The 139,511-nt window shown below is 42.6% G+C and overlaps 3 protein-coding genes across 7 annotated transcripts; all 3 read left to right on the top strand.

The window, feature by feature from the left end:
• Positions 1-42,669: 42,669 nt before the first annotated feature.
• Positions 42,670-65,425, top strand: LOC125639321 (protein SSUH2 homolog). Of its 2 annotated transcripts, XM_048856101.2 has the most exons (13): positions 42,670-42,787; positions 44,955-45,019; positions 47,126-47,233; positions 47,732-47,810; positions 48,592-48,721; positions 50,425-50,485; positions 52,134-52,258; positions 55,925-55,987; positions 56,627-56,709; positions 57,878-57,970; positions 59,193-59,298; positions 61,277-61,384; positions 61,977-65,425. In XM_048856101.2, the coding sequence occupies exons 1-13, from the start codon at positions 42,762-42,764 to the stop codon at positions 62,115-62,117; spliced, it is 1,188 nt and encodes a 395-aa protein (XP_048712058.2). In that variant the 5' UTR covers positions 42,670-42,761; the 3' UTR covers positions 62,118-65,425. The 2 variants fall into 2 exon arrangements, with proteins under 2 accessions (XP_048712058.2, XP_048712059.2); XM_048856102.2 differs by lacking the exons at positions 42,670-42,787; positions 44,955-45,019 and adding an exon at positions 45,552-46,515.
• A 1,954-nt stretch (positions 65,426-67,379) lies between these two features.
• On the top strand, positions 67,380-95,170 carry LOC125639322 (protein SSUH2 homolog). Of its 2 annotated transcripts, XM_048856105.2 has the most exons (14): positions 67,380-68,750; positions 69,285-69,419; positions 73,367-73,425; positions 76,769-76,873; positions 77,241-77,322; positions 78,365-78,494; positions 79,878-79,938; positions 82,386-82,510; positions 83,825-83,887; positions 87,144-87,229; positions 87,681-87,773; positions 89,151-89,256; positions 90,196-90,303; positions 91,317-95,170. In XM_048856105.2, exons 2-14 carry the CDS (start codon positions 69,397-69,399, stop codon positions 91,455-91,457), a joined length of 1,182 nt encoding a protein of 393 aa, XP_048712062.1. In that variant the 5' UTR covers positions 67,380-68,750; positions 69,285-69,396; the 3' UTR covers positions 91,458-95,170. The 2 variants fall into 2 exon arrangements, with proteins under 2 accessions (XP_048712062.1, XP_048712065.1); XM_048856108.2 differs by lacking the exon at positions 73,367-73,425.
• Positions 95,171-100,884: 5,714 nt separating this feature from the next.
• SSUH2 (ssu-2 homolog) lies at positions 100,885-134,123 on the top strand. Of its 3 annotated transcripts, none has more exons than XM_048859051.2 (12): positions 100,885-100,990; positions 106,812-106,931; positions 108,520-108,601; positions 110,936-111,065; positions 112,692-112,752; positions 114,581-114,705; positions 115,437-115,499; positions 117,490-117,575; positions 122,754-122,849; positions 124,686-124,791; positions 125,846-125,953; positions 133,052-134,123. In XM_048859051.2, the coding sequence occupies exons 1-12, from the start codon at positions 100,963-100,965 to the stop codon at positions 133,196-133,198; spliced, it is 1,152 nt and encodes a 383-aa protein (XP_048715008.2). In that variant the 5' UTR covers positions 100,885-100,962; the 3' UTR covers positions 133,199-134,123. The 3 variants fall into 3 exon arrangements, with proteins under 3 accessions (XP_048715008.2, XP_048715009.2, XP_048715011.2); XM_048859052.2 differs by having other exon boundaries at positions 100,892-100,990; positions 106,833-106,931; XM_048859054.2 differs by lacking the exon at positions 106,812-106,931 and having other exon boundaries at positions 100,895-100,990.
• Positions 134,124-139,511: the final 5,388 nt, after the last annotated feature.

Genomic DNA, 139,511 nt, shown 5'->3' with positions numbered 1-139,511 from the left:
GCATACATTTCCAGAGTGCAGTATGATCGCACTCTTCTGGTTTAGCTTCACTGGTGACTGCAGGGGGGGCTTGGACTATCCTACTCCCACATGGGACAGTCTAACAGTGGTGTCTGTGTTAGACTAATGCAGTGTCAGGACTGATCACCATAGTTATGTCTACTGTTGCAGAGGGAGGGGATAGGAAGTAGGCTGAAGGTTCCTTGTGCCTCCTCGCCTCTTGTACACCTGTGTAAGGCCAGCCACAATCTGGACCATGGCATCACCCATTCATCCTTCGATGTGCCCAATGGCAAGATGTAAGCCCACCCAGAAACATACAAGAGACATTATGGGCCAGATAGTGGCTAGTCTTTGAGTAGGTGTGGAGCCTGCTCCCTGAGAATAACTCTTGGGTCTCACAGCACCCCACAAAAGGGTAAGGAAGGTGAGGTGGCTGAAGCCCCTGCATCCTACTAACTGGCTGGGTGATGAAGAGGGAAGGGAGAAACGTACACAATCTGCTCCTAAGAGATTGTGTAGCAAGCATGCGCTCCTCTGTATGGTGGAGCACAATGTTTCCCTGTGCTACCAGGAGGCAGCATGATACATCCCATTGCTCCCACTGAAGCTATGCAGCTTTGCACTTCTCCCAACACAAGTCATCAACTAACTACCAAAAAGCCAGGCAACACAAATAAGAGCACCCCACGGGCAGCATCATGATGAACTATGCTCTGTGCAATCCTCATATCAATAAGGGTTGTATTTTAAACATCCTTCCAGCTCCCCATTACCAAAGGAGACAGAAGAAAGCAACAAAAATGATACATAGATCAGAGTGCAAGACCATATGAGAGGCTGAGGCAAATAGAGTTATTTGGAGCCTGTAAAATAAGTGACTCAGGGGAGGCAGATCATGGGCTATAAATATCTCCAAAGAAGCTATACTGTCACGGAACAGCCGAACAAATCCCCAGAGTCCTTTTAAAAGGCAGCCAAAAATATATAGTCTCGGGGAAGGAACTTGGAGTCTTCTAGCTTTTTCACGTAAATAAAATTTCAAACAAACAGAAATAATCAAAGTCACAAATCAAGAAGGGCCCATACTAACGGATATTTGGCTTCTTAGAAAGTTAGGCAAAGTGCCATCATAACTATATTAATTAGGATTCATTGAACACTTATTGCATTTAAATATCCATCTGCTATCTCTTTCCAGTGCTTTGTAGGTTCTGGTGACTAAGTTAGTACATTTATTCTAAACAGAGTGTAAAAAATTTCCAGTAAGAAAAAAATGATGTTTACAAACATCTTAATTTGAAGAAATTACACAGACTATCTGGACAATAACTAATCATTATTTTCTCCTGCCATAGACATGAAGGGATTGGAAAGACCTCGCTAAATCATCTAGTCCAGTCCCCCGCACTGTGCTATCATGTGCTATTGTGGAATAAACAACTAAACGAGAGTTATTTTTCAGTGTTAGATTTTCCCTAACGGGGGTTGTCAATAGTACCTACATTAGCTCCTGCACAAGCAGCAGGTTCCCACAGCAAAGCTGCTGGCTGGCTGGCCCGTTACAATCCAGTGAGGTTAGATAAGACAAATGCGGTCTGTTCACAAACAGTGTGTTGTGACATACATCAACGACCAAAACGGGCCACAGTGAAAAGCAAGCGAATGATTCACACTGTTATAGGATGGTACAGTAAGGCAAATAGTAGTGGCTGGCATATAAGGAAGAAAGGGCCTGATTCTCCCCATACTCTGTACCTTGTGTAACCATTACAACTGAGTGAAGAGGGAGCAAAATGCATGTAAACAGTCCTGCAAAACGCAAGGAGTCAGACTGGAAGTTGGTCTCTTCAAACCCTTCTGAGCCGCCTGTGTCATTAGGGATTCATTTGCCAGTGTTATTGGCTGGACTGGTGAACAGATTCAGCAAAGGATTTGTAGAATTTGCAATTCAGTCAGAAGAGTAGTAATGTTTTCATTGACATGGGTTAATAGATTTCTAGTTGGGAACCATTCCGTTTATTTTTCACACAAATGAAGCTAAGATCATGGCTAAATACAAAAAAGGAACCTATTAGCATGTCATAGTTCTAGTCTCTATAGTAGGCAATGGTGGCCATGTTGGATGGGTATGTCGATCTAATGAAAGAATTCTCTTCCCTCAACTGAAGCCGTGTTGCAAGATGATGCCAAAGCCGAAACATTAATGAAAATGTGAGATTTCACACGTTCTGCGACTTCTCCCAAGAGGCAATACTTCAGTCAAAGATATTTGTGTCTCTGTGTGGGAACATAGACGTTTGTGTCTGCATGTTGTGTGTGTGAAGGGAGATTTGGGATGTGTTGGAGGTTTGGAAGGGGTGTTTTCAGTAGGTCCACAAAGTGTGAGGAATGGCAGGTGAAGGGAGGAAACTATTAACGGCAAGAGTTTACAGCCCCTGTCCTAATGTGCCTATGTAAATGATAAGTCTAGTTACCTATAGACTTGATTTTGGTCTCATTCAGATTGTACACCAGTCTGACTTCACTGACTTCATTTACAGAAATGCAGAGTCAGGTCCCAGACTCACAAGAGTTGCAGGGCCTGATTTGCAGAAGTGCGGAACATCTATAGCTACAGCTGAAGTCAGCAGATGCTCTGCACCTCTGAAAATCAGACTCTGTCTGCTATGCATTTCAGCTGATTATCCCTAGCATGATCTGAGCAAGCGCTGGTAGCAGGTTATCCAACAGTTGCCTCACTTCCCGTTATAACTTTCTGAAACCTTCATGTCTTGGACGCTTTCTCACAATGAACACTGAGCAGAGACAGTTAGCAACCACACAAGCAGCAGGTTCCCACAGCAAAGCTGCTGTCTGGCTGGCCGATTACAATCCAGTGGGATTAGATAAAACAAACGCGGTCTGTACACAAACAGTGTGTTGTGACATATATCAACGACCAAAATGGGCCAAATTCAAATTGTCTGCAGTGAAAAATACAGCTTTAATTCAGTCAGCTGGTTCTACTGAGGTCATAGACACGTAGGCGGGGGTGCTTTTCAACATTAGCTCCCTTGGGCCTATGATTTAGTACTGGACAATACGTTCTGGTTTTATGGTCTCTTTCCTTTACAAGCATCTTGCTGGTAAAAAGTTCCTTCCAGGTCAAAAATCTGCCATGCAGAGAGAGTCTGATTTAGAGGCTGTTATGATGAAAAATAATGAAAGCAGTAGGAAAAAGGAAAGAGATATGACTCATTAGAGGAATGATCATTGCCTAGAGACACAAGCAACTACCAAATAAGAGTCGGTGATTTCTAGTGAAGATTTTATTATGTAAACAACAAACCACTAACGACTGCAGCCACTTGGAATGGGGCTAAAACATCACAATAGCAAAAAAAATATTTTCCCTTCAGCTTCAACACCCCCAACACAGTGCCTCTGCTGCTTTCATCAACAACAGTCTTTGATGTCTGAGGTTAGCAGTGCTGAGGTATTTTCTGTACAAACCCTTTCTCCTTAACTACCTCTTTAAAACAGTTCATATAATGAAGCACTAAAACCGGATTTCATTCTCTCTTTCATTGGTTGAAACGTGACCGGCCTCTTAAAACCATCTCTCCTACAAGGGCACCTTTTGTAGTGGTAGGGACCTGACTGAACTCCAACCACCTTCTGCTTGCTTGAATTCTAGAGTGCACCATACTTGGTTTCATATTAAAGTCAATGGAATCACCCAAGGAAAAAGATATCTTCAACGTGTTTAAGGGGATCACCATCTGGTCCTATGAAAGCATATGTGATGGCCGCCATCTTGGCTAACACACGTGGGATTGAAGCAGGGACCTAACCAGAGCTATAAGCATGAGATGCTATGGTGTGAGTTAAAGAGCCTCCATCCCATAGCCTCCATCCCATAACAAACTCAAACCATCTCAGGATTGCCACAAAGGCAGACTGTAACCCACACTGGCCAGTGGGTTTTATGGAAATAACGCCCCCCTCCTCCCCCTCCCCACAAATTCAGGCCCAAATTTAGCAAGGTATACAAATACGTAGTCCTTGTGTCTTCAGTGCTCACATGCGTAAAGTTAGGCATGTGCTTAATCAAGTGCTTAAAGTTAAGCATGTAACTTGGTAACTTACTGGATCAGGGCCCAGAGAAGATTGTTGATGAACAGGAAGAATCATAGAATCATAGAATATCAGGGTTGGAAGGGACCTCAGGAGGTCATCTAGTCCAACCCCCTGCTCAAAGCAGGACCAATCCCCAATTAAATCATCCCAGCCAGGGCTTTGTCAAGCCTGACCTTAAAAACTTCTAAGGAAGGAGATTCCACCACCTCCCTAGGTAACGCATTCCAGTGTTTCACCACCCTCCTAGTGAAAAAGTTTTTCCTAATATCCAACCTAAATCTCCCCCACTGCAACTTGAGACCATTACTCCTTGTTCCGTCATCTGCTACCACTGAGAACAGTCTAGAGCCATCCTCTTTGGAACCCCCTTTCAGGTAGTTGAAAGCAGCTATCAAATCCCCCTCATTCTTCTCTTCTGTAGACTAAACATTCCCAATTCCCTGAGCCTCTCCTCATAAGTCATGTGTTCCAGTCCCCTAATCATTTTTGTTGCCCTCCGCTGGACTCTTTCCAATTTTTCCACACCCTTCTTGTAGTGTGGGGCCCAAACTGGACACAGTACTCCAGATGAGGCCTCACCAGTGTCAAATAGAGGGGAACGATCAAGTCCCTCTATCTGCTGGCAATACCCCTACTTATACATCCCAAAATGCCATTGGCCTTTTTGGCAACAAGGGCACACTGTTGACTCATATCCAGCTTCTCGTCCACTGTAACCCCTAGGTCCTTTTCTGCAGAACTGCTGCCTAGCCATTCGTTCTCTAGTCTGTAGCGGTGCATTGGATTCTCTCATCCTAAGTGCAGGACTCTGCACTTGTCCTTGTTGAACCGCATCAGATTTCTTTTGGCCCAATCCTCCAATTTGTCTAGGTCCCTCTGTATCCTATCCCTACCCTCCAGCGTAGCTACCTCCCCTCCCAGTTTAGTGTCATCTGCAAACTTGCTGAGTGTGCAATCCACACCATCCTCCAGATCATCTATGAAGATATTGAACAAAACCGGCCCCAGGACCGACCCTTGGGGCACTCCACTTGATACCGGCTGCCAACTAGACATGGAACCATTGATCACTACCCGTTGAGCCCGACAATCTAGCCAGCTTTCTATCCACCTTATAGTCCATTCATCCAGCCCATACATCTGACTAAAGAGTTAACTTCTTTAACTTGCTGGCAAGAATACTGTGGGAGACAGTGTCAAAAGCTTTGCTAAAGTCAAGGAACACCACGTCCACTGCTTTCCCTTCATCCACAGAACCAGTTATCTCGTCATAGAAGGCAATTAGATTAGTCAGGCATGACTTGCCCTTGGTGAATCCAGGCTGACTGTTCCTGATCACTTTCCTCTCCTCTAAGTGCTTCAGAATTGATTCCTTGAGGACCTGCTCCATGATTTTTCCAGGGACTGAGGTGAGGCTGACGGGCCTGTAGTTCCCAGGATCCTCCTTCTTCCCTTTTTTAAAGATGGGCACTACATTAGCCTTTTTCCAGTCGTCCGGGACTTCAGCTGATCGCCATGAGTTTTCAAAGATAATGGCCAATGGCTCTGCAATCACATCCGCCAACTCCTTTAGCACTCTCGAATGCAACACATCCGGCCCCATGGACTTGTGCATGTCCAGCTTTTCTAGATAGTCCCAAACCACTTCTTTCTGCACAGAGGGCTGGTCACCTCCTCCCCATGCTGTGCTGCTCAGTGTAGTAGTCTGGGAGCTGACCTTGTTTGTGAAGACAGAGGAAAAAATGCATTGAATACATTAACTTTTTCCACATCCTCTGTCACTAGGTTGCCTCCCTCATTCAATAAGGGGCCCACACTTTCCTTGACTTTCTTCTTGTCTACCTGAAGAAACCCTTCTTGTTACTCTTAACATCTCTTGCTAGCTGCAACTCCAGGTGTGATTTGGCCTTCCTGATTTCACTCCTGCATGCCCGAGCAATATTTTTATACTCATCCCTGGTCATTTGTCCAATGTTCCACTTCTTGTAAGCTTCTCTTTTGTATTTAAGATCAGCAAGGATTTCACTGTTAAGCCAAGCTGGTCGCCTGCCATATTTACTATTCTTTCTACACATCAGGATGGTTTGTCCCTGTAACCTCAATAAGGATTCTTTAAAATACAGCCAGCTCTCCTGGACTCCTTTCCCCTTCATGTTATTCTCCCAGGGGATCTTGCCCATCAGTTCCCCGAGGGAGTCAAAGTCTGCTTTTCTGAAGTCCAGGGTCCATATTCTGCTGCTTTCCTTTCTTCCTTGTGTCAGGATCCTGAACTCGAGCATCTCATGGTCACTGCCTCCCAGGTTCCCATCCACTTTAGCTCCCCCTACTAATTCTTCCCGGTTTGTGAGCAGCAGGTCAAGAAGAGCTCTGCCCCTAGTTGGTTCCTAGCACTTGCACCAGGAAATTGTCCCCTACATTTTCCAAAAACTTCCTGGATTGTCTGTGCACCGCTGTATTGCTCTCCCAGCAGATATCAGGGTGATTGAAGTCTCCCATGAGAACCAGGGTGTGTGATCTAGTAACTTCTGCGAGTTGCCGGAAGAAAGCCTCGTCCACCTCATCCCCTTGGTCCGGTGGTCTATAGTAGACTCCCACCACGACATCACCCTTGTTGCTCACACTTCTAAACTTAATCCAGAGACTCTCAGGTTTTTCTGAAGTTTCATACTTGAGCTCTGAGCAGTCATACTGCTCTCTTACATACAGTGCAACTCCCCCACCTTTTCTGCCCTGCCTGTCCTTCCTGAACAGTTTATATCCACCCATGACAGTACTCCAGTCATGTGAGTTATCCCACCAAGTCTCTGTTATTCCAATCACATCATAATTCCTTGACTGTGCCAGGACTTCCAGTTCTCCCTGCTTGTTTCCCAGGCTTCGTGCATTTGTGTATAGGCACTTGAGATAACCCGCTGATCGCCCCTCTTTCTCAGTATGAGGCAGAAGCCCTTCCCTCTGACGCACTCCTGCTTGTGCTTCCTCCCGGTATCCCACTTCCCCACTTACCTCAGGGCTTTGGTCTCCTTCTCCCAGTGAACCTAGTTTAAAGCCCTCCTCACTAGGTTAACCAGCCTGCTTGCGAAGATGCTCTTCCCTCTCTTCGTTAGGTGGAGCCCGTCTCTGCCTAGCACTCCTCCTTCTTGGAACACCATCCCATGGTCAAAGAATCCAAAGCCTTCTCTCCGACACGACTTGCGTAGCCATTTGTTGACTTCCACGATTCGATGGTCTCTACCCAGGCCTTTTCCTTCCACGGGGAGGATGGACAAGAAGACCACTTGTACCTCAAACTCCTTTATCCTTCTTCCCAGAGCCACGTAGTCTGCAGAGATCTGCTCAAGGTCATTCTTGGCAGTATCATTGGTGCCCACGTGGAGAAGCAAGAAGGGGTAGTGATCTAAGGGCTTGATGAGTCTCGGCAGTCTCTCCATCACATCGCGAATCTTAGCTCCTGGCAAGCAGCAGACTTCTCGGTTTTCCCGGTCGGGGCGGCAGATAGATGACTCAGTCCCCCCGAGGAGAGAGTCCCCGATCACCACCACCTGCCACTACTGTGTTTATTCACAGGCAATGCAACAACCAATAAACAAAGAGAAATTAGACAAAGTTCAGTACTGGCAGGTCCTGATTTAATAAACCATATCCAGCCTGGGTATAACTCCATTTGAGTCCTTGCTAGTTAATGCTGGGTTCACTTGCTCACTTTCCGCAGCATTAAAGCTAGGTCTGCCCACCATGAAGATAAATAGTCCTCATGCTCTTCAAGAAAGGAGAGATGACTACATCTAGAATGGAGCTCCCACACAGTCTGGAGATCAGGCATATGAATTAGGAGTGTTTAAACAATATTTTTAATTTTTTTTTTGAGACAAGGGTCCTGTGAGTAAAAGCAGCATTAATCCATAGCTGTGCTTATTGTGGTTTGTTCTCTGCATTTCAGGAAGTTCAAGGGTTTTGATGTAAGTTAAGACTTAGCTAGTATGGGGGTCAATGATCTCCACAGAGGGCAACCTCGGGCTACAGAAAGAGTAAATCTCAGTGATGTTTTCGTTGCAGAGATTTCTCTCCAATTATTCCGTCATAGTGTGGGGTTCACCACTGTGAACAAGCTCTTGGTGCCCACTGGCAGAGGATAGAGAGGTGCATAAGAGTTAGAGGGCTCCCTGGGTCTGGTAGCTACATACTCGTTTGCCAGAGAATGTCATGTAAGGGCTGTGTCACACTGATCACCATAATTATTGTGAAATGTGTGTACAGATAATATGTAAGGAGTTGTGTATTATGTGTCTTTCAGTGGAAGTCTATTTGCATATGGACTCACCAGCTGATCAAGATTGTAAAGCTGACAAGAAACACAAAATCTGCAGGAAGGAACGCATAGCAGGAGGCTGTCTGGTTTATGACTAAGCTAAAATAATTAGTCTGGTATATCAGGAAAATGCAAGGAAACACCTGATATCCTTCACCTAGTAATGAAGCTGACAGTGGGCTTGCTTCATGAACAAAAGATCACAGTCTTGCCTGGTTGTAACACGTTGGAAGGATTTTGGGTGAGCTTTTGCCCTCATGACATAATAATGTCCTATTAGTTAAGTTTAGGCTCTAGTGTGTGTGTTATGATTTTATTTTATATGTAACCTTTTGTTTCCAACATTTCTGCTGGCTAGCATTTGAATCTCCAGTCATTGTTAAATAAACATATGCTTGTTTTCTCTATAAACCAACCCAAGTGCTGTGTGGTAAGTGGAGCTGTGGTCTAAGCCGTGGTGTCCTATTCCTTTGGGAACAGCGGGTCTGGTAATTCTGCAAGTGTGCTGTGGATCTGGATCTGTACACTCCAGGGAGATGTTTGGATGACCAGGGGTTGGCATGTGCCTATCACTAACCTGCAGAGGTACAGCGGAGCTTGTGTGGGCTGAGGGGAGAGTGCTTGTCTACCTGTGGCTGGTGGAGTCAGGATGTTGACACCTGCTAGGCACAGACAAGGCTTGTTCATGTTAAGGGAAGTTGATAGGAAGGTGCCTCAGGTACCCAGGGGGTACCTTTGGGAAACATCACAGCCACCTGCCCCTTCTCTCCCCCACCAACCCCCCCACCCCAGATCTGGGCAGGGGTACTAACCTCCAAGAAGTCCTGGGATCTTATGTATCCTAGGCAGGGATATAAGGGATCCTAGAGTGAAAGGTTCCACAACTCTACATCAACTCCGGGTGTCTGGAGCTCCACCCTCTGTTCCCCCCAGGACCACCCTCTGTATTCAAGATCCCCATCTGAGTGGGGGAGAAAAGGGCAGAAAAGTAATACAGCCACAGACCATATATCCTCTATGCGGGGAGTGGAAAAATGATGAACTTCACACCCAGTACACACCCACTGTGCTTGAATGGATCATCAGACCTGTGGAGTGCCAGCCATGCCATCTGAGAACGGGAAGATGGTGCTGTGGAGTTGGTTGGCGCTCCTTTCCATGTAGGAATGGGAGATGCATACAGGAAGGCTTCCCTTTGCAGGCATATCTTGGGGGAATGATCAGGCTCACTGCTGCTTCCTTTGAACTGCTAGCCAAGATAGGACTTGTCAGTTCTGTATTAAGCATACAAAGCATATTAAACATACAAAGAATATTAAGCATGTTAACATACCAAATATGTACAAAACTCAGGAGAGTAAAGAGGCTTCTAGAGACCAAAGCAACAGGAATAGAAAGGAGAGACATGACCCTACATCTCCAAAGTTGGGATACTTCAGATAAGTTCCTGCCTCTACCACAGGCTTCCTTTTGCAACCTGAGGCAAATTCATTAGAGGTCTACATGCAAGGTGGGCCTCCAGTTGTGTTCGATGCCTGCGATGAACTGTGCCCCCACCAGTTCTTTGGCTGCAATGAACTGCCAACAAAATGTCCAAATGAAGCCTTGGCACAGACCTGTGGGCGCAATGCATTAAGGTACAAAATCATGGATTAAGAATTAGATACAAAATCCATTGCTGAAAGGCAACCACATCTGGGAGAGAAGGAAGCAGCTTTTAAATTGTGTAAATCAGTGCTACCTAGGACAGATCGTGAAGCATACCTTATCCAAAGGAAGCTATTTTTGCCTTGCTCTGTGGTTGGGATACACACTTCCTAGTGCAATCAGTTATTTCACTCCAGACCCCTAGCAGTGGAGTTGATCGCTGAAAATTTATGAGCAACATAAATCTCATGGAAGAGCAATGCTTGTCTGGCAGGGATCCAGAGAACAGGCAGTGAAATTAGGAAACACAGCTGTTCCAAGAAATACCGTCTCCTGACAGACGGAGAAGGAAGTGATCTGGGATATTTTCCCCACTAGCAAGCCTGTCTTTTACACTGAGCAATGATAATGTTAAGGGCCCTGCTCTGGTTTTTACCAGCAGTAAATGCACTAGGAGGTGGGCTAGATGGGAAAGAAGGCAGAGGGCTGGTCTGAAGACACTGCGGCCCACTAACAGACCCAGAAAGGATTCTAGCTGACTCGGCCAGAATGCCTTTAGGAGCAATGGGGACATGAGAATGCCAGAGCAGAGGCTGTAACATAGTTTGAAAGGGTGCAGCACGCACCCTCCCCTACTTTGGATGTGCCCTGCCCCCACTCTGCTCTCTCTAGGATGTCTAATGGTGGTAGTCATTCACTGTCTTTATGCCTCAGGAAACTTAATCCCGCCCTGCCCCCTTCCCCATTCACACACAGACACAAAGAGCTCTCCTTGAATTCAGAATAAGAGGAAGTTACTCAGATAGTTTTGTGATAAAGGCAATGGCCTGGGAGTGGGAAGGTCGGAGTGAGATTCCTGGCTCTGCCACTGACTCCAGGTGTGACCTTGGGCGAATCACTCTCTCTCTGTGTCTCAGTTCCCCATCTGTAAAAAAGGGATAATAAAATGTCCTTCCCTCACAGAGCGGGGTGAGGATAAATCTGCTAGTGTTTACGAGCACCTCAGATTCTATATAGTCGGGGGGGGGGGCTTATAAATACTTCTGGGCCCTTGGGGTGGAAGGGCTAATATTGGTGCTTCCCATTCCACATAAGGTAGGAGCTAGAAGAACACCTGGACGACTTCCTTAAGGCCGACCGTAATCTAGAACTGAAGGTCTTTCTCCTTTGTCCCTACCCTCCCAGTTGCCAAAATCCAAATCCACTTGTCACACATTCCTGAGCACCAAAAGCGCCAGCTTATCCAGCTGGCCAAACCTTCAGCTACTCTCACCCCTGCCAACTTCCACAATGGCTATTTATTGTCCATACTCAAACCTGCAGCACCATGAGCAATGAAAATTGGGGGCAGGAGGTGAGATCGGGGTGGATACTCTCTTGAATGGAATATCAAAATAAATAAAACACCCTGGAAGCTATAGTACTGGTACTGGACTTGCCTGGCATGGGAGACCACAATGGATGGTGATGCTTGGGGATAGACAGCTGTATAAGCCTAAAGGTCCTGCTATATAACTTAGGTCTGATGTACGGAACAGGACACAGGGCTTGTGCATGCAGACAGAAGGCTACACGATAGCTCAGTGGTTTGAGCACTGGCCTGCTAAACCCAAGGTTGTGAGTTCAATCCTTGAGGGGGCCATTTAGGAATCTGGGGCAAAAATTGGGGATTGGCCCTGCTTTAAGTAGGGGGTTGGACTAGATGACCTCCTGAGGTCCCTTCCAACCCCGATATTCTATGAATAACGTACGTCTCTGTGGTATGTGTCTACCATCTTCTAAATATTACATTTGCATTACATTTTATAGTGTATAGATCTGCTACATGTGTTATTCATATCTACTTTCTGTGTTGTGTGCTACAGTCTCAGGTCATTAAAATTCCCTCTGCCCTGCAATGTGGAATAACAGTGATTTCCTATAAGAAATGATGACCTTGATCCTTAGCTTCCTTTTCAACAACAACACACAAAAAAAGCTGAAAAATCGCTAGAAAGGAGCAGCTAAGGATGCATCCATCAGAGGGGAATCCTCTGGTGGTACACAACTGTTGTAACCAACACCTATCCCTCTCCACCCTGTATGATGGGCATGTTGGGGGCAAGATGGGGTCATGCCAAGGGCAGGGCTGAGCACATTGTGCTCTGGCAGTTCCTCGGTGGGGGGAAGGTAAAGCAGCCTGAGACTGCTCTATGTTACACTGAGGGCTGTTTTGGTTTATAACTCTCTTCCCTTCTTCCCTCTCCCTCAGCCCATCTGCAGGATAAGTGGGACTTTGAGTCCAGGTCTGTAGGGCAATTTTTCTTTAAAAAAAAAGAAATATTAAACATAAAAAAAATCCCCAACCCATTAATTATCACTACAGACCTTGGACGTTTTTCTCTACTCATTCTCTTCAGTCTCCCAACCCCTAAGAAAATACTGACTGAAAGCCAGGAAAAGTCGCAGGTTACCCAGAAGAGAATGAAGTAAAGGAGAGCAATCCCCTCCCTAACCCTATGAATCAGTCCCTCATGCAAACCAATCCATCCTTCCAAAGAACTACTTCTAGTTATTCATTTGTTTCTTGACTTTAGCAAAGCTTTTGACACGGTCTCCCACAGTATTCTTGTCAGCAAGTTAAGGAAGTATGGGCTGGATGAATGCACTACAAGGTGGGTAGAAAGCTGGCTAGATTGTCAGGCTCAACGGGTAGTGATCAATGGCTCCATATCTAGTTGGCAGCCGGTATCAAGTGGAGTACCCCAAGGGTCGGTCCTGGGGCCGGTTTTGTTCAATATCTTCATAAATGATCTGGAGGATGGTGTGGATTGCACTCTCAGCAAATTTGCGGATGATACTAAACTGGGAGGAGTGGTAGATACGCTGGAGGGGAGGGATAGGATACAGAAAGACCTAGACAAATTGGAGGATTGGGCCAAAAGAAATCTGATGAGGTTCAATAAGGATAAGTGCAGGGTCCTGCACTTAGGACGGAAGAACCCAATGCACAGCTACAGACTAGGGACCGAATGGCTAGGCAGCAGTTCTGCGGAAAAGGACCTAGGGGTGACAGTGGACGAGAAGCTGGATATGAGTCAGCAGTGTGCCCTTGTTGCCAAGAAGGCCAATGGCATTTTGGGATGTATAAGTAGGGGCATAGCGAGCAGATCGAGGGATGTGATCGTTCCCCTCTATTCGACATTGGTGAGGCCTCATCTGGAGTACTGTGTCCAGTTTTGGGCCCCACACTTCAAGAAGGATGTGGATAAATTGGAGAGAGTCCAGCGAAGGGCAACAAAAATGATTAGGGGACTGGAACACATGAGTTATGAGGAGAGGCTGAGGGAGCTGGGATTGTTTATCCTGCAGAAGAGAAGAATGAGGGGGGATTTGATAGCTGCTTTCAACTACCTGAAAGGGGGTTCCAAAGAGGATGGCTCTAGACTGTTCTCAATTGTAGCAGATGACAGAACGAGGAGTAATGGTCTCAAGTTGCAGTGGGGGAGGTTTAGGTTGGATATTAGGAAAAACTTTTTCACTAAGAGGGTGGTGAAACACTGGAATGCGTTACCTAGGGAGGTGGTAGAATCTCCTTCCTTAGAGGTTTTTAAGGTCAGGCTTGACAGAGCCCTGGCTGGGATGATTTAACTGGGAATTGGTCCTGCTTTGAGCAGGGGGTTGGACTAGATGACCTTCTGGGGTCCCTTCCAACCCTGATATTCTATGATTCTATGATTTGAATCAACAACGCCACCTCCCCCTGCTTGCCATTTCAGGGAGAGAAATCACACCTCCAAAAGGCCAGTCTCAGCCCAGATGTCAGGATCATTTTCTCCACTTCATTTGTCTGCTAGCCTGGCTGATTAGAATGAATAACTCTACGCTATTCTCTTTGGGAGAAAGACCTGGGCTCTTTCTTGACTTGTTCCTGGGTATTTCTCGCTCTTTTCTTTCAGCATTCTCTGGGGTTGGGGTACGGATGCCTGCAGGTGTGGAAATATGAGCTAATTTCCAACTCCCACTTCTGCTGGTGGTTTTTATGGGTCACTTCTGCGATGCTGACACACAGAACAAACAGCAATGAATAGGACGCATGAGTGATAGACACTTGAGACCCTGGAATTACCATTGCACTTTTCCCTCAGGGAAATAATGCCATTTTGTGTGGTGTATAAAGACTGGGAAGGTCCATGGAGTTTATAACTACAATATGCTGCGGAGAGGGCTGTCTAATTAAACCATGAAGCTCAGGAGAAGAGCTGGGAGAGCTCCATTTATTCAGATTTAATTTTCCAGGTATAATAATTCAGATTATATTTGGTTCTGTTTCATGGCTTTGGGGCTGGCAGACACTGATATGTAGATTTATGCCTTTTAGGGTAAATTGGAAGGCCTTGGATGCAATGAAACTGGTGTGTTTCTGCCAGGCAGCAAGTCTGCACCACTAACTGCCACAGGGCTGTGTTTTATGGAGGCTCCTTGCACCCTGACTGAAGGATGTTGAGCAAGCAAGGAAGGGGCCAGGGCCAATGGCGCTTTAACAATGCCTAACAAAGTTTAACAAGCTTTGTCACCGTCACGGGTGGGGTGCACAACAGCTACAAGGGCTACTGCAACCCCGAGACTGGAATAGTGGCTGCAAAGCAGCCCCACTGCGGCTTCTTGACCTATGGGGAGGAACTAAGACTCCTCCTGATTTCCTTGGACCTCCCCTGCTCTTTTTGCAAAGGGTTTGCATTTGAGAGAGGCCGGTTCTGCACAACAACAGGATGGGCCGGTACTATGAACTTCTGAACTAAAGGAGAATCTATTTCCCACGTTAAGTATCCTCAGACCTTCCTTGTCAACTGTCTAAATGGATCATCTTGATTATCACTACAAAAGTTGTTTTTCTCCTGCTGATAATAGCTCATCTTAATTAATTAGCCTCTTACTCCACCTTTTCATGTTCTCTGTATGTTTGTATATATATATATCTTCTTACTATATGTTCCATTCTATGCAGCCGATGAAGTGAGCTGTAGCCCACGAAAGCTTATGCTCAGATAAACTGGTTAGTCTCTAAGGTGCCACAAGTACTCCTTTTCTTTTTGCGGATACAGACTAACATGGCTGCTACTCTGAAACCTGAACTAAAAGTGCGTGCCTCACACACTTCAAGGCATAAGTTTGCAAAGTGTTGTTAGAATAGGGTTTCAACTTCATGCCCTTCCTAGAAACGTATTTGACCTGAGAATGTTCTATGTGGTGCATTTAATGGTTCAGAACAACAGGCAGTGTCAAAGGAATTGTCTCAAAGGAAAGTAAATAAAGAGTCCAAGAATAATGGAATTATCAAGGGTGCTCACTCATTGGTCTCCACTGCTGGACTGACATGCACAAACCCAATCCCTACTTATCATTTCTACTCCAAAGAGGAAGCTATGAAATAATTGCCCAGTTTGAATTCTCAGAGCTGACTACTGTGACCATTGGACCCTTCCCCCTGTATTGCTGAGAATACAGGACACTACAGTTAGGATTTTCAATGGCACCCAAGAGAATGAGGGGGCCCAACTAACACTGACATTCAATAGGAGATGGGTGCCTACATTGTTTAGGTTTCTTTGAAAATCCCTGCCCAAAAATCTATTGATAGTTAAACTCTCTACTAGTACTATCTAGCATTCATCTCATGAACTAGAACTCCTGATTACATTCCTAATTCCAACCAGGCAGCTGGGATCCCATTTGTAAACATATCATCAGCCCCCTCAATTGTTCCATGGGATAGGTCTATTTACAACATAAACCTAGAGGACTCCTGTTTCCGTAGATCTAGCATGGGAAGCATATTGCTTGAGATTAGAGAAGAAATAAACAGACAGAAATGAACCAAATGTGCAGAAAATCAAAGCTCATGAGCAACCCAAGAGCCCAGGGCCACAGAGGGTAATTGTCAAGGTTCCTCCCCCACTCTGAACTCTAGGGTACAGATGTGGGGACCTGCATGAAAAACCTCCTAAGCTTATCTTTACCAGCTTAGGTCAAAACTTCCCCAAGGTACAAAATATTACACCCGTTATCCTTGGAATGGCCGCTACCACCACCAAACTAATACTGGTTACTGGGGAAGAGCTGTTTGGACGCGTCTTTCCCCCCAAAATACTTCCCAAAACCTTGCACCCCACTTCCTGGACAAGGTTTAGTAAAAAGCCTCACCAATTTGCCTAGGTGACTACAGACCCAGACCCTTGGATCTTAAGAACAATGAACAATCCTCCCAACACTTGCACCCCCCCTTTCCTGGGAATGTTGGATAAAAAGCCTCACCAATTTGCATAGGTGACCACAGACCCAAACCCTTGGATCTGAGAACAATGAAAAAGCATTCAGTTTTTACAAGAAGACTTTTAATAAAAAATAGAAGTAAATAGAAATAAAGAAATCCCCCCTGTAAAATCAGGATGGTAGATATCTTACAGGGTAATTAGATTCAAAACATAGAGAACCCCTCTTGGCAAAACCTTAAGTTACAAAAAAGATATACAGACAGAAATAGTTATTCTATTCAGCACAATTCTTTTCTCAGCCATTTAAAGAAATCATAATCTAACACATACCTAGCTAGATTACTTACTAAAAGTTCTAAGACTCCATTCCTGTTCTGTCTCTGGCAAGAGCAGCACACAGACAGACCCTTTGTTCCTCTCCCTCCTCCCAGCTTTTGAAAATATCTTGTCTCCTCATTGGTCATTTTGGTCAGGTGCCAGCGAGGTTACCTTTAGCTTCTTAACCCTTTACAGGTGAGAGGAGCTTTCCCCTGGCCAGGAGGGATTTCAAAGGGGTTTACCCTTCCCTTTATATTTATGACACGCCCCCCAAATCTCAGCTAGGGTGAAACACTGGCTGGGATTTCTTCCTGGAGCTCTAGGAAAAACAGAGTTAATAAGACACATGCATCTCTAAATATACTACCAAGTACATAAAGACTAACAATATTTTTCACATCTCAAGGACGATTTTAACCAGTTGATTCTGGGAAACTTTCACGGGAGAGTGCATCAGCCACTTTGTTAGAAGCTCCTGAGATGTGTTGGATGTCGAAATCAAAATCTTGGAGAGCTAAACTCCACCGAAGAAGTTTTTTGTTAGTTTCTTTGACGGTGTGAAGCCACTTTAGTGCAGCATGGTCGGTTTGCAGGTGGAAACGCCGTCCCCAAACATATGGGCGTAGCTTTTCCAGAGCGTAGACAATGGCATAACATTCTTTTTCAGTGACTGACCAGTTGCTTTCCCTCTCAGACAGTTTTTTGCTGAGAAACACTACAGGGTGGAATTCTTGATCAGGTCCTTTCTGCATTAAAACTGCTCCCACACCACGCTCGGATGCATCTGTGGTTACTAGGAACGGTTTGTCAAAGTCTGGGGCCCTTAGTACAGGGTCAGACATGAGTGTCGCTTTAAGCTTGTTAAAGGCCTTCTGACACTTTCCGGTCCACTGAACAGCATTTGGCTGTTTCTTTTTGGTTAGGTCTGTCAGTGGGGCAGCGATTTGGCTGTAGTGCGGTACAAATCGTCTGTAATAACCGGCCAAGCCTAAGAAGGATTGAACCTGTTTCTTTGACTTTGGGACAGGCCACTTTTGGATAGCATCCACTTTGGCCTGTAGGGGGCTGATAGTTCCTTGACCCACCTGGTGTCCAAGGTAAGTCACTCTGTTTAGGCCTATTTGACACTTCTTAGCCTTAACAGTTAGTCCTGCCTCCCTTATGCGCTCAAGGACTTTTTGTAGATGTTCCAGGTGGTCTGCCCAGGAATCCGAAAATATGGCCACATCGTCAAGGTAGGCGACTGCATATTCTCCTAATCCCGCTAGGAGACCATCTACAAGTCTTTGGAAAGTGGCGGGTGCATTTCGCAGCCCGAAAGGGAGTACATTAAATTCATACAGCCCGAGATGTGTGATGAAGGCTGACCTTTCCTTGGCAGATTCATCTAGCGGTACCTGCCAGTACCCCTTGGTTAAGTCCAAGGTAGAGATGAACTGGGCCCGTCCCAGTTTCTCTAATAGTTCATCTGTGCGTGGCATTGGATAGTTGTCTGGGCGAGTTACAGCATTTAGCTTATGGTAGTCCACGCAAAAACGTATTTCCCCATCTGGTTTGGGAACTAGAACCACTGGAGATGCCCATGCACTTTCAGAGGGGCGGATTACACCCATCTGTAACATATCCTGGATCTCCCGTTCTATAGCAGTTTTAGCTTGAGGAGACACCCGGTAAGGTTGGACCCTGATTGGGTGAGCATTACCTGTGTCAATGGAGTGGTATGCCCGTTCAGTCAGTCCTGGGGTGGCTGAGAACGTTGGCGCGTAGCTAGTGCACAGCTCCTGGATCTGCTGTCGCTGCATACGCCCAAGGGTCATGGAGAGGTTCACCTCTTCCACACCACCAGCACATTTCCCTTCGTAGTAAACACCTTCAGGCCACTCAGCGTCGTCTCCTCCCTGGGCTGTAAACTGACAAACCTTTAATTCTCTGGAATAAAAGGGCTTTAGAGAATTAATATGGTACACCTTAGGTTTCCGGTTGGAGGTGGGGAATGCTATGAGATAATTAACAGCTCCCAGGCGCTCCTGGACCATGAATGGCCCTTCCCACGATGCTTCCATTTTATGGGCCTGGAGCGCCTTTAAGACCATGACCTGGTCTCCTACTTTGAAGGAACGCTCTCTGGCATGTTTATCATACCAGGCTTTTTGCTCTTTTTGAGCATCCTGTAAGTTTTCTCTAGCAAGGGCTAAAGAGGTTCAGAGGGTGTTTTGTAGGTTGGTTACAAAGTCCAGAATGTTAGTTCCTGGAGAGGGTGTAAATCCCTCCCATTGCTGCTTCACCAACTGCAATGGCCCCTTAACCTCACGGCCATATACAAGTTCAAATGGGGAAAACCCTAAACTGGGATGTGGTACAGCTCTGTAGGCAAAGAGTAACTGCTGCAACACTAGGTCCCAATCATTGGAGTGCTCATTTACGAATTTACGTATCATGGCCCCCAAAGTTCCATTAAACTTCTCCACCATGCCATTTGTTTGATGATGGTAAGGAGTGGCAACCAAGTGATTTACCCCATGAGCTTCCCAAAGGTTTTTCATAGTTCCTGCCAGGAAATTAGTCCCTGCATCGGTGAGGATGTCGGAGGGCCAACCTACCCTGGCAAAAATGTCTGCTAGTGCCTGGCACACACTTTTAGCCCTGGTGTTGCTTAGAGCTACTGCTTCCGGCCATTGGGTGGCAAAATCCATGAAAGTCAGTATGTACTGCTTTCCTCTGGGTGTCTTTTTCGGAAAAGGACCCAGAATATCCACAGCTACTCGCTGAAATGGAACTTCAATGATGGGGAGTGGCTGGAGAGGGGCTTTGACCTGGTCTTGGGGTTTTCCCACTCTTTGGCACACCTCACAAGACTGGACATAGGTAGAAACATCCTTGCCCATTCCCTCCCAGTGGAATGACCCCCCCCAAACGGTCTTTGGTCCTGTTCACCCCAGCATGGCCACTAGGGTGATCATGGGCTAAGCTCAAGAGCTTGGCCCGGTATTTAGTTGGAACTACCAACTGTCTCTGAGGATGCCAGTCTTCCTGGTGTCCACCAGAAAGAGTTTCCTTGTATAAAAGTCCTCCTTCTATAACAAACCTGGATCGATTAGAAGAGCTGAGAGGCGGTGGGTTGCTCCGTGCCGCCGTCCAAGCTCTCTGGAGGCTTTCATCTGCTTCCTGTTCGGTCTGGAACTGTTCCCTTGATGCTGGAGACATCAGTTCCTCATGGGATTGTGGACCTAGGCTTGGTCCCTCTGGAAGCGATATAGGGGATGGAGCTGTTTCTGTTGACTGTGAACCGCTCTCCGCTGGTGCACTATGTTGGGATTCAGGCTCCGGCTGAGCCTCTTGGGTCAGGTTATCGGCTGCTGCCAGTTCAGGTTCGGTGGGGCCCTCTGTTGTTGAGGTTGCAAGTACTGGATTCAGTGCTGACACGGGGTCTGGTGTTGGTTGTTCGGCTGGTTCCGGTTCTGGGACTGGTTCCGTCTGGGTCTCTGGGACTGGATCCACTACTGCTGTTGCAGACATTGGCATGGGGTCCAGGTCCATCACCTCTGACTGGGTCCTGATAGAAGTTTCCGGAACAGAGCTAGGCCTCACGGCTTGTTTAGCCTGGCTGCGGGTGACCATTCCCACCCTCTTGGCCTGCTTCACATGATTGGCCAAGTCTTCCCCCAACAGCATGGGGATGGGATAATCATCATAGACTGCAAAAGTCCACATTCCTGACCAGCCCTTGTACTGGACAGGCAACTTGGCTGTAGGCAAATTGAAAGAGTTGGACTTGAAGGGTTGAATCGTCACTTGGATCTCTGGGTTGATTAAATTGGGGTCCACTAAGGAAGCATGGATAGCTGACACTTGTGCTCCGGTGTCCCTCCACGCGGTGACCTTCTTCCCGCCCACACTCACAGTTTCCCTCCGCTCCAAGGGTATCTGGGAGGTATCTGGGCCTGTGGACCTCTGGTGTGATTCCGGTGCAATGAACTGTAATCTGTTGGGGTTCTTGGGGCAGTTGGCCTTTACATGCCCCAGCTCGTTACACTTAAACATCGTCCAGCTGACGGGTCACTGGGGCGAGGAGGGTTGCTGGAGAACGGGGTGGTGGGACGATAAGGGGTCTGGAGGGTTCTTTGGGAGGTAGGTGGGGCTTTGGGCGGCCCCCGGTAATAAGGTGTGGTCTGGGGTGGTCCCTTCTGGTCTCCGCTCCAACTGCGACCAGTTTTCTTCTTCTCTGCCACCTCCACCCATCTGGCTCCAATCTCTCCTGCCTCAATTACAGTTTTGGGTTTCCCATCTAGGATGTATCTTTCTATTTCCTCAGGAACACCCTCTAAGAATTGTTCCATTTGCATTAGGAAGGGCAAATTTACTGGAGATTCAACACTTGCTCCTGATATCCAGGCATCCCAATGTTTCACAATGTGGTAGGCATGTTGGGTAAATGACATGTCTGGTTTCCACCTTAGGGCTCTGAACCTCCGACGAGACTGCTCGGGTGTTATCCCCATTCTGACTCTCGCCTTGGATTTAAACAGTTCATACTTGTTCATGTGTTCTTTAGGCATTTCAGCTGCCACCTCAGCTAAGGGTCCACTGAGCTGCGGCCTCAGCTCTACCATGTATTGGTCAGCAGAGATGTTGTACCCAAGGCAGGCCCTTTCGAAGTTTTCTAGGAAGGCCTCAGTATCATCACCTGCCTTGTAGGTGGGGAACTTTCTGGGATGGGAAGTGGTACCTGGAGAAGGATTACTACGGTTTGTTGGGATATTCTGCTGAGCCTTTATCTTCTCCATCTCCTCCACATACTTCCTCTCTTTTTCCTTCTCCTCCAGTTCTTTGTCCCTCGCTTCCATAGCTCTCCTGTGAGCAGCCGCTTGGTGTTGTTCTGCTTCTCTCGCTGCCTCCCTTTCTTGTTCCTTCTTCAGCCGCATGAGTTCTATCTGTCTTTCATGTTCCCTTTGTCTTTCCTCAGCCTGAAATTTGGCTAATTCCAGCTGTAGTCGAGCTGAGGATTTGGTCATTCTAACCTCTCTGTTTTTAACTAACTTTACACCCGAGGTTTAGAAATAAACAAACAAAACTTGGCTGTAAAATTTTGCTGTGCTGCAATAGAATACCTATTCTCTGATAGTGATTGTCAGCCTACAGAAAAAGACAATTCCCTTGTCTCTGCTCTGGGCCCAAATTAAAGCAAAAAACCTCCAACTGCTTGGAAACCTGCTTACCCAGCCCAAAGAAAAAGCAAATGGGTAGAACACACACCCCCTATTTACTTTTAGGAAGAAAAGAAAAAAAAACACCTCTGGATTGGAAGATTTCCCTGCAGGAGTTAAGTACCCTGCCTCCAGGCAAAGAAAACCTGCAATTCACAAGATAATCCCCTTTTGTCTCTGCTTGGCCACAAAGCAGAGAGAAACCAAGCTGCTTTCAGTTTCAAAGCTGCTTTCTGGACTTTCTTTCCAAAGAAAAAAAAATTTCCTTTTTAAAATCTGTATTTCTAGTTCAAAAAATCTCAACTGGATCTCAAATGATTTCAGGTTAATCCCACCGCTGCCACCATGTCAAGGTTCCTCCCCCACTCTGAACTCTAGGGTACAGATGTGGGGACCTGCATGAAAAACCTCCTAAGCTTATCTTTACCAGCTTAGGTCAAAACTTCCCCAAGGTACAAAATATTACACCCGTTATCCTTGGAATGGCCGCTACCACCACCAAACTAATACTGGTTACTGGGGAAGAGCTGTTTGGACGCGTCTTTCCCCCCAAAATACTTCCCAAAACCTTGCACCCCACTTCCTGGACAAGGTTTAGTAAAAAGCCTCACCAATTTGCCTAGGTGACTACAGACCCAGACCCTTGGATCTTAAGAACAATGAACAATCCTCCCAACACTTGCACCCCCCCTTTCCTGGGAATGTTGGATAAAAAGCCTCACCAATTTGCATAGGTGACCACAGACCCAAACCCTTGGATCTGAGAACAATGAAAAAGCATTCAGTTTTTACAAGAAGACTTTTAATAAAAAATAGAAGTAAATAGAAATAAAGAAATCCCCCCTGTAAAATCAGGATGGTAGATATCTTACAGGGTAATTAGATTCAAAACATAGAGAACCCCTCTAGGCAAAACCTTAAGTTACAAAAAAGATATACAGACAGAAATAGTTATTCTATTCAGCACAATTCTTTTCTCAGCCATTTAAAGAAATCATAATCTAACACATACCTAGCTAGATTACTTACTAAAAGTTCTAAGACTCCATTCCTGTTCTGTCTCTGGCAAGAGCAGCACACAGACAGACCCTTTGTTCCTCTCCCTCCTCCCAGCTTTTGAAAGTATCTTGTCTCCTCATTGGTCATTTTGGTCAGGTGCCAGCGAGGTTACCTTTAGCTTCTTAACCCTTTACAGGTGAGAGGAGCTTTCCCCTGGCCAGGAGGGATTTCAAAGGGGTTTACCCTTCCCTTTATATTTATGACAGTAATAAAGAGAAAAGGAATTTGGGGAGCTAAAAACCTTTGACATGAGTCATCCTATAACAGTCTGGGATGTGTTATGAGTGGGAAAGGGAAGCCAGGCAGAAAAGTGATGCTTATAAATTAGGTCCTCATGTTAAAGTGACAAAACACCCAGTGTTAAGTGGGTGCAAAGGAGTTGCACCTGGGCTGAATATGCTTTGCTTTTGGAACGGCTAAATCTGCAAACTTAACCAGGAATTCTGCCTTTGTCTTTCTCACCGGATTGAGAGACTGTCCCTTTGTATTGCAGCTGATAATTTTGTTCATGCCAAATGAGGCACACTGAAGTTCAGATAGCTCTTCCATACCATTTGTCACCCTAGCCATAAAAGTTAGTAAAAACATAATTATGCCATTCAAGCCAGCAAATCAGGCTTTAAGACACATGGGGAACAGATGTGCCAAGTTAAAAGTTTCCATTGCTGTGCAGTTTTCTAGCAACACATTTTAAGTATGCTTCAGGGAATTACACCTGCTTTAAAGTTACAAAGAAAATTTTGGGAATTGATCTTCCCCATTTACCTACCAAAAATATTTATTTTCTACCTTTAGGGACCCCTGTTCTCTACCTTATCTTCAGAAATCTCATCCTGATCACAAAACTTTTCTTCTCCATCTTCAAGGTCTGTCTGGACGTGCTCTTCTCTCAGAATGACTGCATCTATTAATCTGGAAGAGAAGTCCAACCTTACTACAATGCTTTGTTAGTATCTGACCACTCAGATGAAACAGCTAATGCCCATGGGACTGGCACTCTTAGCTGGCATCAAGTTTTCCTGTACATCTATTGGAGGAATGTTTGCAAGATGGTGCAGCAATCAAAGCACTGTAGAAATGGCCTTGGAAGCCAAACTGCCCTGACTCACAATATTCTTTTATGAGAGGCCTGGGGTCTTTGCAGCCTCATCTTTCTCAGTTTGAATTCAAGGATCCCTCAAGTGTTGATGAAGACTGAAGCTGCTCAGAGTAGTAGGGCATTAACATCATTACCATTTAAACAGAGCTGGAAAATGTATGTTGCAAACAAAAAGCTCAAAGAGAAACTCTGTTGTATTTAATATCTATTAAAATTTTAAATTCACAGTGGAGGAGGTACAAAAACATCTATTTATTATTAAAGTTAAACCTTCTCCTTAGCACTTTTGAATTTAAAGCAGTTTGGGACTTGAGAGAAAGAAGAAGCCTTTGAAAAATCAAACCCATGCCCTAGTGGCAAAACCCCCTCATCATTAAGAAAGGGACAGATAATAGGACAGAAAATATCATATTGCCTCTATATAAATCCATGGTACGCCCACACCTTGAATACTTTGTTCAGTTCTTGTCACGTCTCAAAAAAGATATATTGGAATTGGAAAAGGTTCAGAAAAGGGCAACAAAAATGATTAGGGTATGGAATGGCTGCCATATGAGGAGAGATTAATAAGACTGGGACTTTCAGCTTGGAAAAGAGATGACTAAGGGGGGATATGACAGAGGTCTATAAAACCATGACTGGTATGGAGAAAGTAAAAAAGGAAGTGTTATTTACTCCTTCACTTAACATAAAAACTAGGGGGTGACCAAATGAAATTAATAGGCAGCAGGTTTAAAACAAACAAAAGGAAGTATTTTTTCACACAACGCACAGTCAACCTGTGGAACTCCTTGCCAGAGGATGTTGTGAAGGCCAAGACTATAACAGAGTTCAAAAAAGAACTAGATAAATTCATGGGGGATAGGTCCATCAATGGATATTACCCAGTATGGGCAGGGATAGTGTCCCTAGCCTCTGTTTGCCAGAAGCTGGGAATGGGCAATAGGGGATGGATCACTTGATAATTACCTGTTCTGTTCATTCTCTCTGGGGCACCTGGCATTGGCTACTGTCAGAAGACAGGATACTGGGCTCGATGGACCCTTGGTCTGACCCCATATTGCCATTCTTATGTTCTCTTTGCATTTATGGAAATGTTTATGTTAGGAGAGGAAATTAAATAAAGCCCTCTTTACAGAGAAATGTCTTACAGATGCTGAAGGTCCACTGATGGCAATTGTTTAGGACAAAAATTATAATGGTTTTTCCAGTCAGGTGAGATTTGGGGAGAGTAATGAGAGCCATATAGTAGTTAGATGAAATGATAGTCTTTATTCAGATTTGAGCCCATCAGAAAGAAGAGTTTTTGGCTGTGCGATGAGAGTGGATGGATGAAGGCACAGCAGTAGTACCTCACCTAAGAAAACGTCTTTCATGCCGAGTTCTGCAATGGAATCTGATAGCATGGATGTTTGTACTACTGCAGGGTCTGATAGATTTGCGGCTGAATGGAAAAACAAAAACAGGACAATATTAACGTTAAAGCTGAATCCAAGCACAAGCAGAATGTGGACTAGCATGAAAGCATAGACTACTGTGGGAAGATTCAGGACTGTGGACAGGGAGACTGTCTCAGAAAAGCCTGTCTGAATTTCAAACTCAGCTGAGGGTGCTCAGCACCTTGGCCAATCTGGCCCCAGGCACTCAGAAATGCAGGCCACCAAAACTGCAGTCTGCTTTTGAAAATGTGGACCTAAAGCACCCAAATGAGGTATTTACCCATCTTTGTGATGTGCCATGGGACTCTACAGGTGGACAAGCACTATATAATTGAAACCTCTTACCAAAAGTTCCACCTCTCCAGTTAATACTGGTTTGTGTGATTTTGTTTTATTCATTATCTATTGTTGTAATAGTTCAGATTGACAGTATTGTGAAGTGAGGTGGTCAACCCTGATAAATAGTTGCTGGAACTGGAAGCCCTTTGCTACAAAAATGAGAGAAGTTAGGCAGATGAATAGCATGTACATAGAGTTATTGCTGAGACAATATTAGGTTAAAGATAACCTATGATATTGTATAGTCCCTAGTTGTTATTATCATTAAATGTTATTTGTTTAATGTTGACAATGAACTGGGTGCTGTATAAAACACAAAGACAAATACAACTGTGATTCCTATTATTATTTGGACTGTTCCCACAGGACACTAATCAGGGTTATAAATAAGAGTTACACATATTTACTGGTTTCTTTTAAATCTCACTAATGTTGCTGCTAAAGCCAAAATAAATTGAACAAATAACTATGCCCTTGATCATAAAAAAAAATTAGACACTAAAGAAAAGTGTATGATTAAAGGTAGGAACTTTTCTGAAATCATCTGACATCCTGCAGCAAAGTTTCACAGTTATCTGTATTTCATGGGTCATATTCAGCTCTGGTGTGACTTCTGCAGTGCTTAAATCATAAACATTCAGTTTCAGGTACAAACAGCTGGATTAAATTATTAATAACTACAAAAAAGTCAATCAGAATCAAAATCCTTGCCTGTAACAGAAAGTGAAATGTGAATTCAAGGCAGTAGCATGGGGGGAGCGCAGGTGTTTATTTAATATCCTCTAAGTTGTTGGTTCTTTTCTACCAATATGCTTATTCCCGATGAGTATTGCTCTGTATGGCCGCACTACTGGTTGTTTATATAATCCAAGCACCGGTTACCGGCCACACTTTTCCTAGCTACTTAAGTGAAACAACATTATAAAAGGTAATAATTAGTCTTAGTTGGAAGAGTAATTATATAAACCAGGGCTGATTAGCTGATTGTTTCATTTACAAGGCAAAAAATCCCAGATGTATTTGTGACAAGCCAGAATGGGAAGAGTATTGATTCACACTCAAATCTTTGAACGTTATTTGCTCACCAAGAGGGCATCTAGCAAAGCTGACATTATTTTAACCACAACATTAGATCAAGATTGTTGAATTTTTCATGCAGCAGCAGTGCCCAGGTCTGCCACACAGTGGTGCCAAACTAATTTTAAAAAGGCTACTTTAACATAAATCAAGTTTTTTGCAATATCACAGCAAGTCCCTGGCCCGATGAAAGCATAAGACAGAAGTTTTGGAGCAGAGCCTTTTAGCTTGAGTTTGTATCTGTCTTCAGCCCAGTCTAATCCCCCCTTTATGTATATATTTCTCTCTTGAATTGCATTTTATAACATCCCCATTTCATAATATAGACTCCCATGGCTTTTCCTTATTAAGAATGAGCCTTTTGTTGATTTACCACCTATGACTTTACCAATTGGATAGTAATTAAACTAGATTAAACCAGTTTGTACTTTGCTGGTTAGAAAACTATTGACAATGTGTTCCTATCAGCTCTTATTTATCTTGGGGGTGGGTGGAGGAGGTTAGCTAGTTTTTATTCATTCATGCCCCATTGCCAAAATGAAGCAAACTAATAAATAAATTAATTAAATCAAATTAATTAAACAATGATACGAATAAATTAATAATTAATGACACTTTCTTCCCAAGAGAAGAAAAAACACACACACAAGCTGCAGGAAAGCTGTTACAAGCAGCACGGTAATCAATTGTTCTCCATGTTCACTAAAGTTAGGACAAGAAGTAATCTGCTTAATCTCCAGCAAGGGAGATTTAGGTTAGATAGTTGGAAAAAACTTTGTAACTAGAAAGGTAGTTAAATACTGGAATGGGCTTCCAAGGGAGGTTGTGGAATCCCCACCATTGGGGGTTTTTAAGAACAGGCTAGACAAACACCTGTCAGGGAAGGTCTAGGTTTACTTGGTCCTGCCTCAAAGCAGGAGGCTGGATTTGAGGTCCCTGCCAGCTCTACATTTCTCTAATTCTACCAGGAGTCAGGACAATGAAAGAAATTATCACCAGTGTGCAGCAGACTCTATTCACTCCTAAAACAAGTACCATTTTTTCCAAGCTGCAATCAGAGAAACAGAAGAGAAGTCAATTTTATTATGCTTAATAGCCGAGTCAGGGTGAGAAAAGAGCAAGCCACAAAAGCCCTGCAGCACAGGAGCAGCGGGGGAAAGTGAACATTTTAAAGCCTTTTTTCCCTTTTTCCCTTTTTTGCGGTAGTTGTAAACACAACTGTACATCTATCTGGTTTGGAAATGTGGCCCTGGATGTCCGTTTTAAGCTGGGAGGAGCAGTGGTTAAAGGAGACTGCAAAGGGGGTGCTCTCATAACAACAGCTATAGAGGACAAGGAGCTGTGGGAAGCTCATCCAAGCCAGGGAGTGGGGAAAGCGTTCTTTATACTTTTCAGAGTAAGGAGGAGAGTGAGTTTGTGTGTGTGTGGGGGGGGGGGGGGGTGAGAAAACCTGGATTTGTGCTGGAAATGGCCCACCTTGATTATCATGCACATTATAGGGAGAGTGGTCGCTTTGGATAATTACCAGCAGGAGAGTGAGTTTTTGTGTGTGTGTGTTTTTTGAAAAAAGGGGGTGGGGGGGTGAGAAAACCTGTATTTGTGCTGGAAATGGCCCACCTTGATTTTCATACACATTGTGAGGAGAGTGGTCACTTTGGATAAGCTATTACCAGCAGGAGAGTAAGTTTGTGTGTGTGGTTTTTGGAGGGGGGTGGGGGAGTGAGAAAACCTGGATTTGTGCTGGAAATGGTCCAACTTGATGATCACTTTAGATAAGCTATTACCAGCAGGAGAGTGGGGTGGGAGGAGGTATTGTTTCATGGTCTCTGTGTATATAATGTCTTCTGCAGTTTCCACAGTATGCATCCGATGAAGTGAGCTGTAGCTCACGAAAGCTCTGCTCAAATAAATTGGTTAGTCTCTAAGGTGCCACAAGTACTCCTTTTCTTTTTGCTTTATACTTTTAGCATCACCAGCCAAGGAGAAAGGGGAGTCCTGCTTTTAACAGCAGGGCTGCATTCTCCCCTGCCTCCCTTTATTTTAATCCCTGATGGGGAGGCTTTCAAGGAATGGAGATCACACAGATTGAGCAGGACAGCACGGTGGGGCTTTGTGGGAAGAAATGCTGAGTCATAGTCATCAGTGTCTAGATATGACCCAGAATGAGACTTTTTGGGGATAGGGAGTGTGGGGAGATTGAGGGAAGAAACGACACTTATTACAGTTGAACATGGTGTCAATATACCTGATTCAGCTGGGGGCCAGTCATGGTGCTTTATTTTGACTCGGAACAAGAGAGTGAAAACTTGGGGAGTTCTGTTCGCGGTCCACCTTCTGTGCTGTTTTTAGGCCCTTAATTAGAATTAATTCTAACAACCGGAGCTTCATGCCAGAGACAAACTCCCTGGTGGGAGCTCTGGAGCAGGCCAGACTGTTGAATGTACACAGACTCAGGACACCAGAGGAAGGAGCAACTGAGTGATCTTTATTTGTGTACTATACTAGTCTTTTTACCTTTTCCTCTAATGCCCCCTAATGGCCTACCTACACAATGGCTCCAGGCAGCCACAACTACATAGCATTTTGCAGCAGACTGGAGCAGATCCTAAACAGCTGGTTACCTGCATTTCAGTGCATTGTCTTTCTCACTTTGCTTCCCCCCACCATAATCGAATGTGTATCTCCTCAGTATGCAGACAGGTGCTCCTGTCTCCTACAGGCAGCCCAGGAGGTAGAAATGATGATTTCATTTATCCCAAAGTACCCGACACTGTGATTCTATCAGTTATATTTACAGAACAGCGCCTGTTTTGCAATTCAAAGGTGTGAAACTTTCCTGTGTTGTTTAACTTTGCAAGATTTTGGCATTAGCTGCAATGTGGAAATGCTAAACGCAAGTAGCTGTTCCAAAGTCCTTCTTTACAATAAGCTCCCCGTGGTGGCAACAATTTCATAAGGAGCTCTTAACAATTGGGATAAACCAGGGCTAAGGGACAAAGTTTTCTTTTGTTACATTACAGTTCCATTCTATAGCATAGTTTGCTTCAATTGCAAAAAATCTGTTATGTTCCTTTTAAGATTCTAGGGCTAAATCAAATTTTGCTCTCAAGTTATACCAGTAAAAATTATTATTTATTATTTGTATTATCATAGCACCTATAAGAGGGGTGGGCAAACATTTTGGCCCGAGGGCCACATCTGGATGGGGAAATTGCATGCAGGGCCATGAATGTAGGGCTGGGGCAGGGTGTTGGGGTGCGGGAGGGAGTGCAGGGTGTGCAGTGTGCAGAAAGGGGCTCAGGGCAAGGGGTTGGAGCAGAGGAGGGGTGCAGGGTGTACAAGGGGGCTCAGAGAAGGGGGTTGGGGAGCAGGAGGGGGTGTGGAGTGTGGGAAGGGATTCAGGGCAGGGGTGCAGGGAGGAGGCTCAGGGCAGGGGATTGGGGTGCAGGAGGGGTGCGGGGTGTGGCAGGGGTTTGGGGTGCAGGCAGGGAGCTCAGGGCAGGGAGTTGGGGTCCAGGAGGGGTTCAGGGTGCCGGCTCCAACCCAATGCCGCTTACCTTGAGCAGCTCCAGGGTGGCAGTAGCACACAGTGGGGCCAGGTCAGGCTCCCTGCCTGCCCTGACCCCACTTTGCTCCTGGAAGCGGCCGGCACCACATCCCTGCGGCCCCCTGGGGGAGGCGGGGGCAGAGGGCTCTGCGTGCTGCCTTCGCCTGCGGGTACCTCCTCCGAAGCTCCCATTGGCCGCAGTTCCACAAGAAGTAATTCTTCTGCTCCACTCTGTGCTGATTAAGCCTCATCTGGAGTATTGTGTCCAGTTCCTGATACCACATTTCAGGAAAGATGGGGACAAACTGTAGAAAGCCCAGAGAAGAACAACACAAATGATTAAAGGTCTAGACTTATAAGGGAAAAATGAAAACACTGGGTTTGTTTAGTCTGGAGAAGAGAAGACTGAGAGGGGACATGATAACAGTTTTCAAGTACATAAAACATTGTTACAAGGAGGAGGGAGAAAAATGGTTCTTGTTGACCTCTGAGGCTAGGACAAGAAGCAATGGGCTGAAATAGCAGCAAGGGTGTGGAATCGCCATCATTGGAGATTTTTAAGAGCTGATTAGACAAACACCTGTCAGGGCTGGTCGAGAAAAGAGGTCTTCAATCTGAGGGGTGTGAAGTAACATTCAGGGGCTGGGCTGGGGCCTGGACCAGCCCCCACAGGGAGCGGGGAGGGAGTGCTGCCCAGCTCCACTCCTGACTCTGGACCCGGCTGCTGGCCCCGCGCCTGGCATCCTGGCTGCCGGTTCTGCACCCGGCCATGGCTGCAGGCCTCAGCCCCTGACCAAGGGTCCACTCCCATCTCTAGCTGTGGCCCCAGCCTTAGCCCCCTGACCCATATCCGCATACCCCCCCTTCTGGAGCCATGAGGTAAAAAGTTTGGGGATCACTGGTTTAGATAATACTTAGTTCTGCAATGAGTGCAGGGGACTGGACTAGCTGACCTCTCGAGGTCTCTTCCAGTCCTACAATTCTAGGATTCTATGCTGAACTAATAGGTAGGGCGGGGGCTTCTCTCTTTTTTAATTTATAATAAAGTCACCAGTGCTTATAATCATGTGAATTCACATAGCACCTGTTCTTTACAAAGGGCCTTAGACATCTTTACAAAGAATGTCTGAGTTCACAGTACCTTTTTGAGCTATTATTATTTACAAATGTGGCAACAGAAATACAGAGAGGTAATGTAATTTATCCAGCGTCACACACACTGAGTTGGGAATAGTACCCAGAAGTCCTGGCTCACTGTCCCTTTCCCTTCCTCTAAGCAGTAGACCAGTGGTTTTCAACCTTCTTTTCATTTGCGGACCCCTAAAAGATTTCGAATGGAGGTGTGGACCCCTTTGGAAATCTTAGACATAGTCTGCAGACTCCCAGGGATCAGAGATTGAAAACCACTGCACTAGTTAACTGCCGATTTGTTCCTTGATGTTACTCCTCCTTGGGAATTCTTTCAGACTTGTTAAGCAACATTCCCCTTTACAAATGCAAGGAAAGGTGCATTTTCCATAGCTCAGTGGTGAATGCACATACCCCACACAATTCTGCTCCCCACAAACTCAGAGTTGTCCAGTGTTACAAACTCAGCCACTGTTTGCATTGTCTCTGTGTGAATAAGCAGGTCCATGAAGTTTCTGAATAGGATGCCCAAGGCTGAAGATGGAGATTGCAAGGCATTTTACCCATCATAGATACTGAACGATATACATGTTTGGAAGATGTTGCGACAAGATTGCTCTCAACGTGTATTAAAGGTTTTATTGAATATTGCTTAGGTGAGGAATGCCCAGAGGCTCAGACTACGTACAGATAAGATCATCTTTTAGATATATGTAAGTGGTGCAGTTGAACAGATTACCACACAGTTATCTAATTCAGGATGCAGTTTTTTCTGTTGACAGACACACTTGGGATTTAACGAAGCATTCCACAAAAGCTTTTCACTTCACTGGGAGTTTTAGGTACACAAGAATTAAGACCCTGGTTTCATTTTTGCCATCTATTACTTTCTAATTTGGAATTACTATAACTACCTATCTCCCAGTCAGGGAATGACTGGGCTAGATACTGGGCCAGATTCAGCCCCACTCTGGCCCCTAGAAATTTTCCCCCAAGACAGGGGCAATGTAGGGCAAAGGTGCACAGTTTTATGCCATGTTCCTCTATAGCCCCTGGTATAGGGGTGTACTGCAGGCAAGACAAGGAGTGGGAGTGGTCACCATACGGGAAGGAGCAGGGAATGGCCAGATTAGTTTATATGTTATGGTTAGTCTGGTATAAATTAGAGCAACTCTGGGGTTGCTCTAAATTATGACAGGGACCATACCAACCTCTGGAGCAGTTAGAATTATGGAGGCATGAAACAGTAGCTATGTCTATGCTGTGTGACTCCTGGGAGATGCAGCACAGATTCTGGTCTACTACAGTGATGGACATTAAACAGCACCATAGCCATAGACAGACGCAGATACAGTAGCACAAAAAGAAACCAATGTCTTCATGTGCCCTAGAGACTGTTTGTACCATCTGACCCAGCCAGACTACACTGCCAGAGAAAATTCTGCATCTGTCCAGAGAAATATTGCCTGCCCTCACCAAACAAATCTATAGTGGTGTGTCCTAAGTCCATGAACCTTGTGTGATCTCTTGATCCATAAAGTCTTTGAAACACAGAAAATGGTGTTAAACAGCAGAAACAACAACAACAGCAAGACCCCTTGTTTCATTCTGTTCCACGCAGAATTAGGTTGACAGTAACAAATTGGCTTTTGATGTGCTTCAGTTCAATTCGTTTTGCTATTTCTTTGTATTTTTTAAATAAAATACATTAAATAAATTTTGTTTAGGCATTCAGCATACAAGTACGTGTCCAATTCCATTACAGAGTCACTCCATTTTTTGTTGGTGTGCCTTCCTTTCTTCATATTTTACTGTGTTGCGAACATAAAATAAATTGCAACAATTATCCCCATGTCGTGCTGTATTTATAGACATACTTGATTCTTTAGCAATGCAATTGAAGTGCTTTGCTTACCTAGCTGATCCATGGAGTTCTTGCGTTAGGCTAGATATGGAAATCAGTCGGGTATTTGTATTTACATTTGCAAAAGGGAATATGTGTGATGGGTTTACATGGCCTCATCAGTCATTTTTAAGAGAAATGTTTTGCAGACTAGACATCATTTGCATTGTTCCACTCTGTGTGAATAAGCAGGTCCAGAACATTTTTGAATAGGTTACAAGGCACGTTACCTCTCATTCAGGAATATAAAGGCCGACAAAACTGTCTCATATCCAAAAAATGTCATGCCTGTGTGCTCTACTTTTAAAAGCTTTTAGCTGTGGTTGTCTTGCTGAGGGAGGTCCTGCAGCTGAGGACTTCTGTAGATAAAGGATGAAATCCTGGCTCTGCTGAAATCAGTGGCAAAACTCCCATTGACTTCAACAGAGCCAGGATTTCACCCAAGACCTCTAGTGTTCTCCCACTATTGTAACAGAATAAATTATTCCATAATAATTCAAGATACAGTTTTGGAACCCTAGAGTTCCTTAAAAGCAAAGTCATTTCGTTACTGATATGGCCCCCATCATCACAGAATTTGAGAGCCTTAGAAACATTACTGAAGTTATCCTCACAACAGCCCTGAGAAGCAGGGAACTGTAGGCCCCATGTAGATAGCTGGTGTGCTAAGATCACTGCCGTTCATGCTGACCAACACTGTCTCTTTGTTTCCTTTTACTCTCCTGTTGGTACGTCTGTATCCACCTTTTGTCTCTTGGCTTAGACCTAGATTGTAAGGCCATTGTGGCAGGGCCTGTCTTTTTGTTTTGTGTTTGTACAGTGCGTAGCATGATGGGGTCCTGGTCCACAACTGGAGTTCTTAGGTGCTACAATCATACAATAAATAAGTAATATCCAAGGTCACACAGGAAGGCTGCGGAAGAGCCTGGAGCTGAACTCACCTCTTGAGTCCTAGTCTAAGCCTGCCCTCCCAGTGAATCACTTGACACACTTTTAGGGCAGAAGCAAAGCTATCAAGGAGGTTGTAGAATTGGTAAAAAGAAAAGGAGTACTTGTGGCACTTTAGAGACTAACAAATTTATTTGAGCATAAGTTTTCGTGAGCTACAGCTCACTTCATCGGATGCATTCAGTGGAAAATACAGTGGGGAGATTTGTATAACCATGTCAACTTTCCTTCCCCACTCTGAACTCTAGGGTACAGAGCTGGGGACCTGCATGAAAGACCCCCTAAGCTTATTCTTACCAGCTTAGGTTAAAAACTTCCTCAAGGTACAAACTTTGCCTTGTCCTTGAACCCTATGTTGCCGCCATCAAGCGTGTTAAACAAAGAACAGGGAAAGAGCCCACTTGGAGATGTCTTCCCCCCAAAATATCCCCCAAAGTCCTACATCCCCTTTCCTGGGGAAGGCTTGATAAAAATCCTCACCAATTTGCATATAAATAATGTGTATATAAATCTCCCCACTGTATTTTCCACTGCATGCATCTGATGAAGTGAGCTGGAGTTCACAAAAGTTTATGCTCAAATAAATTGGTTAGTCTCTAAGGTGCCACAAGTCCTCCTTTTCTTTTTGCGGATGCAGACTAACATGGCTGCAACTCTGAAACCTATAGAATCAGTGTTACTGTCATTCAGTGGCAGCTCCTGTTCCACAAGCCCTAATATCCGCAATGGTATCTGTTCTAGTTATCACTGCCAGCCTCACTATATTCCTCCTGCTCAGTCAGAGCGCCATTAGTTTGTTGCTCGACTAACTCTAGCTTATTCCCCACCACTCCAGGTGGCAGGTTCCGTCCTAAATGGTGACCAAAACCCTTCACTTTAAAGGGACATTGTCCCATTGTGCTCATTCCAACATGCTCCATTTTCAGTTGAAGCTCCTTCCCATTCTGAATCATTGGACATTGTAGGCTCCAGAATTGTTTCCTGTTTTATTTATGGTTCTGGCCTCATTTATATTGCAGGATGAAATCTAATTACATTTGATTCTTTATTAGTTTTCCTGTATGTGAATTTTTCTTGCTATTCTAAGAGCAGCCATGTGCTCTGGAACATGAGAAGAGCGGCTAGTCCTATAGGAAAAGGGGAAGAGTCATGATATGAGCCCCAAGAGGATACAGGATGGGCTGAAGGGGATTACAAGGGAGAATAGGAATGGAAAGAACTTGCAGCCAGAGGGAACAGGGGATAGACTGGAGAATAGCACCGTCACCAGGAAAAGGCAGGTCTATGTGATCGGGGACTCTTTACTGAGAAGAATAGACAGGCCTGTAATCAGAGCTGATCCAGAGAATAGAAGGGTATGCTGTCTTCCAGGTGCTAAGATACGGGATGTAGACCTGAGGTTGAAAAGGATCCTAAAGGGAGCGGGAAAGAATCCCCTAATTATCCTTCATGTGGGAACAAATGATACGGCTAGATTCTCGCTGGAAAGTATTAAGGAAGACTATGCTAGGCTGGGAAAGACGCTTAAGGAAATCAAGGCTCAGGTGATCTTTAGTGGGATTCTGCCTGTTCCTAGAGAAGAGCAACAAAGGTGTGACAAGATTATGACTATCGACAGATGGCTTAGGCAGTGGTGCTATAAGGAGGGCTTTGGGATGTATGGCCACTGGGAGGCATTCATGGACAGAGGACAGTTCTCTCGGGATGCACTTCATCTGAGTAGGGAAGGAAACAGACTTCTAGGATGGAGGCTGGCACAACTGATTAAGAGAGCTTTAAACTAGAAATTTAGGGGAGATGGTTGGGAGATGTCTGGGTAATCTCCACGCCGGATTTTAGCATTGAGAGGGAAGAAAACGAAGTAAGAAAGGATACAGCCGTGGGTAGGAGAATCTACATTAGGAGGAAGGGCAGTGTGGATAACAGTCTAATAGGTGATACTGGCTGTAGAATGACCGTGCCTAATAGGGTACAGAACATGAGCGAGGCCAAACAGCAAAAATTAAGATGTTTGTACACCAATGCGAGGAGCCTAGGTAACAAAATGGAGGAACTAGAGCTACTGGTGCAGGAAGTGAAACCAGTTATTATAGGGATAACAGAAACATGGTGGAACAGTAGTCATGACTGGACTACAGGTATTGAGGGGTATGTGCTGTTTAGGAAAGACCAAAATAAAGGTAAAGGTGGTGGAGTAGCATTGTCTATCAATGATGAGGCAGAATGTAAAGAAATAAGAAGCGATGGAATGGATAAGACAGAGTCCGTCTGGGCAAAAATTACATTGGGGAAGAAAACTATTAGAGCCTCCCCTGGGATAGTGCTTAGGGTGTGCTATAGGAAACTGCGTGATCATGGGAGACTTTAACTTCCTAGATATAGACTGGAGGACGAATGCTAGTAATAATAATAGGGCTCAGATTTTCCTAGATGCGATAGCTGATGGATTCATTCATCAAGCAGTTGCTGAACCGACTAGAGGGGATGCCATTTTAGATTTGGTTTTGGTGAGTCGTGAGGACCTCATAGAAGAAATGGTTGTAGGGGACAATCTTGGTTCAAGTGATCATGAGCTAATTCAGTTCAAACTGAACGGAAGGATTAACAAAAATAAATCTGCAACTAGGGTTTTTGATTTCAAAAGGGCTGACTTTCAAAAATTAAGGAAATTAGTTAGGGAAGTGGATTGGACTGAAGAACTTATGGATCTAAAGGCAGAGGAGGCCTGGTATTACTTTAAATAGACGCTGCAGAAGCTGTCAGAAGCCTGCATCCCAAAAAAAGGGGAAAAAATTCATAGGCAGGAGTTGTAGACCAAGCTGGATGAGCAAGCATCTCAGAGAGGTGATTAAGAAAAAGCAGAAAGCATACAGGAAGTGGAAGATGGGAGGGATCAGCAAGGAAAGCTGCCTTACTGAGGTCAGAACATGTAGGGATAAAGTGAGACAGGCTAAAAGTCAAGTAGAGTTGGACCTTGCAAAGGGAATTAAAACCAATAGTAAAAAGTTCCATAGCCATATAAATAAAAGAAGAAAACAAAGATAGAAGAAGTGGGACCGCTAAACACTGAGGATGGAGTGGAGGTCAAGGATAATCTAGGCATGGCTCAATATCTAAACAAATACTTTGCCTCAGTCTTTAATGAGGCTAAAGAGGATCTTAGGGATAATGGTAGCATGACAAATGGGAATGAGGATATGGAGGCAGATATTACCATATCTGAGGTAGAAGCGAAACTCAAACAGCTTAATGGGACTGAATCGCGGGGCCCAGATAATCTTCATCCAAGAATATTAAAGGAATTGGTACACGAAATTGCAAGCCCATTAGCAAGAATTTTTAATGAATCTGTAAACTCAGGGGTTGTACCATATGATTGGAGAATTGCTAACATAGTTCCTATTTTTAAGAAAGGGAAAAAAAGTGATCCGGGTAACTACAGGCTTGTTAGTTTGACATCTGTAGTATGCAAGATCTTGGAAAAAATTCTGAAGGAGAAAGTAGTTAACGACATTGAAGTCAATGGTAAATGGGACAAAATACAACATGGTTTTACAAAAGGTAGATCGTGCCAAACCAACCTAATCTCCTTCTCTGAGAAAGTAACAGATTTTTTAGACAAAGGAAACGCAGTGGATCTAATTTACCTAGATTTCAGTAAGGCGTTTGATACCGTGCCACATGGGGAATTATTAGTTAAACTGGAAAAGATGGGGATCAATATGAAAATTGAAAGGTGGATAAGGAATTGGTTAACAGGGAGACTACAGTGGGTCATACTGAAAGGTGAACTGTCAGGCTGGAGGGAGGTTACCAGTGGAGTTCCTCAGGGATCAGTTTTGGGACCAATCTTATTTAATCTTTTTATTACTGACCTTGGCACAAAAAGTAGGAGTATGCTAATAAAGTTTGCGGATGATACAAAGCTGGGAGGTACTGCCAATTTAGAGAAGGACCGGGATATCATACAGGAGGATCTGGATGACCTTGTAAACTGGAGTAATAGTAATAGGATGAAATTTAATAGTGAGAAGTGTAAGGTTATGCATTTAGGGATTAATAACAAAAATTTTAGTTATAAGCTGGGGTCGCATCAATTAGAAGTAACAGAGGAGGAGAAGGACCTTGGAGTATTGGTTGATCATAGGAGGACTATGAGCCGCCAATGTGATATGGCTGTGAAAAAAGCTAATGCGGTCTTGGGATGCATCAGGCGAGGTATTTCCAGTAAAGATAAGGAGGTTTTAGTACCGTTATACAAGGCACTGGTGAGACCTCTCCTGGAATACTGTGTGTAGTTCTGGTCTCCCATGTTTAAGAAGGATGAATTCAAACTGGAACAGGTACAGAGAAGGGCTACTAGGATGATCCGAGGAATGGAAAACTTGTCTTATGAAAGGAGACTCAAGGAGTTTGGCTTGTTTAGCCTAACCAAAAGAAGGTTGAGGGGAGATATGATTGCTCTCTATAAATATATCAGAGGGATAAATACCGGAGAGGGAGAGGAATTATTTAAACTCAGTACCAATGTGGACACAAGAACAAATGGATATAAACTGGTCATTGGGAAGTTTAGACTTGAAATTAGATGAAGGTTTCTAACCATCAAAGGAGTGAAGTTTTGGAACAGCCTTCCAAGGGAAGCAGTGGGGGCAAAAGACCTATCTGGCTTTAAGATTAAATTCGATAAGTTTATGGAGGAGATGGTATGATGAGATAACATGATTTTGGTAATTAATTGATCTTTAAATATTCATGGTAAATAGGCCCAATGGCCTGTGATGGGATGTTAGATGGGGTGGGATCTGAGTTACCACAGAGAATTCTTTCCTGGGTATCAGGCTGGTGAATCTTGCCCACATGCTCAGGGTTCAGCTGATCGCCATATTTGGGGTCGGGAAGGAATTTTCCTCCAGGGCAGATTGGAAGAGGCCCTGGAGGTTTTTCGCCTTCCTCTGTAGCATGGGGCACGGGTCACTTGCTGGAGGATTCTCTGCTCCTTGAAGTCTTTAAACCATGATTTGAGAACTTCAATAGCTCAGACATAGGTGAGAGGATTTTTGCAGGAGTGGGTGGGTGAGATTCTGTGGCCTGCATTGTGCAGGAGGTCGGACTAGATGATCATAATGGTCCCTTCTGACCTTAGTATCTATGAAGGTCCAGTGAGATACATGTGCTTCCCTAGTACTGGAGCTTATGGCTTTCTTCCTCCAAATGCACCCATGTTGAGCATCATCGGATGGTTACTTTTCTAAATCTTTTAAAGCATTACTGATGCCATAGCTTACTATTTTTAAGTCACTTTCAAAAAATATCACTTCCCCCACATGTTTAAGAATAAAAATTGCTGAGTGCCCTGTGCTGCTATGTGTTAATGAAGTTCCTCTCTTCACCAGCACGCTACGTGAAGGCTGGTCATGTGAAAGACCAAGTGAAAGGAAGAAGTCAGCAATACAAATTAATCCTGCTTCCCTCCTCGAATCAGGACATGTTGCTCAACAACAACGAAAATCTCTTTTGGAGTTTCATTTCTTCTTTTAGAAAACATCAGCTAGCATGCATGCTTGCTGTACAAAATGGCTGCTGCATAACACCCAAGAAGTAGCTGCATTTTAACAGTTGGTGAGTGTAGAGATTTTTTACCTCCGCTGCACTTCCCTAAGTCAGCAGGGATTCACCCAAACAGGAAGTTGGCGGATATTTGTAGTGAGGCCTGTCCCTCCCTTAGGAATTCTACTAGAAGAGGCTGCTTGCGAGATAATGAGCCACTGCATTCCACAGACAATTTAGCGGTTGCCCTTCCTGGCCAGTGTCTTGCAATTTGGCGTGGAGAAGCCTGGGTTATTGAGTAAAGCCTGCAGAAACCAATATAACTCAATACTGAATCAACAGGTAGATTTAGATTATTACTTACAGAACACAGCCTAATGACTGTACTCAGGACAAGAGGAACAAAACTATAAAGGCCAACAAACGAGATGCACCCGTAAATATCCATATGCTACAGTAAAAAGAGATGCCTAAGGAGAACTCTTAGACTGTGGTGGGCTGAAAGAGTATGAATTTAATAGCAAAGCAGCATGTAACCCGATTGTTAGGAGGACTCAGTTATTCTATTGATTTGTATTACAGTATCGTCTAGAGTCAGATTGTGCTAATCATTGTGCTCATCATTGTACACACAGATGTTGAGAGTCCCACCCTGCCCCACAGAGCGTACAGACTGAAGAGACAAGCCAAAGAACGGGAAAGGAAGTACTCTTAACCCCATAGAAATGGGGAAAGGAAGTACTCTTCACCTCACCATGCATGAGTTCCCTATTTCTATGGGGTTAAGTCACTTGACCAAGTTCACACAGGAAGTCCATGGTAAATCTGGAAATCTGAACCTCGATTGGTTACGTCCAGAGCGTTCCTTCCTCTGAAATCCAAAATCGTTAATTTAAAATAATGTATTAATTATTATTATTATTATTACTATTATGGAAAAGAAAATACATCAACCCCTTGACAGGGGTCCTTGGCCATACAGACCCAAATATTCAGAAGCATTCATTCTGGGAGCCTCAATTTCTGACTTAAGTAGGCACTCTCAATTTGATCCACTCTAAATTACTGGACACGTTTGAAACCAGAAGCCATGTTATATAAACTGTGTATCTTCCATCACTATCCAATCACTCACCAGCATCTCTGGCATGATTCCAAATCTACGCTTCATGCAGTACTCGTAATGAAGCCCATGAAAGTTCCTTGCATGCAATGACAGCTGAATCAGGTCCTGTGAGAATATGCTAGGAAGTTCAGCACTGAAAGAGTTAAAAATATTCTAGGAATGCCCATGTAAATATTCTTAGGAATTTCCTTAGAAAAAGTATTTATTCTATACCTCTGATTCAAAATCCAACAGCTGACAATAACCTAGCAGTTGTGTGTGTGTGAGCTATTGATGCAGAACACACACATTTTTTTTAAACACACACAGCCTTAGCACCAACACTATCAATCTTCACAGTAACCAGGTGGTGTCCCTAGAGGTGTGCATCTGAGTGGCACAACAGAACTCAACACATAAGGGCCAAGACCACTCAATGCCAATGACACTATGCATTGTGACTCTGTACTTGTTCAAAACAGCAGCTGCAACCACAAAGTTTCCACAATAAATATACCAGCAAAGTAACAGCTGCACCCAGGATTGGAGCCGCTAACCTCTGCACCTCGGACCAGGCACTGTGATATCCACACTCAATAAGAGACTAACATCTGGCAGAGTTCAGTGCCCTGCTTGGTTTAAAGTAATGGAAGAGGACACACTACCTACATATTTACAATTTTTTATCAATGCTAATGTTAAAATTATATAATACACAGGTTGAGAAAAGAGTGCCTGTATATCTGGGTATAGTGCTTAGATTATCCACAAAAACAAAGTTTGTTTTTAAAAGTCATATGGGACAGATAGTACACAATCAGCAATAACCCAGATTTAGGTGAATAAATTTAAGAATACAGTTTAGATATTAGAATCCAAGTATTCATGAAACGTTGTACAGTAAGTTGGTTGTGGAAAGCAAAGTATATCAATGGGTGAAGATTGTCCCTCAGTAACTGTGAATTAGGGTAGTCTACACCTTAAATGTTCCAGGCATCAGCCTCTGCAGAGACAAAAAGAACAGGAGGACTTGTGTCACCTTAGAGACTAACAAATTTATCTGAGCATAAGCTTTCGTGGGCTAAAACCCACTTCATCAGATGCATGCAGTGGAAAATACAGTAATATATATATATATATATATATATATATGTATGTATATATATATACACACACACACAGAACATGAAACAATGGGTGTTATCATACACAGGATAAGGAGAGTGATCAGTTAAGGTGAGGTATCAGAGTAGCAGCCTTGTTAGTCTGTATTCGCAAAAAGAAAAGGAGTACTTGTGGCACCTTAGAGACTAACCAATTTATTTGAGCATAAGCTTTCGTGAGCTACAGCATCTGATGAAGTGAGCTGTAGCTCACGAAAGCTTATGCTCAAATAAATTGGTTAGTCTCTAAGGTGCCACAAGTCCTCCTATTCTTTTTTCAGTTAAGGTGAGCTATTACCAGCAGGAGAGAAACAAACAAACAAACAAACACCTTTTGTAGTGATAACCAAGATGGGCCACTTCCAGCAGTTGACAAGAACGTGTGAGGAGTAACTCCCCCCCCCAAACCGGCATATGAAGGGTGCGGAGGACGGAACCAAAAGCAAGGGGCTGGCTTTCCCCAAGGAAAAGCATCAGCGCACAAGTGGGTGTGGGTGACTAGGCAAAGCAGAGCAGCCCCCCGCCAGCGTGCAGGATCCCCCCAGCAGCTATGGCAGCGGAGGGCCAGGCGATCAGGTGAGGGCTTCACAAGTTCGACTCCTCTTTGGGACTGGTCGGGAGTCTCTTTCGGGAGAGCGCAGCCTGCCTGCCTTTCGCTTTCGTTTCTGTTCCTGCGGTGGGGCGGAGCAGCGGCCCTGGAAACGCACTGATCCGAGACAACAGCGACTGGGGGCTTTGGGGCAAGGGAGCCAGAGATCTGGAGCGCCCAGCTGTCCCCTCCATGTGCCGGTCTCGGAATTACCCCTCTGCTCCTCTAATCAGTCCAGACTGCCTCCGGGCAGGGGCCCTAACACCGAGCCAGGCACTCACTTCCTGCAGGGCTCTCCTAGGAAAGCAGTGGATGCGCCCCAGGGTCAGCTGCGCACAGAGCAGCCCAAAGTTTTCCCCAGAGGGAGCATGTCTCAGCCTCACGCAGCCGGGCTTTGGTGTTAGCTTGAATAGGAAGTGGGAGGGGTGAGTGGGCCACAGGGTTTTAGCGAGGGAGTGGGTGATCTAGCTGCGTTCCCCCCCAAAGTGATGTGTACCCAAAAGATATGGGGCCAGATCCACTTAGGGTGACCAGATGTCCCGATTTTATAGGGACAGCCCTGATTTGGGCGGCTTTTTCTTATATAGACTCATATTGCTGCCCAGACCCTGTTCCGATTTTTTACATTTGCTATCTGGTCACCCTAGATCCAGGGCTGGTGTAAATCAGTGTAATTCCATTGAAATATATGACTTACAGCAGCAAAGGTTCTGGCAGCAAGGACTGCAGTGTGTGTTGTGTGTGTGCACACTAGTGTTTTAGCTGGTTGTCTGGGTTAGAGAATTGGGCTGTGAGTTTTCCTCTGAAGTGGCTGAGGCTATCTTCCAAGAGTGAGTTCCAGGTCTGCGGCCGGTCTCAGAAAAAACTCTGTCTCCTGCACACTTGAGTTTCACCCTGAAGGCTGATAGAGTTCTGTCGTTTCAATGGGATGGAGCTGTCCTAGGAGTACATGGTAACCACCTGAGGACAGATGCCTTCCTTGGATAGTCATGTTCTATAGAGGGGACTTCGGTGTGTTTCCCTCTCATTGTCATCACTTCAGCCTTTCCAGGATTCAGATTCATTCAGCTACTCTTCATCCAGGTGCTGCTCTTAGCCCATGGATGGCAAAGAAATACAGTAGCGGGTTCTGTGAAGGTGATGCAGTAATATCAGCAGTACTCGACAGATGTAACCACTGAGCTGAGACTTGTTGCTTTTCAAGTGTTGACCATGAAACTATAGAATTACTTTGCCTCCAGTACCGTATTATGTGCCTCCTAATTTTGCTTATATTAAAGTCAGTTTTCCTTGTGTGTTAAGTTTCTAATATAATAATTTTTAAATGGATCCTTCAAACAGTGAGAAACTTTCTCACCCTGTGGACAAGCATAGTGATCCTATAACACAAAAGTTATTAAGACATGCAAAATGTCAGTGTTATTGCACAGGCTAAGAAGACACTGATTTCGTACAACTTTGCAGTGCAGATCAATTTTTTCATACAGATTTTACACCCCCAAAACCAGGTGTCAGAATGGAAATGCCAGTGAAGGCTTTTGGCGGAGCAACTTGAGGAGTATTTCTATAATTTGAGGTCATTTGTGATCTAGAAAATATTTCCCAATAAAGCATTGATATTAACTGGCATCATAACAGCCTTTCAGAATTTGTGTAGGAGTATCCATCAAGCTAAGTGTGTCATATTGTTTTGCATCCTAGGTTTAGTCGTCTGCTCAATAAAATCGTATCGTGGCATCTGAAATGCGAAGCTACAGCAGTTCATGCCTTCCCAAATATAAAGCATATTCTAGGCTGGTACGGCCAGGGTGCTTTAAAGAGGAAAAATGTGTCTCCGTCCAAATTAGGCACAATGGCTGAGATTTACAAAAGTCAATGCCTAAATTAGTTACTCACATCCTGATTTAACTATCTCAGTAAGTGGCCTGATTTTCAGAAGTGCTGAGCACCAAGCACATCAGTCTTTCCATAAAGTCCAAAGAATCCGTAAAATGTCTTTAGAGCAGAAAGATTCTTCTTGCGATCTCTCTACTTTTGCCCTTCCGCATCGCTCCAGTTCTCTCATTTCTCCATGTCCACTTCCCCATTGCCTTTTTTCTACATGTTTATTCCTAAACACTCAGATTGCCTGTTTTCTTTTGCTTTTTCGATCAGAGTTTCCAGCCAGTGTTATGGAGCTGTTGATCAGATGTCTCATGCCTCTGCTGAAGGATATTTTGGTATGAAAACCTGAGCAATCAATGACTCTTGTGACACTGATGTTTGCTTTGCTGGCTGCGCCAGTTCTTGTTTCAGTCTTTGACAGGGAACTCAGAATGGACCCAATCTAGATATGCCAATTATCTAATTGGACAAAACCAAACACCTTTGCCCCACCCCTGCCCTGCCCTGCCCATTGCCCAGAGGCCTTGCCCTTTCACCGCCCCTGTCCCGAGGTCCTGTCCTCCACTCACTCCATCCCCCCTCCCTCCATTGCTCGCTCTCCCCCACCCTCACTCACTTTCACTGGGCTGGGGCAGGGGGTTGGGGTGCAGAAGGGGATGAGGGCTCCAGCTTGGGTTGTGACTCTGGGGTGGGGCTGTGGATGAGGGGTTTGGGATGCAGGAGGGGGCTCTGGGCTGGGGCCGAGGGGTTTGGAGTGTGGGAGGGGGTTCCGAGCTGGGGGCCGGGGTTAGGGCGCGGCGGGGGTTCGAGGTGCAGGCTCTGGGAGGGAATTTGGATATGGGAGGGGGCTTAGGTCTGGGGCAGGGAGTTGGCGTGCGGGCTCCAGATAGGCGGCGCTTACCTCAGGTGGCTCTTGGTCGGTGGTGCAGCAGGGCTAAGGCAGGCTCCGTACCTGGCTCTGCACAGCTCCTGGAAATGGCCAGCATATCCTTGTGGCCTGTAGGTGCAGGGTGATCAGGGAAGCTCCATGCGCTGCCCCCACCCCGAATGGCAGCTCAGCAGCTCCCAGTGGCCAGGAACCACAGCCAATGTGAGCTGCGGGGGCGGCACCCATGGGCGTGGAGCTTCCCAGCCGCCCCTGCGTGTAGGAGCTGGGCTGGACATACCGGGTGCTTCTGGGAGCTGCGCAGAGCCATGTAGGGAGCCTGCCAGCCCCGTTGTGCTGGCAACCGGACTTTTAACAGCTGGTCAGCAGTGCTGACTGGAGCTGCCAGGGTCCCTTTTCAACCGGGCGTTCCCAATCCTGCACTCCTTGCTTGAAGTCAGTGGGAATTTTGACACTATAGAAGGAGTGCGGAGTCATGAAGAGATTGATGCACAAAGTGCGTAATGCATTGTCCTTTGAAATGCAAATTTCTTCCCGTTTTTGTGAATAAACATCAACATCTAGTTAGTTAATGGGAATCAGCATAAAGTTATTTACTTTTCTTCCTGCTGAGTGACTTGTGTTTGTGGTTCAGCAATTAAAATGCTTGCAATTAAACAATTGCAAATTGAACCACTATGCTGACATTCAGAATGAGAGAGTGGAAGAGACTTTCATTTCTTCAGAAGAGCTCAGTGCTCTGATCATAAGGATCTATTTATTTTCTTTCCCTCATCTTCAGTTCCTGCTTGTGATAGATAACAAGGTTCGGTATGGCTCCCTCTAGTGTTGCTACTAGTGAGTAACATGAGTCATAGTTTGCTACAGGTGGATTCAAACAGGCTCTGAGTCCTCCTTAAATGTCCATTTCAGCTACCGACATTCAGATTTCATCAGCCTGCACTGGTAAGCATTGATTCAAATCTCTGTTCAAAACTTTACTGAAAGTTTTGGTTGGATTAAAAAGAGTAAGTGTTCATATAATATATTTCCCTGGGTTTACTTAATGTTTGTGCTTTCTCATTCTGTCTGAAGCCATAAGCAGAAGTAATGAAATTCCACAAGAGAGGCTTTTGTGATACTTCCATTGCAGCAAGAAGCAAACAGAACCACAGGAACACAGATTTTCTTATGAGATTTTCAGGCTTATTTTGCAGACTCTTATTTCGAAGAGAGTCAAGCAGACATCTCAATTCATAGGTTTTTATCCTGGCCACACCTCAAACCTTATGGAAGTTTGCTCATCAGTAGTCTCCATGTGCATGACAGAGGTCACCCATTGCTACCATTTTTAAGGCAGAACTTCCTGGCATATCTCAAACACTTATCTGATTAAAGACCAGAAGTCTGATTCTCCTCTCATACCAGTTTTACACTAGTGTAGCTCTGATGTGACTGGGAGGAGAATTGGGCTCAATATAAAGCATTCTGTTTATCCAGGAACCTAGTTGGTTCGTTGCATGTTTAAGTGAGGACATTATGACAACTTTCTATTGTTAAACTCTTTATGCTGTAGGTGCCGTCGCTCCTGATCACATGACCAATGGAGAAGAACCCTCTGCTCCCCCTGCTTATCCAATAGACGAGATCTCCGGCTATGAAGGCACAGCACTGGGCGATGGTGGTTAGTACATAAACCCACAGACTATTCTTTTTCCTGAGATTGTCTATCTCTTTAAAAGGAAGTCAGTGTACAGCGTTTTGTATCAGCTGATTGACACTGTCTTTTCTATATTCCTGAATGTAATCTTGTTATCTGTGGCATTTTCCCAAGTGATAGGGTAGGAGAGAGATTCCACTGGGATCAAACAGCTGCCAAAGTTGCGAGTTACCCCCACCTATGCCAGAACCCCCTACCCCTGCTGTGCCACACAATTGCCTCTTTACCCCTGCTGAACTATCCAATGAATAATCCTGATTTCTCTCTTTTTCTCTAATGGATCAGTTTTCCTCTGAGATATTTTGTGTGTCCTGTGCTAATCAGAGGCCGTTCATTAGAACAAGACAGAAACCGGTGATTTTGGCCTTATTTCAAAAGCAGGCAGGAACTGAAGGACAAGTAACAAATGTGTGTCTCTCTAAACCTGTAAAATGCCAACTTCTACCTTTTCGTTTCTCGCAGGAGGAAAAGGTTTACCTCCTCCATCAGATCTGGTGACTGATCATGGAGGTGGGCCCCCTCCAGCCCAAACAGACTGGAAGTAAGATGTGCTTTCAAATGTAATGATGATGATTAAGAGTTATCCTGCATCCTTTGTAAACTAAGCACAATCAACACAGCTGATGAGAGGGTGGCAGCCAACTGGCACACTGCACACAAGAGAGCAGGGGGAATTTTTTGGCCAATGATATGGGGTCAGACACTGCTTTGATCAATGGTGCTATGGGAGCTTTAGGCCCTCCCCCTTTTCAGCCAGCATGTGGGTGCCTACCTTACACGTCAAGATATGTGCGCACAAAGCCATGATCAGCATACACTGCTGAGTAGATAAGCATGCACTTAGCCATGGGTGAGCAAATTCAGGGATTTTACATGCACACATCTGAGGTACACAATAGGCATACATTTTCACATTCTCAGAGACATGTTGACCTGATGGTTGAAAATCAGGTACCAGTGTCCATGAAATTCTGACAGGACCTCACTTGTTAATGTTGCATCCTAAACACCTCTCATCCTAAACTGCCTCATTTCTTGGGAGAGATGAAGGCTTGAGTTATCGTTCCTGGGATTTGAATCTCTAAGAGAGTCTAGGTTTTTCCAAACCTGATGCTTGTAGGACTAAGTCATCTTATCCAGCATTTTTCTGTCAGTGCAGCGGAGTGCTATGTAAATTAGGTCAAGGCCTTATATGGGAGAATGTGTGATGCTGGGATGTCTTCTGAAAGGGGAAGGGTGGATGTTTAGCGCACGGCAGAATTGCTCTGCAAATTGAAAGGCAATTTCAAACCGGTCCACGCTTTCTTCTCTCTTTCTGGTAGCATTCCTGCTGTTTCAGAAGATGCAGCCAAAGAAGCTCTTATACAGTACGCGGCCAGTAAGTGCTGCTACAGCTCGGCCCCTGCCAAGGAAATGGTGTTTCGGAATCTGCAGCCATTCAACACCTACAGAGTATGTTCATCTTTTGCAGCCCAACTTACTCACACTGAAGTCAGTGGAGTTTGTCCACTAACTTCAGCAGGAGCTGGGCATTTCACGGGGATCAAACAGCTGCCAAGCGTTGCAAATTACCCTTACCCATGCAATAGCCCCCTTACTGAGAAATTCCCAGTGGGGTGGTGTGGCTAGCTTCAGTTTGGAATTGTGTTTGCATGCTCTGAACATCTCGGGACTCATAAAGGGAATGGAATCTTTAGACTGACAGCAAAGAGCTACTTCCACTTCGTAGCTTTTCAATGATTGCTTGGTTTAGAATCGGGAAAAATATAGGTTCATAATTTGATTCCATTGCTATGGACCTTTTTTGCCAGTGTCAAGTCTTTAAAAATTATATATTCCATTTTGATCCCTGCTCCAAATAGGGTAAGGACCTGGGTAAAAAGGTCAGCCACCACCCCTAGAACCATTGGAGATGCACCATTGGTAGTGAACAGTGGGAAATATCCTGAAAAACTGACAGCATAGACAATGTCAGAGAGAGAAACAGCTTTTGGATATAGCCATTGTTAATTAATAGGACCAACCACTGAATTCCAAACAACAGCGAATATTCCATGGCGACTTGTACTCTGGAAACCCATAGATAGATAGCGTTAGCTTAGGTGAAACTAAAGTGAAGAGCAGAAGTGTGTGGGGATAGAAGAGAGGGAGGAGATATGAGGAAAATAGTCAAATGAGAAGGTAAATAAAGAAGAAGCGAATGACTAAAACAAAAAGAAATAGGGCAACTAAATAGAGCAGGTATGATAGCCTTATTGGTGTTTTTGGTTTTTAGAGTATAGAGCAGTGGTTCTCATCCTATTTATCATTGTGGGCTGCATATACGGCCCACAAAGTGTTATTTGGGCTGCAGGGTGAGAACCACAATATCTCCCACCTAACTCCCCCCCGTAAACTCCTATGCTCAGCGCCCTCCGCCCAGAGACCCCTCCACAGAGTGGGGCCAGGAATGGAGAGCTGGGTGTGGAGCAGGGGACAGGGACCCCGACCCCAGACCCTGCTGCTCGGGGACCCCTGACCCCAGCTGTGCAAGACCAGGGGGCAACCAGGACCCTGACCCCAGACCCGCCATGTGGGGCTGGGTGGCGGCAGCAGGCTGCCTAGACCCCGAGCCCCACTGTGTGGGGCTGGGTGGCAGCCAGCAGCCCGGAGCCCAGAGTGTGCCATGCGGCAGGGCAGCCGGCTGCCCAGACCCCACGGCAGGGGGCCAAGGGGCAGCCAGGACCCTGACCCTGGAGCCTGCCATGCAGCAGGGCAGCCGGGAGCCTGGAGCCTGTGGCCTTTAGCTCACAGCTGAGTTGGGCCGCTGCTGTGTGCTAACTGGGCTGCATGCGGCCCGCAGGCCGTGGGTTGAGAATCGCTGGTATAGAACAAATATAGGGCCTGATCAAAAGACCATTGATAACAGTGGAAAGTTTCCTGGTGACTTTGATAGACTTTGGCTCAGGCCCATAACGCAGCATTCTATGAAGATATCACCTCACCCTGTCAACAGTGAGATTGGTCATTATTTTGGCTAGTGTGAATTTACTTTCTTAAGCGCCACAGATTGCAGTCCCAATTGGGTTTTTGTATAGACTGCATTGAATGCCCAATCACTCCCACTTTGGGGTTGTTACAGGTTTTTGTTTTATGTTAATTAATTATTTTTTTAGTATCGGCTAGAGACCTTCACTGAATCCAGATCATCTGAATGGAAGACAACACCTTACAGGGGTAAGTAGGATTCTGATGTCAAGTAAGAATCTTGCATGATCAGCCTCTTCTATAGTACAGGTCTAACTGCTGTGTTGTGCATTTCTGCCAGAAGGTAATGAAAAATTTGCACAGGAAAAGTTACCTTCCTACTCAGCTGCCAAACTGCAGTTATTAAAAATAAAATAAAACACATGCCCAGATAAAAATACTATGACAATTCATTACACACCTTAAGCACGATAAGCCAGTTGATTTATGAGTGTGGTATATGATTTATGTAGTTTGGAAGTTGAAATAAACTAGATCCTTGAAGGAAGCGTTCTAACTCCATAAGAACACAGACGTTCTGGTGTGTACTGGAGCTTACTGAGATTTCGTGCCTAATTTATACAGTTCTAATGTAATGGGGGGAACACTGCGGTCTATCGTAAGGCAAATGTTATAGAAACTAGGAGACAACCAACATTTCAGAGTTATTAGGAGTTGGCAAACCAGAAGAGATTTGGGTTCTGGTAGCCTTCAGGCAACACGTCAGATAGAGTTGGTTGAAATTTTTCAAAGCAAACATTTTTGCTGAAAAATGGCCTTTTTTTCAAAAATGAAAAATTTTGCAAAAAAAAAAATCTGTAAAGAAATTTCTGCTTTATTGATTTAACTGGGAATGAATCATTTTCACTTTTCATTTTTTCCCCAGTTTTTGTTTTTTCCTTTTCCTCCTCTTTTTGACAGGCAAAAAAAAAAAAAAAAAAGATAAAGGAATGGAGGGGGAAAAAAAAGAAAGGGGAAAAATAGGGGTGGGAGCTGATGGAAGAAAAAAAAGGCCAAGAAAGGGTGGGGGGAGCAAAGACCCAAACCCTGAAAATTCTTGGTTTCATGAAAAATTTCAAACAAACAATAATCATTCCTTTTTGCAACTTGCAAAATGGATGACTTAGAAATTTTCAAGATATTTTGCAACCTTTTTTTTGACTGTGTCTAGTTGAGTCATATAATCATGGAGGGATTTGCCAAACTGGTGTGGAGTGATTCTATTCCTCCTGAGGGAAGCAGAGCAAAAAAAAAAAAAAAAAAAAGGGGGGGGGGGTTTCTTGGCTATCTCTCAGTTTAAGGATTTCTTTTTCTTTTTCATGATCACTGACCATTCCATTCATTGGGGACATGAAGCCAAGATTTACTGAACACAATTGCTTGTAACTAATATGTTCCTGATCCTGTAAACACTTAGGCATTTGCTTAATTTTGCTAACCTTGATTTCAATTGGGACTACTCATAGTAGTAAAGATAAGCATGCAGAAAAGTGTTTGCAGGATTAGGGCTCTCAGGAAGTGTTTTTCACTGAATTTGGGAAACAACGGTGAGTTTGATTTTTTTGTAATCTTAATTTCTCAGAGGAAATTTGACTATGCTGCATTCATACCATTTTGGTTGAATATTTTAGCTGGAATTGATTGTATTTACAAAATACTCTATAACATTTTCCTTTTTGGGGCAGGAAAGAAATTATGGTTAGTAAACAATGGAACTCTTTGACCTAAAAATGGTATTTATTTTAGTTAATCACCTTAACTGGGATCAACATAACAGATACAGGTGTGGCATGATTTAATTGCAGGTGTCAGGAAATACCAGGTGTTTGTACTCAATACAGTTTTGTTTCTGCTTCAGATGAATTTGTTGACTCCTTTTTGCTTGGGCCAGCTCCTTTGCCATGGAATATACAAGTGGAAGTTCCTACCTTGTTCATAGACAACATAACCAGAGTCAAAGTGCCCCATACGTCTTCATTAAAGGTATTATAATCATAGAATCATAGAATTGTAGGACTGGAAGGGACCTCGATAGGTCATCTAATCCAGTCTCCTGCACTCAAGGCAGGATTAAGTATCATCTATCCATGTGGAGATCATTGTGGGCCGAGGAATGTGTTGCCTGAGGGATGTGCTGGCCGCTGCTTCCCGCACGCGGCCCATCAGGAAAATCTGCTGGCGGGCCGGGATGGTTTGTTTAACTGCAGCGTCCACAGATTCGGCCGATTGCAGCTCCCATTGGCCGCAGTTCGCCGTTCCAGGCCAATGGGGGCTGTGGGAAGCAGCGGCCAGCTTCCCACAGCCCTTTTCTGAATCTTTTCTGAATCTTCCTAAATTCCAATATATCTTTTTTGAAATGGGGCAACCACATCTGCACACAGTATTCAAGATGTGGGCATACCATGGATTTATATAGAGGAAATATGATATTTTCTGTCTTATTATCTGTCCCTTTCTTAATGATTCCCAATGTTTTGTTCACTTTTTTGACTGCCACTGCACATTGAGTGGATGTTTTCATAGAACTATCCACAATGACTCCAAGATCTCTTTCTTGAGTGGTAACAGCCAATTTAGACCTCATCATTTTATATGTATAGTTGGGATTATGTTTTCCAATGTGCATTTATCAACATTGAATTTCATCTGCCATTTTGTTGCCCAGTCACCCAGTTTTGAGAGATCCCTTTGTAGCTCTTCGCAGTCTGCCTGGGACTTAACTATCTTGAGTAGTTTTGTATTATCTGCAATTTTTGCCATCTCACTGTTTACCCCTTTTCCCAGATCATTTATGAATATGTTGAATAGGACTGGGCCCAGTACAGACCACTGGGGACACCAGTATTTACCTCTCTCTCCATTCTGAAACCTGACCATTTATTCCTACCCTTTGTTTCTTATCTTTTAACCAGTTACCAATCCATGAGAGGACCTTCTCTCTTATCCCATGATTGCTTACTTTGCTTAAGGACCTTTGGTGAGGGACCTTGTCAAAGTCTTTATGAAAATCTAAATACACTACATCCACTGGATCCCCCTTGTCCACATGCTTGTTGACCCCCTTAAAGAATTCTTGTAGATTGGTGAGGCATGATTTCTCTTTACAAAAACCATGTCGACTCTTCCCCAACAAATTATGTTCATCTATGTGTCTGACAATTTTGTTCTTTACTATAGTTTCAACCAGTTTGGCCGGTACTGAAGTCAGGCTTACCAGCCTGTAATTGCTGGGGTCATCTCTGGAGCCTTTTTTAATAATTGTGTCACATTAGCTATCCTTCAGTCATTTGGTACAGAAGCTGATTTAAATGATAGGTTACAGACGACAGTTAGTAGTCCTGAAATTTCACGTTTGAGTTCCTTCAGAACTCTTGGGTGAATACCATCTAGTCCTGGTGACTTATTACTGTTTAGTTTATCAATTTGTTCGAAAACCTCCTCTAATGACACTTCAGTGTGAGACAGTTCCTCAGATTTGTCACCTAAAAAGAATGGCTCAGGTTTGGGAATCTCCCTCACATCTTCAACCATGAAGACCGATGCAAAGAATTCATTTAGCTTCTCCGCAATGGCCTTATCCTCTGTGAGTGCTCCTTTAGCATCTTGATTGTCCAGTGGCCCCACTGGTTGTTTAGCAGGCTTCCTGCTTCTGATGTATTAAAAATTTTTTTTGCTAATACTTTTTGGGTCTTTGGCTAGCTGTTCTTCAAATTCTTTTTTGGCCTTCCTAATTATATTTTTATACTTCATTTGCCAGAGTTTATGCTCCCATGTCTTTGACCAGGTGGGGACATCCTCAGCCTCAGGGCTGCCCTAATTTGAACTGAGCTGGATAAATCTGCTTCCCTAATGTGCTATTATGACAGCTGGGGCAGGGGAACACCATAGCCACCTTCACTTCTCAAAGAATCCCCCTGACGCGCACTCTGCAATGAGGGATTCAGTGCGGAGTGGAGGGGAAGATGCATAGAGCCAGTTATGCCAGTGTTGCACCATCTGCAGGTTCCTCCTACACCAGGAGATACCACATGGCCCATTTAGGGTTCTTAGGACAATCATGAATAAAGCCCAGTGTGAGTATATACAGAGTGTAAAAGCTAATATAATCATAGCTGATACTTAACTCCTTTGTAAAATGTTCTTAGATCTATGAGGGAAAAGTACTATACGGGGCGAGGTTTTATTTCAGAGAGAGCGAGAGAGAGATATTGAACCTACAGGACTGAATAAGTTTGTTAAAGGTTTGTGGCAGGTTTAGGAGCTTTTTCATATCAAGATGAATTCGATCTATCAGAATCCCAAATAATTTAATTATAAGTAAGAGAGTTATTTGTTTTTTTCAGTTTTTATTTCTATTTAAAATCACTATCCAAATATGGAAGCACCACTTTCTGCTTCCCTTGAGACATTTTTTTGTGTTTTGTAAAATCATGCCCAAGAGGGACTGGTATTTTGTGAGAAAAAGCCCTGTCTTTTGGGAAACCAGTGCTACAGTCCAGGAAAAGAGACGCTTTGGGACATTTTAATAGGGCGTGATTTAATAGATGTTTTTCTTTCCCTTGCTTTTGTAATAAGAAAGGAATTCTGAGGGCGTTATCTCACTTTAAATATGTGACCTCTTCCATCATTTAAATCTTACTTCTTAAAGGTGGGGAGGAGTGGAGGCTGGAAAATGGGCAATACACAGCCATGAAGAAAGACCAAGAACAAACTCAATAGGAGTCTAATATATGCTTTGATATGGAAGTTATTATTGTCTAATGGGTAAAGCAAATGAACTGGGGATCAGTACTCCTGAGTGCTGGTCCCAGCTCAGACACAGTCTCACAGTAGCCGCTCTGTGCCTTAGTTTACCCATCTGTTAAAATAATCAATAAGTGCTTCATTGTAGTCAGGAATGTTTGAATTCCAGTTATCCCCTTATAGGGAAAGAAATGAACTGAGAGAATCACAGGACATGGTATCATAGTTTAATTTATTTGTGTGGGTATTCTCTTTGGAAGGGAAATTAGAATCCGTAAGTGAAGAGCAGCTTGTAACTCACAGATGTAGCATTCGTGCTCTCACGTAGGCTGTTCCCTTCTTGCTTCTCTACCATCTGTGCTAATTCTGGTTTAGCATGAATTTTTCTCTACACTAAGGCTCTCACTAGTGCTACCCCAGGGTCTAGTTGAACTAGTGTTAACACTGGTGGCGGTTTCCCCTCCTAGAATTCCCTAGTGTAAACATTGGTTTTAACCTTACTTCACACAAATTATAGAAGTGCATACATGGGCTATCATTCAGAATCACTCTCCCACTTGATTGGATGGACCTTTGGGTGTTGGCACCAATGAGCTTTCAGCTACTTTGCAACAAAAGACTCGCTATTACTTAACGACTTCTCTCCCGGTTTCACCTGTAGAAGTGTGGTGGTAATTTGGCTGTAGGTTGCTGTATAACTCTTTATGAACCTCGAATGAAAGGCCTTATAAAAGTGTAAAGAATGAGGTTTCTCTAGAATGTTTCCAATAAAGAAGAAAAAACATTTCCCATTGTCTTTTTTTTGGGGGGAGGGGGCGGGGGGGATACCAAGAGGCAGCCAGATAGTAACATAAACAGCTAAATTAAAGAAATGTCAAACCTTTAAAATTTCTCCTTTGATTTAAGGGCTGCCATAATTGTCGATGTTCAGGTACAATTCGCTGCACAAAGTGTCATGGAAAAGGAAAGGTGAGTAGCCATGCCTAAGGGGATCCTTTGCTTAGGACTGAATTTATTCTGGGGCAAGGTGTCAAACCAAGAACCAGGCAAAGATGCTGAAATCAAATAGCTTTGGGAGGTTAGAAGGGGAGTGAGGTTGGCTGTGAAGAGTTCACAATTGTATTGTGCTCTGTTTTACAGCATTTATTGTTATTTATTATTTGTATTATCGTAGTGCCTAGGAGTCTCTGTCATGGACCAAGACCCTATTGTGCTAGGCACTGTACAAACACAGAACAAAAAGACAGTTTCTGTCACAAAGAGCTCACAGATCTAAGCATCTCTCAAGCAGTTCATGGGACTTACTTGTGTAGTAAGGTGCTGAGTGCAATGGTGGTTTGTGGAGTAGGGCCCTTAAAGATTAATTTATGCTTATTAGGAATGCTTTGGTCAAACATGTTACAGGACTCAGTGCAGGGTTAACTATGTGAAATTCTATGGCCTGTGTTGTACACACTAGATGATCTAATTACCCCTTCTGGCCTTAAAGATCTATGAGTCTATTAAACTTGCAATCCATTTTCCATGTGAGGAAATGAAGGTTACAACACCAGCAAACTGCTCTGGCAAAGTATATATAGCTCTGACTTTTCCATCTAATTAATGCAGGTACAGTGCTGGATTTGTCATGGCTCTGGGAAGCAAATGAATGAGGACAGATGCACACACTGCAGAGGTTCTGGTCGGAGCAGGTGAGTCAACACTCAAGGAGAAGCCAACATGGGAAGTCCATATTTTAATTAGCATCAGCTTCAAAACTAGGGCTCGTTGGCACAGGGATGGAATACTGCTATATTCAGGGACAGTTCAACGTCAGATTCTTAGGTGGGCTCAGCTAGCCACTGTAGCTGTACAAGTATTGATTGGTTTGTGAAAATGCCTCTCAGTGCTGGGCTGTGGCTGCCCAGGATAGTCAATGAAGTCCAGCTGTTGCTGTTGAACCTCCCGCTGGAATGAGCAAAATGTATTATTCATTCTGGGGCCGGGGCTGGCCCTGAGTTTTTTAATGCGCTCTTCAAAATAAGACCTGTAGAGTCCCATCCAACTTCCTTCCCACCTATAAGGAAGCTCCGTTTATTTGCAGAGCATGGTGTTTCCCTCCACTGATCACTTTCTGCCTGCAAGTCTCGTGTTTTTTCTGTTTGTGAAGATGTATTGCCTTCGATGGCTTCCCTAGGAAGCCATGGGTTACAGGGGAAGCAATTATCTCCAAGGCAGGAGGGCAGTTGGAGAATTCAACCCAGCTGCAGCCTAGCTCTGGAAGAGCTATTCCTTGAAATTTACAGCTGCGAATAGTGTGTAGCACTGGGATGAAGGTCAGTCTGTTCTACTGTGCTGTCTCATTTTTCTGATGGGGTGGCAGTACCTCAGTGGCAGAACTGCCATGTACATGAAACTGAACTTTGTGCTTGGAGAACAATGTTTCTCCAGTGCTTTGGTGGCATCAGCTACCCAAGACATTGCAGTGAAGCTGTACAGTGCTGCTGGAAACACTTATAGAATCATGCTAAGTGTAAATAAACTTGTGACTGGAAACAGAGAGTAGACTTCATGGCTTAAACATATATATATAAAATATCAGATTAGGACTCAATACTGTAAATACTTGCTAATGGGTATAGTACTTTCTAGCAGGAGTCAATGGGTCAGTGACTTTATTGAAATCATGTTCTTCAATGAGACAACTCCTGGTAGTAGACACGATGGCAAATACTAAGCATTGGCTGGACTGAATCCCCAATGTGATGCCAAATGAAGTGTGATGTGTGTGTGTCCATGCACACACACAGTGTATGCATTCAAAATCACTGTAGTAATAGTTTCTCACCATCCATTCTAATTATCATTCTTTGTCTACAGTTGCAACAGTTGTTCTGGTTCAGGCCACAAAACCTGCATAACGTGTGCAGGAAAAGGACAGTTGCTGTACTACATTGAGCTTCAAGTCAAATGGCAAGTCTAATAAAACTTTAAATAATTGCAGAGAAGCTCCTTCTTCTTCACTGTTGTACATACAGGGTTTAACTGGCAGTGTTCTGACAGGCCAGATTGTGATATGCTGCTTTCCCTCAGGAAGGGGGCTGTTAGGATTTCAAGAACATTACCAGCTTCATAAAGTCGGGCTGTGCACATATCCATACCAGCTAATTATCATTTCAAAAAGTCTGTTGAAATTTACCAGAAAGCTCCAAAAGAGAGCAGCATCTTAAGAAAGAAATTGGAGGAGACAAACTTTGTGAAAATTTACAGTAATCATGGTGAAGTTGAAAGCTTAGTTGTGGCCCTTTAGTAAAATGGGATCAAAGCTATGGGCTATGTCAACAGATCATCTCTCTGATGTGCCAGCAACAAAGAAACATAGATTAGGACTAGACTCAGTATCACATCACTGGCTGTTTAATCATTGATGACTATTTAGGGAGGAGCCACAGTAGAGAATAGGAGAGTTATTCCCTGCGTATTTAATTAATGAGATCCTTGTTGTTCTACACTGCGCTTCATATAAAGGAGAAAAAATGTCCTTCCCTGACTCAATGACCAGGGTGGTACATGGAGTACCAGACGGGGTGGTCTAACAAGTGCCTGACAGAACAGCAGTTTTACCTCTGGCTTTGTATCCTGCCCCTTTGCTAATCTACTGTAGTGCAGTATCTTCTTTGACTTTTCAGTCTCCAGATTGGGTTAGAGTTCCCAGATGGTTTTATATTGTTCTGAATTAAACCACTGTTGTCCTCTGTTGGCCCAGTCACTGACTTAAAGATTGTTCAGCCATTGTTATTTTAATATTTGTAATTTTCAAAGGCATTTTATTTTAATATCACTTGATGGACTTTTTAAGAGGATCGTTACAAAGAACAAATATAAATAAACCATCTCAGCATTTCAGTTGGATCCATTACAACTGGAATTTGAATGCCAAAGTCTCGAAGTTTGCATTCCAGCATAGCATGCCTCCATATTATCATTAGAAAAGTACAAAGAACACCATGTGGTATGTTTAAAGCTCTGCTACCAGGAATCTCAGTATAGACTGGAGAACTTATTTAACAACTCTGCCTTGTGGAGTTTGATGTTTTTGTAGCACAAGAAACACAAAAAGGACGGTCCCCTCTAAAATCCATTTGAGTAAGAGGAGATACAATAGGTGACAATATCTGTGTCCTTGCTCTTGTAGGAAGAACAACATTTTTGAATATGTGGCGGACCAAAGATCTGGGTTTCCTGCTGACCGCTTCAAGGAGGTCACTGGGCAGAAGAAGTTTGTTGATGAACAGTCCATGGTAATGAAACTCTAGACTCTACCACCTCTTGAAATAACAAAATGAGAGGTCTGGAAACAGAACAACTCCCATAGCCTGAGGTGGAGTTTACTGAGAATTTAAAGTGTCACAAGAAGAAAAAGACATTTGAGAACACAGCGCTCTGTTATTCTGGTTACTAATGTAACTAAATTAGTTAATTCTCCTATGTCATCTACAGTAGGGTTTTCCTTTTTTTAGTAAAAAATGCTGGTTTGGGATATTTTGTGTGTGTATCAATTCACCTCTTTGGCTTGATAACCAGAGGTGCTGCTCACCCGCAAATCCCAAATGAAGTCAATTGGGAGTGAGAGATGTTCAACACTTTTTACTATTCAGACCAGGGGAAAGTCCTGTAAATCCCTGCAACATGGATCTCATTAACAACCTATATTCTCCACAAAAATGGGCCAAATCCTCTGTTGGCATAAACTGGTGCAGTTCCATTTAAGTCAATGGAGATGTGCTAATTAACACTAGCAGATAATGTCGTTCCATGTTTACCTCTGCGGATCCGGGTGTATGTGGGTTGAAAGGTGCACTTGCCCTGCATTTGGCCTGTCGGTCATATATCAATTGGGCTAGCAGTGTATGGGTTTATGGTCACTGGGCTCATGTAAATTCCCAGTGCTCACACGCAAATAAATAAATTTCAAATATATTTAGTTACATGCAGTTTACTTTAGAGATGGTCCCAAAGAAACCCCCCAGATCTAAACAGCCTCCAGCTTTGTGATGTTGGAAATCCAGATCTAAATTTTGCAGCTTTGTTCCTCTCCAGTTTACATATTTGCAGGAGCTTTCAAATAGCAAATATAAATGCGATTTCTTCTGATTTTCCTGGTGGCTAACCCTCTAGAGGTTCTCCAGGGACCAGCCACCCCTGCACAGCACCTACCATAGTTTGTTAATCTCAGACTGGTTCTGAGTTCGAGCCCATGTCTGGGGCTTCTAGGTGCTGCCATAATACAAATAATAATAACAGAAGCACTCCTTTTTGGGGTGGCTTGGTATTTCATAACACACTCCAAGTCCTTCTTAACCATCTGCTTTTGGAGATGCTACAAAATGGATGATACATAATGGATTTCCTACAGGGTATATTTGGAATTGATTGCAGTGATTCTTTAGAGCCTGCCAAGGAATCCACAATCAAATGCAATTAGGCTACTGCCCTGGAAATCCAGAGCCTATTCCTTTTCAAGTTTTAGCCCATAGGGTTTATGTACACTTTTTGCCCCAGTGTAGATGTGCTGTGTCGGTGTAAGACATGACTTGCACTAGTGTGACTAACCCCCTTTTGAAATCTAGTATAGACAGGCCCTTAGTTTTTAGCAACTGCAACACAATTAGCTGATACCTCGCAGCAATGAAGACTGCTGAAAAAGATACTCGGGAAGAATGCAATTGTTTTCTTTACAACTGGCACAAAACGTCCTACAAAACCGTACTCACGTGAATCGCTTTTCTTTATGCAAGCAATCCCATTTACCTCACTAGCCAGATCCTCGTTGATGTAAATTGGCATAGCTCCATTGATTTGGTCCACTGCTGTGAACAAAGATTACTCATGTGAGTGAGGGTTTTTCTCCACTGCGACACTCAGGAAAATTAATCTGAATTAACTACAGATGTGAATTTTAAATGAATTAGTTAAACTGCATTAAACCCCTGTCTGGATGCACCGTAATTCAGAATTGAAGTGGCCTTAATTCACTCTGGAAGTGAATTAAACTAAACCGAATTACAGCCACTTTAATTCTGAATTACGGTGTCCACACAGAGATTTAATGAAGTTTAAAACTATCCACTTAAAATTCCCACCTTTAGTTAATTCAGATTAATTTTCCTGAGTGGGAACAAGCCCTGAGAGACCTCAGGACTGAGATGGGCCTGATATTTGGAAGCAATTGTGATCTCCTTCCAATTTGTGTGTCTTAAATGTTTTCCATTTCTCCAGGTTTACCCTGTTGTGAATTTTCCTGATCCTTCCATCAGTCAGGCTTCCCAGAATGCTGTTGTGCAACATCACACTCAGTTTGCATCTACATCTCGTGTACTGAGACAGGTGAGTGCACTGCAGCCCAAGTGTAACAAGAGGATGCAAAGCAACTAGTTTGTGGAAATCAGACTGGACCAGCTTAACATTTGTGCAAGTTTCACCATGCCCTTTTTTATTGGACCATTTGAAACAATTCTTCAAGCACCAGAGCAAAAGACTTTCCATTAGGTGGATAATGACTATTAACATTAAAGGGATTGGATTTTCTTAAGTGCCTGCATTTCAAGACCTTTAAAACATCTTTAATTTGATTTAGAATGGGAGGGAGTGTAATACTGAGCATAAGAGAACTGTCAACGAGATAGAACATGGTACTGGGAGACTGGAACTCCTTGAGTTAGAATTGCAACTCTGCCACTGATTACCTGTGGATGGGTCAGCTCACTTCTCTGTGTGCCTCAGTTTCCACATCTGTAAAATGGGACTTATCATGCTCTCTTACCCGGGGTGTGGTGCGGATTAATTATTTAATGTTTACACAGATTGCAAAGTGCTACATAAAGTGCTTTTGAAAATGCCACCAAGAGAGTTTACAAATCCTCCTGTATTGTATAGATTTAGCTTCATTAGCCTTGTATTTTCTCTCTCTTTCTTCCAGAGGCAAACTATTGAGCTGATCCCTCTTACTAAAGTGGAATACGAGTGGCAAGGGGAACGGTATTCCTATTACGTGTATGGAGATGAAAATAGGGTGTACGCAGAGAACTACCCCAAAAAGTGCTGCTGCTCCGTTATGTGACTGACTGATCACTTCTCAGCACGCCAAGGACCGCGGCGGTTGTCCAGACCCATGCAAGGAAAAGCTTCATCTCGTACTCGTTTTGTTTTGGTCAATAGAAGTTCATTGATTTGCATGTTTGGGGCAGGCTGCAGCAGGAAGAAAATGGGGGAGCGAGAGTTTGTCAAGCTGATTATTCAATTCCAGGACTGGATCCTGTATGTATGTCACAATCCCTGTGGGGCTGCTTGGCTTTTGCTGTGGCTCTCCTTGTCCCGCCCTTGCCACTCGTAGAATACAAACTCCATTTGGGATTACAGTACCATTTAGTTTCTGCACTGTGTGTGGGCCTGGCCTAATCTACCTTTACTCAGACTTCACTGGGTCTCTTGGCATTAATAAGGTCTACATTTTTATGAGTAAGGGAATACAAGGAAAACAGGGCCTAGGTCTGTGTCTTCTATTATCAGTAGTAGTAAAAATTATGTGACCGAACAGTCTGCCCTGTCTTACGCTAGGGAAACCCGCTGACTTCAGTGAAGTTGTCTGTGGCAAACCTTGAGGCAGCATTTTAACTCTTCTAACAGAATCTCCAAATGAAGATAAACAGAGAAGGAAACAGGACAAATTGTGGATTTTTTTTTTTAAATTAAGTGTATAGGGCTTGACTAAAAGCCTCTTGAGGTCAATGTGAATCTTTCCATGACTTCAGTGGATCAGGTTTATAATGCATATTATTAATCACCCACTATCAACTTCTAACCTTTCTTGCTGCTGAGTTTTCAGCATGTTTGGATCGTTCCTCATTTGCCATGTGACTGTGATACACACACACACACATCTGTAGTTTCTCTTTCTGTACCAATGTCATAGTAATAAAATATGACTAGGTAGGATTCCTGTTAAGAATAAATGTATCTGGGCAGATGTGCTAACAACACTGTAGTAATAATGCCCAAGTGTTTACTTGCACATGCTTGTCAAATCCAGTTTTTGTAGGTGGGATATAACCAGGGTGGACTGCATTGTTCTTTTAAATAGTTAAGTGGGATTTAGTGGCTGTGATAAGAGCTCCGGAGAAGCTATTTGTCCACATATCCAGTATAAGCAATGGGAGTTTAAACGTCCTCCTGTTCTGCTAACATACTGTCAGTGTGCCCTAACCTTGACCTGAAGGGATCAAGTTGGGGGCTAAGATGGTAGCCCAACTGCCATACCCACTCAGTCTTTGTCCTCTGCTAACACTATCAGTAGTTCTAACTGGTGTCAGTTTATTGTTATTACTATTAGTTGTGTTGCACGGGAGCCCCACTCATGGACCAGGACCCCACTGTGCTAGGCACTGTACAAACCCAGAACAAAAAGTGAGCCCTTGTCCCAAAGAACTTACAATCTAAGTTAGAGTTTACAATCCAGTTGTGCTGGTTTTGTCCACTAGGAAATGGACTGAAATCACTAACCAATTCTGCGTACAGCAAGGAAAGGCCATCAGCTGTGGTCACTCACTTGGAAGTGACCTAGACGAACCAGTGCTAATGACTGCATGGATAACATTTTCAAAAGCACCTACGTCTCATTAAACATGGGCTCCTAAGTCACTTAGGTGCTTTTGAAAATGTTACCCTACATTTAATATTTACTTGGGTAATAGTGTATCTTACCCAATATTTTGCAGAGCAAAAACCACTTTCAGACTGATTTATTGTTGCAAAATGACTTCTGTCATGAAAACCAAAAGTATTAGTCACCATAAGCAGAATAATTGAACCCCTGATACCAGCAGTCAGGATCGGGTACTTTTGATGCCACTGCAAGAATCATATTATTTAGTATGTTTATAACACTTCACCAATTATAAACATTCAGCTTTACATTCAGGGATGTTTAGAAAGCATCTCTTTGTCTGATAGTGAATGTAAATTTGGATGGGCCATGGATCAGAATTTAACAGACTCTGGTACCCTTTGCTTAAACATCTAAGGTAAAAGAGGGCTTGTTCTGTTGTAGAATTGATACAAGTGTCTCGGGTGAACATTTTGATTTGGGGGTAAATCTGAATGAGCTCCATTGACTTCAGAAGAATTATTGTGGATTTACATTAATGAAACCAAGATCAGAATCTGACCCTTGGTAGAAATTAATGTAATTTGTTTGATTTTTCAACAGCAGAATTATGTGGCTAAACTAGCTATTACTTTGCCCCAGTCCCATCTTTCCCAGATTAATGTGTATGTGTGCTGGAAAAATTTGAACAGGCTGAATAATTTCAAAAATACGGATCTGAATGTTTCCCCTTGTAGTATTTTTGGATAGTCTTTGTTTTTAAAATCTTTAACCAGGATCTTTTCAGCAGATCAAATGTAATTTTTTTCAAAAGTGCCTCAATGGTTTAGAAGTAGAGCTGGTTGGCGAAACTTCAATAAAACCATATTCCATCAGAATATACAGTGCTGTCAAAATAAAAATGCTTTGCTAAATCAGGTCAATTTTGCTGGAATTTAATAGTGGAAGAAAACTGGAAAAAAGTTTTGATTTTTTTTTGTTTTACTTTGAAATCACTTTTTGTTTTGAATTGTTTTTATTTTGTATTATAAAGTATTTTTTTTAAAAAAGTCAAAACTAAAACATTTTGACCCACCTTACATGGAAATTCTTCAGAATCTTCCTTTGCAGAGAATTTAAAAATACTTGGTTTGCATTCTAATCTGAAATGAAGTCAAAATTTGAGATCTTGAAATCCTCTATGAAATGGAGCATCCATCCCTTGCATAGCTCTGCTTAACCTAAATCCCCAAAACAGACTTAAGAACCTAAGTCCCATTGAAAGTCAATGGGTCTCAGGGTCCTAAGTCTGTTTTGAAAATGGATCTTACGATCTTTTGTATATTTTACCCCAAATCTTTTCAGAGAGCAGCATAGGCATGAATACAGCTTAGGTGCATATACAGATAAGCAATGCAACATTTAAAACAAGAGACACAGAATGAGATTTTATTACATTATGTTCCTAGACTATATATCATGACTTTTTAAAACTGGAAAGATATTTCATCAAGTCAGATTTACTTTTCCCATAAATGTTGCATGGCACTGCAATATACAGAAGACCAAAGAGCAATACAAGTTGCCAGTTTTCAAGGTGTGTCTGCAAGGGTGGAAAATGTGTTTAGTTTATTGTAATAACACATTTATGAATAAATAATAGCATAATGTTCACCTCCAAGAATAACTTCTTATCTGCTAGTTTAAACATTTATTAGTTCTATGGTGCCATCTAGTGTGTGATTATATCAGTGCAAACAATAAAACATTTCCCTTTTTTCTAACAACAGGCCCATTGGGCCTTATTCTGTTTTCATTCACACCAATTTTAAACAAGTATAGCATGACGTACATTGACTTTAATGTAACATTTTGTGTCTTCGATGTGTGACTTCAGTGGAATTACTCTGAATGTGCAAGAGAGTGAGAGACTGTCGCCCTGGTCTGTGCTGCTCAGATGACAAATTTCCACCTTATCTGACTTAGCGATTCATAAATCTTTGTTCTCCCTATTTGGGCTGGACTTCCCAAGACAAAATTTTGTCACCAGAACCTGTTGTTTCTGATGGAGGTGGATTTAAAGTAGAAATAGCGGCCATATTGGCATTTTGCCACTTTGAGAACCATGATGTACAGAGGCCTAAGAAAATGAAAAACAAAGTTAGCCAAACTTTCTCAATCCTGGAGAGTTGCAGTTTGAGTTTTTGGTGGAGGTTCCCAGGGGCACGGCATGCACGGCTAGATTCTGGTCTAACTCCACTGAAAGTCACTGGAATTGCACTTGTGTAAAGTCAGTTATAGTGAGAGAAGAATCAGGACTAAGAGACTTATCCTGGAATTTGCCTGTATAAATGACAGGTTTCAGAGTAACAGCCGTGTTAGTCTGTATTCGCAAAAAGAAAAGGAGTACTTGTGGCACCTTAGAGACTAACCAATTTATTTGAGCATAAGCTTTTGTGAGCTACAGCTCACTTCATCGGATGCATACCATGGAAACTGCAGTAGACATTATATACACACAGAGACCATGAAACAATACCTCCTCCCACCCCACTCTCCTGCTGGTAATAGTTTATCTAAAATGATCACTCTCCTTACAATGTGTATGATAATCAAGTTGGGCCATTTCAAGGTGTCCCCTGAATAGATATGTGGACACAGTTGGCAACGGGCTTTGTTGCAAGGATAGGTTCCAGGGTTAGTGGTTCTGTTGTGTGGTATGCGGTTGTTAGTGAGTATTTGCTTCAGGTTGGGGGGCTGTCTGTAGGCAAGGACTGGCCTGTCTCCCAAGATTTGTGAGAGTTTATCCTTGCAACAAAGCCCGTTGCCAACTGTGCCCACATATCTATTCAGGGGACACCATCACAGGGCCTAATAGCATCAGCCACACTATCAGAGGCTCGTTCACCTGCACATCCACCAATGTGATATGTGCCAGCAATGCCTCTCTGCCATGTACATTGGTCAAACTGGACAGTCTCTACGTAAAAGAATAAATGGACACAAATCAGATGTCAAGAATTATAACATTCATAAACCAGTTGGAGAACACTTCAATCTCTCTGGTCACGCAATTACAGACATGAAGGTCGCTATCTTAAAACAAAGAAACTTCAAATCCAGACTCCAGCGAGAAACTGCTGAATTGGAATTCATTTGCAAATTGGATACTATTAATTTAGGCTTAAATAGAGACTGGGAGTGGCTAAGTCATTATGCAAGGTAGCCTATTTCCCCTTGTTTTTTCCTACCCCCCTCGCGCCCCAGACGTTCTGGTTAAACTTGGATTTGTGCTGGAAATGGCCCACCTTGATTTTCATACACATTGTAAGGAGAGTGGTCACTTTGGATAAGCTATTACCAGCAGGAGAGTGAATTTGTGTGTGTGGTTTTTGGAAAAAAGGGGGGGGGTGAGAAAACCTGAATTTGTGCTGGAAATGGCCCACCTTGATTATCATACACATTGTAAAGAGAGTGGTCGCTTTGGATGGGCTATTACGAGCAGGAGAGTGAGTTTGTGTGTGGGGGGGCGGAGGGTGAGAAAACCTGGATTTGTGCTGGAAATGGCCCAACTTGATTATCATACACATTGTAAGGAGAGTGATCACTTTAGATAAGCTATTACCAGCAGGAGAGTGGGGTGGGAGGAGGTATTGTTTCATGGTCTCTGTGTGTATAATGTCTTCTGCAGTTTCCACAGTATGCATCCGATGAAGTGAGCTGTAGCTCACGAAAGCTTATGCTCAAATAAATTGGTTAGTCTCTAAGGTGCCACAAGTACTCCTTTTCTTTTTCCTGTATAAATGAGATCAGAATCTGGGACTCAGTCTTGAAATCTTTCCATCAGGTGGGGTATGCAATAGGCTGCTTACTAACAATTTTGCCAAGCAAATAATCCCACCGCAGGGAGTTTACCATTTTAGAGTCTGAACTGTTATGCCAAAGTGTTAATAAAATGCATGTAATGACTTAAATATATGTGTGACCCAAGCATGCCATCTGGCAGATGGCTTAGGGGTACATATGGGTACAGGGATCCCCTGATCAGATAACGTCCATGCTGAAAGCCTGTGTCACACTGGTCCTCATAGTCATTATGAGATGTACGTATGGAAAACGTGTGAGGAGTTATGTGTATATGCTGAAAATTACGTTCTCTAGGCCTTGCAGTTAAAGGCAGGTTACATAAAGTTAGCATGCCTTGCAACAAACTTCTCCAGACAGAAGGTGTGAGGTGGACCACAGTGAATCTCACAACAGAAGTCTATTAGCACACTGAGACAAATGCTAATGAAGAGCTTGTGGAAGCTTTAGAAGGAGATTAACAGGAAGAGGTGAACAACAGAGGGAGACTGGAACCCTATTTTCAGATGATCATGAAAGGTCTGGTCTGGTCTATGTAGGTAAGATGAACCCTCAGGCATCCTTCAGTCTGTGAGGACAAGCTGCCAGTAGGTTTGATTTTATGAAAGGGGGATCTCAGCCAACTGGGCTGAAAATGCTGGGGAAAAGGACTTTTTAAGCTCTCTTGTATGAGACAGGGAACTATCTTATCAGTGTAGTTGTATCTGTGTTGGTCCCAGGATATTAGAGAGGACCTCCTGAGTTCCCTTCCAACCCTGATATTCTATAATTCTATGAGGCAAGGTGGGTGAGTTAATATCTTTTATTGAACCATCTTCTGTTGGTGAGAGAGACAAGCTTGTTTGGTGATTTAAGTTTAGGGTCTAGAAAGTGTATTTTGATTTTGTTGGATATGTAACCATTTGTTTCCAATATTCTTACTTCCTATTATTTGAATCTCTGTCCTTTGATAATAAACTTTATTCTTGTTTTCACTATGAACATATCTGGCCGCTGCGTGTTATGTGGAGTGGTGATTCCGAGCTGAATCTTACAAGTGTTGGGAGCAGCACCTCAGCGAGTTCCGAGAGTGTTCAGTGGAACAGGGACTGGACACTCCAAAGGGACGCTTGGAGGACTCGGGGGTTAGAGAGCTCCTATCACTAACCTGTACAGAGAGAGCAAGGTCTGCAGAGGCTTGGCATGTAGCGCTTGTGTCGTCAGAGGTTAAGGGCCTTGCAACCTAGGATACCCCAGGGAAGTGTCACAGTAAGTATGCAATATGAAACACTTCATACGTAGAGGGCCTGGCCCCAGGGACACCATACTGTAACAGCATCCAGATGGTCGCTAAGGGATGTGGAGTAAGCCTTTTCCTGCGGATGGGGTTAGTAGAGAAGCTGTCTCCACATAAATCTGTAGCGGTTCTTTTCTGTTGCAGATCAGCTGCGCGAAAGCAGGGTTAATGTCCAGACCCTCCAATATACCCCATACAGGCCAGAGCTAGGAGTTTTCAAGGTAACAAATTCAGGGGCCCAGATAGGAAAAAGGAAGATAGGGCTTGTCTGGACTACAGTTTTAGAAATACACATTTTTATTCTAATCTAGACAAGCCCAGTGGGCTGAAGCAGTCAGTGACCAAGAGATCTAGGCCCTTTTCCTGCCCTGTTGAAGTCAGCGGGAGTCTTTACATTGGGCACAGGATCAAGCCCTTAGAGATCAACTTTTTAAATAGCTGGCCCTGGCTGATTAAAAGTAGGGGGATGGCATGTTGAAGGAATGTATGTGATCCTGTACTTTCAGATTTAGTACAGACCCTGCAACTTCCTTCAACTGTGAGGCCTTTTGGGAGCTAAACACCAGCACAGGAAGTGTCATTTCTTGAGCAAACAGCAGTCAGTGTCTTTCAACAACAATGGAGCAAGAGCTGCAGATCGGGTGAGCTTAAGAAATAAGAATGTATTTTTGTGAAGGAGAGGCACAAACATTCTGCCGTTGGAATAATCATGGAATTGTACAGCCACTGCATGCGGTTTTAATACAGTAATGCAGAGAGAGGGAGGCTGCAGATTAAGAGAGCTATGAAACTGCGGGGTTTTTTTTTTAATCCAAACAAAAATAAAAATGTGGGGAGAATTTGTAGAAACGTCTCAGTTGGTTTTTAAATGTTAACTGTAATGTTTATAAAATGAAACAGTTTCCTTTCAGTTTATGCTGTTGCTAAGTCAGAGGGAGTTTTTCATCCGACTCTGGAAAGTTCCAGTGAATGCCAGTTAGTATGCTCAGTGTTGCCTTTTGTATGTTGTGTAAAGATGTCTTCATCCCATGATATGTATTTGAGTCAGTTATAGTTTGTTTCCATCAAAAACTCCTAGTTTTTGCTGCCCAGGATAAATACAATCCTTCCTGAGTGAGGCACGATAGACGCTTTCCCAAGACTAGGGGCAATTCAGTATATTCAACAAAGGTGAATGGCCATATTTTCAGATGTGGTTGCAGTGGATATATCTTTAAAATCCCACATTTTATCGTTGTAGCAATCTGCCCTGGTTTGAAAATGTAGTCCTATATGAAACTCACCAAAACAATGTAATTCACAGGTAAAGATTGCAGTACAGTTACACACCTAAAAACTGCATGTAATAATGTTACTACGGTGTTTAGAGTATTTATTATAGAATAACACAGTATTTTTCCTCCAGAAGGATGCTTAAGCATGATTTGAAGACTCTCAATTATTTTTTCAAAATGCAGCTTGGAATTGGACAATGTAGTACATTTTCACACTTCTTAAAGTAGGGCTATCCCTATGCCCCTTCCATCTCTTGAACAGTGCTGTGCTTGGGAGATTAACTTAGATGTGCAACTGCCAATACTAATAATAACAGGAGGCGTACATTTATCCTTTGAAGCACAATGGGCCAGATCCTCACTTGGTGCAAATAAGTATCTCCATTGAAACCTATGCTGATTTACACCAGTTGATAATCTGGGCTAACATTGCAAGTGTTTCCCTTGACAATGATGTATGCTGGGAGGGGGGCGGGGATGTCGGTCTGTTTTCAGAACAGGTTAAATTGTCTCTCTGAGATCTCTTCCAGCTAACTGGAATAAGGTTTCTGTTGACTTCTTTCCCCCCCTTATTTTAAGCTCCGCACCCCTCTGTATTACATGCTTCTGCCTGGGATGTGATGAGAGGCTATTTTTGCAATGTTTCTAGTCCAGCTGAGAGCAGGAAGTACCAGAAATGCTAGGAAAATTCCTGCAGGACATTTTCAGAGATTCAGATAAACACATCATTCGTTTAACAACACACGGTTATCTCTAACTCCGTTGACTCCTGGGCAGTGACTCAGAGATCACACGGGTGTAAATGAGATAAAAATTTGTCCTGCCAGGACTGTTAGTTATAGCAATGGTATTACCCTTACAGCCCATTTTGGACTCTTCCCCTTTTTATTTTTAACCTTATTTGGATTTCCTTTTTAGAATCAGACATCTGGCATGATTCTAAACAGGTACCAAGAGCAAATTATCCAATGTCTATAAAAAACCTCAGACAGTTGACCTTTTTCAAATCAGCAAATTATCCAATGTCTATAAAAAAACTCAGACACCTTGACCTTTTTCAAATCAGTAGTTTTTTAATGCTATTTTTATGGTATGTTATTTCCTTGGGTGTTCTTGTTGAGGTTTTTTATGGAGATTGTTAGAGAAATGCTTAAGAAATGAAATAAAGAATAATTATCTAGGGTGAGCTACTTATGACAACATTATAGACTTTGGTTTACAAAGTGTCTGTAAGTTCTGCTTCAAGCATCTAGCAAAGTTTCTTTAAAATTTACAACACAGACTCAAGTATATGTTTAATACATCATATTATACCCGCATTGTTAAATACAAATAGTAAAGGGAAAATCTTAGGTGGCTGGTGATAAAGGTTTCTACACTCTGGGAATCAAGATTAAAAAATATCAGTTTATCAGTGGTAGAGTGGTCTACAAAAGGAAGAAAGGGGCACCATGCATTAAAACAAGATGTCTAAATAGCTTAATGTATTGTAAAGGTTGCCTTAGTGTACCCTGCCCTTCTCTGTATATTGTCCCTTTTGAACTGTAGCTCAATACAGTTTGAAGGTTTTTGGCTGCCGTAGAGACAGACCAAAACTTTGGATAACGTAAATGCTGGGAAATTCATGATCCACCTCTGGACATTGTGTCTCAGCCACATTTGTAGTTCTTTCAAAAAGTTCCAGGCTGATGACACTAAAGTCATTTATTTATTTTCCGACCAGATACAACTTGATCACTGGCACTGCAAACATCCTCACTGTGCCCCTAAGCCCTGGCCTGGAGGGACCACCTCTAGGTGTATGAGAGTTGTTCATTCTTCATTGCCACTCAGTCCTTGTCTTCTCTGCTAGGCACATTGATTGTGATGATTTTTTTATGTGATGTGGACACCTGACTTCTTAGAACTGAACCGAGACACCAAAATCATCTTTACCAACTACAGATCATCAGCAGTCACCTGATGTCTGTCACTTGTGGCCTAGACTGCATTTGAATTACTGGTGAAAGGCCCCATATCTCATTAAAAACCACCTTTGCGATCCAGGTCCCCATCGCTCATTTTTCATCCATCAGATGCTGTGAGTTTGTTTTAACGTGGCCTTCACATACAACACTCCTATCCCTCAGTCTCTGTTTTAGAAAACTTCCCCAATTAAACCGTGCAAAGCAGAGACTTAAATAGTTGCTTGCAGCTGCTATAGAATGATTCAGCCCAGATGAGAACCAGGACACCAACCAAAATATCAGAGAGAAGCATTTTAATTTAGGAAGCATTTTCTCAGCCCCCATAGACCTGCACAAGTTCCGGCAAAGCATACAGGAGTGATGGGGTTTAAGGCCCCCAAACAGGCTGGGAATCTCTCTCTTTGTATCTGGACAAAGCAGAACAATTATAAAGGGGATAAAAAACAGGTTAAAGACCTGCACAGGGGACCACCTGATTGACAACTGTATTTTTAATTCATACTAGGCTAGACCTTTGGCCACAATACAGTCTCTGTACCACTTTGCCAAGGCAAGGAGACTGTAAAACTGCTTTATCAGGCAACTGGTGATGACCCCGGAATGGGGGAATCTTTGGCTTGCGCGGTCGGTGTATAGACAGTTCTGTGCCATTCTATCCCATTGCCCCACAGCATTGAGGGCATGCCAGGGATAGGAGAAGCCTAAGCTAGAGAGTGCTGTGTTCCATCCATCCACTCATTGTACAGTGTATTGTGCAACCAGTTAAGTTAGTATGGAAAATCCAGTGATTAAGGGCTTGAAAACAGAACTGGCTTCTGATGAATGATTAGTGACAGTTTTGTGGTGAGATTGCTAGCAGGAGAAAAAAATGTAAATAGCACTTGCAATGGTAATCAAAGTTAAGAAACATTTTAAGGAGGTGAAGCTGGTTTCTGTTTACTTTTACATTAAGAAAAAACCCAACTCTGTTTCCATGAACATTCCAGCCAACCACAAATCTAATTCACGAAGGTGTTTGCAAAAGGGGTGCAAATACTTTCACATTGGTTTAAAAATGCAATGGACTATTCACAGGGCTTTTTTTTTTTTTTCTTTGCCACATTCTCACAACTCAAAGTAGCACACCCAACAAGCACAGCAGAGCATAGGCAATGGCAGAATGAGTTTCTCCTAAATTGCACTGCCAATGTGTCTCAACCTTCATTCTGCTGGGGCCTCCTCTAGGGGTGAGCGGATAATAAATACCACTAATCCTACGTCATAATGAATCATGACCTTGCTGTGCGTCCCCTTCTCCTAGCAAAGGGCTCATTTCATTATATTCTTTGTTTGCATTCTTCCAAACAGAAATGAAAGCCATCTGGATTATGGAAGTGAATGTCTCCTTTCTCCCTCTGTTGCACAAGGTATGGACAATGGTATTTGTAAATTAGCAGCTGTTTACCTGAGATAAGATCTAAACTACTAAGCAGGCCGTTTTCAAGCAGGATTGGCCAGGAGCAAACAAAATCCTTAGTTTTGTTTGTTGTCTTGTCTAAAAAATGAGGGAAACAAAAGAAAAGACCATTGTCCCACCTTGTTGACTTCAATACCAACAACACTGGGCTTCAAATAACTTACGCAATAACTAACAATTCAAATAGCCCATGCTTTGATTTTTGTGTGTATCTTTGGAAGCATTCTTAATGACATCATACTGGTATGTCAGAAAAGAATAACCCAAGCGCATAACAGTTCATAGTATATGAAGATACTAATATATTGCAAATTCTTAGGGCTTTGATTCTCCCCTGAATGATAAATGCTGTGTACCTGAAGGAAGGTTTGAGGCTCTCTTCTGAGAGACGCATAAAGCACATGATGGTCAGTGCTTTTCTTTTGCAGTCAGGCATGCTGATCATCACGATTGCAGCTCACGTGAAACGCCACATGGTTATGCTTGTTCCCCTCGAAAAAGCCCCCTGTCCTTTACCATGCATGAGCTGCACTTTCAAAGAAGGTAGCGTCATATTCAAATATTTACCCATTCTTTGACGACGTGAAAATCAGTTTTACAACAGCAACAACAGATCCAGTTATACTAACAACAGAAACAACAGACCTCGTTATATTATCTAGCACAGTCGGCTCAACTCATTTGGAGTCACAATAGGCTAGGAGTCTTCACCATACAGCAGAGGGTGCAAGATAGAGACAGCTGTCACATATACAGTACACTAGGTAAGTGAGAAAAGCAAAAATTCATGCGTTCCATTTTCTTATTTCAGTTACTTATTTTGGGCCAAATTCTGCACTGAATTACACACTGCACAACTCCACTGACATCAGGAAGGTTTCATGGGGCTATAATCAGTGCAAACAGGACTCTTAGTTAACTTACAGTTTGTGAGTAAATTTAATGCTTCTGAAAGTGAGCGACTAATAGCACCAGACGGAGGCAGGCCTGTTTTTTTTTTTTTTTTTTTGGAGTGAAACAGCAATGTTATTATACTTAAAAATGAAGACTAAAAGACCCAGAACATTTCGGGCTGGTTTCTCACCCTACCAGTTGAATTTGCGGTTATTGTCAAGCTCCATTGGAAAGCAGTTATTCAAGGGCTTAGTCAGAAAAGAATCAAAGTATTATTTGTATTAGGAGAGGGCCCAGGGCTCCTGGTCAGGGATAGGCACCCTACTCATTGTACTAGGCACTGTCTGCACTGGGGCGGCATGCACAGTGTTGAATCACAGAGGATTTGCATTCGTGTCAGTTCTTGCAGATGCTCCCAGATTGAAGTGGGGGCCAGGGGCTCCCAGAGCACCACCGGCAATTGTCTCAACAGGCGATTCAGGCCTGCCCAAGATTACAGCTGTGATGCTATCACTTCTTGTTGGAGGCCCGGTAGGCAAACCAGAAGAGAGCAACAAGGTTTCCAAACAACACCTGAAACTGCACCGGGACATAATTGACATTAATGAACTGGACTGGGGTCCACACTTTCCAGTTCATTTTGAGTGCTACCCAGTAACCACTCTTTATCTTCTCAGCATGTTACAAGGCAGATGCTTTGGGACCTTCTCCCACACAGCCCTGCCGATGCACCTTAGGTCCTTAGCTTGCAGCATTCCTACTAGTCCAGTCCGGAAGCTATCTTGAGGAGAGGCTATTAAACTGTGCTAAATGGTGTGGTGATTTTGCGATGATCTTACACTAATGTGGATGAGGGCAGGTAAATACAATTCTGTCCATTTTTACAAATGAGGAGACTGAGGCACGGAGGAGTTAAGGGGTTTTCCCAAGGGCACATGTGAAAAAAAGAATTCATTTTATTCTGCTGCAAAGAATAAAATCTGGATGTTCACAGTCATGTTCCTTAAAGACAAAATGGCCTTTCCTTCCCTAGCATTGTGGCTAATAGTAACAATAAGTGCACATGAAGGAATATCTGAAGGTGGGTTAAAGCTGGCCAATAGTAAAGGGTAACAAAACCAATAATATGCCAGGCATGTGCTGCAGATACTGTACAAACTGAATGCTTCCTTTAAATGTATGAGTATTGAATATATAGCACACTGCCTGCATATTTATGAGAACAATATTGCCACGTTTCTGACCTGCAGTAACACAAAAGTTCCCATTAGAGGAGGAAGAGTCCTGTGGCATTTGGTGTTGCTCATTGCCACACCTTCCTGAATCCAAAGAACAAACTTGACGTCTGCATCTTGAACTCAGAAACATGGCAGAGATGTTTCTGAAACAAATTAACAGTGATTGTTCTTTATTCTCTTTGACTTTGCTCTTTGAGTCAATTTATTATGAATTCAATGAGCAGGTTTGTTTGCTACCGAAATAGGTTAATTTAGCTAATGACTTTATAAACTCTCTGGGTTGTTAAACACTTTTGGCTGGGCAGATCTGCCAGAGTGGATTCCTATGAAAGATTATTGCCTTCCTCCCTTGGCTACTAGAGAGATAGATTAGTTAGATAGACAGCTCCAGCACTGCCTTTTGCCTCATTTTGCTTGATCACATTCACTGCTTTTAGATTCCCACCCTCGAGTCTTTACCACCAGAATGCACATTCTTACCTGTGGCCACCATCTAACACTTCAAAGACTGACTAGAAGGGAATGCTTGAATAATATGTTTTTATATGGTCCAGAAAGGGGAGATCTTATAATTCAATGACCAACCCTGTTATTTTTGCAATATGGCTGATCTCCATTAACTTAAAAGTCAGGAATTTTGAGACTGCCCCTTAACCCACATTTTCTGCATCATCACAATACCACGGCCATCTACTTCTGTGGCATTTTTTAGGCAGTTCACATGGGTATCCTAGTTCATGGGATCTATGGTTAATGCACCAAAGGAGGACTAGTCAAGCCAAAGATTCAATTCTGGAGTGGTAACTAATTCAAATATGGACTAATCATTTTGCAGAAACACATGATTCTTGATGACCCATGAGTACCATAGTGGTAGGACAAACTGATTGGGAACGTGCAGTATACTGATCTGAAAACATCACACTATTGTTGTGAAGACATCACTTCCCATCCAGGTCTAATCAATACAGCACATTTCTTGGAACCTTCTGCTGAAGGTTTCCCATCATTATTTCAAACTGGCATTAATGACTTCATATGTTGTCTTCTCTTGATGTTTTTATTGTATTGTTAATGACTGTTTCCTTGCAAAGCACTTGCACTTGTATGTACTTTTAGATCCCTACCAGAATTCACTTCTCTTAAACTCATATGTTGCAGATGCCCCTGCTCCTTATTCCTCGCCCCATGAAGGACCCTCTATGCCCCGCTTGGAGCTGATGGACACGGCTACTGAAGATGAAGGGGAAGATTCAGGAGACTGCGGTTGGTACAATCTTCCACATGTACATTAGGGTTGTTTGTCCAGGGTAATGTCTGTCGCTTTAAAATAACCACCTGTTGCAGATAGTGTTAAAGAAATCAAGGAACAGGTCTTTATTGTGCTAGGCCCTGTAGAGAGAGACAGTAAAAAGAGAGCCAAAAATCTAGGTTATGATACAATACTACAGGTGAATGAGACTAATAAAAGACACAGGAGGATGAGGTAACAGTGTAAAGCCAGCAAGCTATATTATAAGAAGCAGAGTTCTGAACTCATCATCTGCATCTTTCTAAACTAGTGGAAAACTGAACTGTGGCAACCACAAGTTACTAGATGCGAGCAACTCTTCTTGCTGCTATTTCACTGTAGGAAACAAAGGTTTACCTCCCCGAGCTGATCAGCTGCCTGAAGGAGAGCACAATGATTCCATTCCATTTCAGACAGAGTGGAGGTAAGACGCCTTTTAGATGCTGTTTCCAGTGTAGGAGCGCAAACCCTTTTTGAACTCATATTTACATTATTGTCTATGGAAGATGGAGGAATTACAGTGTAAAATTCATAGCCTGAATTTCCATGTTTTATTGATGTACTTACCTAGATAAGTTGATACTGGATACCATCTATCATATTGCTTGGATGCTGATTGCTGTTATCTAAGTTTGGACCTGATTCTAATCCCATTGAAGTCTATGGGAGCTTAGTCCATTAAGTACCTTCGACTAGCAGCTAACAGAATTGTTCTTTGCTGGTCTTTTCCTACAGCCTTGTGCACATTGCTTTAAAACAGCAGCATTATGAAGAGAAACATCTTCTAAAACAGAACAATGTATTTTCACCTTACCTTGGAAAAGAAAATTAGAACATAAGAACAGCCATACTGGGTCAAACCAAAGGTCCACCTAGCCCAGAGAAAGAGCATAGAGAAAAGAGGTGACACTGAACCAGAATCTTGGGTCCAAGCCTTGCATCAGAGTAACAGCTTGAACTAATCTCAATGCTCTATTGAATTCAAACACTGATTCTGAACATTTGGGAATTTGGCTCTGAGTCTGATCCGAACTGAATTTTTTACAACCCCAATGTTCAGGAGTTTTTGGATTCAGGGATTTGATCTGGACCTTTCCTGACCTTTATTTGCCATCAGAAATGTCAGCCTACTGTCAAATTAGTCCAGACTTTACAAACAACTGTAAACTAGGGTGATGGCCACAATTCTCATAAGTAACTTGTGAGTTAGAGCACCCCAAATTTTGGGTGCTCAACAAGATATTTTAAAGCAACTTGATTTTTCAGAGGGGCTCAGCACCCTCAGAAATCAGACCCTTTTCAAATGTGTCTTTAGCGAGGCACCTAAAAGTGAAACATGCCATATTGCTAGCCACTTAAGAAAATGGTGGCTGATGGTTTTACATTTTTTCCTCACTGTATACCTCAGGAAGTAAAGTGGGTTGTCCAGTTTTTACCAAAACATTTCTTTTTCTTTCCTTTTCCAGCATTCTCTCTATTTCTGAGCATGTAGCCAGAGAAGCCTTGGTACAGTACACAGCCAATAAGTGCTGCTATCGGATTGCCCCTGCAAAACGTATGGTGGTCCAGAACCTGACTCCGCTCAACACATTCAGAGTAAGTACATATAGTATTGAAAAGAGCTGACCAAATTTAGCATTGCATGGCAGGCTTAGTTGATAGGCTTATTCCTATACCAACTGCAATGATCTACGGTTTCAGACAGACACCCGTCACAGCTGTTACGGGAAGGTCGGCAAGATATTCACAACGAAATCTGAAATCTCAAAAATTCAGCTTTTGTCATGTTACTAATTTGAAAGTGGTCCCATTTCATAATCCCCGCTCTCCACATACATACACACTAAAATTGCATTGGCCATTTTCAGCTAAGATAGGCGCATTAAATTTTTCTTTGCTCCAAAATGTGGTGCTTTCTAGGGAGACTCTGTGTGTGTGTGTGTGTGTGTGTGAGAATCTAAAGTACATCCCAGAGAAGAGAATTTTTCCCTAAATGTAAAGTTGGTCAGAAAAGTTCTCGATCTCATAGATTTCTCCACTGTGGACTGGAAGACGTGAGTGTTCCCCTCAGTATTGTGGTTAGGCAGCAGCAAAGAAAACAAATACTGAAGTGATTTATGCTAGTGCAGTGACCCTCCCAAGATGCGTCTTCACCAAGTTTCACCAATGACTTTTAGCAATGTAGCACTGATCACTCCCACCTACCCTTATGCTAGCATGTCTCTGTGATATCAAGACTGCTTATGCCTCAGCCAGACACAGCATTCTCCAGGCTATTATCAGGAACGGCTCTAGGCACCAGCAAAGCAAGCACGTGCTTGGGGTGGCACATTTCCAGCGGCGGCATTCCGGCCTTCCTTTTCTTTTCGGGGCAGGTGCGCTCTCAGAGCTGCGCCACTTAGATGGGGCGAGGGCACCACGCCTCCGGCCGCAGCGGGAAGCAGAAGCTCCAGCCCTGGGATGCTGAGCTGCTAGGGCCCAGCTGCTACCTGGGGAGGAGAGGGCGAGTCCTGCCAGGAAGCGGGGGCTGCCCCACTTCACGTGCGCATTGGCTGCTGCGCTGCCTTGTGCCACCCCATATATTGGGGCTTCTCTGCGCAGCCGGGCAGGGGAGGGGGGAAAGCCCCTGCAGGCACTGGGAGAAGGTGACTTCACTCCCTCCGCTTCCAGCGCCGCCTGCGAGCCCCAGCCCCACCTGAGCTTGGGGCGGCAAAAAACCTAGAGCCGGCCCTGGCTATTATTCCCCTGTGCAATCATTTAGTAATTTAACTATTTTATTGCTCTGTCTGGCTCTTGCTCTTGAAATCAGAATAGCTCTTATTACTCCAACGCAGGAACCAATTCTACTCTCCTTGAAGTCAATAGAGGTTGTGCCATTGGTTTTAATGGGAGCAGGATTAAGCCCAGAATTGCTTCATCTCCTAGCAGAGAATAAGCAGCAGCTTTACATTAAAGTTGACTTTTGTTTGGTCTTATCAGTATCATCTGCAAACCTTCACTGAAACCAGAGAAACATTCCCGGTCAGCGAGCCTTATAATGGTAAGCAAATCAGCGCTCTTACCTAGCAGAGTGAACACTGTAGAATGCACTGTGGCAGGGGATGACTATCTCAGTGGATGTATGGACTTAACGAATGACCACATGCGCCTTAACTACACAGACTAGCAGAATCATAAGGGGTGATATTTTCAGAAATGGCTACTGATTCTGAATGCCTCAATTTTGGAATCCAACATGAGGTCTCCTAGGGCCTGATTTCAGAGGCACGGAGAACCGGATTGAGTACTAAGCCTTTCACCTGTTTAGGTGGTGAGTTTAAATCCAGCCCAAATTGGTGGAGACCAAAAGGTTTAAAAATTGTAATTTATTGTTCAAACTTTCTTTGCCAATCACCTTTTGTGATATTTGTTTTCTCTTTGGCTTTTGGACAGTGAAACAAGGCGAATCTGCTTAGACTAGTGCTCCTGCAGTAACTCAGTGATGATGTGTTTGGCATCCCATTCTGGCATTTTAGTCCAATTTCCGCCTCCATCCTGCTCTCCCTGAATTAAAAACCATTGGAAAATATTTCTGTTCATGTAATGTTTTGTAACAGAGAGGGAGAGAGAAGCGAAGAGGTAGATGAAGGAAGATCAGATAAACGTGCCAGGTGAAGAGTGGGAAGAGAGGAAAGGAAAAGTATAGAGAGGAGAAAGAGGGAGAGGAAGTGGGGAAGAAACAGAGGTAGGAGAAGACGAGAGTGGAAGAAGAGATATTAGATGGGGTGGGATCTGAGTTACTACAGAAAATTCTTTCCTGGGTATCTGGCTGGTGAATCTTGCCCCTATGCTCAGGGTTTAGCTGATCGCCATATTTGGGGTCGGGAAGGAATTTTCCTCCAGGGCAGATTGGAAGAGGCCCTGGAGTTTTTTCGCCTTCCTCTGTAGCATGGGGCATGGATCACTTGCTGGAGGATTCTCTGCTCCTTGAAGTCTTTAAACCACGATTTGAGGACTTCAATAGCTCAGACACAGGTGAGAGGTTTTTCGCAGGAATGGGTGGGTGAGATTCTGTGGTCTGCGTTGTGCAGGAGGTTGGACTAGATGATCATAATGGTTCCTTCTGACCTTAGTATCTATGAATCTACAAGAGAGATGGAGGAGAGTGGAAGGTGAAGAGGTGAGGAAAAAGTGAGGAACATTGGAAGTGGAAGGTGAATGTTATCATAGGGGCTAGCTAAGTCAAAGCTAACTTCCTGGCAGTCCATTAGGTGGCCACTAATATTTTTTGTTCTTCTAAGTTGGTTTGCTCTGGGCCTGATCCAAAGCCCAGTAAATGAATGGGAGTATTTACATTGACTTCAGTGGGCTGTGAATCAGGCCCTGGGGTTATTCACACAAGCTAAATTTAAGCTGGGGTAATAGATTCGTTTAGAACCTTTCCCACCGTGTACTGTAATTGTCTTTTATAATTTTAAAAAAAAAGTCCAGCTCAGGAAACAGCATGTTCCTTTGCTTCAATTTCCACTGACAGATGCAGGTTTGTTAACATAACAGAAGTTACTCACTGGAGTCATAGTTCCTGATACACAATTAACTTCCCCATTAGTTCAAGCACAGTGAGGCCAGTTTACTTTGACCTCAGAGTAAAATGGATTGTAACATCTTCCTGCCTTTGGAGAGAAAAGGGGGGAGAGGGGAAAGGACTGTTTAGAGACCAGGGGTATGGGTGCAGTGTACAAAGGGAAAGAGAAGAGAATTGAATACACTAAGGTTATACAACCTTATATGGTTACAAATATAAGCTTTCTGGGGACATTTTCTCATCTAATTAAAACAGGTTGGCCTCTGTAAAGGGCTGGCTCAGGAGGGGAAAGTCCAAGGAGCTTCCCTCCATCCCCCTGAAAAAAGGGCAAGCAACAATTGCAGGAAAATGATTCCAAATGGGATGAAGCCAGGCACCGCTCCAGCCTTGGAGAACAAGCTACTGGAGGAGAAGGGAAGAGTGGCAACGTGTTTAAAGAGGGCACAGCTTCCATGTTCCTTCTGAGCACCGGAGACCCTAGTGGTTCCCTCTGGGGTGCAGTGACGCTGGTGTGTTTTGGACTTGAACGTAGCACAGATTAGCAGAGCCCTAATGTCCTTCCCAGCTGATGGATTCAGTAGTCTTTCTTGAATGAGTTAGTGAGTCTCAGCCCAGTAAACAGAGGCTGGCATCAGAGGAACCAGTCAGTATTGATTGGCACCTCTCATCCCTAGGAAGGATCCCTGTGGAAATGGGCTGGGGCTGTAATGGATAAGATCTGAACTGCCACTGTCTAAAATGTATATGCTTGTGGATAACCTGCTTCCGTCAGTTTCCTCCACTGCCATCAACCTGTCACCTTCGACTAGCACTGAAATGCACATGTGAAAGGAGGTGCCTGTGTTTGTCCGTTCCATGCTAACCTCCCATTCTTCCTAATGCACCACTGTCTTTTCTGACTGATCTTTAGTCTTTTGCTCCAGGTGGATTTGTGGACTCTTCTGATGTTGCACCAGCACCTGCCCCGTGGGAAATAGAAGTGGATGCACCTCCTCTGTTTACGGATTGTGAAATGCACATTCCAGTGCCGCACACATATTCAGTACAGGTAACCCCCCCCCCAACATTCCAGCTGTTAAAGGATCATTAATTGGGTGACAGGAGTGCCCCATTTGAAATCAGGTCCCTATTGTGCTAGGTACTGTACATACACATGTTAAGCGACTGTCCTGACAATCTAACTAGACAAGACAGACAAAGGGTGGGAGAAGGAAAATATTTTTATCCCATTGTACAGATGGGCAACCAAGGCACAAAAAGAGGTTAAGCAATTTGCCTATGATACCACAGGAAGTCTGTGGCAGAGCCAGGACTGAGACCAGGTTTTTTAAATCCCACTTCAGTGCCTTAGTACCTACCCTAATAGAAAATATTTCTAATCCTAAATCCAGCAGCATGTAACTCAAAGTCTGCTCTTCTTCAAGGGACTGATACTACTCTCATTGAAATCAATGGCAAAACTCCCATTGGCTTCAATGGAGCAGGATCCTTGTCCCAAGGCAACATGTTATCTCAAATTCAGAAGGCTTGATTACATCCTGATTTTAAAATCACTGTGCCATCATATTTCAGTTCTATGGTTTTGGTTAAATATCTAGCACATATACCTATTTTGACACAATTATTTTTACTAATTGCAATAGCTCTTCTGGGGTATAATTATATTTTTTGCTTCTTCCTCTCCTGATTTAGGATAAGAAAAGATAACTCAGGTTTCTGGCAGGTAGTATTGTTTTTGCTGCTTTAAATAATGAGATATTATTTGTATTAGCTTCAGATAAAGGATTGGCCCTTGTTTTTGGCAAGGAGTTGATTTTACTGCTCCAGATAGTCTGAAGTGTGCATTTCAAGTGGGCAGGCTGCCATGAAAAAGGATTTGTATCCACCCAACAAAACAAAGCGAGACTATTTCTGGAGTAAAACAAACAAAACCAGACAGAAAAGCCAACCCAACTGGTTTTGTGTGTGAACTCAGTAACCTAGGTAAGAAAATATATATCCTGCTTCCTGATGTTTCCACTAGGAAGGAGACAGAAGACCTCTGAGCATGTATTGCAATGTAGGGATGACAATGAAACCAGTCTTTTTATACTTTCTGCTCCCTGTGGTATGATCATTTAATTTCACAATGGAATCCCTGTCTGCCCTAGTAATTTTAGGTTTCTTTGCCAATGGATTTCAAGCAAGGCTCTCCTTACCTACAGGTGTAATAGAGAGAGAGGATGAGGTTTAGGTGAGAATGATGGCTCTTTGGGGTTAAAAAGTAATTGCTCATGGGCTCTAATGCCAGAAGCCTCAAGCTGCTGTATTTCTCTTTCAACCCACTGCTCTGTTACTTATACCTTATTTGCTTTGCTTTCAGGATTGTCCTAATTGCCAAGGACGTGGTAAGAATCAGTGCCACTCGTGTAGTGGATCTGGAAAGGTATGTTATAATGCAACTATGGCAAGTTCTCTTTCATGTGTCACCATTTCCTGTGCACTACAATTCTACAGGGAAGGAAGAAAACACTCACACTTCCCTTCGAAAATACTTGGAAAACTATATAAAAACCACTTGGCCCAAACTTTTCTCTTTCTGAGCTCTTGACAAGCAAATTACATCAAGTCATCTGAGAACAATAGTCACTAGTAGGAACTGGTCCCACCTATGTGTCTGTTGGTCATTCAATTCACATTCTTTCTTCCAAATAGATGGAACAGATAAAGTTAGGTCTTTAATAAATACTGAGGGAACATATGTCTTCAGCTTTCAAAAAGGGGGCAGCTGTTCCCAGTCTCTCAAAGAGAAGATGACAAAGTAAGCTCAAAGAGAAATGACAAAGTAAGGAAGGAGATGTAAATGGTTGTGTGGCAGCTAAAGAATTGAAGGTTATGGGCCTGATCCAAAGATCATTGATGTCACTGGGAATCTTTCTATCAGTGGGAGTTGACCATGGCCCTTTGTTATTTGAGAAGAACTTGATTGCAATTTATATTGACAAACAAGTCTGACCTTTCTTTGAACCTAGGGCTTTCCATTAATAAAGGAGTGATTTAATTTAACCTGTTTTAAGTGAACACTGAAGGGAATGACAAAACTTGGGAGGTTTAACAGAAATGACATCCTAATCAAGTTGGAGCAGATTTGTACCCAGAACATTTGGGAAGGTTTCAAGACAGAAGATTAACTGCTAAGAGTGGCTTCTTATACTAGTTTCACTGTGTATTGTCTGCCCAGATATAATGAAAGGGGGAAACAGAAATGCCAATATCACAGTTGGTGAGTGACAAGAGTAGAGAATAAGATGACATTAGAAGGCACCCTTATGCCTGTACACTACTATGATAGAATCATAGAATCATAGAAGATTAGGATTGGAAGAGACCTCAGGAGATCATCTAGTCCAGTCCCCTGCTCAAAACAGGACCAACTCCAATTAAATCATCCCAGCCAGGGCTTTGTCAAGCCAGGCCTTAAAAACTATAAGGGTGGAAATTCCACCACCTCTCCAGGCAACCCACTCCAGTACTTCACCACCCTCCTAGTGAAATAGTTTTTCCTAATATCCAACCTAGACCTCTCCCACTGCAACTTGAAAGCATTGCTTCTTGTTCTGTCACCTGCTACCACTGAGAACAGCCTAGGTCCATCCTCTTTGGAACCCCCCCTTCAGATAGTTGAAGGCTGCTACCAAATCCCCCCACACTCTTCTTTTCTGCAGACTAAATAAGCCCAGTTCCCTGGGCCTCTCCTCATAAATCATGTTCCCCAGCCCCCTAATAATTTTTGTTGCCCTTCACTGGACTCTCTCCAGTTTGTCCACCTCCTTTCTGTAGTGGGGGCCCCAAAACTGGACGCAATACTCCAGACGTGCCCTGAGCAGTGCCGAATAAAGGGAAATAATCACTTCCCTTGATCTGCTGGCAATGAAACTACTAATGTAGCCCAATATGCTGTTAGCCTTCTTGGCAACAAGGGCACACTGTTGACTCATATCCAGCTTCTCGTCCACTGTAATTCTCAGGTCCTGTTCCGCAGAACTGCTGCTAAGCCAGTCAGTCCCCAGCCTGTAGCGGTGCATGGGATTCTTCCATCCTAAGTGCAGGACTCTGTACTTGTCCTTGTTGAACTTCATCATATTTCTTTTGGCTCAATCCTCCAATTTTTCTAGGTCACTCTGCACCCTATCTCTACCCTCCAGTGTATCTACCTCTCCCTGCAGCTTAGTGTCATCCGCAGACTTGCTGAGGGTGCAATCCATCCCATCATCCAGCTCATTAATGATGCTGAGATTTTGGTAGCAGTTAATAAAGAGATCCTCAACTGAGGTTCTTCCTTTGTAAATATCATCTCAGTATTTAACCAAGCACAAAAAGAAGGGCTGCCCATCTGTAGCCACTACAGATGTCAATATTAATCCTTTAGCACAAGTCCCCTCAAAAGTTTTCCCAGGCTCTCCTATACAAATTTAGGATGAGAAGTTTGTAAAAAAAAATTGAATAGAACTTCCGTTCTGTGGTATATAGCTGTCACAGTCGTTGCCGGCAGGGAATTGTCCTTCTCCAATAGCTAAACCATTGTCACTGTCAGAAACATGCAGGGTTTTTATCGGAGGAGCTGGTTGGATGACTCAGGGAACAAATAATAGGATGCTGAGCTTTTCATCAGTTTGTTCTGGCCCGGTTCATTTGTAACCAGAATTCATTGTGATACGATGGCTGTTCACATCTGATCTAGCGCCAGCTGCCTGGCAGTTTCATCAAAGAGGCTAAAGGACTGCTTAGGAATGGTGACTCCGTAACTGCTCACTCTCATAGGTCAGTCAATGTGAGTAATATGGCAGTGCTTCTGTGCATGCGGTGCCTGTAAATAAAGGACATGAATCTCCAGAGGACGCAAATTATAGGAGAAAAACAGGTCCTGCAGGTGGTAAGGGCTACTTTTATGAGTATCAGCTAGACTAGATAACTGCATGAGCATGGACCTTTATCAATAACAAGGAAGGAAGAACAGGTATTGCTGGAATCTCTTGCCTTTAATTTGTAGTCCTAATTCTGGAATCTGCAGGTTCTACTCAATAATGTTCAGGTGAGCATTGCAAATTTGAAACTGAACAGACTCTACTGCCATCTTCAGACACAGAAAACGCGTTATGAAAAGTTTCTTGCTAAAATATCAGCTAGTACAGACTATAGAGTAGATCCAAGGATGTGCCTACCTCATTTTAACAGTAATATTAATGGAATGATGTCACCTACATAAGCAGCAGTATTAAGTTGTCTGCAATTAAATACTCCGCTGGATATGGAATCCTTACTTGGAAGACTCTGCATTAGGGGACAAATTCATCCCTATATAGAAATCCAGCATGAGACCTATGCATTACTTTAATTCCATTTAAACCCTCAAACCTAGGATTTAAGTGGGAATAGCACGGTGCCTGGACCTTGTGTGCATTCTTTACACAGGGATGAATTTCATCGTAGGTGCCTTTGCCACATGATTTCTGCATTTCTAATGCACCTTCTAGGCATGGGATGAAATAAGTTCACTTAGGTTACCCCGTTCTGAACTCTAGATACTTGTGTGTACTTTTGTTGTTGAGAATGTGGACTTGACAAAATGAAAAGTGAGAAGATCAAAATCTTGTCAGAGAAAAAAATATTATTTTCTTTTCTTTTCACCTTTTTAAATGTAGAGAAGATGTACAGCTTGTAATGGGACTGGCTGGCAAGACACATCCAATCAGAGTTGTTTATTTTGCTCAGGTTCAGGAAAGAGACGGTAAGAAAAAGCTAAAATATGAGATGGCAATTTGTATTTCTTTCACAGTTTTTGTTTACCAGACATCACTTCCAATCCAGGTCTACACATCCCTCAGCTGCTTCCCACAGCCCCCATTGGCCTGGAGGGGCCAGTAAACAAACCGGCTCGGCCCACCAGGGGATTTACCCTGGCAGGCCGCGTGCCAAAGGTTGCCAATCCCTGCCTTACCATTTAAAAAGTCAAGTCAGACAACTGTTTTTCCCACTCCTTGGTGCCATATTAGAACACACCCATGCAGACTGGTGTTGTCTGATTAACGAACCCATTGAAATTAGACAGCCGACTGAACCTATCCAATTTCTGGGTGAAAATGAGAGTGCTATAAAGGATGAGGAATCAGGACTTCGCTTCACATAAAGCAGGCTTGTGTGTGTAAAGTGAGTGCATAAATGTTATATTTCTTCCATAGTTGCTCAAACTGTCATGGAGGTGGTTGGCAGAAATGCATCCGTTGCTCTGGAAAAGGCCTCTTGCTATATCATTCTGAACTTACAATCACTTGGTAAGTTGAAATCAAATGAACACAGGGATTTGTTGTTAGACAGGAGAGTATATACAGTTGTTGGCCATTCTCAAGCATGCTGATGTTACTGAGACATAACACTCAGCCAGATCCTCAACTGGTGTAAATGAGGGTAGATCTGCTGAGGTCATTCCTGTTAAATGCTGTGCCATGGTTAGGAGTACTGACTTCAATGGAACCATGCTGATTTACACCTGCCAGTTACGTGGCCCAACATTTTAAACATTCAAACATGAGATCAGTGCTCCTAGTGACATTTAACAGAAGTGTTAACAAAATCCTTAGAAATTGATATTTTACATGTAGATTTGAAAGAAAGAGTGGCATTGAAATCCAGCTTTCACCTCTAGGAAGTATAATTTTGTAAATTTCAGAAATCACTTGATTATATAATTTTAGTTAAGCAGAATGAGAAATGACATTATCACCGTCCATGCTGAATGCATCTGGCACACAAATATTCAGAGACCTGGAGTGTTCAACTAGATTACTGGAACTTTTGGATCAAATAGAAAACCACGGTCCCGAGCATTAGTGCCCATTAAAACTCCCTCGTATGGTAGGCTAGAGCATCTTAGCTCAATGCTCAGACAGAATTCTGAGCAAACTACTTTTCACCTCATTAACTTTTTCTTGTAAAGGGGCTGATTCTTATTTACACTATGATCCCTTTACCTTGCTCTAGCATTACATGTACACTCACTTGACACTGCCACTAAGGTGTAAAGGAACTTTAGTGTAAATGAGAGTCAGACCCATCATCTTTCCTTTAAATTCTGATCTGTTTAATGTTGCTGTGCCTTACTTGAAGGGTGCCTCATACTCCAAAAGTGGTTGAATTTCAGTCATGGAAGAAGCCATCTCTATATATCTTAGGCCAAACGGAAGCCCTCATTGTTTGTAGCTTGCACAGTGGCACACATTAATCAATGCAAGGGCAGAATTAAGGTAGACCTGGGACTGGCTGTGGCCCTGGAAATCTATTCTCACATAGTTTATTCAGGCCAAGGAAAGCAGTAACCTGCAGGGGGTGGTAAGGTCTGAGACATATGCACTAACACATGTGAACCACATAACCAAAGCCCAACCCCAGAATTCCTTCTAGCTACAAAGGCTTGAACTTGACAGATTTTGGGGGAGATAAGAGCAGAGTACAAAAGTTACCCCTAATGGTTCCCCTCCCAGCTGTGGCTTTTCCGCCATAATCCTGTGTACTTCCCAAGGCGTGATTTTGTCCCAGGGCTTGTAAAACATGTTGAACACTATGGGGTTTTGTTGTATAAAGCTAATCATAGCAATCCTAACTTTTAAGGAAGAGAAATATAAATCAACATGCTCCCCCCTTTTTCCCAACAGGAAGAACAGTGTTGCTGAATATGTTGTTGACAAGAATTTTGGGATTCCTATTTATCACCTTCAGGAAGTCACTGGGAAGGAAATATTTAGTGATGAAAATCAAGTGGTAAATAATGATGCTATTGTGTTAAAATTCTTTTATCTGGAATCCACTGAAACTGCAGAGCACACTGCCATGTTTATGAACTAGCTCTCTAAGTACCAAGTAATTTTAAAGGGACAAAGAAGTAAAATTAATAGCCATACATTTTATGATAAATGTATAATTTTTATAGGAGTGTTTGCGTATTTGTAAAAAAATGTCGCAGCAATTTTCCAATGACAGTACAACACAGTAGCAGCCATTGCTATATCATCATGGGCAACATGTTACAGTCCAGTTAAACACTGGTGACAGCTATCAATACTTGTGGATGAGCAATAAAAGAGACAGGCCTGAACCAGAACCCTGGATCTGAACTACTAGGAATTTGGGGAAAGTTTGCATCCATAGAGGGACTTTGCATCTCGGTCCCATTTTTTGTCACAGCACAAGACAGGGAAAGAAGTTCTCCAGAGTGGTTATTGGTGCTCCCACAGCTTCAGGGAGGTGTGCAGAAGCCAGTATGGTGGCTTTGTGCCATCTGAGAATCTCACTATCCTGCAATCATCCTCCTGTGCTGATTTAGCCAGCTGCAGGTCTGCTTTGTGCTGGGGATGTGAGGTGCTGCAGGACAGTCGTGTATTTAAAATTAGATTAAAACTGATTTATCCCTTGAAGCACTGACATTTTGCCAGCTGCCAGTCAAATTCATGCTTAAGAGGGCGTCGGCACTGTACATGCGGACCGTGCAGTGGGCTAAAATTAAAATATACCCAAGGGACTACAGTTCTTTACTAATGATAAGAGATAAGAGCAGAGTACATGATAACATGTAACATGTTAAAACTATCATTAACATGATGTACCATGTATCATCATGTATCATGTGTCATTAACGTGATAAAACTGCAATTTGGAGGGTGTATAAATAGGTCCTTCATAACTCTGTCTTTATTTTCACAGGTGTATCCTCTAGTGAATTTCCCTGAGCCGACCATTGATAGGGGTTCAGAATCATGCATTGCGCAACACCAAATGCAGTTTGCCTCCCATAGTCGTATATTGAGACAGGTAGGTAACATGCACCAAACAGATGTGAGCTCATTGCCCCAATAAATGGGAGGCAGCTGGGGAGAATATTAGCCTGCTAATCTCCAGCATATGTAATATACAATTGTAAACTGCTGAAACAACACAGAAAAATCACACAAGGTCAGCCAGTCAGTTCCCTTACTCAAGGAGAACTGTGCACTGCAATTACAGAAAACACCCCCAAAACATCCACATGCAAAATATTCCCCCAGTTTGAGGAATCTTAACTTAGATCTACAGCCCCACATTCAGAGACCAGCCTTCAGCCAGCCATTCTTTCCCTTCTTGTTCCTGGAGGCACAGCAGCTGTTTCACCGCATCTCTCTGCAGCACCTATGTGAGCCCAAGTTGCTACTAACTTACCATCTGCCAGGGAGGTTGTATCTTGTCACGTTTACCAGATCTCTGTTGCATGATTCTGATCTGACTTTCACTGGGAGTAAATCGATCAAAATCAATGAAGATCCATCATGTAAAATCAGGGTAAACGATGTAGTCAGTCCCCAAGATTTTTTTATAAAAGGAGAGTCAGACGGGGGGACAGTAAGTTTGAACAGCTTGTTTCACAGCCACTTGGGGAGGGAATAATTTAAGTCATATAAACCTGTACAATGAAGTCCACTATCTCTAGATATCCTGGTGTGCAAGAAAGAGTAAAAATGTTGCCATCAAAGGACACTTGGGAAAGGAACTGAAACCATTCCAAGAATTCATCATCACCATAGCAATTCTGAGATGAGTGAAACACTAGGCATAGATAGGCTACACCAGTGCTGGTTCCTGAGATCTTCTATGGGCTTAGGATCAGGCTCTTTAAACCAAATAAAAACCAGGTTGTGATCCACTTGCTCATGCTGAGTAGTATTTTCCCCGGGAGCTATTTGTGAGTAAGGTGCACCTCAACATAAGCCAGCCCAACAAGATCTGACTCCCAACCTCTGCCCTTTGGATTATTATCAGATATAACCATATATTTCCTTTGTCTTTTCCAGAAACAAACCATTGAGCTGATTCCACTCACCAAGGTGGAATATGAATGGAGAGGAAAAGTCTATTCCTTCTATGTCTTTGGAAATGAGAATAAAGTGTATACAGAGGACTACCCAGCAAAGTGCTGCTGTTCAGTCATGTGATTCACAGATAGGTCCTAAGTTCTGCTAAGAAACACACCATTGGGCACCACAGAAGATCTGGAATTATTTATTCTCCTTAAAGTGAGCAACTTCTTCCTTTCCAACTTTCACTGGAGAGCAGATCTAAAGATCTTTCATTCCCATCATCATCGCAGAGGGTGGTGGGTGTCTCTTTATCAGTGCAATAACGATTCATGCAGGTCATACAGTACTTAAATGAAACAGCAGAACACCTCTCTAGTGCACCCCTCGCCATTCGCTCTATAGTTATGGAGATGAACGAATCGTGATAATGAAGATTGAAACATTGCTAACATATTGTATGACAGAGATTTGAATTCAAAGCTTTTGGTTTTGGTCTCCATAGCTTTGCATTGAGATATTTAGCTTGCTAAATGTATCCTTTAAATTCCTGTGTGTGGAATGCATATTCTAAATGATGGAAATGTAAGCAGCTTCAGGTAGCTTTCTTACAGAGTTTGAAAAGAAGGAATGTGATCTGTAATTTTCCAAATACACTATTACTCTGCAATAGCTCTCAGGGTCAGGAGCAACAGGTGTGTGTTCCATCCCCTGATAAGGATCTTCACAAGAAAGTGTGGGATGAGATTGGTTCAGAGAGGGATAGGGAGTGATGTTAGCACATGTCCATGTGTAACCTACACAAGGGGAATGTGAGTCTTTGTCTCCCTTATTGTGACTGAGCTACACAATAGCCACGAGTCTGCTTTGAACTGCAGGAGTTACTCCTCTAGCTCAACTGATAGCATCTCATGCTTTCAGCTCCGTAGGACTTGGGCTCAAATCACACTGTCAGCACAAGCAGGGTCAATTACAGAAGGATCTCAGGAGGCTCCTTACTAGGGTGGTCTGTTAAAAAATTAATATTTAGGACAGACCCTTACACTGCGAGACCCAGAAGATTTCTGTTGGCCATCTGTTTACATAGCTGGTCTATATACATAGGAGGGAGCTCCTCACAGCAGGGAACATGAACTCCTCCATGTCTTGAATGGCACCAAGCATGCAACAGACAGTTTAATTAAGAAAATAAACACTGGAGCTGAGCTTTCTCACTTGAGGATGATGACTGCTCCTCCACCCCGGGGCTGTTCTAAATGAGTGGTGGAAAGAGAGCAACACTCTCTTCAAGCACTTCACAGACTGGTTATATTCAGATCTTTCTCCCTTGCCTTCATATTTTATATTAGATGTTACCTCCAAGCAGCCAATGTGGTTGCTGGCTATCTCCTGCTGAGGTGCAAATCATATAGTTACTGTTGTCATTGCCTGCATTGTTGTCATTGACCGAGGTGTATAGCAAAGTAACTCCAGTCCCTGGACTGACTGCACCTTTTGGTAAGTGACATCAGACTCAGGCCCTCGAGCAGCACAACAAGTGATTTGTCTTTGAAACCAATTCATGTGTGTAGTTAAACGCCATCCTTTTCAGACCCAAGATCTTTGTCATAGACTATGTCAGGGTAGACAGAGAAAGAGGGGCGGGGAGTAGGAAACGTGTTGAGTGGATAAATGCCAACACTAAAGGCCACCAGATTAGTAACTATGATAGCACTCCAAAGCCATTGTAGTCTATGTTGTTGTGTAACTGGGTACAGTTACTAGCGCAAGCTAACTGACACAAGCAATTATAATATGCAGTGTTGTTGTAGCTGTGTTGATCCCAAGATATTATAGGACAAGGTGGGTGAGGTCATATCTTTTTGTCCCAGACCTGAAGAAGAGCTCTGTGTAAACTTGAAAGCTTGTCTCTCTCACTGACAGAAGCTGGGCCAATAAATGATATGACCTCACCACCTGGTCTTTACAAGGAATTATACCACTGTCAAAACAAGGGGGGGAGGGATAGCTCAGTGGTTTGAGCATTGGCCTGCTAAACCCAGGGTTGTGAGTTCAATCCTTGAGGGGGCCACTTAGAGATCTGAGGCAAAAATTGGAGATTGGTCCTGCTTTGAGCAGGGGGTTGGACTAGATGACCTCCTGAGGTCCCTTCCAACCCTGATACGCTATGATTCTACGCTAAGGGTCGAACATTTAGCCAAATGATTATAGCCCTTGTAGCAGGACAAGTATGGAAAGATGGAAGGGAGAGCTCATTGCAAGGTTAGGTTTGGACACAAATTATTCTCTCTGTTTTGGGTATTGTTGCAGGGGATTCAGATTTATCCCAAATTGACACCAACTTGGCAAAAGGCTCAAGCTGCACATTTCTTCCATGCAGTAAACTCAAAACAAAACCGGAGAGTATAAATCATACAGCAGAGCTCCTTTCCCTGGTCAGCATAAGCCTCTCGTATCTCCCTCCACTGACAGTAGCACCTTTCCTTTAAGGTCTTGAGCCTAAACAGGCCCAGCAGTATCTAAATGACTCCAGCTTATAGTACCTCTCTGAGCTACCCTCGAACACGGGCTGGAATTAAACTTCAACACCCCAGACCAGTCTGGTTTGGCAGGATCTTCTCCTAGTGACACCACTGGGGTGGGGTATGCCTTTGGACTCGGGAAGGGGGCAACATGAAACAGTAAACTGGTCAATATTTTTCCTATCAAACTGGTTTTTGACAGAAAATTGGGTTTTTGACAAACTAATATTTTGCAGAGAGTGTTTGTTTTCCATGGAAATTTTTGTTTTTCGCTAAAATATTTTGGTCAAAACCCAAAAGGTTTTGGCCAAAAATGGGAGCTATAGTGTTTCATAGCAAGTGATAGTTTGCATCTCATGTCCTCTTTCTACATGCTAGCATTCCCAGCAGGACTACATCTCCCATAATACATCATAGTCTCCCCTACCAATAAGGGGACACCTGTGTAACATGGAATCCCTGGCAATAGTGCACTGTGGGAGATGGTGTCCAGCTGCAGAACCTGGTACGCAGTGGGGAATGGGGACACAAAGAGCAAAGTACAAATCCAACTCCCATTGTCAGCCAAAACTCGATAATTTCCATGGAAAATGTAGATGGACATGGACATTTTCTCATTTTCATCTAAAATTTAAGTGGGGAAAAAATTTCAGACCACCTCTACCTCACAGCCCTAATGTAAGCAATGGCAAAATATTACTGATTATGTGATTTGCTTAGCATTGGAAAGACTAGACACTACATTTTAAATGGCTGAACACCCAAACTCTGTAAGGAATAAAACACATGTGGGAAATATCTGGCAGAGGTTCTTTCCTTTCTGATGTGAAATATTTATCTAAGCATTTGTGCCATATCCATCACCATTCCTGCCAAACCCAAACATTCAAAATTCATGAGTCCCCCCCATAAAGAAATTTAAATAAATAAATAATGTTGAGCTTTTTTATTTGCCTTCAGGTTTTTTAACCTTTCGGGGGCACCTGGGTCATGTTTCCAGACTTTTCTTTGCAACCATCAGGGGCGGAAATTTTCATAAAAAAATAAAGAAAGAAAGAAGAAGGCTGAGAATTGCACCTAAGTGCGTGTCTCCAGGAGCTGGGGCTTTACGTAAAACAAAATCTCCCCACTATATTTTCCACTGTATGCGCCTGATGAAGTGAGCTGTAGCTCATGAAAGCTTATGCTCTAATAAATTTGTTAGTCTCTAAGGTGCCACAAATACTCCTTTTCTTTTTACGGATACAGACTAACACGGCTGCTACTCTGAAACCTGTCAAATATGACAAGACTCAATAAAATCTAAGTGTTGGCAACCTTGCCATAGTATCTGAGTGTCTCATTCAATCATTCCTGTACCATACTTGCATTTATGAAACTCTATAAACAGCTTTATGATACTGAGGTTTCCCTGTTACTCCACGGCAGCTGGAAAGATGGGTTGCTCGCAGTTTAGAACTGTCTAAGTTAAAATAGACCTATTTAACTAGAAAAACAGATGACACGTAGCATCAAAGATAAATGTATTTGTTCCTGACTGAAGTTTGTATGTTCAATCTTCGTTAATCATAGTGCAGCAGGCATCCCAAACCAGTCACACTTATCTTCTGAGTGCAGCACAGAATGCTATCGTTCCCCTGGGAGTGGCATTGAACTCCACCACCATCAGTGTGCCTAGTCAAACTTTCCACAGGCCAAGCAAACATGTATGTCTTTTTATAAAGAAAATTCCAAAGGGTTGTTAACAATTGAGGGTAGCTTTTCCAAACACTACACAAAGGTTTTACAGCTATATGTCTCCCATTGATTTTACTGACTTACATCCTGCATGAAACCTCTAAAATAGGAGGGAGTGTGTCCATTGGGTAGAGCATAGGACTTAAAGCATAGGACTTAGAGCATAGGACTTAAACCAGGACTCTTGGTTTCCTAGCTTTGCCACTGATTTGCTGCATGAGCTTGAACAAGTCATTTTATCTTTCTGTACCTCAATTTACCCTTCTGTACTTGGGGTGTTGGACTATGAGATCCCCACATGAAGTATTTATTTAAAAGTATTATTTAAATATACATCCAGGAAGATCTTTTCCACTCCAAACGTTCTGGGAGAGACATCAACTTGTTCCAATCAGAGATGATGCAAGCACATTCATAAGGTATTGTATATAATACTTCCCAGAATCATTGCTATTTCACAGATTGTTTTTTATTCACACCAGATTATCCTACTGAATGGAATCTAGGGCTTTCCCTTGCTAATATTTACACTATAATTTGTTGTTCTTGGGGAGAGTTGATAAGTCAATAACAATGTTATCACAATTTAACAGGCAGTTTTGTTTTATTTACACCATACAATTCAAATGCAATGAAGGGTGTGAGCATTTCTCAGTAGTCAGGTTTTGGATGGGCCGTGAAACTATGAGCCCTAATTCTACAGCTGACAACTGACAAAACTCATACGGCCCAAACCAGCAATGTCTTAATCACCAAAATCAGCAATGTCTTAATATAAAAAAGGCAGTTATAAAAATACATTCATTCCCACCCACAAATCCAACACCAGACACCCTATAAGGCCTCTAAAAATGTGACTAGCTAACAGGAAATAAGATCAGCTATATAGCTGGTACATGCAGCAACTATAGCTATAAAGGTGTCTCTTTTACATGTATTCCTGACAAAGAGAAATAACATGCTAATTCCAGAGTTCCTCGATTGGGAGGGAAGACCCAGTACAATATACATTCACATAGGTATAGACAATAATGTTACTGATACCATGAACACATAGAATTGTAAAATAAGCATCTTAAGAGTAAGGAAAAGGTCACTGTTCACATAAGTCCTGTTAGCCTGAACTGAGACTGTGTGACCAGCTCACTTGCTTTCTCTACCAAGGCTGGTCAAAAAATGTGGGGGGAAATCCAGCATTTTAAAACATGTTGTGACTTTCTTTTTAAGTCTTGACATTTAAAAATGGGGACCAGTGTGACCCCTCTTTACAGGTGGGCCAGAAAAAAATGCTATAAGAAGGTTACTCCATTTTTTATATTATGTTTTATTTTATTTTATTTTGCTTTTTTAAAATTCCAATTGCAATATTTGAAACCCTCGGCCTGGTCTACTCACTGGTAAAGGGAAGTGAGAGTTGTAACGGGAGTGAATTTAGCAAAATAGCACAAACTCAATGAGTGTCTCCAGTTCATTCATTCCGGTTTCTCTTCACTTGGTCTTGCTATCTTTTCCACCAGATCTTAGGTCTTCTAGTCCCCTCAGGGTTCGGGAACAAATGCATTGTAATGGGATTCTACTCAAGCCACACCCAAAACTTAATTTCTGCCAACAATCCCAGAGTTTTTGGAAGTTTCTACTACAGTAACCAGCAGTAAATTAATTAACAGTGACATTTAAACACTCTTTTTAGGATTCAGCACCAATATACTATTGAGTTGGATGGAATTTTTCTCTCTCTTTGGTCCCATTTACGCTACAAAAATAACAGTGCCAGAGGCTCCAGTTACACACTGGTGATCCCGACTGTTAAACAACACAGTTTGGTTTGCAGTATAGATGGGGCCTATCTGTATTAACCATATATCCAAACCATACTACCAGCCTCCTCCATCTGAAGCTGCAACATGAGGAGAAGGGTTGCACAATATATAATCATTTCTATAAAAACCTCCACTTTCAAGGGTAGTAAATGCAGTCACAAATTATAATAACCCTTAGGAGGACTCAGTGCCTCCGTGCCTTGTCCCGCTTATATCAGACTGTTCCATAGTTTTAAAAGATGAACTTCACCAAAGAAGTTCTCAGACCCTCTGGCTTTCACTTGGATGATGAAATGCAGCAAAGCACTGTAATCTAGTCATGCCTCAATGTGGTATAGCACAGACACAGTGGTGGAAAAGATCAGAGACCCCAGAAAAGATGTGACCATCAAGTTCTATTAAGTTTTATTAGGACAATTAGACTTTTATTAAGACAGGTCTGACTTAGATGGAAAGAGAACAGTTATGAACACATCAGGACAGCCTCTAGGCCTTTTCACATAAAATGGAAGGGACAGACGGAGGAAAGGAAAAAAAAACAGGTTTTTAAGCAGCATATTTAGGTCCTGATCATGCAAATTGCCCTACCCAGGCAGACCCAGGAGCCCCAGTAATTTCAGTGGGGGTTCACCCATGCAGCTCTCATTGCAAGATTAGGGCCTTAGAGTCTGTTCAGGATGCCTGAAGCTTTTAGTTAAAGAGTAAAAATTAACAGCAACATGAAGTCTAGCTTGATCATTAAGAGCCATTTACTTTAATCTTGAAGGTATTTAATGAATCACAGCTTCTCAGGTTGAAATTCTAGTGTAATAACAACCACATCTAGCACACTGACAGCATTTAATGACCACCACCAACTCTCACTGGCAGTAATAATGCTTAGCACTGGGGCTAGTGGATTTATTCATTGCTATTAATACATGCTGTTAATTTATTCCTCTCAGAGGTGTGGCTCTATGCCACAGTTTAGCTCAGTGCTTATCAGCACTGTCCCATGGTGGTTGGTATTTTTAGATTTTTTAAAAAAAATCTGATTTAAATAATAGCCAAAAAATTCCTAGCTAAGGCTGTAAGTGCTCTAAAAACTCCATTAACAATTACATTTCAGCTGCATTAAATTATCAATTCAGACAAGAACTCAGCCACCCAGACACTTACAGAGACTCCTTTCCCCACTCAGTCGTTGAGGGACCCATACTCTCAGCCCTCTCCAAAAGCCCTATCAAAGAGATGTCACTAGTTACCAAATTCAGACTATTTTGGACTAAGAAGGGGAGCAAGTTCCAGAGTCCTGGTGCCCTCACTCAGAACGCTTTGTTAGCCACCCCCTCTCTGTTGGAAAGAGGGGGAGATTCAGCTCACGTGCTCCTGCTGACTGCAGCTAGCAGTAGAATGTAAACTCTCTTCCTTGATGACCTGAAAGCAATGTCAGTATGGACTAAAATGTATAAAGGTTTTGGAGCTATAATAGGGACTCATTCTGAGTTACATTGTCAGTTTATACAACTCTGACAGCGTCAACAGGCCTTAAAGTATGTGTAGGTGGCTCCCCCAAAATCTCTTATGTAGGGAGCCTTCCTGGCTGGTGAAGTACTGGAGTGAAAATTATACACCAGCTGTGCACCCAGACCTGACATAAGGCATGGATCAGGGCATGCCAGTGGTGTGGCCAGGGAACACTACACTACAAGTATTCTCCACTTCTCACAGTTTATAAGGTCCTTACTGATTCCCAGTTGCTGTTGATGAGGATTATGATGTATTTGTCTTGCAGCAGCACCTAGGAGCCGCAATCGTGAACCAGACCGCACTGTGCTAGGCACTATACAAACACAGAACAAAAAGACAGTGCCTGCCCCAGAGAACACCCAATCTAAGTATAAGCATCATGCCTGCAATTTTGCTCGTCCGTTATGCAGTCCATGCAAAAGGATATTTTCATAAAAAATTCATGTCTTTTTTTTTTCTGTCAAAATTTTTCAGTGAAATGTTGCCATTTGGAAAATTTTGACCAGGTCTATAGCAGTTGAAAAAAGGGATGGAAGGAACTTTTCGCCCAAAGATTCTTTTTTGGTCAACATTTGACATTGTGATGGATTAAAGTGAAAACAAAAATCCAAAATTTGACCAGCTCTAGAGAAAGGCTCCTACAGCCTCTCTCTCTCACACGTGCTTCATACCTACATAAGGATGACACAGAATCAGGCCCCTAATGAATCAAATATTTGAATATCATTGGATATTAACCTTTTGGCCACATGAACTAATAAGTAAGGCACTGAAAAATTGGCTAGTAACAACATATCCTCCATTCAATTCTTTTTTTAAAAAACTTCACATTTTTTCTTTTTCTATAAAATATAAACAATAATGAAACAAAACATATATAAATACACGTGCAAGATGGAAATAGCATATAAATAACAAAAAAATTCAAGAATAGGTTGGTTTCTTAATTTATGATAATCATCAGCTACCTGGCCAAAGTATCTCGTTAACTGTTTTCCCAGACAGGCAATGGCTTATTATCCTTAACCATATCAATCTGTTCCTGATATTTCAGCTCATAGAAACGATGGATAACATTAGAGAGCACACATATTACCAAAGGAATGCTGTCTGCAAATAGTACAGTTCAGTTAGTTTTTTTGGATGAAGGTTGAAGTTCTAAAAGGAATTATGTTTGTGGAATCAGAGAACAAAAAGAAAGGGATGTAAGGTACACAAGAGGGAGTTGGGAAAGCTTAGCATAGCTTGGCACAGAATATTTATTAGCTCATTTGGTATAGCTACAGTATTCACTAGGGGCCACAAGTATCCTAATTTGAGTTGTAGTAATGTACAGGATTCACATATATACAAGTCTGGCTAACTGAAGAGCAATGAATGGAGGATTCTGATCATTGCTTAAGTCTGCCAAAAGCTCTGGTCTCTAGCTGGCATGTATTTAGCAATCATAATCATACACAACAGCAGAAAATACCCAACATCAGATACAAAAACTTCTAGTGACAGCAAAATAGGTGAAAAGGGAAAAAAAAGACAAAGTCCCATAACAGGAAGGTATTTGTTACATACATATAAAACAGTACATCTGTATTTTGGGTGGTGAATAAAAGGAATAAAGCCCATGATCACGTTTAAACCCACAATGAAAGAACTACCTTTCTCATATTACTGGATGGAGAAGAGGGACAGATGGGAATATGATGTGTAGGGGGACTTATCACCTACTCTACAGCCCCCTTATGTCAGGCTAGCTGACCTGAAGGGCCCATTGAGTAATCTGACCCTGTGTGTTAGTCTTTCTAAACATTTTGTCCCCTCTTATGGATTTTGCTCTGGGAGGGGAACGTGACACTCATGAATTTGTTTGGCTTGTATTTTCATCACTCACTTTTGCGTCAGCTTTCACTTTAATTCTGACCTTTGAATTGTTTGTGAGGTGGGAGTGGCTGGAGGGGATGGGCTTTAGCTACTATGAACACAGAATGCTCAGAAAACAATGCATTCCATGGTGGAAATTGGGATTAGAAAATCCTCTTTGCCTCCTAACCCTTGAAAATGGACCATGAACAGAATGAAGATGACAGTAAGTAAAACTAAAGGAAATATAGCCCATGTCCTGAAGAGAGTATTAGTATTCTCTAATACTTTGTTTTCCTATTTTGTTATAATGCATGCTTAAAGATAGTTATAGGCTTTTCTTTCAGGCCACCCACCGAACAACAGTATGTTTCCAGCACTGAAAAGGCCCACAGTAAATACATGCATGCTTCCTCCCATTGTCTGTGAAAACGTGGCCGCTGTCAATGCATTCCTTAAATACACCTCTCTGGACAGCTGAAGATGTTCAGTTCAAATTTAGGGTCTGATCCAAAGTCCACTGAAATCAGTGGAAAACTCCAATTGCATTCAATGGATCAGGCCCTTAAAATCATCTTCCATAACTAGAGTTCCATAGTAGTTTTACATCACAGTTTTGTTTTTAATAAACAGAGGGTTTTTGAATTCTACTACTATAGCAAGAATTGAACAGGGACATTTATGTCTTCTAATAAAATGCTGTGTAATTTAGACATCTATGATAAAGGATCCTTGATCTTAAACCTTTGTCTGCACCTTTTTAAAGAGATTATAATACAGTCCAAGAAGAGACGCCCATTTCAAGGGGCCCCAATGATACACTGCTGTCACTAATACTGCTGAAATGTCATTGAGTTCTGATGTTTAATTCATGAATGAAAGTCTTGATTATTGTAGGGAGAAATAATGATGCTACATGAAGTATTGTTAAATCAAGAGAAAAATGAGATATTAATCTCTATCTAAAGCACTCAACACCAGGTCTGACTAACTGCTAGAAAGAGAGTTCAGAAATAGGTGAAATGATACAGGGTGAACTGGGTTTAAATGATGCTTTCCTCAGGTGTTGTGAGAAATAATTATGTTTGAATGCTATATTTTTCTAATGAGTGAGATTGGCTAGATGTTGTTTGGAAAGGGTTGATCCAAAGTCATTGAAAACAACGGGAGTCTTTCCATTGACTCCAAAGGGCTTTAGATCAGACCCTGCAATAACATATATTATTACAAGTATCCGTTAAAACAATTGCACATCAAGAAAATGGGCATCATTATAAGCAGATTACAATTGAAAAAAGAAAATGATCATCCCAATATATTATGAGTGTCATATAAATGCATTGACACCATTTACTTCTAGCTTTAAACCTTTCCTTTCTCATCAAAAGGAAAAAAAAATTCTCAATATGTAATTCCTGCCGATTATGGATAAACTTTCCCACAAATATTCTTTTATATGTAGGGAAAGGATGACAGATTTAAACCGGCTGTAATTCCAGAATTCTTCCAAACCATTTTTAAGTTTTGTCCAAACATCACTTTCTCCGTTTCCAGTAAAAATATATAAATTCTTTTTGTGTACTGAATGGCACAAAAGAAAGGTGAGAAAATAAGAGATGACAAAGTTCTGTGTATTTTATGATAGGGGAAAAATGTATTTGGTCATTTATTTTATACGTGCCTATCACTCATCCACTCATATCTACATTGTGGATTCTTAACCAGCCAGTCCCAACCACTCTGCGCTTCCATATTGCTCCATGGAAGGGATGGGGCGTTGGTTTTGCAGTCTAGTTATAGACCCCCAAAGTCTGAAAAACAAATGACCGAGATATCACAGAAAGTGTAAGAATGTAACAGTATAGGATAGGGCATACAATAGTTTCGCTTAGCCAGAAACTCAAACCCAACGGACCTGCCCCGTTGGAGTTTGCTGGAAAAAAAATCACACTCCTGTAACCTTAGTTTCATCATAAAATTATGGTGTTTCCATTGAGAAATTATTCTATTTGATGACAGCTCAGACAAACATGCTTTTGAATTTGGGGTGGCCACACTGGAAAGCATCTACCCGAAGATGAGCTCTGCATTCTGGAGGTCCATCCATACACACATATGGTCTGTGGATGGAATTCTGGGGCATGGGCACTTCCAAATTGGTGTCACCATGTGCTTCCATGCATTGCTGAAGTCAATGGGAATTTTGCCACTGACTTCAATGGGTGCAGGATTAGATCTCTAACGTACAATACAAGAACATGCTGCAAACTGAAATACCTAAGGCACAACTGATGAGTAACAACCTACACTCTCAATTTCCTGGCTTTGGTCAAAGTGCTTCTCAGCACTTCTCATTGTTATTCTAAAGTACAGCAATACATGTGTTTATATATTATTGTGATATCCAGCAACAGGAAAAAGTCTGTTGGTGATTTATATGCTCCAAATTCAGGATATTTATAACTCAGCCATTGAAAACATTGGCATGGAGCTGGAATTTGGAACACATATTCTCAGCTCAATTTTTGTTGTAAATAAGTTACTTAAAATTGCTGGGCTATTTTTAACTTTAGCCCATTAAAAATAAACATTTCGGTACTCTTAAGAACATGCAGAGCTAGATTTTTTATAAGTACAGTGTGATTTAGAAATCAAAAATATCGGCAGAGATTGTGGTGTAATGGTTAACAGGGTTCTAGGGGTAAGGACACTTGGGTTCTTGTGTCTGCATTGACAGTGCCCATCGGTAAACCACTGACTCTCAGTTTATGCCTCTATAAAATGTACCTAATGCACACCTACCACACAAGGGTGATGTCAGTCTCAAAGAATGTTTATAAAGGGTTTTTAGTTCTCCGAATGAGACAAATTTATAAAATTGACTGATTTCTTGTGGCCATCATGGCCTAAGTGAGTTCCACTGGTACGTGATATGAGTTGGTGAATTGGGTTGGTTATCGCAGTCTAGTCCAGGGGTGGCCAACCTGAACCTGAAAAGGAGCCAGAATTTACCGATGTACATTGCCAAAGAGCCACAGTAATAGGTCAGCAGCTCCCCATCAGCTTCCACCCCTCCCCCGGCTCCCAATGCCTCCTGCCCACTGGCAGCCCTGCCAATCAGCGCCCCCCACTCCCTCCCCACACCTTCTGATCACCTTTTCCATGGCGTGCAGGAGGCTCTGGGGGCGAGGGGAAGCAGTGAGGGCATGGCAAGCTCAGGGGAGGAGGCGGGAAGGGGTGGAGTGGAGGCAGGACCCTGTGCAGAGCCAGGGGTTGAGCAGTGAGCACCCCCCGGCACATTGGAAAGTTGGCGTCTGTAGCTCCAGCCCCGGAGTCGGGGCCTATACAAGGAGCCGAATATTGACTTCTGAAGAGCCGCACGTGGCTCCGGAGCCACAGGTTGGCCACCCCTGGTCTAGTTCATAGTGGACAGCTGTTCAAATCATTAGTGGGAATCTCAGCAGAAATATCGTGGAAACTGAACTTGTAGAGAGGCTGTGAGTGAGTAGGCATCAACTAATATGGGCCCTAATTCCTGGGTCTGTCACTGACCTACTGTGTGGCCTCTGGCAAGTCATTTCAGCCTCTCGGAGCCTCTGTTTCCATGCTCATCCTTTGTCTGTCTTGTAGCTGGAAAGCTCTGTGGGGCAAGTATTGTCGGTAAGTATCTATTTGTATGGGATCTAGCACAATGAGCCTTCAAAGTCCATTGGGTCTCTAGTCACTACTGTAACATTAATAATTCTCATATTATCCAGAGGTGAACCGTCCATAGATAGGTGTAAGTTCTCCAAATCTCTTTTTTCAGCAGATAATTTCTTTTGAACACAGAGATGGGGCAAAACTGGAAGTATTTATCCAACACCTTTCCCTATCCCTGGACATTGGAAGTGCAGATAAAATGGGACCAAGATCAGAATTCTCGGACTACCCCTTGATTTTAAATTTTCAAAACCAAACTCTGACTCCAGGGACTTTAGAAATGCATAAATAGACTAATATAATCTGTGATCTAATCTACTACTCTAGAGATGCTTTGCTCATTGCCTTAAATAAAAACACTTTGAATTTGCTCTGGACATGACCAAAATAATTATACTGAAAGCAACATTGGATTTTTTTAAAAAGAAAGTGTCCTGTACTGTTTATCTCTCAACATTAGGCTGACATCTTCACTCCTTCAGTACAAGGACAACCTTGTCTTCTCCTGCACAAGAAAGGTGACATTTCTACTGAAGCATATAGTTTCTTATTTTCATAGGTAAAATAATGAAGAGGTTAATTTAGGCTCTCTGAAGAATTGAGAATGGTCTCAGAAGAAAAGTCAAGTAAATCAAATTGATGGATGACTGCACTGAGCCATTCTTTATGTCGTTTGAATTGTACATTGTTAGCAGATGACATTTCCTGGCTCTTCCACGTGTGTCTTTGTTTTCTTTTATTAACTGAATTTTCTTCATGGTGCAGACCACTCTCATATGATGGGAAAGGTCACTGGATGGAAGGCTAGTTAATAAGAGATTGTTTCTGGATGAAGAATCAGGAGTACCAATTGTTATAGCTCAGTAAGGGGAGTATTTTTAGAGCAGCACATAAAGAAACAAACATCTGGTGTCCCAAGATTAGGATTAAAATAGTTTAAAGTGTGGCAAAATTTTATAGAAGCAACTGCTAGTTACCAGCGTTACTATTACTAAAAACAAAGGGTGAGATTTCTAAGATAACTAGGGGGTTTGGACACTCAGCTTTCATTATCTTTAATGGGCCTAAATGCCTTGGGCAATTTGAAATTCTCATTCATATTTTCTTATCCAGTTACTAAATAGAGAAGTCCAACCTCTGGAAAACTGGTATTTACAGGAATACTTCTGTAAGGTCCTAATTCTGCATGCTCATGTTTAACATTACAAGTATGAATAGTCCCATTAAAGTGATGTGTGTATAAAGCTAAGAATGTGCATAAGTATCTGCAGAATCAGGACCTAAATTCTAATATCCGATATTAGTTACAAGTTTGTTTGTTTTTTGCTTAAAAAGTTAAGTCAGCAGCCATTTCCCTAAAGAAGTACTGCTGAAAATTAATATGATCCTTTAGTTTGTGGAATGTTTTAATTACATCAAATATTATTATTAAATCACAGTGGTAGTATTTTCATCGTTTTCATTATAACCAACAGGACAAATACTTTATGAGTAGAAATGATTTTGTTTGTATTCAATAACTTTCATCTGAGGATCTGAAAGCATTTACATTAATGACAGGTTTCAGAGTAGCAGCTGTGTTAGTCTGTATCCACAAAAAGAACAGGAGTACTTGTGGCATTAACTTGGGTTTGAATAGAGACTGGGAGTGGCTGGGTCATTACACATATTGAATCTATTTCCCTATGTTAAGTATCCTCACACCTTCTTGTCAACTGTCTAAATGGGCCATCTTGATTATCACTACAAAAAGGTTTTTTTCTCCTGCTGATAATAGCTCATCTTAACTAATTAGCCTCTCACAGTTTGTATGGTAACTTCCAACTTATCTGTATGTGTATATATATGTTACTATATGTTCCATTCTATGCATCCGATGAAGTGAGCTGTAGCTCACGAAAGCTTATGCTCAAATAAATTGGTTAGTCTCTAAGGTGCCACAAGTACTCCTGTTCCATTTACATTAAGATATCTATGCTGAAAAGGCAAGCATTATTGTACCCCATTTACAGATGGGGGAATTAAGGCAAAGTTAAACAATTTGCCCAAGGTCAACGATTCATTGGAACGATAGGAATAGAACCCATGAATCCAACCCCAGCTCTAACGATTAGACAGCATCAGTTGCATTTCTGCAAATGTGTAATTTGGGAGAGTTGTTCCATCCCCAGCCTGGAGACTGAGCTCACAGGAGGCAGGGCAAAGGGAGATTGCAAAGATAAAAATGGAGAGATCACAGCAAACCCTACCCCCCTCAAATATAATGCCAATTGTTGATGTTGCTGAACAGACACCAGTAAAACTGTAGCACAGTAAGTGATTATTCCATTTTATTTATCACGCAGTGTTCCTTATTTCTACACTAGCTACCCTGGATCTGGAATCAGAGCCTGAAAGTCCACTAGCACCCCCTGCAGATCTTCTAGAACAACTGGACGGATATGAATGGACTCTCCGAGATGGGGGTATATGGGCAGCATTGACAGTTTCTCTTTAATTACAATCTGTATGTGAATTTGGTTCTGTGAAAGTGAGGGATTAATTGCCCTGGCTTTATCCAAGCAAGAGCCATGCAAGCTCCCTCATGACTCTTTCCTAAAAGTTTCTGTTCTGGTGTGAAAACTTTTGCTTCTGTGGTCCCAGGCCACTCTTGAGCAAAGGCAGCTGTTCATGCCAACATGTGCGGCAGCTTTGTTATGTGAGTGGGGCTTGGATGAGATCAGTACACTAATGTTCACTTAGGACCTAATCAGGACTGGGTTGGAAATCCCTAGAGAAAGGAGCATGAACACACTCTGCTACCTATCTATGCCACAGTGTTAAATATTTCTGGATTGTGGTTAAATACCGTAACCCGGTCCCACTGCAAGATGTTGCTGCGAGTGCTGGGGTGCACCAGTCCCACAGACACTTGGTAGCATGCTGGGTGTCTCCAAGGCTTCAAAGATTAGGTTCTTTAGGCTCAGTGGGTTCCTCAAAACATTTGCATGCTTTGAGTCACAGAAGATTTCTTTACTAGGCCTGTCAGCAGAAAGATGTGCAAACACCCGAGCCACAATGTCTTTCAGTATTACAACAAAAAAAGATAAACCTAGCATAGGTGAATACAAGGTCATAAGGACCCCATGAAAACTCTGCACACTGTCTTCCCTGCAAGCTACTGCCCTGTATCCTCCTGCTGGTCCTCTGCCAGCAAGAAGGTGCATCTCTGTCCAGCTCTCAGGCCACCTCCACCTCCCAGGCTACCTCCATCCACTGCCAGCTCCCAGGTTATTGTGTTTGGTTTGCTGTTACTCCTACTGACAACAGCTTCCATCTTCCACCTGAGCCTAGCCCATTCCACCTCTGGTTGCACTTCTCTTTCCCAGGCTTGGGAGGTTATGGAGCCCTCTGCTGGATGTTGAGCTGGGGGTTAACAGTGCCTAGTAATTAACTAGTAAATCTTTTACAATCTAATATTTCTGCATTATTAGGCTACTGGAACTCCACTGGAATGAATGGAGTTGGCTGGCTTGGATAAAGTTCAATCGCTACATAAACTCTCAAAAACCACAAAGAAAAAGCCTTTGACAAAACTCAAACTGAAACTTTTTTTTTTAAAGTGATCAACATTCATCATTCTCCTCAACTATTTTCATTTTTGATTCCTCTGCCCTGCTGAGTTTTGGCCAGGTCCAAAACGAGAATTGTTGAAGCTCTGAAAGAAAATGCCCTTCTTTCCCAAACTCTGGCCTGCCGGAAAATAGAAAGGATTAGAAACCTCATGAGAAAGTCTATTCAAGAGATTCTGGGCCAGATCCTCAGCTGGCATAAGTCAGTATAGTTCCACAGAAATCACTGGAGATTTGATGATTGACACCATCTGAGGATATAGTCCAACAACCCTACTTTGCAGACTTTGGATAAGCCTCCAGACTCCAGAGACCTTATCTAAATTCCTCTCTTTTTGGAGGTTCCACCATTACTAATTCATAGCAACATGCAACCTCTGTAAAGTAAAAGATTTTACTGTCAAATTTTAGACTAATTTCATATTTTGATTGTTTCCCTTAGGAGAAAAAAACCTACCACCACCTGCAGACTTACAGAGAAAGCTCAGTGAACAGAGAAACAGGCCCATATTTCTCGAATACAGGTGAGATCCTTGCCTTTCCTGCTGTATTTGCTTAACGTGACCTAGGGCCCTAGCCTGATGCCCCAGGAGTAGTATTTTGATGATTATTAATATTACAATGTCATCTAGGAGGGGAATGGGGGGGGGGGGGGAGGGATCGCTCAGTGGTTTGAGCATTGGCCTGCTAAATCCAGGGTTGTGAGTTCAATCCCTGAGGGGGCCCTTTAGGGATCTGGGGCAAAAATTGGGCTGGGTCCTGCTTTGAGCAGGGGGTTGGACTAGATGGCCTCCTGAGGTCCCTTCCAGCCCTGAAAGGCTATGATCTTCTATGACATAATGAGAGAGAGAGTTCCTGCCCTTATAGACAAGCCAGACAAAGGGTGGGAGAAAGAAGAAAGCATTCTTCTCCTCATTTGACAGAAAAATGAAATGATTTGCCCAAGGCCAGACAGGAAGTCTGTAGCGGAGCTAGGCACTGACCTGAGTCTCCACCAATGCCTTAGTCACAAGGCCATCTTTCCCTCTCTCGTCTCATTGGGACTACTCATGAGGGAATGGACTCACTCATGTGAGTGGGGGGATGCACCTCATTAAGTGGCACTTTGGGCTAGCCCTCTGCTCTGAGGGGAATTTCACCTTAAACGTGCAGCCCCAGGTGTTTAACTTAGCGCCTTCCATCTTTGCCTCTGCCCTCACCCTTTTAAACAACCTTCCATTTGCTAGTAAAGTAGAAAAGCAAAGCACAAATGATAAAGCGGCATTTTAATGAACTGTAGTATAGTGTAATGAGTGGAGGGAGCCTCAAAAAAGATTTCGTCTAGGTGTATAGTGGGATTGTTTCTCAGTCTTTATGAGAGGGAAGGGCATTAGGACCTTCCTGAATGTCTTTTCAATACACCCTGGAAATGACAAAAAAGGTAATAAAGAAACATAGGAGTTGTGAGTTGATAGTTATCTGCTAAACACTCATTAAATTAAACATCTGAGCCAAATAAAACGGGATCTAGAGGCTCAGGAATATTTGCTAAGAGCAGATGTGTTTTAAATTTCCTTTGGATAGCGTGAACACAAGGATGATTTATTAGCCCCCAGTCTCTAATCAAAGTGTCATGGATGTTTCAGACATCCATGTTACTGATCAGAAGGCCTGCAAGGGTGATTTATCCTGTCAAGAATTATCTGGCTAATAGCCTATAAAATGGTCGTTTGCGCTCTCTGATAACTGCCTGTAGCATCATATTATTTTAGGATTTGTGATATTAGCTCTTCCTTTTTATTGAAAAGGGGCTTCTTAATATAAGTTGTCACAATCCTGACAGCAAAGATTCTTAAAGGATATTGTCTCGGGTCACAACAAATCCTTAGCAAAACTTACTTTACCTGGGAAGATTCAGTCATCATTGCCTCCTAAGAAAAGAATTGCTTGCTTAAGCATTCCCTAAACAGCAAACACTGAGATGAGCTCCTCTATTAGCATCCACTCTACAGTATTTCAGTACATCTTTGCAAGAGCATTTTTACATTAGAGAAATGTACCGCCTATATAAAAGGAAAACGTTCAGTGTTACAATGGGGGCATGTTAGGTCCCAGTCTTGCACCTTCGCAGTCATTGACTACCGAAGGCAGTAGGAGCAGGGCTTTAAGAATCAGTTATTACCATTGCGAATGCTAGCGTGTCATTCATATTCTATTTCAGTTGTATATGTAGGTATGCTCTTTCTATTGTGTACTGCATCCTTACGTTTCTAGGCGGCTGCTGTCTGCAGAGGCAGTTGCCACTCAGAGCAGAGCTGTTGCAGCATGTTACAGAGGACACATATAATGCTCTCTTCATGTGCACATTAGTCTTTTTGTTGTTGCCATTTCTATTAGCCTGAAATAAAAATAATCCAGACTCAACATATGGCTGCTCTTCATGTGTAAAATTATCTATAGTTTCTACGTGTGTATAGAGATCGGACAAGAAAGATGTTTGCATTTTGGTTTGGATCTGGCGAAATCACAGGCCGGATTTTGATTTTGCAAAAGCCACCAGTGGTGTTTTAGATCTGGCATTTTTCTTATCCCGACCAGCAGACGTTACGGTGGGGGTTCAAACTTTTGCATTAGATCCATTTTTCTAATAATGAGCAAAGTGAGATCTTTTTAGTTTTGCAGGTAATTTAAAAATAGATTTGTCTTTTACTTGTTTGTAATTAAAAAGATGCTGAGGCCAGCAGTGATTAGTGTCAAAGATTGGGCTTCTCTCAAATGGGCTTCTCTCTCCTGCCATGAGTTAAACATGCTAAATAGATATGGCTGTTTCTTTAAAAGGTTAAAAATTGAGAGTTTATCATTTTAATGTTAATCCTTAGGATTCCCACAATGACAGAAGACATGGCCAGGAATGCCTTCCTCAGCTTTGTCAATTCCAAATGCTGCTATGGCAATAAAGCTGCTGGAGAATTGGTCATTCAGGATTTGAAACAGCTGACTGTATACAGAGTGAGTATATTCAGATCTGAAACTGAAAAACCAGTGGTTGGGCCATGTTTGGCCAAGTTGCTTGGATAATTTTCCAGCTGTCAAGTGATACTGGTCCATGAAGAATCATCTATTAATTAAATAAAATATTTTTAATTCATTTGTCTTGAAATGGAATTCTATTGCTCAAATCAATATTTTCCAAGGAAAACCCACCTTACAATTATTTTCAACCTTCTACAAGTGAAAAAGTCCATCTTTCTCTATAGCACAAGCATCTGCAATACCTAAATGCTACAAGATTTCTGAAAATTTTCTCCTCCCTTCTGACCTATGGAATTTGTCTGTGGCATAATACCCCTAAAATTGCTGCCTTTTCCCAGGCAAAACTGGAGCTATATGCTAACCTGTACTTGGTTTACGCACACAAACACAGGGAACAAATTGTAATCCTCAGTGTACTCTCCCAGAGTTATTCACTGTAATGTATAATTCAACTGAAAACTGACTGATCTAGGTTCTTTATGTCACCCACATCACGAATTTATTAAGGTGAGTTCAAGAGGAGCTCTCCCTCTCTTTCTCTCCTTCCTCCATTCTGTAGCAAAGTTCTTTTGTGTATGTTCTTTTATGTTTTTAAAATATATTTTGTGCTGCTCCAAAAATGCCAGTTTGCCATTGAATTTAGCATTAATGCATTTCAGAATACAGACCCACCCTTATTATATACACTGGATCACACAACTTTCTCATACAGATACAGTGGGATGAGCCTAGCTGTTAAATAGAACCAAAATGTTATGCTGTAGCAAGTTCTAATATATAATTGAGCACTTCTCTCTTCAAAGCTTTTAAAAAGAGAAATAGAAGACACCAAATATCACAATAGACAAAACTCGTTGAGTTCTCAATGGAGTTTATTGAATAACTCACTAAAATAATATTTATTGCCAATCTAGCCCTTTTTTCTGTTCACACAAGACTTATGAGGTGCGAGGTCATTAGTAATTTGGAAGAATTCACTAAATATTCAGAATCAAGCCTATGGCCTGTTAGTTCTTCATCATTTGTGTTGACTGATGGTTCATCCAAGTCACATGGTATTGTTTCTGCTCCCCAGCGGGTTTTCTGAAGCCTTTCAGATTAGACAATAAATGACAATGGATGAATAGGAAATCATAAATACCGCACCTTTTGTTTCAGACAAATAACCATTTATACTAGGTTGTTCAACTTTTGGGATTAACAAACATTTTATCTAAACATTGTTATCTAAACATTCCCGAGAAAACAAGCAACAGAATCCCATGAATAAAAGACTTTCCATTTGTATTTGCCAGTCCAATTCTTTAAATTAAAAAAAAAAAAAATAAGTTGATGGAGCTCTATCTTTGGTCAAATGATTCAGTGAACGTCCTTGCCGACTTTTTCCAGCAACTTATTGTGAAAACTTGAAATGGAAAAGTTCTCCAGTCTGATTTAATTGGTGTTGGTCTGATTTAGTTGGTGTTGACCTTGCTTTGAGCAAGGGATTGGACTAAATGACCTTCTGAGGTCTTTTCCAACCCTAATATTCTATGATTCTATGGTGGCTTAATACAATTTCACTTAACAGTAATTGATTGCATGTTTATTTCTCTTTTCTAGTATCGACTGGAGACCTTTCATGAATCAAGGCTAAGTGAATGGACTTTTCAACCTTTTACTAGTGAGTAACTGCCACATGACCAATTTTAAATGACACAAACAGGAAATGCTTGAATAACTGAGGCTGTGCGTATACTTGGAGCTAGGGGTGTGATTCCCAGCTCATACTCATGCCAGCTCTCATTGAACTAGTGCAGTGTTTCCCAAACTTGGGATGCCCTTTGTTCAGGAAAAGCCCCTGGCGGTCTGGGCCAGTTTATTTACCTGCCACATCCGCAGGTTCGGCCAGTCATGGCTCCCGCTGGCCGTGGTTCGTAGCTCCAGGCCAATGGTATGTTGAGGTACGTCCCTCAGCCCGCGCCACTCCCCACAGCCCCCATTGGCCTGCAGTGGCGAACTGTGGACAATGGGAGCCGCGATCGGCTGAACCTGCAGATGCAGCAGGTAAACAAAGTGGCCCGGCCTGCCAGGGGCTTTCCCTGAACAAGCAGTGGCCCTAGTTTGGGAAACACTGAACTAGTGCATTGAAAGTAATAGTATAGCCAAGGTGGCATGGGCAGCAGTGAGAGCTGACATGTGCTAGCCGCCCCCGAATAAGTATCCATGTGGTCTAAGAGAGAATATGTGATTTATTCAAGGTCACAGATGAAGTCTATGGTGTCCACATGACTGGAACATTCTTCCTCTTGCACTAGACCATCTCACATAGGACAATCCTCTACTAGTACCTATAAGATATGGACCTAAGATGAAAAGTTTGGATGAGGAAATGGATCAGATCTCTCTCAAAGCTCAGGAGAAGGATAGTCAGAACTGGGATTTTGTTTCACTGTGTACAATATGTACCCATCTATAATAGGGTACATATTGTACACAGTGAAAATCAGAATCTGTTCAGAGACCCCATGCAATGCCTGAATATTGTAGCAGGAGGATAAGAAGCTGTGTCAGCTCTGCTATTCACTGCTTAGATCATTAACTTAATTTTAACATTTAAAACTATTTCATTTCAATTTAAAGTCAGATTTAATTCATTTTTTTGCATGGGTTCTCTTGATCAACTGTTTACAGTATTTTAAGACTTGGGACTTTAAACCAAGAAAGTAAGCTTCACCTGACTAGTTTAAAGAGGATTTCGTCAGATTACGGTATGTGTGATAAAAAGAATAAATGAAAAAAATTAATGAGTAAAAAGAGAGCCGCTTGTGAGAAATCAAGGACATAATGAGGTCTGTCTTGCAAAGGTGAGGTGTGATGGGTTTCTAAGAGAAGTAATACACTCTGGCTGAAGTGATTGGCATGACCTATTATATGAAGCAGCTGAGGGACTTTGAAGAGAGCATTGTGGATGGAAGACTTTCCTTTACAGATCTAGGTTCATTTTATTCCCATTTTGTGAGGTTTTTGTGAAGGGTCTTGGAAGCCAATGACATTATTTCCATTAGAAAAAGCAGATGGCCTCTATAGGAATAACTTCCTGCAAAGCGTGATATACAGTGGGGCCTGTGAAAGATTTCAGACTGACAGCCCTAGAGAGTGAACTTCTTTTATTTATCTAGAAGAAAGGTACAGCTTGAGGAACAGCAGAGATAACAGTCCCTTACACTCCTTGAACAATGTGCCTGAACCCTGACTAGGATGGACCTTAGGGATCTGAGAGAGGCAGTTGAAGGAGTCAGTAAAAAAGTACACCAGAGAACGAGTAGGCAGTTCAGTCTTCGTCCTTTGCTGAGAATACCAACAAGAGCACCCTGTAGTGCAATGCCATTTGTGGGGCTTGTTGGTGTTCCATTGGGAAGTGGCTGGAGGATACCAGACTCATTTCCAATCACATATACAGCAGGACAAAGTGCAACCAAGGTTTATACAAGGTTTTCTTCCCGTTGCAGATAATTTGGTAGATGGACCACAAAATGGCGCTTCTCCTCAGCTGTGGGATATTAAGGTCCAGGCTCCGCCAATGTTTCAGGATGATACAAAGAAGTTCCGAGTACCTCACTCTTCATTAGTCAAGGTAATTCAGTCTATGGATTAGTTAAAATCAAGGGCAAAGCATGTTATTAATTAGGACACATTTGTTTAGATGAGCCTTCCAAAGATCTAATGAATTATTTATGGTTGTGGATGGCAGAGTTCAATACATTTTAGTGTTAGTTTTGTAATTTTATCTTATGGATCTTCATATGAAGATAATGTCTGTATATGTGCACGCACACACACACACACACAATCTGTATAAACAGATGGGCAAATAGGTATAATTTATTTTTTACTACTCTTTTGTTTTGCAGAAATTTTGCTCTAAGCTTTATAAGCAGCGGTGTAGGGTGATTTTTCCCTTCTCTCTCTCTTTCTTTTTTTTAATACTGACAAAAATTGGCAGAAACATTTCCAATATTTTTTCATGACACTTCCCTCTTCTTTTGAGCACCTCCATGGGTAATTTAATATTTTTTAACTAAACTTTTGATTTAAAAAAAAAAAGAAATTCAGCAAAAGTATGCATAGAAAATGTTTTCCATTTTTCTGGTAGGTCTAATTAGAAATTCTCCTCGGTTAAATAATATACTATTGATGGTTCCTTTAGTAGTCTTTTAAGACAGGTTTTACTGTATTTGATGCTGTCCAATTGGGAGTAAAATACCATCACGAAAGTATTTTTGATGTAAAATGATTGCATAATCCTATGTTAGTGTTTTTGAAATATCTTGGTAGCTTTATACATGAGCAACATTTTGATTTCAGGCATGCCACAAATGCCAGGGTCATGGCCGACACAAATGCAGTGCTTGCCATGGTGCAGGCAGGGTAAGTAGCAGTTATGGCTTCTTCAAGACAGTCCCCAATTCCCTACTTTTCATTTGGGTGCTTCATTCACAGATGTCTTATCTAGTAATGCAGTGCTACTGTACTTATAAAATGGGAGGATTCAGGATAAGTGTATGGGTGGTAAATCAGCAGGATAGTATTGTTTACTTCTAAACTTTGCACAGTAAAAGCCTGATCCTTCTTTGTACACCCAAACTTCCTATTGACATCGAGGGATCCACATATATAGAATCTGTGTTGTGACTTTATGAATGAAAATAATCTTATTTGGAAATCCACTCAGGTAGATAGGCAACCTCAGGAGTTGTAATACCTTCCTCCTCTTTAGCCTATGGATTACACTGGGTTTGTCTGAGAGTAGATTTGACTCTGCATGCAATCAAATGAGTGTGAATCCTAAACATACAATACAGTAAAACCATCAACACATTTGCTCAGATCATAGCTTTGAAATTTCTCAGTGGAAATGAGTCCCCAATCCAGCAAGCCATATGCCTAACTTTAAGCGCAAGAGTAATCTCACTGAGTTGTTCCCAGCTGTGCATTTGGCCTCCTCTTTTTGATCTGCTCATCCTGCCTAAAGGTTCCCAGCAACAAAAAACGTATTGTTCTTCACAGCACTAAGAGCATACTATTTAGCTAAATCTAGTCCGATTTTAAAAAAATGTGTCTGCAAAGCAGCTTGCTAATCATTACAATCACAAATATAGGTGCAAAAATGTGTATATAATATAAAATACATTTCATCTCATTGCAGTTGTGCCCATTTATACCAGTGGTAAATCTGACCAACAGACCCCTATTTAGCTCACTTTCATAGGCACTGAGATTTAATCAACCTTCTATTTTCCACATTATTGTTGTCAAGGCTGACTCCCCACTCTGGCACTTTGAGTACAGAAGGTGGGGGCCTACAAGGATTTTAAAAATGAATACTGGCCACTCCAGGCTGGTATTAAACTCCCAAGGTCACAGCTTCTCTCTGACCTTGGATGGGTAGATGCTGCCACCACGCAAGTGCAAAAAAACCACAAACCTTTGAAAATCCAGAAAGGAACACTTGGGAATTCCTTCCTGTGGCGTACCCTTAAGCCCTTTCACCTCCCCTTCCCAGGAAGAGCTGAGAAAAAAACAAAGGAAATCAGCTGTTGCCACCAGCTAATTAAACAACATATGCACAAACCTCTTAGGGACACAAAAATCCAATCCTGTTCTTAAAAAAGGTCAATTTTATTAAACCCCAAAAGAAAGGAAATACATTTGGAACTTAGGCTTTTTGTTAGATCTTAAAAGAAACAATTACAAAAATTAAGCATCAAGATTGCTCTCTTGAGGTTCAACTTAAAGGTTACAAGCAAAACAAAAGCATCTGGGGTTAGCACAGAGGAGTCCGCAAGCCACTAAAAAATTAAAAGAAATAACCCTAATTGCGTCTTCCTAGACATTCCCTAATTTGCTTACATTTCTGGGGTTTCAGATCAGCCATCTTTAGGTATGATCTGATGATTTTTCATATGTGGCTTGAAGCTTCTCACAGCATAACTGCTCTCTGTTCCCCTCTTTCCCAGAGAACAACAACACACAGACAAAGGGAAGTTTTTTCCCAATTTTAAAAAGTTCTAGCCCTCCCATTGGCTCTTTTGGTCAGGTGCCCACTCCTTTCCTTTCACCTGTGGGCTTGTTAACCCTTTTCAGGTAAAGCAAGTAGAGAACCACCACCAAGAGGGATTCCATAGCCAACTGGCTGGCTGGGTGTCCACAAAAAGGAGCTATCCCCCATCTCCTTTATCACAATTGTGCAAAGCACATACCTAACATAACTTCTTTTTTTGCTGAAACCTGACTGAGCAGGGTTGTGGTTAGAAAGCATAATGATAGTGTGCAAGACAAATCTGGCTTTTACAAATCTGAAACATGGTTGTTTCTAGTATCAGGGAGGGCATATTTTATTTCTCTGGTTCATTTTCAGATGAGATGTGTTACGGGCAGTGGGGCCAGACACAGGGCAAAGCAGCAAAAGCGGTGCCAGATGCGTTCAGGTACTGGACGTAAAAGGTAAGGTGGGCTCATCGGCATTTTGCCACCATGGCTCCATTTGGATTATTTTCTAGAATAATTTGATTTATTAAGAAAAAAAATCTATTCCTCGTTCGTGCACAGAGAGGCAGATCTTCTATGTGGAAGTTGCACTGTATGTAAAAGATGAGTATGATTGCTCAGAGCTCCAATATGAAACTGGAGAAAAGCCTGATGAGAGTCTTTGGGTTAAGTTTAGACGTGGGAGCAACAAAGGTGATGTCGTGGTGGGTGTCTGCTATAGACCACCAGACCAGGAGGATGAGGTAGATGGGGCTTTCTTCGGACAAGTAACAGAAGTTTCCAGATCACAGGCCCTGGTTCTCAAAGGGGACTTCAATCGCCCTGATATCTGCTGGGAGAGCAATAGAGCAGTGCACAGACAATCCACGACGTTTTTGGAGAGTGTTGGGGACAACTTCCTGGTGCAAGTGTTGGAAGAACCAACTAGGGGCCATGCTCCTCTTGACCTGCTGCTCACAATCAGGGAAGAATTGGTAGAGGAAGTAGAAGTTGGTGGTAACCTGGGCAGCAGTGACCATGAGATGGTCAAGTTCAGGATCCTGACAAAAGGATGAAAGGAGAGCAGCAGAATACAGACCCTGAACTTCAGAAAAGCGGACTTTGACTCCCACAGGAAACTGATGGGCAGGATCCCCTGGGAGGCTAATATGAGGGGGAAAGGAATCCAGAAGAGTTAGCTGTATTTTAAAGAAGCCTTATTGAGGGCGCTGGAACAAACCATCCCAATGTGTAGAAAGAATAGCAAATATGACAGGCGACCAGCTTGGCTTAACACAGAAATCTTCAGTGATCTTAAACACAAAAAGGAAGCTTACAGGAAGTGGAAACTTGGACAGATGACTAGGGAGGAATATAAAAATATTGCTCGAGCATGCAGGGATGTAATCAGGAAGGCCATAGCACAATTGGAGTTGCGGCTAGCCAGGGATGTGAACGGTAACAAGAAGGGTTTATATAGGTATGTTAGCAACAAAGAAGGTGATCAGGAAAAGTGTGGGACCCTTACTGAATGGGGGAGGCAACCTAGTGACAGATGATGTAGAAAAAGCTGAAGTGCTCAATGCTTTTGTTACCTTGGTCTTCACTGACAAGGTCAGCTCCCAGACTGCTGCACTGGGCAGCAAAGTATTGAGAGGAGGTGAGCAGCCTTAAGTGGTGAAATAACAGGTTAAGGGCTATTTAGAAAAGCTGGACATGCAGAAGTCTATGGGGCTGGATGCAATGCATCCGAGGGTGCTGAGAGAGTTGGCTGATGTGATTGCAGAGCTATTGGCCGTTATCTTTGAAAACTCATGGTAATCGGAGGAGGTCCCGGGTGACTGGAAAAAGGCAAATATAGTGCCCATCTTTTAAAAAGGGAAGAAGGAGAATCTGGGGAACTACAGACCGGGCAGCCTCACCTCTGTCCCCGGAAAAATCACAGAGCAGGTCCTCAAGGAATCCATTTTGAAGCATTTGGTAGAGTGGAAGGTGATCAGGAACAGTCAACATGGATTCACCTGACCAACCTGATTGCTTTCTATGATGAGATAACTGGCTCTGTGGATATGGGGAAAGTGATGGGCATTATATACCTCGACTTTAGCAAAGCTTTTGATACTGTCTCGCACAGTATTCTTGCCAGCAAGTTAAAAAAGTATGAATTGGAAGAATGGACTATAAGGTGGATAGGAAGCTGGCTAGATCATGGGGCTCAACGTGTAGTGATCAGTGGCTCGATGTCTAGTTGGCAGCTGGTATCAAGCAGCATGCTCCAGAGGTTGGTCCTGGGGCTGGGTTTGTTCAACATCTTCGCTGATGATCTGGATGATGGGATGGATTGCACCCTCAGCAAGTTCGCAGATGACACTAAGCTGGGGGGAGAGGTAGATACACTGGGGAGTAGGGATAAGGTCCAGAGTGACCTAGACAAATTGGAGGATTGGGCCAAAAGAAATCTTATGAGGTTCAACAAGGAGAAGTGCAGAGTCCTGCACTTAGGATGGAAGAATCCCATGCACCGCTACAGGCTGGGGACCGACTGCGTGAGCGGCAGTTCTGCAGAAAAGGACCTGGGGATTACAGTGGATGAGAAGCTGGATATGAGTCAACAGTGTGCCCTTGTTGCCAAGAAGGCTAATGGCATATTGGGCTCCATTAGTAGGAGCATTGCCAGCAGATCGAGGGAAGTGATTATTCCCCTCTATTCGGAACTGGTGAGGCCATATATGGAGTATTGCATCCAGTTTTGGGCCCCCCACTACAGAAAGGACGTGGACAAACTGGAGAGAGTCCAGCGGAGGGCAGTGAAAATGATTAGGGGCTGGGGCACATGACTTATGAGGAGAGGCTGAGGGAACTGGGCTTATTTAGTCTGCAGAAGAGAAGAGTGAGGGGGGATTTGATAGCAGTCTTCAACTACCTACAGGGGGGTTCCAAAGAGGATGGAGTTAAGCTGTTCTCAGTAGTGGCAGATGACAGAACAAGGAGCAATGGTCTCAAGATGCAGTGGGGAAGGTCTAGGTTGTATATCTGGAAAAAACTATTTCACTAGAAGGGTGGTGAAGCACTGGAATGGGTTACCTAGAAAGGTGGTGGAATTTCCATCCTTCGAGGTTTTTAAGGCCTGGCTTGACAAAGCCCTGGCTGGGATGATTTAGTTGGGGTTGGACTAGATGACCTCCTGAGGTCTCTTCCAACCCATATCTTCTATGATTCTATGATCCTTAGCTGGGATAATTTTCACCAGCTGAGGAACTGGCTCAGGATATTTTTGGCCATGGTTGAGGCACATTAGAGGGGCAATGTCAGGAATCTTATGAAAGGCTCTATTCAGCACAGTAATCTACATGACCAGTTTCCCTGAAGTCAGTAGATTCCACCTGCGCTCTTCAGTGTAGGGCTGGTGCCTAAATGACTTCATTCTCCAAGCTTTACAGTCTTCTATGTCACCAGGATGAAGATCTCTTTAAAAATATTAATTTGTTAGAAAACCCTTTTTTCCTCCCCAGAATTTTAAACTGATAATTTATGACAATATGCTTATACCTATATAATACCGCCAACCTCAAATGTTCAGAGATCAGGAGTCACACCCCAAAAATCATGGAGCAGACTTAAAAATCATGATTTTTTTTTAAAATAATACATTTGGCATTCTGTTTGTTCATTTTCTGGTTTTTGAGCCTTTAGTCTGCAACCAGAGAAAGTTACTTTAAAAGAACAAAACAAACCAGAAAGAAGAAACCTAAGATTCTCATACCTGGAAGACATGGAGACACCAAATACCGTGAGATTTCTGGTAAAGTCATTAGAGTTGGCCCCTACAGCTTTTTCCAGACACAGTATGAATGTTTAAAACAAGGAAGAGAGAATGGACCCAAGCAACTCTAATAGCCTTGTGGCACTGATCCAAAAGTCAACTGAAGCTATTGGAAAGAGTCTCATTGTCTTCAGTGGGCTTTGCTTCAGGGCTTACATTTCTACAGAGCACTGTTTGGGTTTAAGAGTGTTTAGAGCTAATGCAGCTTGGAGAATTATTGCTCTATTGCCTTTCTAAATACCAAACTTAACACGTTTAAAAATGATCTTTAAGTGACATACCAAAAAAGCCCCTGTGCTAAACTGTTTTGCTTATTTGGCTCCATTAGGTTTAAAAGAACAGAGATGGTATTGTGGCACCTTAGAGACTAACACATTTATTTGAGTATAAGCTTTCATGAGGTACAGCTCACTTCAGTTGTAGCTCACGAAAGCTTATGTTCAAATAAATTTGTTAGTCTCTAAGGTGCCACAAGTTCTCCTGTTCTTTTTGCGGATACAGACTAACACGGCTGCTACTCTGAGAGATGGTATTGTGGATAATCATGGCAATAATTAGAAAGCATGAATCCACTGAGGCTAACGAAGGCTTGAAGAGCTTCAATTAATCAGTTATTAACTGCTGCTAATCTGAGTTGTGTTGAGGCAATCAAAATGTACCATGCATGAGCATATGCCTCCTGCATCTGTTAGAGGCAGAGATATCAGTGTCTGGAAAGGGACACTCAGCCTTCTACAATTGTTTAGGGAAACTGTTATTATCCTTAATTAGATGCACAAATAATTTCTTTGACTAATTCCACATTTACAAACAAAGTCTTTGTGGTGGTATTAGTCATTCAGTTTATACAATAAATGCAAATCCCTTGCATCACAGAGAAATGAAAGAAGTATACTCACTGCATATAATTTTGTTAACCTCTTTACTGCCTTACAGAGATGGGCTCAAAAAAGAAACAAACCTGTCATAAATATAAAGGGAAGGGTAAACACCTTTAAATCCCTCCTGGGCAGAGGAAAACCCCTTTCATCTGTAAAGGGTTAAGAAGCTAAGATAACCTCGCTGGCACCTGACCAAAATGACCAATGAGGAGACAAGATACTTTTAAAGCTGGAGGTGGGGGAAAAACAAAGGGTCCTCTCTGTCTGTGGGATGTTTTTATGGGGACCAGAGCAGGAATGCAGGTCAGAACTCCTGTAAAGAGTTAGTCAGCAATCTAATTAGATATGTGTTAGGTTCTGTTTTGTTTAAATGGCTGATAAAATAAGTTGTGCTGAATGGGATGTGTATTCCTGTTTTTGTGTCTTTTTTGTAACTTAAGGTTTTTCCTAGAGACAGTCTCTGTTTTGAATCTGATTACCCTGTAAGGTATTTACCATCCTGATCTTACAGAGATGATTCTTTTACTTTAATTAAAATGATCTTTTAAGAACCTGATTGTTTTTTCATTGTTCTTAAGAGCCAAGGGTTTGGGTCTGTGTTCACCTATGCAAATTGGTGAGGATTTTTATCAAGCCTTCCCCAGGAAAGGAGGTGTAGTGCTTGGGGAGGGAATATTTTTTGAGGGGAGACATTTCCAAGAGGGCACTTCCCCTGTTCTTTGTGTAACACTTTAGTGGTGGCAGCTTTTAAACTAAGCTTGGTAAGAATAAGCTTAGGGGGTCTTTCATGCAGGTTCCCACATCTGTACCCTAGAGTTCAGAGTGCGGAAGGAACCTTGACAAAACCAAACAACATTGAAAACATTGTAGGGCCTGAGTCTCCAGATTTCTCAAATGTTTAACTTGAACCATTTAACTGCTATTGAAACAAACCTTTATTTTTGCCTTTAGAAGGTGCAGCACCTGTTCTGGGCGGGGCAACAAAACCTGTACGACATGCCAGGGAGAGAAAAAGCTCTTACATTTCATACAGCTGATAATAACCTGGTAAGTAGGGTGGGTAGAATGTTGTAGTTATTATATGTAGTACAGCAACACCTTGAGGTTCCAGCCAAGATTGGGGCCCCATTATGCAAGATAGGTAATAAGAGCTAGATGCAGATAAAAAGATTTATTTATTTATTACCATTCTATAGATAGGGAACTGAGGTGCACAGGCCCAGCTCCAACTCTCATTGAAGTCAGTGGGAGTCTTTCCATTGATTTTTGTGGGAGATGGATTGGGTCCAGAGAGATAAGTGACTTACCCAAGGTCAGAAAGGAAGTCTGTGGCAGAGTCAGAAATGGAACTCTGGAGTTGAACCAAAAGACCAGCTTTCTTGCCTGTAATCAGATGCATCTCACAGTTGGAAGCATCTCTTTTGTGCAGAGAGTGAAATGAATGATCGAGTCTGAGTTAATGGTAGGTTGGCAGCCAGAGCAGAATGGATGACATTAGCACTCTGCTATTAACACTTGTTGTTTGAGTGGTTCAGTGCCCGTCATGACATCTGAGTCTAGCAGCTGAATCCCACTTACCAGGGTTTATGCTACAGTAAAAGGCTGGTTCCCTCTGTTGTGGCTTCAGCATTAACGCTTTTAATTTGGTAGCTTTGGAGCCAGAGGTAACAGAAGGGTCTAACATCGTCTCAGGTTGTGAGCTTTTGTTCCACTTTAAAAGTCACACATTGCCTGTTGACCCACATCCCAAAATACTTTCTAATGGATGCCCAAGCGCCACCGGTTTAAGAACTTTGCTTCTCAAAAATTCACGTCTGTTCATCCTTTAAATCGGGAATTGCCACCAAGTGGTGCTGATAGTTTTTATGAAATGCACACCAGACTGCTAAAGAAAAGGACAGTGACCCTGAGCTGGGAAGCTTTGTTTTCTAATCACTAAATCCTCAACACATGAAGTCCTTCAGGCAATGGAATGATCTAATAAGGTATGTTACAATATTGTATACACATGAGATATAGGTATGCCTACTCTTGGAGCTGGGGATATGATTCCCAGCTCACGCAGACATACTTGTGCTAGCTCTTGCTGAGCTAGTGAGCTAAAAATAATAGTGTAGCCTGGGGTCTCATGAGCAACAGCGAGTGGCAGCTTGGGCTAGCTGTGCCCATGTATGTACCCGGGGGGTTCAGGCGGGTTTGCACTTGGCACGGCTAGCCGGCTGCTCGCTGTTGCCTATGCTACCCAGCCACACTACTATTCTTAATGTGATAGTTTGATGAGAGCTAGCAAAAGTATGTCTCTGCAAGCTGGGAATCTCACCCCTAGCTCCACGTGTAAAGAGATCCAGATACAGTGGTGGGGAAACCCGTGGCTCACGGGCTGCACACGGCCTGTCAGGTTAATCCACTGGTGGGCCGCGAGACAGTCTGTTTACATTGACCGTCCGCAGGCATGGCCGCCTGCAGGTTGCCCACCACTGATCTACAGTATATCCAATAGCATTGTGTAACTTCTTTTGAAGTCTTTCTTATTTAGTAACCAAGCCTTTATCTTGTAAGCCATAGCGCAAAATAATTAATTATAATAGAAACCATGGCTTCTGATGGAGGATATACAGCTGAACCTGCAATAGTAAAATAATAGGTTTATAAGTCCTCTTGAAAACTGTAAGGTAGCCTGTTAACCATGAAGTTCTAGTTTCAGGATCTTTTAATGCAAGAGTCATCCATGCCATAAAAGCATTTGAGGTTGTTAAGAAATGAGGTTGTTGCAGAAAAGCAAAAAAGTTGCCAAGAGGGAATATTGTCCTCAAATCGGGAAGCGTTAGAGCCTTACTCAAGCGTTTAGAAATAGTTTAGTGTATGATGCTTTTTCTCTCCCAGGAAGAACAAAGTGTTTGAATTTGTTTCTGAGCACCAGCTGAACTTTCCAGGAGAGCTGCTCAGTAAAGTCAATGGAGAGAATGTATTTAAAGATGAAAATATTCTGGTGAGTAAATCTTAGGGCTGGAGGAAATTAGTGATTGTTCTTACCTCACACCCATTTCTGGACTTTCTTCCACTTTACCACAAGTCAGCTTTAGTGCAGGGTGGACTTGAGTTAAAATAACTACCAGCTCCGCAAACCACTAACCAACTGTAAATTAGCTGAATTCTTTATATTATTTATTTGTATTGTGTCAGCCATCCCCCAGGGCTCCATTGTGCTAGGCACAGTTCAAACACGTAACTGAGCAGAGTCCCTGCCCCAGAATACTTACGGTTTAACTAAGCCTGTCATGTCAGTAGTAAAGATCCTGCAATCAGAATTTAGTTCAGGGGTGTGTGAGGCAGAATAGAATCCAGTTCACTATCCCAGAGCTGTATTGCTCTGAAGTCTTAAGCATACATCACTCACAGGTGTCTAGGAAACAGTTATGTTCATGACCTAGATAGATTTTTTTTTTTAAATGTGTCTCTCCAAAGCTCAAGGGACATGAACAAATCATTCTGGAAAAGAATCCATTCAGATTTTCATTTGGCTGATTGACCAGGACAGTGATCCTTCCCAATGCACAGAAGCAGTACTTCTTCCATAAATCATCAACACACACTGAGAAAGCCATGGTGAGAGAACGAGGCTTTGCAACAAGCCTTCAAAATTCAGAAGACTGGTGGGATTCTGTTGGAACAAGACAAGTGAATTCCATAATGGAAATCCTTTCTATGGAATTACCACCTTGGCACTGGAATCTGGGGCTTCTCAATTAGAGAACATCAGCTGATCTCAGCTGCTGTGGTACTGCATGAGAAGAGTGTTAGCTTCTAAGTCGGAAGATGCCATCTTTACACAGTCAGTTTTCCAGCCACAATTACATTTTGAGGTCTGTAATGTTATGGTAAAATGGATATAAATCTGTATCCACAATTTCACTATTTAAGGACATTCAATAGGTTTTCATTGTGCTGTAGCTGGCTCCTTGCATGGGTTGACAGGATGGCAAACCAGATAGTTTGTGCCACGCAGGTTGGGTTTTTATTCCCTTTTTTTTTCTTAATTTCAGGTGTATCCCATCATTGATTTCCCTATACCACAGATCTCCCTAGCTTCACAGAGAGCCATCATGGAGCATAATGCAGCATTCACCACATCATCACGCATTCTACAGCAGGTAAGCAGGGAAGCCAGATAGTAGGACCAAGGGTAGAAGGTGTGGAGATCTGATTCTTACTCATGCAAGGCAAGGTTGTGGAATTTAGTGGCTGACCCAACATGCCCTGACAGCAATGGGAGTCAAAGGATCAGGTTCTTAGCCAGTAGCCCATATTGTAGGTCACACTTACAAGATTGGAGTCTGTATCCTGAAATGCAGAGACCGAAAAGGACTTAGGGTAATGGTACATAACCAGTTGAACATAAGTTCCCAGTGTGATGCTGTAACTAAGAGGGAAAATGTGATCCTTGGATGTACAAGCTGGGGACAATCAAGCAGGTAGGTGGTATTACCTCTTTACTTGGCATTAGCCAGCCCATTACCAGAATACACTGTCAAATTCTGGTGTCACACTTCAAAAAGGAAGCTAAAAAATTGAAAAGGGTTCAGAAAAGTGCTACAAGAATGATCTGAGATCTGGAAAACATGCCTTACAGTGAGGGACTTAAGAAGCTCAATTTATTTAGTTTCTCCAAGAGAAGATTAAGAAGTGACTTGAGCATGGTCTACAAGTATCCACCCGGCAAAGAGATTTCTGACAGTAGATGGCTCTTTAATCCAGCAGAAAAAGGCACAATGAGATCCAGTGGCTGGAAGAGAAGCTGGACAAATTTAGACAAGAAATAAGGTATGCATCTTTAATAATTAGAAAAATTAACCAATGGAACAATTTACCTAGGGATGAATTCTCCAACACTCCAAGTCTTTAAATCAAGACTGGATCTCTTTCTAAAAGATATGCTATAGCCAAACAAGTTATGGGTTTGATGCAGGAATTGCTGGGTGAGGGTTTATCACCTGTTATGCAGAAAGTCAGATTAGATGATCATGATGGTCCTTGCTAGCCCTAAAATACATTAATTTATTGTCGGGTGGCAGGAAGCTAGGCTACTCCAAGGGGGGCCTGAGATATTATCCCTCTCCGGCACCTAGGGGAAGGGACACACTGCACCATCTCATTGCTTCACTCTTCATGGCCAACTAGCTCTGCAGGCCAGTGTCTGCATGTAGGGATGGGAGGGTGGGGAGAGAGGAAAGACAGAGCAGGTGGTGCCAAGTCTCTGCCCTATTTGGAGCAATTTAAATCCCTGGGACTATGCAGGGGGAGATGGCCCTGTACTTCCCTGAGAGCAGGGGCGGCACAATTGCCCTTGGCCTCTGAGTCGATGATGAGGGAAGGCTCTTTGTGTCCCTCCCCAACTCAGAGTCAGAAACCGGCGCAATCTAGTCCTAAAGCATCAAAAGTTGGGCAGCCAAAACCACTGGTCACTCCTGATAATTTTGGATTGTTTTTATTTCATTAGATTTATTCATGCAATTGATTAAAACCAGTGATGTTGGGGGAGGATGTTAGATTTTAATTACTAGGTTAGTCATTTAAGAGCAATATTATTTTTGAGCAGATGTAAAGCCTGATATCTTTAAAAATCAGAATTAAATCCCAGGGGAAATAATGGCACTTTTCTCTAAAGACAAGAGAAACTTCTTTCCCCCTTTCCAAACAAAGTCACTGCCAATAAATTCTTTATTCTCCCGGGTTAATATCCTAGCAGCTAATTTTGCATAACCATTATGTTCCATCAAGTCACATCTATTGCCTTCATTAGGTTGCAAATGCTAAATTATAGCTGGTACATACTGCCTTTTCCCTCGGGAAAGAGAAAAATGCCACCTTAAAAAAGAAAAGTAAATTAAGGGACCAAAATAAGCTAACAGGGAAATGGTTTGATTTTCCATATGGTCTGTCAATCTAAAATCAGCTCTTTGGCAAGCTCTGCTTTCCAAATTAATTCCAGGTAATAATTCTCACTATCAAAAGCAGTTTGTTCACTAGGTTGGGACACACCATCCAAATGCCTCCTCTAGTTGCCTGGGAAAGCAGGTGTCGAGAAGCTCTTCCAGTGCCAAATCTCCCAGACCATGTGTTGTTTACTTAGGTCTGAGCTGCGTCCTGCCAGACCGTTCCTCACTACTTAATTCTTTGCACCCTCCACTTGCTCTTGGCTAAAGTTCTACCACTTAATAATCAGCATCTTTTGGAAGAAAAGAGGAGAAACACCTCTTACTGCATATTTGCTTGGCTGCTGGCATTCCAGCTTTTTATGAAGTCGGCCATATGATGGAGGTAAATATTGTGCCCATAAACGTTCCATAGGCTCAGCGTGACTACAGTCTGGCAGCTTTCGCTTGCTTCATTTAGTTGTGTTTAGAACACTGACCTTCTGTGTACTTGTAACACCTCAGGGTGGGCAACTGAGGATCATTACATAATGAGAGCAGGAGATTATTACTTAATCTACCACAGCTACTGCATTTCTCCTCTGCCTTTTTAGTTTATACTAAACGAGATCCCAGCTGCATTAGCTTTGCTTCAGCACTGGATGGCAGTGTCTCTTCATAATAAATGCTACCAGTGGACCTGTACACCTTTGCAAGGCTGAATGGGACTAAAGAAAGAGAATTATGTAGACAAATGGTTTGACTGAATGCTTGCTTTCAAAACACTACAGAACAGCGAACAGTCATTTAACCTAGGTGTTAGCTTCCTGTGCAGACCTTTTTCTGGCATGGTCCCTCATCGAAATATTTGCACTTGATTAGTTATTTCTAGCTGTTGAAACACATTTGCTAAAATGTCCCCCAAACAGGATTTTGTTCCAGGTAACTCTCTAATTGGCACGTGTGATTTATCTTCAGCTTTCTGCACAGAGACTCAAAATGTTTTACATGGTGTGAGTGGGTTGGGATTACTATACCCATTTCACAGATGTGCAAACTGATGCACAGAATTGTTAAGTGAACTGTCCAAGGCCATGCAGCTAGTTGGGATGAGTCAGCAGGGGCTAGCATGGCAAATCTGCTTATGGTGATTCTTTGTCTGCTCTTTCACTCCTACTGGAGTATGAGGGAGTGATAGGGCCATCAGAAGATGCAACTGGGCAGAGTGTGGGACAGAGTCAGGGTGTCTTTGGCCCTGGAAAGAGTGTGGCATTGAAGGCATTGGGGTGCAACAAGGAACCCATTAGTGACAGAGTCTTAGCAGCTGAAGTATCTACAGTGCTTATCTCAGCTGTGGTACAACGGGTGTCCTACCAGGCGCTGCGTCGGATGAGGTTTGGTACCATGACGCCCCAGAGACTCTCCGAAAGACAGTCACACAGTTACTGACTGAGCCATGAATAGAATCCAGGAGTCCCAGGTCCCTGTTCTAGCCACTGGACCACACTGTCTCCTAAACCTCTTCCTCTCTTTGCGACAACTCATCCTTAGACCCATATTTCTATATGCTCCAAAGACAATTGATGGGCTAGTCTTTACCTTTCTCAATGCTGCTTCTTCACTGACATGCTACCCTCCCAGGAAGATGCTGATCCTTGAAGAGGAACACCAAGCATTTGCTGTCATTGTCTTTGAACTACTGTGGAAATGTTTTGTGAGGCCAGCATTTGGAGGGGACACAATCAATCTGCATTGGTGACACTTTCTGCCATAGAAGGCACCAGACTCCTAGAAGATGGTTTGTTTCTGATTCACAATCTTCTTGAGTTCCAGCAGAAGTGAAATGTACCCAAACATATTCTTGAGGCCCTGTACAGGGTACAGGAATTTTGCAAGTTTCCTAAGAATTCTTCCATTAGGGGAAGAGAGTGGCATGGAATTTATGGCAGTTCTCTCTTTCTGCCCCCAGTCCCTGTGTGCTTCTTCATGCTACAAGGGGCTATCCACAGGCCAGTACACCAAGAATCCACCCTCCAAAAAAATGCAAAGAGGGAAAGGTGGGTGGATTAATGCTAACAAGGTCAGCATTAAACTTCACAAGAACTCTGCTGGGTTGCACTGTGGTAAGTATGATGCTGGGTTGTATGTAGGGTTGGGAAATAGAATACCGTGTATGCAGCATGTCCCTTGTTTGCATCCTCCCCATCCACATAACTGGAAGCCCGGAGAGCCCTTGTGTCTTTTGGGTAAGAGAAAAAGAGAACAGTGCTATTGAGACATGCTTCCTCCTTCTAAACCATGAGGGTACGGAGCCTGTAAACACCTCTGACTTAGTCTATATAGCCCAGACAAGAGAAAGGAAGTATTATCTCCATGTCAGGGAACTGAGGCACAGATTCCGTGACTTACTAAGGTCACAAAGGAAGGCTGTGGCAGAGCCAGGATGTGAAGCCAAATCCCCTGAGTCCCTTAGCCCAGCACCTTAACTCAGAAGGATGATCTTGTGGCTATCTTGGGTACTTATATAGGCCTCATCTCCATAGTGTCTGAACACCTCACAATCTTTAATGGGTTTATCGTTGTAACATCCCTGTAGGGCAGTGGTATTATCCTCATTGTACAGATGGGGAAACTGAGGCACAGGGAGACTCAGTTACTTGCCCAAGGTCACACAGGAAGTCTGTAGCAGAGCACAGAATTTAACCCAAGTCTCCTGAGTTCCAGGCTAATGCACTAGCCATTAGCCCATCCTGCTTCTTTCTTTTATAAAAATATATGAGAAAAGAAAATCTGCCACTAAGGGCAGGATGGTGAGATAAATATTGTATAATATGTAGAAGGATGTCCTTCTCTGAATATAAAGGGGTCACTGTGAGCTTCCCATATAAAAAGACACCTATTGAATTAGTTTTATTAATAAACGGTCAGTCACTACAGAAAAAGATTACCAAAGAAGTGTGTGTTCATATGCCACTCAGGTATCATAGGCATAAACTTTAAGTGTACATAGTGCAAGTTCACTATAGTAAAATTGAATCTACATAATGGAGGATAAGGAAGAAACAAGTCTAAAAGCTCCATTAAATGTTGGGTTGGAAGAATAACAGGAATAATCCTTATTCCCTTTGTAAAAAATGTCTCTAGCTCCCTGGGCATCTGCAAAACTTCATATAGTACTGGTATTTTTGGCTGAGAAAAGAAACAGATGAAATAGGAACCAGTTGGAAATGGATTACAGACAAACTAAATCAAACAGAGAACTATAACCAGATAGTGTGTAAACTGTATATAAGTGAAAAGCAGGTAGATTACAATATGGTCTCTTTTTTACACAAGTTTACTGTGTATTTTGAAACCACCCATCTAATTTTCTTTACGCTGTAGGAGCACTGTAAGTTAGAGAGAGCCTGAGCAACAATTTTTGGGAAGGTTCAGATTTAGAGCCAAGATTCAGGGGATCCTGGGTTGGCGATCTTGATTTGGCACATTATTGAAAGAGCCATGGATCCAAACTTTTCCAGGGTTTGATTCTCATTAGAAAGGGTCAAGACCTATTGAACCCTAAAGCCTCTCCTCCCTGCAAGGGGAAAACCTATTCCAATAAGAGACATGCCACATAGTAAAACATTTCAGTTTATTTTAGCCAAAAGGCTGATCTTCTCCCTCATTCAGAATAGGCACTATCTAGGACAACTGTGTAGTAATGGCTGATTCTTTAGTGTTTTCTGTAGAATATTTTATAGAAAGAACAAGGGTAGGTAGACTAAAAGTGAAGGTTTAAAAAGTTTAGCTGCTTTCTTCACATTGCCAAGGTAGACATGCTCCTAACAATCTTTATTTGGGAGCAGGGGGATGGGGCTACATGGAATGGAGGCTGAAAAGAATCTGCAACTGTAATTTAATGGACCAAATTATGCCTTTAAGGATGGCCTTCTCTAGGCAATCTCATTGTCTAAAAGCTTGTAATCTGTGGCTTTTACCGTGCTGCTGCTTGTCTATATACTTCACTTTAAAAAAAGTCTTAGTACTCTTCCCACATGGAAAGTTCCGCAGACATTTTTCTGGGAGACCTGAGGAGAGACTGTCTCAGGATATTCACACTGTGGGCTGGAGATTAGACTTCTGTACTCTTTTACCCTAATCTTCCCCTCCACACAAAAGCCAACCACTATCAACAACCCCCCACTCCCCCGAAACGAGGAAATGACTCACAGTAATTGTTTGTGCATCAGGCCTGTTAAAACATACTAGCCCCAACTCCTAGATAACCAAAAGAACCCATCAAAGCTTTTATATAGATAAACCCTTCACAGAAATTCAAACAGAGAGCCCTTCTCACCCAAAACTAAACTAACTATACTTTTTTAGACTACAGGCCTTGCTACTATCCTCCCCCTCAGCCTTCCTGATTATTGACCTGAGGGATCCCTTTATAAATGAAGGTTAATAAGGAACTCACACCTGGGCCCTGGTTGACCAATGAAGAGTTCTAATTAGCTCTGTCAGTATCCTTCAGGGCGTGGGACCCAGTTTAGGCATTAACTCCCTGATTGCTGGCTTTGATGCAGACCTAGTTTCTGAAGCAAAAAACATGTCTTTAATTTCCTTTCATCTGAAACTTTCCTGGAAGCTAAGGATTTATCTATCTACAAGTACTCAAATAGTTTTGTAACAAGGTCATGATTGACATGCTTATCTGCCCTGGTTACAGCAAGCACAGATGACTTGTACCCTCGTGGCTTTTAACCAGAAAACCGTATGTCCACTGTTTACACATCTACTCATACAAAGCTGCTGTACTATGTAGCTATCCCATAGTGCCTTGCAGGGACAGAGAGGGAAAATTGTATCGACGGGAGATGTACCAACAATATATGAGGCAATGTTTTCTGGGGTGTGTTACCACACACAGAGCTGTGACAATACAGGACTGGCTAACCTGTTTACACAGTGAAAGGGTCACATTTACACAGCAAAATAACACTGTCATGACACGGTTACAGGAAGACAACTACATGCTGGCCTGGCCTAGGCACACAGTTAGCTCCCAGGATTACTGAGTATTAACCGTGTCTTGTTTGTGAACAAGTCGAGCATGTCACAAAGTGGTTATAAACTCCCTGCCAATGTTCTAGTGTGCACAAGGCCGAAAGCTCCAAACACACAGGATAGTTTGTTGAAGAAGGGGGAGAGCATTTGACAACTGATTTGGTAGCTGAAGGCACCTCTCTCTATCAGATGTCAGGCGTTTCTTTCTTCCTCTCAAGATGTGGCAAAAGGTGAGGCATCAGCCTTACTTAATTAAGGCTTTTCATATGCTTTTTTTTCTTTTCTCAGCGCCAGACTATTGAGCTGATCCCCATCACAGAAGTTCATTATCTGTACGCAGGGAAGACGTACCTATACTATGTTTATGGATTAGAAAACAAGGTGTATGCACTGGACTACCCAGAGAGGTACTGCTGTGGCTGCACCATCATATGATGGCAGTGGAATGCTTCTAGAGTTCTTCAGTGTGAAACAAACAATGGCTGCATTTACAATGGCAATATTAAGACCTGTAACTTCCTGTGGATGCTCTGCCAGCGGGGTCAGCATCAGAGGAAGAAACAGCATGGCAGGACCTGGGTATTTTCATCACTGTGTCATCTGGCCCGGCTCACGGTACAGTTAGAAGACAGGGTGGTAATAACTCCTGAGTCCTGTGTACTCTGCAGCTTTATCTAGTGCTACCACAGAACTGCATGCACCTAAAATTTCCAGTGTAGACGAAGTAAATGAAAGAAGAAAACAAACCCCACCAAGAGAGAGAGAATAAGGAACACAATTCACATACACATCAATGCTATTAGCAGCTCAGAGCCTGATTCAGCCTCATTAGAGCCAATGGAAAGATCAGGCCTTCAGAAAAATATTTCCACCTGAGGATGTTTTGGATTTTTTGTTTATTGCTGTAATAATTCACCATTACAATGTTACATATTTTTAAGCCTTTTTTTACATTCAAGGTTATGCTACTTATGATTGATGCATTCTCGTCTCTCTTCTTTTATTTTCTTTGTTAGGATTTCCCTGAGCTACTACATATAACCCACAGTAACAGATAACATATTTCTATATTTATTAAATTTATTTTATTTTAAAATACCAACTAGAGTTTGCCTGATGTTATAATACTTGTATAGAAGGTATCAGATAAGAATAAATAGCATTTTCAGGCACCCTGTACGTTGTGTGCAATGTTCTTGGCAGTCAGAGAGGAGGTGAAGAACATCGGGCCTGTGGGCACATCAAAGTGGAATTGTTTATTTAATTGTATGTATTTTTACGGTGGAATTTTTAACTCTGTTCCCACTTAAATCAATGCTGAAACTCTCAGCCATTAAAGATTATTGCTCTTCCTGAGAAACCAGCACATGCTCCCACGAGTAGCAGAAAAACCACGTTACTCAAATCCTGATGCAATTCCTATAATCTTGTGAGGGGTCAATTTCACCACCTGTTTGTGCCAATGTTTAATTCCTCTCCCCATCCCTAACACCAGACTTTAGGGTTCAGGTTTTTTAGAATAAGGGGTGGGTGGGTGTCCAATACAGCTATGTGTCTATGGGAAGTTAAAAGTCCACTGGGAGCTGAGAGACAAAGATCAAGGAGTCCATCAAGCTGGGCTGGTGATGATCATGCTGAGGAAGATCATGGAGTCCTGGAAAAGCATGGAAGACTGTTCAGGACGGTCAGCATTTTTTTGAAAAGGATTCTGACAGCTTTGTGTATCCTGAATTTTCCAGCCTGGATTGGGATGAAGGTGGAATATTCCTCAGGCAAACTAGCCATGTGAAAATGTTGCTATAGCACTAGAGGTGAAGACTTGTAACTTACTGTTCCCATCACCTGGTTCCAGACAGTGCTTGCTGCCCTCTGGCTGGCAATACTTCATCTAGGAAGGATATCCAATGCTGGGACCTGATCCAGTACACACTGAAGCTAAATGGGAATCTTTCCACTAACCTCAGTGGGTGCTGGATCACGCCTAGAGTATGTAGTGTTGCCTGCTCTTGCAGTTTAACCACTAATCTTGCAATATTTAGTGTTATTCTTAAAGGCCCAGCTAGGGTGATCAGACAGCAAATGTGAAAAATCGGGATGGGGATAGGGGTAATAGGATCCTATATAAGAAAAAGACCCAAAAATCAGAGCTGTCTTTATCTGGTCACCCTAGTCCCAGCTATTGCCAGAGATCCCCTAAGAATCCTAGCTTTCATTTAAAAAAAATGTCTAGCCCTAATTGTGGAAGAGAAAAGCTTGAGTGGGTGAAGTGAGCACCCTCTAAACGCTCAAAAACCAGAAAGCCAATAAAAAAAGCCAACATTTTTATTTTAAAAACTCTCATGTAGGTGAAACCAGATAATCACTATGCTCACGAATGAACTCACATAGAAACATGATAAAACCAAAAACACCCATGGGCCAACACTTTTTACAAAACAATCATTCCATATGTGACCTCTCAGTCCTTGTCCTCAAAGGAAACCTGCACAACACCTTCAAAAAACGAGCCGGAGAGCTTAATTCATAAGTTTGCTAGACACTAAAAATCATGGTCTAAATAAGACACTGGATTTATGGCTTATTACAACAATCTGTAACCCACTCTTTTTGTCCTATGACTGCAGAGTTATTAAGAGGCCACCTCACCTTGAATGATCCCTTAGAATATATGTTAACTAATTATGCTAAACAATTTATTCCACCTTGTATTTAGTTGTGACACTCTCAGTACCTTCCTCAGACTGGGAAAAGACTGTAGCTCAAAAGCTTACCTCTCTCTCACCAACAGAAGCTGGTCCAGTAAAAGATACTACCTCACCCACCTTGTCTCTCTCATGAGTTTTAAGGCAATTTCATAATTTTGGAGCCTGACTCCTGGTTTTCAGATAGTTGGGGTTGGCAATAGTGAGTACATTTTGGTACCTTCAGTTTGCACGTAACACTCCTATTGACATCACAAGGTCATGTGGGAGCAGATTAGGTATGGTGCATAGCTTGAATTGTGTTAGATTAAAAAATGAAAAACTGATGTATATTTGGGTTGATGGACCATTTTTCAGAATTCTTTTCACTGCTCTAAATTTAGCAGAATCCAGTGCCTTTGAAAGTAATGTTACAGCAGAAGAATTAGTTTCTAGAGGAGGTCTGTCTAATATTATTTCTAGAAGAGAAAGAAGCATCCCATTGGTAATCTACTGTAACACACGGAGAATGAGAGCGGGAGAGGTACATGCCCTTATAGTTTTGCCCACCAGAGGGAGGCAAATGCAAACAGAAACGTAGTTTTGCCTGGCATTCCATTTTTCATCAACGTTGTTTGCACAGATTCAAGACTGTATGGTTTCTGGGACTTCTGCTAACAATTGTACACAGTAGAATTTAGCCCTGGCATTTGTTCTTAAGACAATTAGGCTCACAGACTGAGTCGGCTGCTGTTAGTCCATAGATTGCTGCATTATGGCTTAAATCCATATTGCTTTGGGTGGTCTTTTATATTGGTCTGAGCATTTGGAATTAGATTTTGAAGCCCTCACATTTGTGGCAAGACATTGTGATCTAGGGCTTTGATTCAGGTGCGTTTCTAAAATCACTGAAAAACTGCTAAGAAGAATGCACTTTAAAATAATATTTGACTTTTCTTTTGCCTTGCCGCAGTCTCTCCCCCCACTTCCCTGGTGTCATATATGGTAATATAAAACAAACCAAACTGCATTTCCAAGGAAAGAAGAGCATTTCAAAGGGCTATTTCCGAAGCTTCCTCTAGCCTTCTTTCCCCACTTCACAGATACCTTTACAAAGCACAGTTTGAAGCAACTTACTCTCCTCCCTATCCATGTCTTTCTCACTCAGTAGCTCTAATACACACTCTATCCCAGTGGTAGGTCTTGCCTGAAATACATCAAGCAAACTCATGTGTGCATTTACTATGTACAAAGTGCTATAGCAGTGCCAGAGCTATCAATTCCTTTAATTTCTTTTTTTAATACACAAAAAGTAAGTTCATTTCTCCAAGATGAGAAACTACTAATACTCACAAACCAGGAAAGAACTCCTCAGCTCAGGCAAGCGCTTAAGGGCATCTGCGCCCTTGTCGTCAGCCTGCAGACAGCTACTGCAGCATAGGAGAAGGAGTCTTGGGCTCCATTTTCTGTTCCGTCCCACTGCATAGAATTTGTTGGGTGTGAACCCACTGACCATGCCCTTAACAGGAGCAAACATTTGTACTCCACTGGGTTCTGTGGCCAGACTACATCTCCCATAATGCATCCAGAGTCACGTGACTCCCATACTGCACCACACAGGTTGGTGAGTGGGGAATTTGCATTGTATTATGGGACACCTAGTCTACCAGAGAGCCTGACCCCTAGGAGAGAATGTGGGCTCAAACTACAAGGTCCATGAGGCAATGTACTGATAGGGAAATTCAGTTTAAAGTTTTGCTGGAATGATTGGAAAGGAATCATTTCAGGTCAGTTCAACAAAATGAAATATTCTGAATTGAATTTATCCAAATGAAATGTTTCATTTAGATTTTCCCCATCAGAAGATCAAAACATTTTGGAAAAATTGAAATTTCCCTATGGAAAATATCAGTTTTGTGGAAACCACATTTTCCATTGGAAAATCATTCCAATGGAAAATTCTCAACCAATTTTCTATATAAAACCTGATCATTATCCAACACTTTCAGCTGAGGCCTCCTCATAGTCAATGTTCCCATGTTCTATCTTCTTTCTTCTACAGCTCAAGCATTTTTCTTCCCGTCTTTGGCCAAACCTGAATGCAACCTAAGTTTCTGTTTGACTGTTATCACATAAAGTATTGACATCATTCACCTTTCCTTCATCACTGAGAGACCCTAGCAGGCTGTGTTTGATCCATCTATCATATATAGAAAATCTAATAGAAAGACTTTACAAGCTAGAACTAATGCCAATTCCATATTCAAAATTGCTTAGCCTTGACCTCCAGGTGGATATCTAAGCCATTTTGAAACACAGCCATGGTCTTATTAAAGTTTTTAATGTTAAACAACATGAGAAAGGTTTAGTGCTATTCAGAAGTCATTTGTTCTTTGAGAAATGTTTTGGCATGTTGCCAGAGTCAGTGTGAGTGTCTGAAGGAAGCAAAATAAGTTATTTAATATTTTCCCTTGCTAGAATCTTTGCATGGCGTTTTGGCTGCACAAAATGTACCTGCATAGAAACCAAAGATCCAAGGGTTTTTCCTAGCATCATGCAGGCTACATTGGGAGAAAAGTCACAAAAATGAAAAGAAAACCAACCAGGTCAAGGGCAAACACATTTTTGCTCATAAATGGAATCATCAATGGTCATGTGCTCCCAGCTGGAATACAGCTCAATATCTCTTTCTTTATTAAACCAGACTCATAGAAATAGAAGATGGGAAAGATCCACTAGGTCACCTAGTGAAGCTCCCAGCCAGCATAGGATAACTCATCAAAGTGCAATAAAACTCAGGTTAGCTATTTTGCTCCTAATCTTCAGTGAGTCATGCACTCTAGCAGATATATTAAACACACTTCTGTTATCTCTAGTACATATTGCATCCAGCCCCACTCCCTGTATAATTTTCCAAACCATCTTTTTTTAAAAAATGCTCCTTGCAGGCAGGACCTATGTCACTATGACTTCTCCAGTTCAAGAGACCCTACATATCTACCTCCATAACCCCTATACGAGTTGCTCCTTCATTTATAGCCAACTTTACACTTCTGGTAGGGTCCAGTCATAGCCTCTGCCCCCATTATGCAGGGGATTAAGAGTTCAAGAATACAATTTAATTGATCCAAGGTTTGTTGGATCACAGCCATGATCGGAGCTTCAGCAAAGCCCTTCTCCTTCTCTTTGCCACCATTTTTAACAGGGCACACAAAGAACAGACAAACCTTTGCACATGAACCAAGTGAACCAATTTTGCACCAATTAGCCATATAAATGGCATCATTTGTGTCACCCACTGATTGCAGGCAAAAAGTTATAGGTGAAAAATTGTGCACACAAAATATGGGACAGGGCTGGAATCCCTTATAAAACAGACCTGATTAACACATTACCATGTACAGAAGTCCTCATTTTGGTTACTGTGTTTCTTACAAAGGGACAACAGTATGTTTCTTATTTGCCTTGTACACTGTCTCTGAGGCATATTAGAGACCCAGCTATTTCAAAAGGGTTAAAAAAAGAAGAGAAACACATTGTAAACTCTATGCACCATCTCCTACCATTAATTATTCTTTGCACCTTTGTGAATTTCATTGAGTTTGCAGCTGGGCAACAAAACCCATCAACAGACCTTAAACTATGGAGACATCAACATATAAAAGGATATTACTTGGTGCACGTACTGAAGGTAAATTGTAACGAGAAAAGAAAAGAAAGAAGATCCCAGATGTTACACAATTACAGCTCTCTGAGCTGGAAAGGGTAAGTCTAAGACAACAATTGGTACGGAAGTTATGCCATCACGTTCAGCCATTTCAATTAAGCATTGGCACATGCTGATTTAGATAGCAAGGCTTATATACAATTGTTGGAGTTTAATGTGATGTCAGCACTGCTGGAGACTTACAGCAGCCTACACGTTTAACTCGTTAACAGGAATTGTGTTAATAATCTGACTTGACTGTTTAGAAAAGCGCAAAATACATCCAACTTGAAAGCCAACTTGTTTCCTTTGTCTCAAGAGGAAATGAAGCAGATGAGCCATAATATACACAGCGGCTGCT

This window comes from Caretta caretta, chromosome 7, assembly GCF_965140235.1.
Source record: "Caretta caretta isolate rCarCar2 chromosome 7, rCarCar1.hap1, whole genome shotgun sequence".
NCBI classification, from domain to species: Eukaryota; Metazoa; Chordata; order Testudines; family Cheloniidae; genus Caretta; species Caretta caretta.
This window is presented reverse-complemented; position numbering and strand designations above follow the sequence as displayed.

Excerpts from the sequence above, each read along its gene's own strand:
- SSUH2 (XM_048859051.2), top strand. The coding sequence starts at position 100,963 with ATGGACCATGAACAGAATGAAGATGACA. Across the intron at positions 106,932-108,519 it reads ATGGACTCTCCGAGATGGGG|GAGAAAAAAACCTACCACCA; the intron begins GTATATGGGCAG and ends TGTTTCCCTTAG. Across the intron at positions 115,500-117,489 it reads CTTGCCATGGTGCAGGCAGG|ATGAGATGTGTTACGGGCAG; the intron begins GTAAGTAGCAGT and ends GTTCATTTTCAG.
- LOC125639322 (XM_048856105.2), top strand. The coding sequence starts at position 69,397 with ATGGAGCAAGAGCTGCAGATCGG. Across the intron at positions 69,420-73,366 it reads GAGCAAGAGCTGCAGATCGG|AAATGAAAGCCATCTGGATT; the intron begins GTGAGCTTAAGA and ends TCTTCCAAACAG. Across the intron at positions 83,888-87,143 it reads CGTGTAGTGGATCTGGAAAG|AGAAGATGTACAGCTTGTAA; the intron begins GTATGTTATAAT and ends TTTTAAATGTAG.
- LOC125639321 (XM_048856101.2), top strand. The coding sequence starts at position 42,762 with ATGGCAGCGGAGGGCCAGGCGATCAG. Across the intron at positions 57,971-59,192 it reads ATTGAGCTTCAAGTCAAATG|GAAGAACAACATTTTTGAAT; the intron begins GCAAGTCTAATA and ends TTGCTCTTGTAG. Across the intron at positions 61,385-61,976 it reads CATCTCGTGTACTGAGACAG|AGGCAAACTATTGAGCTGAT; the intron begins GTGAGTGCACTG and ends TCTTTCTTCCAG.